General features: G+C 41.1%; 3 protein-coding genes across 3 annotated transcripts; 2 read left to right on the top strand and 1 right to left on the bottom strand.

Annotated features, from left to right (window-relative positions):
• The first annotated feature begins 36,980 nt into the window (after positions 1 to 36,980).
• Positions 36,981 to 97,348, top strand: LOC131255224 (cyclin-A2-1-like). The gene is made up of 12 exons (XM_058255920.1): positions 36,981 to 37,214; positions 37,427 to 37,784; positions 38,244 to 38,538; positions 38,959 to 39,092; positions 39,815 to 39,907; positions 42,485 to 42,618; positions 82,618 to 82,693; positions 95,313 to 95,389; positions 95,478 to 95,511; positions 96,038 to 96,187; positions 96,277 to 96,411; positions 96,913 to 97,348. Exons 2-12 carry the CDS (start codon positions 37,485 to 37,487, stop codon positions 96,964 to 96,966), a joined length of 1,482 nt encoding a protein of 493 aa, XP_058111903.1. The 5' UTR covers positions 36,981 to 37,214; positions 37,427 to 37,484; the 3' UTR covers positions 96,967 to 97,348.
• Positions 97,349 to 104,421: 7,073 nt separating this feature from the next.
• LOC131248560 (uncharacterized) lies at positions 104,422 to 105,225 on the top strand. Its single transcript, XM_058248903.1, has one exon. The coding sequence runs from the start codon at positions 104,422 to 104,424 to the stop codon at positions 105,223 to 105,225; it is 804 nt and encodes a 267-aa protein (XP_058104886.1).
• Positions 105,226 to 140,611: 35,386 nt separating this feature from the next.
• LOC131248550 (uncharacterized) lies at positions 140,612 to 142,003 on the bottom strand. The gene has a single exon (XM_058248878.1). It carries the CDS (start codon positions 142,001 to 142,003, stop codon positions 140,612 to 140,614), a length of 1,392 nt encoding a protein of 463 aa, XP_058104861.1.
• Positions 142,004 to 144,179: the final 2,176 nt, after the last annotated feature.

The following is a 144,179-nucleotide window of genomic DNA, read 5'->3' as shown; positions in this document are numbered from 1 at the left end:
ACAACTAATGAAACCATAAGTTCTTATCAAAGAATAATAACAAAGATTTCTTCTCTTCATGTATTGAAGTTTGCTAATCCATCGCATGTGAAGCCCTGCCCTTCCACATGCAAACACACATTCTAATATGGCACATTTATGCAAGATCCAAGCTTTCCATCCAGTGGGTTACTTCAGGCTCAAGCCTTGTGGGCCACAATATACAAAATAAATGGATGAATAGAAATTATTTCTCTGGGATATGTGAACTAGTTTGATTTTTAGGCCAGAAATCAAAATAGTGTGGTCCACCAGGTGGAAAGCTTAAATCTCACACACATGTGCCATACTAGAATATGTGATTTTATGTGGATGGCCAAAGCTCTATGTGCATGTGGTTCTACAAATCTCTGATATCTAAAACCAGAGTCAATTAAACATTTCAATCAAAGATGTCTTCATGTGCAAAGGCAAAATGATTTCTCCTAATACCATGTAACAAAAATAAGAGGAAATGGTCACTCCCTCTAAATCCATGACATAAAAATAGCTAAGACTAATAGCATTGTTGGAACACTCCGATCCTTTGAAAAGTTGGCCTTTGCTATCGACCCTACATCTTTAGGAAATAAAAATAAAAATTGTGAGATTTACGTAGCGTTTGAATGCACCATTGAATGGAATTACAATACTTAGTTGAATAAAGTGCTAGCACTAAAATGCGAGGGTGCAACGTAGTAGAATCAAAAGAACTAGAATATGGTAGAGCCATCTTTCCCCTGCACACGTAGCGACAAGGACTATAATTAGTGGAATGTTTCAATGTTGTGGATGGAAAAATGGTTCAAAAATACACATGCATGGGATGGCACTATCCATCTTATTCATGGCCTCAATGCCGTGATAGTAAAGAAAATAGATGGACGACTATCTAATAGGCTATCCATGATTGTTATATATTGTTATACACATGGCTCAAAATGATGTGTTTCTCTCTATCATGTTTTATCAAGGAGAGATGGCTCTACTATATTCTGGTTCTTTTGGCTCCACCATTTCATCTCTCTTTCCATGTCCAACTACATTTGGTGAGAATCCAATAACATTTCAAAATGCAATTTTGACAAGGGCAACATTGCGTTTTTACAAGGCCTTAATTTCAAAGAAATGTTCATAACACTACTGTGTGGGGCTTACCATTTTTTGGAGGAGACGAACTAGGTGGGCCAGGCACAGGTGCTGGTTGGCCGGAATTGCAGTTCGCTGACAAACTGCCTGTGAACAAAATATCATAAAATAAAAATCTCATAATGATGAAAGCCTAATTTATTATAAATACTATTGGGTATGGAACTTGTGATACATGTAAAGAGGAATTTGATTTCTTGGAGAAGGAACATAGAAGTCCATTTATCTGATTATCTAGCATAGTGTGATGCCTGATACATAGGGCTTGAAAATCATACATGTGGCATATATCAACTCAATCAAACCGTTAAAATTGTGAGACCCACGATAAGGGTGTTAGTTCTACAAATTAATATTGAATTAATGTCCCTATTTATAATTAATAAGGATTTATTTGTTGAACTTGGACCATTGACTATTTTTACTGGGTGTCCATCAATTGTCCATCTATTAGCCAATTAAAGAATCAATTCAGGATTCATAAGAAACAAAGATAACAATTTGTATATTTATTTCAGTTCATGGTATTTCACTTGTACTATTTTTTTAAAGGTGTTTGATTTTTCATTTCCTATATAAATACACTGTGAATAGCAATTTATTACTTTTTTTTTCCCCTGTTTGAAAGTTTTATGAGTATTTCCATCTTAAAAAGTTGTCTGAAAATTACTTATTTAAATTTGTGGGCCCCACTGTGATGTATGTGACATATCCACACCGTCCATCCATTTTACCGGAATATTTAAAGGCATGAACCCAATATTGAGGCAAATTCAAGGCTGAAGTAGCCCACACCATGGGAAATAGTGGTTGTAAAACATCCACAATTGAAAAAATCTCTTCCTAGGGCTCCCAAGATTGTTTATTTGTCATCTAATCTATTCATAAGGTCACACAAACATGAACAAAGGGATTTCACAAATATCATATTAATCTGAAACTTCTGAGGTCCCCCAAGAAGTTTTTAACTGTAGGTGTTCAATTCACACCATTTCTTGTGGCGTGCTCTACTTAAGTTTTGGATCCACCTCAATTTTGGGATCATGCCGTAATATCAGTTAACAGAACGGATGAATAGCATGGATAAGCCACATACATCATAGTGGGCCCTATAAGAACTTTGCACCCTTCCTCACATACACTGTTAAAAAATTAACCTGTCATCCTCTACATTAAAAATGGTTTGGGTTTGAGAATTACATTGGTAATTAATAATTACCCATTTATAGAGATTTATAAAGGTAAACAAATAGCCTGTGCCAATGTATCAACTGTCTCGCTCTGCGAGAATACCAACATCTCTCTCATTTTAAGCAACAAAGAGATGGTGGGACACATTGTACCTAATTAAATTATCTAAATTTTTTTTTTTCTTTTTTGGTAAAATATTTCTCTGTCTCTAAGAAAGTTAAAAGATTTTAGATGTAATCTAAGTTTTCACCTTAGATTTTAAACCCCCTTTTTGAGGGGATTTGAAACCCTAATTACTTAATGCTGCCAAACATACCAGATGATTTAAAATCTCCTCAAATTCCCTAAAACTCCCCAAAATTCATGGTTCCAAACTAATGATTTACTTCTAGATGGAGGAGATGTGGGTGCATTGATTCCTGGTGCACAATGTGCCCACTGAAACTTAATAACTAATAATTTACTTCTAGAGGTTTGCTTATTCCACACATGCGCCAAAATCAGGCCATTTCACACCTAAGGTGGACCACAAGATAAAAAAAATTGTTTGAACCATCAATAATGTACGTTGGGCATTTTGTTTCACCTTGGGAGTGAAACTACCTGATTTTTGTAGCAGAAGATCTGATTTTTGCATGCATGTGTATGAGGTGAGCTCCCACACTCGTGTGGAATTGGAATACCTTTTACTTCTGATTATAGTAAACTAAGATGTAAGATGAAAGTTACATGGTTTAAAACATGGAAGGGCAGTCATATTCAGCAAATTAGAGGATCCCTCGTTGCAATCGCATCTGTATCCGGAGCCGTCTTTTACACAAGACCCGTCGCCGCAATTTGTGTAACTACAAGCTGCAAATTGGAAATTATTCACTTTAATTGCACTTAATAATAAGAGAAATCTTCATAACCTGCAAGTTATTAGATTTTTACTGCAAATTTCTTCAAGAAAATTCAATTTTAATCTTCTAAAATCCCAAAAAAAAAAAAAAAACAAAAAAAGTACTTCCTGATTATGGATGAAAAAACCCATATGATGTTCTGTGTTTTTCTAAAGGTGGTTGATCCTGGCATCGTGGGGCCCACAGCGTGTGCCTATGACATTCAACCTGTCCATTGGGCGCAGCTCAACATGGCTATCAGATGTATCAGCCTAATCCAATTATCAAGTGGACCACGAATAAATAAAACTATGTAGATTACTCAAAAATATGAAAAATCATGTGGCCCCCACCTAATGCTTGAATTGACCTGATTTGTGATTCTTCTGATTATCATGATGGGTGCACCTTTGGGAATGCATTCGATGCTATGCTGGCCTTAGGTGACCCAAAATAAATATATTAAGGTATTTTGATAATTTCACCCCTTAAAATATACTTATTGAAATTTAAAATTTTAAGAAATGGACAAATAAATTTAAAATTCTTGAAAGTATTATGTAAATTCTTAGTCATTTGCAAAGCATTATAGTTGGACCCTCAACTTTTAATTATACATGGATTTTTAGTTGTGACAAGTGGGGCCAATGGTAATCCAGACCATTGGGCTGTCGAGTCTTTCTATGGATGGAAAATGCCCACAAAATCTCCTACATTAGAATGCAACCAATATTAATAACTTTTACGGTGATTTGAACCATGTCTATACATAGCCCACAACTCAAAGGTTAGTATTTTCTTATCAAGAAAATTTTGAGGCATGATCTTTCCATGATGGGATGCTAATAGACACCAATGGTCTAGATTACTGAACCTGGGTTTCACACGTGACAATTGAAAACGCACGTGTACCGTGAAAAGATGTGAATCATCGCCTTAGATAGTCGATGGGCCAAGTGGGCCCCTACCCATTTTGGGCCTGGCATGAGCCGGTGTATCAAACATGAGGGCATGTGAAACTTCAAATTCGAGTCCATTTATTAATTGGGACAAGCTTGCGCCAATGTCTAAAAGGCCTTTTACAGTTAGAGATGTACATGAACCGATTTGGCTCGACTCATCTCAGAAAAGCTTGATTTGACTTGGCTCGAAGCTGGATTCTCAAGCAGCGTCCAGCTGATGTTTTTTTAGCTTGAAAAAATTCCATGCCGAGTCCATGCTAGACCGAACTCAACTCGACTCAAACTTGACTCAGTTCAAATCGATTTGACTCAGATCAAGTTCACTTAGTATATATATTTATATATTTAAATAAATTATATATTATTTATATTATAATATATATTTTATTTATATATTAAAAATTATAAAACCTAAATTCAAACTCAGCTTGTATGCTTGAACTCAAAATCAGCTCAAATGTTCGAGTATCCATAGGTGGTGAAATCCCACTACGGTGTGAGTGTGTGGGTTAAAAAAAAAAAAACTCAGTTCATAAGATCAAGTTCAAGCTCTGCTCGCACTTGGCTTGAGCTGGCCTGAGTTGCTAACAAAGCCGAACTGTCCAATCAAGTTCAAAGACTGAGTTGAGCCAAGTTCAAGCTGGGGTAGCCTACTGGCCAAGCCAAGCCGAGCTAGGCCAAGCTCGACTCAGTTCAACTCGTGTACCGCTCTATTTACTATCAGGCTTGAGACTGGCCCATGTAGAGTTTCAAGACCATTCTTCACATATTACTCTTAGGGGTGTATACGAACCGAGCTAGCTCGGTTAGCTCGCTCAACTCGACTCAAAAAAGCTTGATTCGACTTGATTCAAAGCTTAGTTCAAGCCAGCTGATTTTTCGAACTCGAAAATGAGTTCGAGCCAAGTTTGAGATAGCCCCAGCTCAACTTGACTCGGATCAAACCAATTCGGTGGCTCAATTACTTTGATATTGATGTTGCTCACCAAGTGTTTGATAAAACAACTTAACGAAGTGTGGCTGGTGGCAAGGAAGGTATGTATATGAAACAAATACCTTTTTTATTCTTGATTTTTATGTTGCTTAGAATGTGTTTGATAAAATACCTATAAAATCACTGTTGTTGTTTTACATACAATAAGATTTTAAAGGGGTAGTCCATGTATTTATGAAAATGCTGCACAGGCGAACTTCGCCCAAACTAGCCCGAGCTACTGATCGAACTGAGCCAAGTTGGCCAGTCAAGCTCGAGGATCGAGCTAAAGTTCGAGCTGGGGTCAACTAGTGGCCGAGCTGAGTCGAGCTACAGCTCGACTCGGTGTACACCCCTAATTACCCTAGCATTGGGCTGAACTTGGGCCTAGATCCAAACATTTCATGGTCCAACTAGGTGCCTTTTTGGAATATCCCATCTAAAATGGGCCCATGATATCAGTAGTCAACTAAACATGGGCCCACTTGTATGGGCCAGGCACATTTCGGAATGGAACCTATATAATTCGTGTATATTTCATGATTCATGGTAATTCTTCACATTCACACACACACACACACACACAAAAGAACAACAAGAAGAAGATGGGGATTACGATCTGATATGTTTATAATCGGCGGGAACAATTGAAAAGGAGGCGGCAGAGGAGACGGAGAAGCACTTTCACAGCTGAAATCGATTGTGCCTGCAATTCCGCCATAACAAAATTCATACCTCTAAAAATTTAAAATTAAATTAAATTAAATTAAATTAAAGAAAAACATTGGCATTCATGCAGGCTTGCAAATTTACAAGTGGGCTGGGCTTGCCCTGGGATGTCTCCAATGCAACCCAATTCATGTACAATTGATGATGATCATAGACGCCCAGGATTTGGTCTATGGCTGAGATTTCGCACCCAGAAAATAAATCCAGGCCTATGGATGAATCTATCAGATGGCCAAATAGATATCAGCCCAGCCCATCATCGTTGGGCTCAGTTTTGCGGACTGGGCCATGCCCATACATCGAAGAGTTGCTGCATCTACAGGCTGTGTTGGTATGGATTGGAACCTCAGACCTTTTGCATGGACCAGCTCTCACAGAACCATCCCACTGAAAATATGGGCCTGCCCCATTAATTCATTGTAGGAGAGAATCACGCCCATGCAAAAATCTCTGCCCTTGAGAGAAAACTGGTCCACAGAAGATATAGGCGTGGTCCATTAATTCATCGTATGTGAAAATCTGGCCTAGGAATAAAAATCTGAGCCATTTTGAGAGGGAGAGAGAGAGAGAGAGAGAGAGAGAGCTTACAGTTGGGAAAGATGCAAGGAGGCCAGTTTATTAGCCCAGACTTGAACCCCTTCCAGCCAGGGTCACACTCACATTCGAAAGGTGGAAATGTAAGGTTTGAAATAGGTTTACATTTACCATGTCCACAGTCCACCAAGTCACATACAATATCTACAAAACACCACATCATCATCATCATCACGTGGGCCACATTTGTGAAATAAAAATGGGCTAATGTTAACATGTGTACCACACGTTTGTGAGAAAAATGAACGGTCAGCAATGGTTGATGCTCAAGATAGACATGTGGTCCACCTCATAAGTGGGCGTACGTGCTCGAATTTTGGGTCAGGGCATTTTCATAAGTGTGGTGAGTGGCCAGGATCCTGCACACTTGTACCACAAGCTGCCTCTTCAGTCTCTACTCACTTGAATAGCACGTTTGATTGATCCACGTTCCCAAGTAGCACGTGTGTGAGAGATCCAGCCGTTCAAAGGTGTTGCCCGTGATGGACATTTCTCAGCCCAAAGATCTGGTGGTTCATTCATAAGGTGGGCCATGTGTGTGGGAAGAAATGGATGAGTAGAAAACAATAGCCAATGGATGTAAATGGGTCGACCTTTTTCTTTAATGAGGACCATCCGATCAATCTCAATGTACCTGACAATGGGTCTTGCAACGCAACTGTGGATTGGGCCCGGAAGCCATCAAGGGCCAAGATGAAGAGAAGAAGAGAGACAAAAATAGGTGTTTGATTGGAAATCCCCATAAGATTTTGAGAGAAAGGAGGAGATGTGGGGAGCCTTAAAAGCATCTCTCTATTTGAAGGGATTGAAGTAAAAGACATCATAGCCTAGAAAACAACAAACTTGGGTGGTGAAAGTAATGGGTGAGGAAAAAGAAAATGAGGCCAGATCCACTATGATGTATGCATGAAATGTAATCTTTCCATCGTGTGATCCGTTCATTTTATGTTTGGCTTCAGAAGATCATTTCGTTTCAAAACTCAGATGGCCCATGCCATTCAAAATCATGCCTGAAAATTTTAAAATCGTGTGTGGCCCACCTGAGTTTTGGACTAATCTAATTTTTTGGGTGACCGTTTATCCTGACAGGGTACATCTTCTGAATGGATTGGATGGCGTATATAATACTGGCGGGGCCTTGCACAATTTGGAATGCTTTTAACATTGGGCGTCCCCATCCCAACGGATCCCTGTGGTGTCACCCACCAGAGTTTTGGATCGTTCTGATTTTAGGAATTCCTAGGAAACATGAGGAGATGTACATGATGGACGGATTGGATTTCATTCAAGCATCATGGTGGGCTCCACACCAGCCTACGGACTGTACGATAAAGTTAGTGTATTCTATTCATACAAGTGGGGCCCACTTTTCAGTGATCCAAACCATTGACATTATTATCCCTACAGTGGATGGTACATGCACTAAGAAAGAAAATACGGCAACGGTTCTCATTCAACCAATAAAATGACAGATATTATATGGCTAGGATCTTCCCATCTTGGGAATTTTTTATGCATGGGCCGTCAATATTGAATCCATCCTATCAACGTTCAGGATCTCTGATTCATGGGCCCCACTTGCTCAAACTGAGAATTCAAACAAGCCGGACAATCTGTCGGGCGGAGAACTGTATAATCCGTATATAGAAAAACGACTTCTGCCTGCTATTAAAATAAAAAATAATAAATCGCGCCTGCACATTTGTGGCAATGATCGATTTCAGTGCGATTACTACAAGAGCCGGCCGAAGGGTTGTGCATCACGATCCGGCAATCCAGTCCGTAGATGAGGCCCATGGTTCGATAATCGGAACCGCTGCTGTTACAGATCTCAATGTGGGGGGTGGGGCTGGAGTCCTGTGTGGCCCACCATTTGCTTGATATCTACTCCGTCCATGAGTTTTGGAATCACTTTGATTAATTCAAACCATCTGATTAATTACTACGAAGAAAATGGTAGTCCTTTTTTTTTTTTTTTTTGGAAAATGGGTCTGCTCAGCATTCTAGAGCTTCTATCATGTCGGCCCTACTTTTGATTGCATGTCTTCCTCAAGGACCGCTTTGATTGGGCCATTTAACCATCAGATCATGGATGATCCATAATGATTATAGGAAAATTAATCTAGACATTAATCTGGACTGTGCATCTTGTGGGATCCACTTCTGATTGCATGTCCTTTCTCAAGAAATGTCATGATCGAATCATGTTGATGAGCCAGTTAATTGCTTGAAAATGGTAGGTTCATATTGATTGTAGGAGAATGGATCTAATCATATATTTATAATATAGAGCGGATTGCAGATACTTTCATGGTCAAGATGGATAGGAGGAGGTCCAGTCAGAGGCGGAAGTGATCAGGACAATCAGAATCTTAAAACAATCGTATCTAGCAAACTAGAATGAGTTTTTCAACGTATCATATATAACTTTTGGGTAGGAGAAGCTACTTTAGCCAACTAACCCCATTATACCTGGTTACCTACACAAGATTTGCAAGATTCCATTATATTGATGCTCAGAAGTTTATTTTATTTTCATTTTTATTATAAATAATAAGTTTTAATTCAAATCAATTTTACTATAAATAATGAGTTTTAATTTGACCATAACTTTTACTCCCATGAGTGTGCCCAACATAAAAAGGGTTTAGAAAATTTAGAATAATAATTTGATTAGGCCAAATTAGACACTTAGTATTTTTGGCCGAAAACCATGAAGTGAAGTAGAAATGGTGATTGTCTATAAATAGTAAATTTGAGAGGGAGTTTGAGTATAAAACCTGGTCCTAGGTTTGAATTTATTATTTAAAGGATAGTAGTTTCGTTTTTATCAACAATAAATTATTTTTTGAATTTATTAGAAATTATTTTTATTTTATTACCTATGGATTTGAGGAAACAAGGAAACTCATCACATCCTAGCTACGTGGATTAGGAGTAGTTATCATGAGAAAGGAAGATGGTGATCAACCTCATCACATCCTTCCCCACCTCAATTTGGACCATCCATCATGCAGGCCCCACTTTTGATTGCATCTCTTCCTCAATAATTGCTTTCAGCATATTCCCAGCCATCCATCAATTGCTTAGAAAATTCACGGTCCAAATTGATCGTAGGAAAAAAAAGAATGGAATCATTGATCTCGACCTTCCATCATGTGAGCACTAGTATTGTTGCATCTGTTACTCAAGAATTGGTTTGATTGCATGGTTTTTCCTAAGAAAACTAACAAATCATATACTGATCGTAAGAAAATGAGTGTAATCATCATCTGGACCATACATCATGTGGGTCCCACTTTTGATTGCATGTGTTTCTCAAGAGTGATTTGAACGTATGATCACAGTCATCCAAACAATTGCAAAGATAATGGATAGACCATATTAATTGTAGGCAAATGGATAACTCATCAATTTGGACCATCCTTCCTGAGCGGCCCCATTAATTAACTGCATGTGATCCTCAAGAATTGCTTTGATCAGGTCAGTTCATCAGTTGCTGAAAAAATGAACAACCCACATTAATAATAGGAAAATGGATCTTATCATCACACCATAAACCACAAATCAGGTCAGCCAACTCCTCTAGTGGGCCTCAATGCATTTAACAAATAGCAACAGGGGCCCACCTGATTGTAAGTTCAGATCATACATGCACAATCGGCACTGGTTGAGGCAAATGGAGGAGTAGGCGTTGGAAATTGTGTTGCCATACATGTATTTATATTAGGAGTACTTACAAAAGGATTTGATATGTTTATAGGGTCATAAAATATAGCAGTTACTCATAGAGTTTATTACAAACTGATGAAAGTAATAATCCCCGGTGTCATTAACCATCTCTCTTCACTTTAATATGTCAAATCGAGAGTCATGATCCCAAAACTCATTGCCTGATAAAATATTAATCTACCAAGTGAATGGAAGATCCCTAATGTCTAAGAACCTACTGGACAAGAAATTGAGGAAGTTGAAAATATAATTCGGCGTGGAGATGGATCCATTGACATTATATTTAAATCCTATAATCTCAATGCTCATATATCTTAAAATAGACATCCAAACCATTCAACACCTTCTATTTCAAAATCCTTCATAAATCATTCATCATTTAATATTCCTCACCCAACTTATACCTAAGAGGTTACACTGAATTCCTGAGTCTTGTAATCCCGTAGAAAAAGACTTTAATCAAAACTATCATATAAATATAATCATCTCAGACTCTTAATCTACTAAGTTTGAAATTAATTTTTTTTTAAATCCTTATAGAAAATCTTAAGGCCCATCTCTTAAAAATTGGTTCTTTAATAACTTTAAAAAAGAAGAATGTACAAATTTAAAATCTGTATGGCTCCAAGAAATGCAAAATCAAGAAAGAATATCTTTTACTTGGTTTTCTCAATATCATCCAAAGACGGAATCCAAGAAAATTTTGATACTTCTCAAAATTGGAAAACCAGTAATGGAGAAACTATAACTCAATCCTTACTTTTTCTTCGATTCATCAAAGTGTTGGAAACAATTGCAAGTCCATTCAAACTAAAATCCCAATTTAAAGACAGACTTGCAACCTATAAATATTTGGCACACATAATTGAACAAAATAGTGATACAAATATTTTCTTACATTCGTTAGGCAAACAAATTGAAAATAATAAAACATTTACATCCCCATCCACATATAGTTAGATATTGTATTTAATTTTCGTATATGTATAAAGAGATTCGTTTCCACATATAAGATATACATTTTTATAAAAGCTCCATTGTGGTTATAGTAATATATAGAAAATCATATAAAATTTCTTCCATTCATTCTTGTGTTCTCAAAGTTATTACTACTTTACCATCTACCTCTTTTAAATATCACTCAAATTTTCTCGTAAATACACAACCAATATTCATACCTAAGCAAACTCTTGAGCCTTTACTTTCATAAAGTGAATATATCAAATTCTCTGTTGAATTTCTAAATGAACTCTCAAAGAAACTCAAGACTACCGATCTTAATAAAAACAAAAGTCCTCATATTGAAGAAGATCCTACTGTAGATGTAGAAGTAGACCATGACGAGCCTATTACAGAATCTGAATTAAAAATAGAAGATAATATACCCCTAAATAAATAGGTTATTTAAATGTTAGGTTGACATATGATTTTAGGTTAGTTAGGAGAGAGACTTTCACTCTTGATTTTTCCGGTGCCCACCATGATAATTATATGAAATCCACTCCAACCATTAGATTTCAAACCAAACTCTAGGCCTAAGGCCCAAAAATCAGACATATCCCTATTTTAGGAGGGCTACACCAAGGTAAATAGCGTGGAGGGTGAGCATTACTTTGTACACTATTTCCAATTAGTGGTCCATCTGAACCATGCATATAACTAATTTTTGGGCCTTGAGTCTAACATGGGGTGGCACACATGGTAGTCGGAGTAGATTTCATATAAACATCATGGTGGGGCCCACTTGAGCGACTGACCTCTTACTCACACCATAAAACCTAGATTACATTAAAAAATATGACAGCCAGTTGATAATAATTTTAATTAATAGGGTAGCTTATTAGAAACTATTTTTTAAAAGTATCAGAATGTAAACACCTAATTAATGATGTGGTAATTTGTAAAATTCTCTTTAATGTATGTGACTGTTCATGACAAATTACTTAAGAGCTATATAATCACACAACTTTAGTTCATTGAAGAGAGAAATTTCTCCATCTTATAAAAGTTTTTTTTTTCCTTTTCTTTTTTGTGTTTGAGTTCTTCTCTCTTAAATAAGGTTTAAGGTTTAGAGACGATGGTCAAGTACAAATCGATGGTTGTATTTAGACCTGATATAGATTATATCAAAGTCTTAGCTCTATTAAATTCTAAAAATGTAGGAACTTTGTTACATCATTGGAAGGTGCAAATTGTTTTCAAGAATTGCAATATAGCGTGCTTTGAGCCAAAATTCTTTAAGTAGGCCATCCTTTTATTACAGAATCTAGTCCCACCGGGCGTACCAAAAAATGTTGGTGGCTCGGTTTGTTTTTTATTGTGCGGGCATGCCATAATCGATACAGCGGCTTGATCCAAACTAATCAACTTTGCCCCAAGTATTAAAATAAGTAGATACATCCAATATGAACGTATATGACTAGATTCTGAGAATATCAGTCACATACTCAACGATAATACTTAAACATTACATATTTATCCTCCAAATTGCACTAGTTTCGATTGCATTTAAATGATTAATTGATCTAATTAGATATGTTTTCTACATGGAAGGTATATAATTCAGAAGACGGAGATGAATATGTGCTTAAAAAAAAGATTTAAAGCCAATAAGGAATTATCAATAAAAAATTGAAAATTTAGAAGAAATTATTGAAGAATTCAAGTGCTAAATATCTAAGAAAAAAAGTACAAAGGATGAGAAAATTAGTGAAAAATCACACAATCTAATAACAGAAATAATATACTATTCGGTCCTAGTAGAGGTAAGTTTGGTTCGACCGAAAGTGCACAAAATAATTCAGCAAAAAATGATGATTTTCATATGTAATTCAGCTCAACACTTAGGTCCGACCGAAGTCAGATTCGGTACGACCGAAGGACGATTTGGTGTGACCTAAAGAAGACAGAGACTTCATATGAATATTGAAGAAATTCTGCTGCAATCAAGAGACCTCTTTGGTGCGACCGAAGTGATGTCCAATGTGACTGAAGTGTAATAGAAGTGTAAATTTTTTAAGTTGGTCCAAAGTCAATGTGGATTTTTCCTATTTAAATAGGTGTTTTAGGTTGTTTTATATATGAATTAAAGCTTGAGATAAAGATCTAGGGGTAGCGGAGCTTCTAAAGAGCTGTCATTCTTCTTCAATCCTTCGGTTCTAGTGTGTCATTTTAGTTTTTTGTTTGATTTTGTTCTACGATATTGACCATGATAAGCCAATCTCTTAGTTATACTAAGGAATGAAGCTTGTAGTTAATTACTATATTTAGTTTATTTTATTTAATAATAATGGTTTAAATAATTATAGTAAATTGAGTTGATTTGGATTTTACTTTAAAGTCTTTAAGGTGTTAATTTGTAAATTTGTTGTGAACTTTGGTTACAATGAATGCTTTGATTTAACAATTGCTTAGCCTAAATTATAGAATGAATTAATCTATATATTGATTGATCTATTATAGCCTTTAGGTACTTTAGACGCTCTTGATTCTCTGTGATTGATATCCGAGTGCTTCATGAGAGAATCGTTTAATTGAAAGTATATTATTATTGTTGTTAATGATGGGCTTAACAAAATTATTCTCTGATTGGATATGATAAGACTTTGATTCTAATTGAGTTATGAGTTGAATTTGTGAATAAGATATTATGATTGTTATGAGTGAATTCTTGGATCCTTAGTATTTTATTATTTATTTTTTAACCCTTAACCTATTCATTGGATTAAGACCCAAACAACCCTTTATTTTTATATTAGTTTTAAGTTGTATTTCTCATTTCCTGAGGATTTAACGTAGGTCTCATTGAGTTATTACTATATCGCAACCTTACACTTAGGTTGTCAACCCTTAAGTTTGATTAAGTTTTTAGTACTGTTGTCATTGAGTGACATTAAAAATAATTAGGTTTAGGTTTTCTATTTTAGGTTAGGTTTTTCTATTTTTCTGAAATTTTTTAACTTAAGATTTTTTTTGTACATTTTCTAATTTTATAATTTTATTATAGAGTTTGTAATATTTCAAATTTTTTAATGTAACTAACTTTGTTTACTTGTATTAGTTTTGTAGGATCACCTAGTATAGTTCATCTCTTCTAGCAACATCTTGCCTTACTCCCTTTATTTGCTTCCTTAATTGTTGTAGACTTTTTATTTTCTATGGGATTTAAGGTTAGGTTCTAGAATTAGGATTTGTGTGGTTCATGCACAAGTGGATAAAGGATCATACATTGAGACTTCTAAGTGAATAAAGCTTGGTCAATGGGCTCACAATTCGTCAACGAGTTAGAAAACATGTGAATATTACTGAAACATCATTTGAAAATATGGCTGAAACTGAAAAAGATATTGATGAGAATCATGTGTGGAACACACCACCAGTCAAGACAGTGTGTGACGAGAATGAGGTACACCAAGTTCCACCGGTCCAAACTTTATGCGATTATTTACAACTAGCAAGAATAAGTATACTTTCCTACATGATATTCCCAACCAACATAAAAAAACATGAATTTTAAATCGAGGGTTATCCAATTACTCCTTAAACTCTATTGACTTGATTCAGATAGTCCATACTTCCATCTAAAAGAGTTTGAAGAGATTGTCGTAACCATGCACTTTAACAACATTCCTACTGACGTAATTAGACTTAACCTCTTTCCATTCTCTCTGAAGGAGAAAGTCAAGTCATAGCTTCACTCCTTAAGGTCGAGATCTACTGGCACATGAGCCGAGATGACCCGGGAGTTCCTTAAAAAGTTCTTCCCAGTTCAGAAAACTAACACTCTCAGGCGTGACATTATGAACTTCTTCCAAAAGGGAGATGGAACCTTTTTCTAGTGTTGAGATCAGTTCAAAAACTTACTCTTCGCTTGCCCACATCATGGCTACAAGATTTAGTAGGTGATTAGCTTTTTCTATGATTGATTTAGCTCAAACATGCATCAATTCATAAAGATGACGTGAAATGGCGAATTTATGAGCAAAGATCTAGAAGATGCTTATGATTACTTTGACATGCTAGTTGAAAATACCTAATCATGAGACACATCCAACCAAGCTAGTAATCCTGAGGCGGTGCTAAGAGAAAATGGAATACATGTGCTTAAGGAGAAGGACGATGTTAGTGCAAGGTTGGTGGATCTTGCAAGGAAGATTGAGGTCATGAAACTCATAAAGGAAACGATCCAACCCATTGAGGTCATTGAAACCGTATGTGATATTTGCGAGAGCGATGCTTATCTAAATAAGGATTGTCTTACAATCCCTGCTTTTCAGAATGTGTCGTATACTCAAGTGAATGCTATGAACGTGTATTAACGCCCCTTTAGTGCACTAAATTCTAACACGTATACTCCTGATTGGTGGATTCATCCGAACTTTGGTTGGAAGAATGGACCAACTGTAAATACACTCAATAATGTTTAAGGGTCATTTACTGATACATCACAAGTACACCTACTAAAGAGAACCCTTAAAGATATGTTGAATGTATTCATGCAAGGGCAAATGTAATGCAATCATAGCACTATGCAAGCTATCAATGAATTCAAAACTTTGGTTAGAATAATTGAGACACATCTAAGTGTTAGGGAGAAGGGACCTTTCTGGCCTAACCTCAGCCTAACCCCAAGGGACAATTCGAGAAAAATGATGCCAATTCTTTAACCCAATATGAGAAACACGTTAAATCCATCATCACTCTAAGAAATGGTAAAGATATTAACAGAGAAATTCCTAAGAAGGTTGAGAAACCTAAGGAATCCAAAGATTCGACGGATGATGGTGAATCTAGCAATGCCCCACATGACAAAGAGCTAGAGCATGAGCCTAAGCATGTGGCCTTATTTCCTCAACGTCTTGCCTCATCAAATGGCCAAGTGAAAAATCAAGACATTTTAGATGTCTTCCAACAAGTCAAGATCAACATCCCCTTACTGGATATAATTAGATAATTTCCATTTTATACCATATTCCTAGATGATCTACGTGCAATAAAACTAAGTTGAACGTATATAAGAAAACCTTCTTGACAGAACAGGTGTGTGCAATTATTAATCATAATTCTCCCAAAATACAAGGATCCTAGAAGTCCTATGATCTCATGTATAATAAAAAACATCCGGGTTAATAAAGCAATTCTAGATATTAGGGCAAGTATTAATCTAATACCATACTCTGTATACAAGCAATTGGTCCTTGATGAGTTGAAACCCACCAAGACAACATTTACAATTGGCTAACCGCTCGACTAGAATATCGAGAGGAGTGGTTGAAGATGTGTTAGTCCAAGTTAACAGGTTCTACTATCCGGTAGACTTTATTATCTTATATATACACCCGGTTATAAATGTGAGCACTTAAATCCATGTTATTCTGTGTTGACCATTCCTAGCTACCGTTAATGCTATAATCAATTGTCAGAATTGAACCATGAAAATATCCTTTGGAAATATGACATTAAAACTGAATGTATTTAATTTGCACAAACTGCAAGATGATAATAATGTTATCCATAAGGTGAATTTGATTGACACATTTGTGGATGATAAGTCTTTCCCAAGTAAATTTTCTAAACCTATAGAAGTATGCTTGTCACACTCTGTAGATTTATATAATCCTATTATTAGAGACATAGTGATTGCCTTGCGTGATTGTACCCCGATGCTTGACACTGACCGGGAAGAAAATCGTTCTGAAAAGCCCATTTTCACCGATTCTAAATGTTTACCATTAAGGGTGGAAGAGCTGAAACTTGAACGGAAGTTAGAAACTTTATATTTCATCAAGACTATGCTGGCCAAAGACAAGTTTACTGAATTACAATTATTTGTAATCCCTTATTCACCGTGGTGCATTGACATTGAAAATTTTTCTGCCATAGGTGAATCATATATTCTTTAGACACCTTACGACAGTAAAAAGAAAATTTTTAATAAGTTTCACAAACTTCTTCAAATGATCATGTTCTGGGACATCCAAACTTATCATACAGTAGGTTTATGGATGATCTTATTAAAAAACATACTGAGAAATTTGTCGAGATACTTGATAGAAGAAACTCATGCCTTAAGATGATCCTGTTTATTCATAATTGATTGTTTAGAATTAGGAGCTTTACTGCTTTCTTAGGTTTAGTTTTATTAAGTTTAGTTTAATTGGTGAAACACCAATTGATAATAAGTTCGCACTAGCACCTATATATTATCGTCTTTTAGGTACTTTTCATCTACTCTTTATTTTAGTTGTTCTTATGTTACTCTTATTGTATATATTTATACATTGAGGATAATATAAAATTTAGGGGTTTCCTTCAAAATTTCTTCGTTTGTGCTCATTTGTACTGATTTTTTAGAATTTTAAGCTAAAATTGTTAAATTTTAAAAAATTTTGTATAAATTTAAGAGATTTTGAAGATAATCCAGATATTATATTGATAAGATACTTAATGTTGATGATTTTTTCAGCCTAGATTTCAATTATTTGATAAATTTCAAAGTTGAGTTTGAAGTTATTAATATTTGATTGGAAGTTTTAAACATTGATTGAGTCACGCAATTCACATGTCACATCTAGCTTATACATTATTAAAGTTTTAATTTGATATTGGATCGTTAACTTAATGAATATTGAGAATAATAGGAACTAAACCTCAGAAATTTGTCAATCATGTTCAGTGAAAAAAAAAACCCAATTAAAAAATAGTTATTGTAAAAAGGGGCTACTATTAAAATTGTCCATGAAAGGACTGTTGTGAAAAAAAAAACATTAAAATAGTGTAAAAGCTGTCGATAGAAATTTTAAAAAATGGATGAGTGGAGTGTTGAACTGTAAAGCAAAATTTGGTTTAGGCTTTAGCTATCATAAGTACTCTTTTGATTATGAATGTTATCAGGAACATAGATAGCTAAACATTTAATGGTGTTAAGTCTAGATTTCAATAGTACCCATGTAACTCAATGTTTAGAATTTTTTTAATTATAAAATTAATACTTTGAACTTGATTAGGACATTTACCAATTGCTAGAGTCTAAGTGAAAGTTGTGCTCTCTATTAATATATATTTAGATTTATATAATCTAAATTAATTTAGAATTGCTTAAATTTATAACAATTTATTCATTTGGTTTCGAAATATCTTTTGTGTGTTTTGCTCGGGACTAGCAAAATATTGGTTGGGGTGTAATAACGCCTAAATATTACATATTTATCATCTAAATTTCTCTAATTTCAGTTGCATTTAAGTGCTTAATTATCTAATTAGATATGTTTTCTACATGCGAGGTAATTCGGAAGATAGATATGAATATATGTTTAAAAAGAATATTCAAAACTTAAAAAGAATAATCAATAAATAATTGGAGATTTCGAAAACATTATTGAATAATACAAGTGACAGAGATCCAAGAAAATCAAGTACAAAGGATGAGAAAAAGATTGAAAAATTATACAAATCCAATAATAGAAATAACAGACTGTTCAGTCCCACCTGAGGTTGGTTCTGTCCGACTAAAAGTACACAAAACATTCCAGCAAGAAATGATGATTTTCAAACGTAATTCGGCTAGACACTTCAGTTTGACCAAAGCCATATTTAGTGCAATCGAAGGAGGGTTCAGTGCGACCTAAATGAGACAAAGGCTTCATATGAATATTAAAAAAAATAGGCTGCAACAAACAGACATCTTCGGTGCGATCAAAGCATAACAAGGGTACAAAATTTTGAAGTCGATTCGAAGTTAGAGTAAAAATTTTCTATTTAAATGGATGTTTTAGGTTATTTTAAATACAAATTAAAGCTTGAGGAGAGACCTAGTGGTGGTGGAGTTTTTACGAAGTCATCCTTCTTCTTCAATCCTTCGGCTCTAGTCTGTCTTTTTAGTTTTTCGTTTGTTTTTATTCTAAGATATCAGTCATGCTAGGCTAATCTCTTAGCTAAGGCTAAGGAATGAAGCTTATAGTTAATTACAATATTTAGTTTATTTGATTCAATGACAATGATTTGAATGATGATAGTAAATTGAGTTTATTTGGATTTTACTTTAAAGTCTTTGAGTTATTGATTTATGGATTTATTGTGAACTTCGGTTACAATGAATGCTTTGATTTAATAATTGCTTAGCCTAAAATTAGAGAATGAATCAATTCGTATATTGATTGATCTATTGTAACCTTCGGGTATTTTAAACGCTCTTGATTCTCTATGATTGATGTCCGAGTGCTTCATGTGAGAATCGTTCAATTGAAAGCATATTATTATTGGTGTTGATAATGGGATTAGAAAAATTATTCTCCAATTAATTATTTTTTTAACCCTTAACCTATTCACCAGATTAAAATCTAAACGACCCTTTATCATTATATTAGTTTTAGGTTGTATTTCTTATTCCATAAGAATTCGACCTCGGTCTCACCGAGTTATTACTACATCATAGCCCTGCACTTAAGGTTGTCAACTCTTATGTTTGATCACTCAGTCGCTTGCAGAAGTTTATAACAATCAAGCGATAATTAGAGGGTGAGGTTCGTTCTTCGAAGATTGGTTACTTTGCGCCCTCCACAAGAAAGGACTTTCAGAATACCAATGTAAATCAAACAAAAGGAAAAACTCACAATCGTTCATTAAGAGCAACTACAAGAATATGTTTCTTGAAAGAACTGCTTGATATTGGATAAAGAATATATCCAGCGTATGAGCGCAGACTTGGATTACAACTAAATATTATGATTAAGAATTACCACTACTTGATTATCGTTATTCCTAAGATAGGCTAAGGTAAAGTAAATTGATCATAGCTTTGATTTGATTGGTTGTTGTGTTGGAGTGGTTGGGGTTTTGCTTTGTTGAATCCCTCTATTATTTTTAGATTTCTGTTATAGTTTATTACTCCATATCTTTCTTTTATTATGACAACGGTTACATCAGTTCAAAAGCTTTTTTAGATTATTCTCTTCTCTAAATCATTCTTTTAGTATGTTTCTCTTTACAACGGTTCCACTTCTGTCGGCCAAAGCTTTGTTGCCCTCGGTCACCTTTTATATCTTACTGCGCTTCACTCGATTGCTTTCAACATCTTTCTATTTTAACCGCTTGACCATGCTTCTTGTATATCGACCACAACACCCTGTCGACTATCCACCGACATGTAAAACTAGCTTTATGCCAACTATAATTCCATAAAAAAAACTCCAAATCTCTGAAGATCTTTTTATCTGATTCTTATTTCTCATGTAATACCACATGTCACCTCCTATTGGCTTTATCATAATAGTTAAAAATAGGATACAACAATTACAAAAGTTTTGGATTAATATGCAATACCACACTAGGTCAGTGTGACCTTATGTGCATGTTATATGATAAATGAACGTCATTGTGAGCCTTAGGAAAGTTTCAATGCTGGACATCATTATCCTCATCGTTTCCAATGATGTGGTCCACTTGAGCTTTGGATATACTTTAAATTTGGGTCATGCTCTAAAATGAGCTACCTGTCTTGACACCATGCTGCTGCGTGGTGTTGGGTTCACTACGAGATCTACAACGGCCTACCTAATTAAGAACCATCAAGTGGCTAGATATGAAAGGTCATTCACGTAATCTCGCTTTTTCAGTTTTCCTTCATTCTTTAAAGATTTTTTTAAAAAGGGATTTTTCATATGCCTACCTGACTTCAGAACTATGAACTGAAAATCTCTCATTTTTAAACTATCCTCATAAAACCATTTGCTTTTTCACTGTTGGTCTAAACACCACCTGTCGTGAGTCCAAGTGTAGTATATTTTAATATTGATGAAATTATTCTTTCTCACATAATCATTGTAACCTTTTTCATGCCATAATGAAAGCTAGACAAGGCCTACCTTTGTGATGTTTGTAACAAATCCATCCATTGGCCATATTATTTTAGACGGTGGGCCCAAAAATAGGTAAATTCAAAATTGAAGTGGGTTGCATAAAAGAAAACTGTGGGGAGAGAAATGCCTACTATTGAAACCTTCCAAATATATGCTATCTAAACCACTCATAAGGTCATTTAAATAATTCATAAGGTCATTCCCAGTGGGATGCACTGAAAACACAAAAATACAATGCTGATCCAAAACTGTCATGGCCCCTGCGAATGTGTCAACCATGGTTATTAAATATCCATTGTTTATTTCCATTTGGCCCACTTGAACTTTTTAATTGCCTCATTTTTGGGACCATCACTTAAAATGATATGGAGAAACTGGTGGACAAGGTTTATCACAAACTCAAGCAGCGAAAATTAGGGCGTCGTTAGAGTCGGTGCCAATGCATTCAGTTGTTTTAGAGTTAACACCGCAGGACATGAGATCTAGGTCTTCGTACTTAGGTGCAAGGTTTTGGGGCATTACAAGCTTGGGTTTAGGCTCAACTTATATTTGAGTTGGGTCTAGGATATGGCTTGGGTTTGGTTTGAATTTTTTAAGAGTTTAGGTGTTGGGAACAGTCCAAATCTTAAGTGTTGTTATCACCAAATTACTGGCCTTGAGTGGGGTTGTCCACAGATGTATCACTCTTATCCACACCATTCATCCAAAATTCTAGCTCATTTTAGGGCATGAGTCCAAATTTGAACCCTACCATTGAAGCTATCCTGTAGCCCACTATGATAGAATTTCATGAAGAATGTAGCGTAATATAATTTTTCTCTGAAGAAAATAAAATATCATGTCTTATAGGATTTCTCAATAACAATGTATGTCAGATTTTTAGAAAAAAATATAATAATAAAGGTTAGATCTTACTTGTAATGAAGATTTTGCGGTGTAGAATGTTCTGATGCCAATGATGGTCCTCCAACCTAAGAGGTCTCTCTTAGATCTATCCTAGTATTAGAGAGATCAAGTAAGCGTAAAATCATTCTTTTCATAGATGCCATGGAGTGCTCAAAATCGTTCGCAAAAGTGCACCATACAGGTGAAGATGATGTGGAGGAAGAAGGGAGAATGGAATTCTCCTTCTTTTACTCTCTCTCTCTCTACATATATATCTCCACACACACACACTCTCTCTCTCTTCACTATGTTCACACACATGGGGGGGTCTAGGACTTCTCTAGGATATGGTCTATATATGAAAGAGGAGGTTAAGATTTTAAGAGTCCCAATATGATACTCTATTACCCCATGCACAACTTCATAATCAACTGTGAGGGAAGTGTGTCGATCCGCCTCATTCATGCATATACTCATGATCTAATCCTCCCACTATCATGGTCATTCATAAGAATCCATATCCCATACTAATTAAATAGTGAACCAAATGATCTGAATCATCAAACAATCATCATGTGTGATCAAAATAGTTTTAACGGTCGAAATAAAATTTTAATAATTAGAAATCTTTCAAAATCCAATTAAAACTTTTCAAGTCCAGACCCAATGTAAAAACCACTTGATGAGTCCTTAATCTAATAGATTTAGCCATTAAATAGTCCCTAAGTAAAACCTAGTGAGTTCCTTGTTAGCTCGTGCAATAATAAACGATTTTTTATGGAAGTACCTAGCTCTGTCCACTTTTAATAGCCTCTCAATAGACTCATAGGGAGAGTCAAAGCTTACTAATCAGGGTTGTTATCCTTACATGTTCTTAGGTTAATTGATTAATCAATTTCATGCAATATCAACTCAAGATTGTCATGATCATTTGATGTAATAACCTATGTATTTGTGGGGTAAACTTTTTTTCTTTTAATGATGATGTACGTGAAGATACTTATACATATTCTTTAAACACATAATGAGTTTATAAATCATAATATATTCAATTATATACAAAATCAACAATTGAGATGACTTTAAATAGGTAAATTAAGCTATCCAACTATTCACTTTTTATTTGGACCATTACATCATTGTGAAATAGATAAAGGGGTCTAACTTAGGCTACCAATTATTAACAAATCTGAAACTTACATCTTAACCCTAATACATTAATGAACGCTTTATACTATTAGAGTAATTATGATAGTTATATATGAACTATCGATCATACTAAGTTTTCTAGTGTAAATGTTCTTACTTGATAATAATCTTCAGAAAACCTATATGTTGGAATCTGATTGCAATAAGAATTTAACCAATGTCTATTTAACCCAACTGAACCGTACATTATAAATTTTAGAGTCTAATGCACAAGATCAATCATCCAATGAAATTCTCATCATATTCACTAGATAACTTGCCTAAAAATCACACAATGACCATCATTATGATCCACAGGCGACCCCTGATGAATCTATAATTTACATCTCACATCATGATACATCTAAAAATATTTATGAAAAAAAATGATTCAATAGTTGTGTGTATACCTGATACCATACACCTCCACTCAATAGACCATAATATGTTTGTGAATTTGATAGACGAACTGTACATCTATACCTAAACACCTCGAAGGTCCTCACAAACCATTTGGTCTACATTGTTAAGATCACCTTACTGTCAATTTCAATTCAACCTCTTTTAACCATCTAATTTAAAATAATTACTTAAAAGCATCATTCAACGAATCCAAACCCTACAACAGGTGGTCCATTAGACCTTGGACCTTTGATCAACTTATAAACAATTCATGGCCAATGCATGCATATGAATCACAGCCGATTCACTACACATGTGCATATGTAAGACCGGAAACAAAAATGAAAATCTCAAAACCACTCTAGTTTATAAAATCATTATTCAAAACCTCCCATGAATATGAGAGAACTAAATTATGTGAATTTGAACCGTACTAAACTGCAAATCCTAGCCATCAAATTACCTCATAAAATGCACTTGCTAAGGAATCCATGATTCACCATTCTCTTTCGATTTCTTATCAAACAAACTAGCGTGTTGTGCATCAAAAACTGAATCCATAAGAATCCAAGTAGTTTGAGAGTGTGGGACCCACCATGGTACTTCATCGAAATATTACGGTCGAAAGAACTACAAAATAATGATCGGACCTCCATCTTTCACAACAATAAGCGCGCAACAACTGAGATTTTTAAAATTAGAACCGACCAAGGAAATAACCTCTATGCTTCAATTTGGGACCAATTAGAATTGTTTAGGAGCTTTAGTTTAAAGAAATACTTATCGGATCAAAATCCACCATTAAAGCACCGATCTTTTTCAACTGAACTACCACTGCAAGTTCTTTCAATTCAATATCCATTTGATCATCAAGAAGCTCATTTAATCAATATGCGATTACTAATCTTCAATCAAGATCATATCTTGACTGTAAAAATAGAAAAACAAATCAAGCAATTATGAAGTGCACATTGAAAACTCCTATTCGAAAGACCATAACACCTCGACATAACTCCTTTATGCAATGATGATTCCGAAATTGTGAGAGGGAGAGTTTGAGAGTGTTATATAAGCCTCTCTTTGACAGAGAGAGAGAGAGAGGCCATGTTCTTACTGAGAGAGAAACCGTGACAGAGAGAGGAATTATGAGAGGGAGAGTTGAGAGTGTTATTTAAGCTTCTCTCAATGAATTGACCTACTAAATCAGAACCAAATTAAGTTAGATTCGGGTTAGTAGTAGAGTTGAGTTGTCTCACATAACTTTTCACATTATAATATCAATTTGATGATATTTTTTTTATTAATTTTTGTTTATAAAACTATTTGGATTAATGAAAGCATCTCTTAAATTGTCTTATTAAAATTTATGTTTAACACTTAGAATTGTGAATATTGATTTTTTTTTTTTAGATCTTAAATTATTGTTGGATTTTCAGTTTTTATACTCTGACTTTAGAAATTATCCACTGAGTTTTGTATTTTGATGATTTTAATGTACTATTAATTACATTTCATATTAATAATTCATGCATCTGTTAAGATTTCGATTATATTTTGTTGCTTTAGAAAGATTAAGAAGCTAAGAGCTTGGTTTTTAAAAAGTTTTAGAAAATAATTTGTATGATTCATGCATTCCACAAAATGTGAACTCTAGTGAATACCTTTAAGTGAGCACCCAAGTATATGTAATAAGCCCAGTGAATACATTTCAGTGAGCACCTAAGTGCATGTAACAGTCCCCAATAAACTTCTTAGGCTAAGTGCTCAAGTGTGCGCAATAGACCGTATGCTCCATCGATTGTGGCCAAGTTGAGTGAGCACAATATAACAGTTATTGAGTTCAGTGGAGGCTCTATTAATCGTGTCCAGTTAGGTGAGCGCCCATTCGTGTTCAATATACCAACTGTGCAAGCTTGACATATATTTATTTTACTAAATAATGTTGGCCAGTTGAATTAAACTGGCTCTAAATGTTTCACTAAAAGCCATATTGAGACAGTTGACACATACTTGCATATTCTACATTACATGCATGTTTTTAAAGGTATGGTTTATAATGTTCTTTTGGATTTAAATGCTCGATTACTTATTTTATATGAAAATCTCTTTATTTATTTTTAAATTTTGATTACATGTGATAATTATCTCTTTGTAAGCTCACTCCTTATTGTGGACAGTAAAACTTTTGAGTAACGAGTTGGAGGAGAACTTCTAAGAGAAGGAATAATATTAAGGATTCAATTCATAGTTTATCTTTTATTTTTATTTGAAGAATTGATTTAATAAAGTTTTGGATAGTTAACCACTAGATTAGATTATTAAAAAGTTGATTAGTTGATTAATAAGTGTAAGAATTGATGATTATTTAATACATATTAGTTTTTTTTTAAAATATAAGTAATAGATGAATGTGATTGTGAATATGAATGTGAATGTGAACGTGAACGTGAAATTTAAACGTGAAAGTGATAAATAATATTAAGCATTCATTCATTATTTATCTCACACTTTTGAAGTCGACATTGGAGTCCCTGTACTCAGGTGTCAAATTTTGGGGCATGACAACTTGGTATCAAAGTGTAGGTATTAAGTCTTATTAAGGACGTTAAGTATGTATTACATTAGAGCCTATGTTATAGGTTTTATTAAGGACTAGATATGAGTTATATTAGGCTCATGTTAATTTCTTGAGCGTAGGGTAAGAAAATGTTGGAATTAAGAAGCTCTATAAAACATAGGTTGAACCTCATTACAATATAGGGTTAAAAACATAATACTTCTTTTAGATGATTCAATTTATCGGAGTACTAAAACAAACTCTTGATGATTGTAGATCATGACACATACTCTTAAGAATCAGGTTGCAATAACCCCATCTACTCCCGATACGAATAATGAAAAGAAACCATTAGACGCAATATATCATATCTTCGGAGAAATAACGATTTTCCTTCACTGTCAAGTACAAAACAATAGTAACAATGATTAGCATCTTGTTCAAACCTTATAGGGTGAAGGAAACATGTTAAAAAATTTCAAAAGACTCAGGTAGCCTATATTTAAATGGTTAATTGACCCTCTAAAAGTAAAAAAATTGAAAGAATCAAATAGATAAACTCTTTGATGGGATAAGATTTATTGATCAATATATAATCATATTGGCAGTATATACGTTAGAGGGAGAAGTGGATCACTGGTGGGAACAACTAAAAGAACAACTGTTATAAGAACGATTTGGATGTGAGACAAATTCTGTGAGAATTTTTATGATAAATATTTTTCCGAGAGTGTCCGAGACAGAAAAAACAAAGTTCATGAGTCTATAACTAATGGACTTCACTATGAGTCACTATAAAGACAAGTTCATTAAACTACCCTGTCTTGCACCTCACATCATACGGGATAAAATTTTAAAATTAGCTAAGAAATTCGAGTGTGGGTTGAAGACTTCTAGTCGTAGTAAAGTAGTTCCATTTGAACTTAAGATCTATATTGAAATGATAAATAAGTCATGGTTATTGAATAAGATGATAAGTTGTGTAGATCTAGAGAGCAAACGAAAATAGTAGGAATTCGGAACAAGGCCGCGCCAGATGTATCTCAAAACTAAGGTAAGAGATTGAGACCAACAATATCGATACCTCCTACTTCATAGGCAACATGTTTGCATTAAATCCCATTATTTCATGTGGCCACCTAAGTTTTGGATGTGGTTAACTTTTTGGCCACACATCTTTCTATGAGCGCTAAAAAAGGATGGATGGAATGGATATCACATGACTATTGGAGTGGGCCTTATCATTAAAAAGCCACTTTAGTTGAGTGCAAAAAACCATTTCCCTAGTAGATATCCAAGAAGCCTAACAATCTATCAATAAAAATCAACCCATGCGATACAATATTTACATGTTAAAAGATGGGTGATTACGCTAGAAGTAAGAGGTTTTTGAACCATAACCCAAAACATTGATAGTTATATTTGTCATAGGGAAAATTTTATTTTCAAAATCTATAGCATGATCTGTGACTCTCTCTTTACCAAGTGGTGGTGAATGTTATAGAACATTTATTGGGTGGCCATATTATAGTAGTTGACTAGACTTTTAAGAGGTTTTTATGTAACAACTGTGAAAATTTAATAATAATAATAATAAAAAAAGATTTTTTATTTTTTTAAAATCATATCTCTATTTTATATTTATTTTAACTCTATCTTATCTCCTATTTTATCTATATCATTGACCTGTCTACCTTATATATACCATTAACCCTCCCCACATCTCTCAAGATTCAAACACTCAAATGTACGTCTAAAAAGAGTTCTAATTCAAATTAGATATTAACAAAAAGGCTACCTGCGTCAACAGAGAAAAGGGAGGAAGATAATTTTGGATAGCTTAAATCAGGTATGTATATTGTCATTCTTTTAATATTTTATACATTTAATATAATTTAATTCGATGTATGCGATGAACAATATAGATCAGCCACACGTTTGTTTCATTGAATTATGGGTAGATACGATATAAAAGTGAGGGAAGTCTAAAATTTTGTAATTGTAACTGGTATGTATCTGATCGAATTATATTAGATTTGTATGGATCATATGATTCCTAAGGTCAAAATATACAAGGGCCGTAATTTTCACATCAATCTGACCACCAGATGAGACACATTAATCAGATCTAGAAGTGTTTTATAAAAGAATCTTATATTTTTGCACAAGTGTTAGTATCACTTGGTGTAGAAGGTTGAGATGGGCCATTTGTGCATGTGTGGTTAGATCCACACCATTTTTCCAATATGTAGAGGTAAAACATGACAAGACCTTAAGAATCTGAATGATCTAATCATTCGATGAGCCACCCCAATCAAGTAATTTGTAATTAATTTTATAATATTAAAAAGAAAATAAAATATAGAAATCTAAAATAAATTTTTTAATTATTTAATCATTTAGGATTTGGCCACCTAAGATGTTAATCAAAGGTGGGCCCCACCATGTAATAAAAATAAATGAATAATAATATCGTTGATATAATTGATAGGACCTTGGAATTCAAACCAATATAATTACCTTATGGAGTTTATACTACCAGACTCAAGTAAGTAACCCAACGTGCCTCATGATTCATTGGAATTAAAATAAATTATTTATGATGGTTTAATTGATTAATGTACTGATTTGAGTATCTTGTTTTAATATTATATGATATGGTAAGTTATATGTTAATTTGTGCCAACTTGTATGAAATTATAATTGTGCATTGAAATTATTTATCAAGATAAGTATATATGGCAGTTATGAAAATGGTACGTTCATACATCATCCATCATTCATCGTATTTTCATAATACATGGTCGATCCTAAGGGCTCTCCCTGGAAGAAATGTCGATTCTAGTAGAACGTTACCAGATGCGAGTTATGACCAAGCTTACTGAAAGGTGGAAGCCTACTCAACGGGTAGATACGGATTGATGACCTTTAACCTAAGTAGATGGACGATCATCCCATCTAATGCATTCATATACCATTTGCATCCATACCATTGTACATACGTTTTTGTATTATTTTAATTGCTACGATTATGAAGCATATTAGATTATTTCACTAAGCCTGACCAGCTTATCATTTTATAAATAGAAAAACTATACAGATGAGCCCTTAGTAGTTGATGTGGCGCAGGAACCGGAAGGATCCACTGCTCCTGAATACGACTCATGTGAAACATGATCGTACTTGTCTGAAGATAAAGTGGCGATATTAGACCATTTCTGATTATGTGATTTGTTTGCTAGAATAGTTTGATTAACGTATAATGCATATTAGTATTGATTTTGAAATTTTAGGAAATTGTTTAGATTTATTTCATTGAAACAATGTTAATATGGAATAAACATAACTATAATATGATGATATAATAAATGAATGATTTTTAAAGTTTATTTTATTTTAATGGTCGTCAAGATTTATATATGCCTGATTGATTAGTGTTAAGTGCTATGTATGTGTGATTGGAATTATAGTAGAACTTAGACTGAATGTAATTATCACTTCTAATTAAATTAATTAAGGAATTAAGTTAGTACATTTTATGTACAAGTTACAAACTGAAACTCGGGTCTGAGAGAGCACACTCTGTACCCAGATTTTGGGGCGTGACATTTTAAGTGTCCACTACTTTAGTACATGTAAAGCTCACATAAAAAGTTAACTAATTTATTTATTGAGTCCAATCTTTTATTTAGTGGGGTTCACCTAAATTCATGACATTGACAATGCCAGGTTGGTATAGGCCGTTGCCATGTGAGGGTGGATATATACATGATTTCTAGCAAAATTCCAATACCATTGGGTGGTAACTGTGTCCATCAATCTTAACTACCAACTGACAAATATGCTAAAAATTTCATTAGTAAGTTACCTAGCCATCAACTAATTCCTTTTAGTGGTTCATTGCTCTAAATGGTGCTGGACGTACATGGATCTAAAATGGTTCTTTTAGATTTCAGGAGTTATTTGATATTCTGGCTCCGTAAGATGATTGATACGCATACACTCAAAAGGTTTTAGAAATAAATAATTATAATCCAAAATTTAGTTATTTGGTGACTATTATGAATTCTGATTTATATGATTATTTAAATTAATTAAGTTTAAATTTAATATGATATTAAATCAACTTTTTAATTATTATACTAATTTAAACTCTAGTTTAAGTTATAATAATAATAATAACAATAATAATAATAATAATCTAAATATAAGGTAAAGAGAAACTTTTATAAATTATTAAATAATAATTTAAATTTCGAATAAAATAATATGTTTATACTGCAAATAAGTACATAAATTCAAAAAAATAAAAAATTTGAGACAAAATCAGTATTTCAACATTTTTCAGGAGTTTCTTTGCAAAATTTCAGCATTATTACAGAAACAACTTAATATTTCAACAAATTTCAGGTACTAATTTTTAACAACATCTAATTTATGCACCTTGTATAGAACATGCATTATAGCGTAAATTTTTTATTTATTAAATTATTTTATTGCTGATTTTAGAAACGTTCATGTCATTCATGCTTCTTTATTTGATTATTGAATTGTGAAAAAAAATGAAATAAAATGGAAGAAAATGGTAAAAACAAGTAGGGCGATCATGTCCCTTAGGTGAAAGACCCTAAAGCCAGTAAGTAGAGCAATCGTGTCTCTTGGGTGAGAGACCCCGAGGCAAGTAAATAGGGCAATCGTGTCCCTTGGGTGAAAGACCCTACAACCCGTTGGATCCTTCGGAGTCTCCTTTGTGTACGGCATATAGTACAATTGTATGCACGAACATATGTCAGAGATACAACTAGAGTAGTACTCTGACCAAGTAATGCATAAATGAGTCCCTTACCATAAGGTACCAGTGTGTGGACGTCATTACAATGTGGCCATTCACTTGGGTATAGTGTTGTAAGAGATAATGATTATTTAATTTTGTTATTTATGGAATTCATAAAAACGTAACATTCAGAACATCTTTATAATCCCAACATTGCATTCATTTTTATCTTTAAGATTCAATATCTTGATTCATGTTTTGAATTATATATATATATATATATATATATAATTTCATTATTTATTCATTTGTTATAATTTTAGAAATTTCATATTTGAGTTGGATATAATTCCATAAAACAAATGTATAATAGGAATTTATAAGTGGGTTTAGGCTGTAATAATTAAAGATTGTATTTGATGAATGTTGTATATTGTAACGCGTTTTTAATTAAGTGTGGTTGTGAATGTTTAATATTAAATCATGACTTAAGATTCGGAGTCGGATCTGACTAACTCGGGTATCAAATTTTGGTGCGTGACATGTGTAGATCTAAGAAACAAAGGAAAGTTGTAGGAATTCGGAACAAGGCTGCACCATATGTATCTCAAGGCTAAGACAACATACCGAGATGAATAATGCTGACATCTCTCAAACCACAGGTAACATGTTTGTATTAAATCTCACTATTTCATGTGGCCACCTGAGTTTTATATGCATTTAATTTTTTGGTCACACATCCTTTCATGAGCGCTAAAAAAGGATGGATAGAATAGATATCACATGACTACTGGAGTGAGCCCCATCATTAAAAAGAAGTGCGGAAAACCATTTTCCTAGTGGATATCAAAGAAGCCTAACAATCTATCAATAAAAATCAACCGATGTAATACAATATTTACGTGTTAAAAGGTAAGTGATTACACTAGAAGTAAGAGGTTTTTGAATCATAGCTCAAAACACTGATAGTTATATCTATCATAGGAAAAATTTTATTTTCAAAATCTATAGCATGATCCATGACTCTCTCTTTACCAAGTGGCGGAGCATTTATTGGGTGGCCACATTATAGTAATTGACGACTTTTAAGAGGTTTTTAAGTGTCCACTACTTTAGTACATGTAAAGCTCATATAAAAAGTTAACCAATTTATTTATTGAGTCTAATCTTTTATTCAGCGTGGCTCACCTAAATGCATGACACTGTTTGCATAAGCGTCGTGCTGCCATATGAGGGTGGATATACACATGATCTCCAGCAAAAATCCAATACCGTTAGGTGGTAAGTGTGTCCATCAATCCTAACCACTAACGGACAAATATGCCAAAAATTTAAGCAGCAAATTACCTACCCGGCAGCAGATGAATTCCTTTTAGCGGTCCATTGCTTTAAATGGTATTGTACGCACATGGATCCAAAACTTTTCTTTCAAATTTCGGGAGTTATTTGATACTTTAGCTCGTAAGATGCTTGATACGCGTGCACTCGGAAATGATTCACTTCACATGCATTAACCCAAGTTATATAGACTACACTGTGAGATCGACCGTGACTAAATTACACTCTGAAAACCAGATTGGTTGAACAATCCCAGGCTCTGATTCGCGGACACGTTTGTGGGATAAGACCATTGGATATGTTTCATTTCCAACCGTCTAATAAATATTCAAAAATCCAATAGATAGAACCCAAAGAAGGGTAGGTTTTTGGTTCACGATACATCTAAACTTGCCAATGAATTGGACGGTTTAATTTGAATTACTTATACGCAGTTGCTAAAAAATTTTAGGTGCCCGCGTATCATTTATCATACACAGCCAGAGTATCAAACTTTTTCTATTTTGGATTTTCTAGTTAAAAAGGGAGTAAATGCCGCTTGCATTTGACATAGGAGTGATAGGGTAGAAGACTTCTGACAGAAAGTCGTTAGTCACATGCTCAAAGTAGGCATTTCAAAAAATTCAAATTAAGGGCAGTTTCGTAATTTACGTTAGCACCGTGCCATGCGTATCAGGTATCAGTCATGGCGTGAAACCACGTCAATGCATTTCTTTTTCTTTTCTGCAGCGTATGACGGAACTTATTTTTAAATGTCTAAAATACCCTTTCACGACGGACGCGGATTTCGGCTTTGGCAGGAAGTTCCTGCGAACCTAGGTGGGGTCCACTGTGATGTTTGTGAGAAATCTACCCCGTCCATCAGTTTTTTGAGATCATTTTATGACATGAGTCAAATAATAAGCCGGATCCAATACTCAAGTGGGCCGAAAACGTGAGGATTTAGCTTCCACAGTTGAAATATTCGTGGGGCCACAGAACTTTTGAATCAGGCTAATATCTTTGTTTTCAGTTCATCCCAGTAGGAATGACGTTATGAACGGTATGGATGGCATGCAAACATTACTGTTCACCCTAGGGAGGTTTCAACGGTAGGAGTTTCCCTATCCACCTTTTCCTTTAGTGCGGCCTACTTGAGTCTTGTATACTCTCAATGTTTTTTGAAGGATACTAAACTGAGGTCAAAAAACGGATGGACGGAGTGGATTTATGAAAAACATCACGGTGGGCCCACCTAGGCTTCCAGCGCAGGGACTTTCTGCCGAAGGCTTTGGCAGGAATTCCGCGTCCTTTCACGACGGCTCTCTACAGAAATGGGCATCGCTGAAGTGCGCGGGTAGCGAGTTAATGTGGTACGCGTGTGAGGATCCAGGCCATTAATCGTGACTGGGCCAAAGGTGTGTTTTGAATATAGATGGTCAACATTCTTTGACCACTTGTCCTTTTCTTGTTTATGTGGGCCACTTGATGAGTGGATTGGCCTGATCTTTGGGCTCAGAGAATGAGAAGGGTGGCCAGAACCTGATGAATGGTTCAGATCTCTCACACGCCTGTTGCCAGTGGCCCTCCAATCCTGGACTCGGATTTGGCGAGGCAGGATAACAGCTCAGGGGGAAACAGGCCCCTCCAAATCTTGGACGCGGATTAGGCGAGGCAGGATAACAGCTTAGGGGTCGAGGAAACCCAAATCTCAGGTGGACCACACCGTAAGAAAACAGTGGTGATTGAATGCCCACCGTTAAAAACTTACTGGGGCCACATAAGTTTTGGATCAAGCTGCTATTCGTGTTTTCCCTTCGTGCAGGTCTGTGGAGGCCTTATCAACCGTCTGGATGGCAAATAAATATTACCGTGGCTCTTAATAAATCATCACTTTCTTCCTGTGGCACGGTCCACCTGACATTTGGATCTACCTCATTTTTGGGACCATGAACTAAAATCAGTTGAAAAAGTGGATGGACAGCGCATCCAGGCCCATGGCCAGGGCCTCACTCATCAACCTGTTATACCTACCTCGTCCAATTCTCACCTTCCAATCTGTTTTTCTGGGAATAAATTACCTATCCACTTCTCAAGTTAAATTTTTTAGCAATTTAAGAGGGAAATGCTGATAACATTTCTGGTAAGGAGAGATTAAATATGTTATGGGTGACAAACAGGTCAAGTGTTCCAAATTTTGACATCCAGACAACTTGTTAGGTGGTTACTAGCATTAAATAACTGCATCTCAAAATAAAGAAGGCCCACTTAATAGATGGCTACAATTATACATTGAATATAAACCGTTGGTTATCTACTCTTCTAATAAACAGCGGACCACCGTAAAATTTGATTAGAACGATTTTTCAAGTCAATGCATGTCTACTGTAGAACTCATCAGATGGTCCGGATACGCTACACATATGCTAAACTAGCGTGTGTGCCGCGAATGGCGTCTGGAGTATCTTCTCGCGCGAATACCTGGTGTTCCAAGAACTGAAAAGACTCTTATCCCGTCCGTCCGACTCGGAAGTCTTCGGACAAGAGGGCATTTTCGACAATTTCAATTTGAACAGTTTTCCGTCCCGCTCACGCTCCGGGTTTTTTTAAACAGGCGGTTTCACTCACTCTCTCTCTCGTGCTCGGCCTGCAAATCCCTATTCCGATTTCCGGCCATTAAAAGGCCTCGGAGGCCGGAAAAGGGGGAAAGGGTCAGTCTTTCAATCTCCATTTTCTACATTCTCTCTCTCTCTCTCTCTCTCTCTCTCTCTCTCTCTTCAAATTTTTTTTTTTTTTTTTTTTAATTCTGAATCGAGTTAGGGTTTCTGTATTTTGTTTACAGACCTTGGCAATCTTGCAGATTTAGGGCAGAGATACGTGATTTATTTATTTTTAATTTTTTATCTGCATTTTACCATTTGATTGCATTATTTCCTGAGTTTCTTTCGTTATTCCTTTCTTTTCTTATTTTTTGTTTATATTGTGGGATTTCTATCTGCATTGTGGTTTTTTACGAATGTGATTCAATCCGGATGGCCTATCTGATGGAATTCATGGATGTCTTTAGGTGGGGTTTTTTTTTTTTTTTTTTTCAACATTTTCATTGGTTGTTTGTATCGTGATGTTGGAATAGATCTTACTTTGAAGCACTTAGGGTTACGGTAAATGTCATTTCTTAAATTGTAATAAATACTACATATGATGCTTGGGCGGTATCGTGAAGATTTTCAATTGGATCAATGTTATGTATAAGCGGGGCCCTCTTTCATTGATCAGGACCGTTCATTTGGTGTCACCAGCTGCAGATGAGCAATGCTGCATCCTGCAGAATATTTTCCCTTTGCACAATCTTAGTGATTTTCATTTGGGTCAGTGTACTATAGAAGTGGCTCGCTTCATTGATATAGGCTGTTCATCTGGTGGCCCCTGCAGATGGTCAATGCTCCAGCCTGAAGATCAATCTCTTAGCACAACCCTAGTGATTTTCATTTGGGTTAGTGTTCTCTACAGTGGGCCCCCTTGATTGATCAGAGGCGTTCATCTGGTGGCCTCAGCTGCAGATGGTCATTGCTGCAGCATACAGAGAACTCCTGTTTTCACAATACTAATGATCCAGCAGTTGACATATGGACGGATGGTCACGAATAAAATAGATCAATGGATTGTTTGATAGAGTAGGGTTTTGATCCATTGTTTAAGGTAGGGGAATTAATGAATGGTCTGGATCAGTGAAAGATGTATAACTTCTCTTTAGTTTATTCTAAAGATTTTGTTTCATTTGATTGTATGAAAAAGTTGGAGAAGCCCATTTCTTATTTTGAGAGCAATGATGAACTAACTATACATTTTTTCCAATTGGATTGTACAATGTATGGTTGCCCAAGTATCAACTTGATAAGTCTTCTACACTAGAAAAAAATAAAAGAAGAAGAAGAGGAGGAAGAACTTGTAAAACACAAATTGATTTATTGTCTTAGGCATGAAAGTAGTGTTAATCAAAGACAAGAAATCACCAGAACATTAATGTCAAAGACTTGCTCAAATGCTGCTCTAGTTCTTCAATATATATGACATCATTCGCCGTGAAAGAAATACCATCAACATAGACAAGGAGGCATGTAGTCCTTTCGAGTTATGTGTTCATTAATGTGGAATGGACAACCTTGGATTTCAAGAATCTTACCAAACAGAACTCCACTAGATCTACAATCACCCAAAAGTGGTTTCTATGGACAATTTTCTCCAGATTATTAAAATTTCCAATATAAGGGCACTTCCTGGACATGGTATGACTAAAAATGGTACGATTTTGTTCCACCCCCACTATTATTGTATCCAATCAGCCCATAATCTTGTTTCCTTTGATCTTTTATTTTCTATGAATAAATTAATTTATTCAACTGTATATGGCCTCTATTTTGCTTTAGAGATATGGTTATATGAGAGTGGAGAATTTAGATTGTATAGGATGGAGTAACTGCAAAGAAGAGAGGATCAGATGCCTTCAAGACTGGCTCCATCAAGCCTATGGAAACATAAACTACATCATAACTAGATCACACTTGATAAATTCTGATCATCAAACACTTCTAAAATTGAATGATAAATCTTTTCTTGGAGTGATATTTTCAATAGAAGAATTGAATTTTGGGTAGTTATCTTTGTCAGGATGCATGGAAGTTTCACTCGCGCACTTGCTTCTTTCAGCTACTGCAGCATGCCTCAGAGATGATAGTACCAGACCTTCACAACAAGACTAGTGCCTGTTGCAGTTTTGTCGCTATTGATTTCATCTGAGTTCTTAGATATGTTACTGGCAATGCATCCGTATGTTGCAAGATTGGTCATATCCCATGACTCCTGTCCTTGAAAAAAGAAAAGAAAAAAAACATGCAGGAATGACAATCCAGTGATGCTATGTTGTCTTCAAATGTTTGATGATTTTGCAATGAATGTTCTCTCAATTTTGTTGAAATATTCAGACTAGCACTGGCTTTGAGGAATGTGTGAGTAGCTCTAATTTTTGAGATGTCATAGACTACCTAGGTGCATAAAATTCTTGTGCTGTTTCCTTTCTTTGTGCTTCTTCTACGTGTATGTACTCATTTCATTCAGACTGGTGTATTTTCTGAATTCTGTTTTTGTATCCATGTTTCCTGCCTTTTGCTTTTCCCGTCACAGTTCTTTGTTTGATATCCTGTTTCTCTTGCAAGTGCAGTTTTGATGAGCTTTCTTTTGTTTGAGAGCCTTGCATTCTCTGTCCAAGGCCTCAGACGATGAGAAAGGAAAATACGTTACTTGCTGGAAATGGAGAGCCTACTGGTCGAATAACACGGGCTCGAGCTGCAGCCTCTCATCTAGCTGGTGGGATGCTACCCTTGAAACCACCGCCTGCGAAGCATGGCCAAAAGCGGGTTCTATGTGGAAATTCGAAAAGGGCAGCCCTCAATGAGAACAACCACATTGCTCCTGTCACTGTAGCATGTCAGCAAAAAAGGAGGGCAGTACTTAAGGATGTCACTAATGTATTCTGCGAGAACTCATATAGGAAATGCATCAGTGCAGCAAAAATGCAGGTTAAATGGCCTTCCTGATTTCTTTACTAGCCGTTACTTTTTTGTTCCAAAGTTCTTGTAGGTGTTGTGAAAATCGGGGTTGTAGTGCAAATCAGAGGAGGGTTGAATCGGATTTTATTTGGGTTGTAAATCATAACATTTTCAAGGTAATGTTAATAGAGCCTATTGGAAACTTTCTCATGTCTCATGTGTTAAAAAACATTATGGTTAGTTGCTTGTAAGAAGTAACTTGAGAACTTCAATTGATGAAACATATAGCCATTGCATGAACAAACAATAAATAATTGACAACCTTTAACTGTTCATAGTAAACTAAATCAATAACACCATGATTATCTGAACTCTTAAAATGTTTCTTTGAAGATATTTTCTAGGTGACATAGGACTTTGCGTTTTAGAAGCATCTACTTTCTGTTGCTCAAGAATCTGCATTTGATTTCTGCTAATGCTGGTCTTCAGATCAAGGGCTTCAAGAAGCCTAAAGCAGGTACTGGCAAGAAGGATGCCAAGGTGGTTCCTGTTGTTGCTGTAGAACATACAAAAGTACAAGAGGATGCAGAGCAAAAGAAATCTGAAGAAATGCAGAAGATGGATGCTTTGAAGCCACATGACATGGCATTTTCAGTTCAATTGGAAGAAAATGTATTAACCCAAGAAAGTTTGGAGACCTGTATTGATGTAGAGAGCAGAATAGCATGTGGTGCAGTGATTCCTCTGCTTGAGAAACAGTGTTTCACAAGCCCTTCAAAGAAAGGTTTGCCTTCTCTACCAATTTTTTGTTGAAAAGAAACGAGATGGCAGTCCATTTAACCACAGAAATCACCGTGTAACATGGACCCAAATGGATAAGCTCCTGCTGAGAATTGCATCAATGTCTAAATGGGTTTGCCCATCCTCAATATACTGAACATATTGAAGAAAATAGTTACATAATTGAAATTGTGAAGGAAAAAGGAGTACCTAGGAACTATTGGAGGAAGTCATTTTTTTTGGCCTCTAGTTGACATTGTGAAGGAAAAAGGAATACCTAGGCACTATTGGAAAAATAAAGTTTTTTTTTGGCCTCCTCAAAAGAATGGGATCTTTCGGTTAATTCTGGTTTATTTCTTTCTTTTTTCCCCCTCTTCTTTTAAGATATGAGGACCTGAATGTGCAATGCTGTTTTGCTTTGCAGTTGAAGAGAGCCTTTGTGAGGAACTGGGAAATTCAAAGGATTTGGATTTTATAGACATTGATTCCGATCATACAAATCCTCAAATGTGCAGCCTCTATGCCTCTGATATCTATGCAAATCTACGTGCTGTAGAGGTTTGTATTTAGAACACTGTTCTTATGCTTCTTCGATTCCTTCCCCGCCGACCACCAAAGTGCCAATCTGGGTGTATCAATTGATAAATTACAAATATTTTCTTTCTGGAATTTGGAGAACTGCTAGTCTATTGCTCCTATTCATCAAAATTATTAATACTGTCCCTAGAAATTTATAACTAGTATCCCAGTGATCACTTGTTTTACTGGGAGAAATAAACCATATGCTTTTTCAACAAGGATAAGATTATTGTTCAAAAAGTTTGTTCCTGTTATGCACCAGCGGGTGTTTGTGAATGTGGAAAAGACCCAAGAAATAAAAATGGTTTCCATGGAAAACTCAATTTTCCTCTGTTTGAGAAAAAAGTAATGTTGGAAACAATTTCCATTTCCTAGCTTTTCCTCAAAAACTGTGGACATTCATTTCTCCTAGAAAAGATGTTAAATTGATTTCCAAGGCCAGAGAAGACACTTATTTTTTACTGCTGGGAATGACCTCACGTGGAATCCATTTAATACTGGAATCCAGAAAACAGTGGCAGGAAAATCAGAAGGTTTTCCATTACTTTATGTTTCTAAGTTACTTCTTCCTATTCACACTTTAGTTCCATCCATCAGACACCAACTAGGAAAATAGATTGCCTTAAGATATCTTTTCTTTTTCTTTGTCTATCCATGCCATGCTTGTTCATCACTTATGGTAAATGCTGGTCTTATCTCAGCTCATCCGAAGACCTTGTTCAAATTTCATGGAAAAATTACAGCGAGATATCACTCAGAGCATGCGTGGGATTCTGATTGATTGGCTTGTAGAGGTACGCAGATTTTTTTTTTTTTCACCCAAGTTGTGTTATTTTTTCAGACCCTATACTGCATTTGCTATTTGTCAAGATATCCTATACTGCAATGTAATTGCACCTGGGATTCTAATTTCTAATTATTGCAAACATGCTGGACCTTTGTTTAACATTAAATTAAAGAAATTAAAACAATACTATCTTACTAAGATCATTTTACTTGTACAATATTCACCATCATGCCACCTTTGAGATAAATTTTGCCCCCGTATAAAGAAATCCTTGAAGCAGCCTGGTTTTGCAATGATCTCCATTAGGATACAAAGGCCTTTTTGATTATGAACACCTTTGCAAGTATGCATACATGATCAGAGAAACATGATTTTTGTTGGAAAAGTGAAGTAGTACACCATAGAAAAAATGAAGAAATTGGTGATGAAAATATTAGATTTATGGGTTCAAGTCTTGACTTTGACTAGGCAATATCTCAAGATAGATTTTCTACCCTTTTTCTAGATATTATAGCAAGTGCAAAAGAAGGGAGATGACAATTGTCTTCAGCATACAATGAATTCATATGTCTGTAATTTGACGCCAAGATTTGCACCTCTAAGTGTTGAAAAGATCTCCAGGAGTAGACATTGATATGCCTTATTAAAACCTTCTTAAAAGGACAATTGCTAGAGAGCAGAGATGAGAACTCATGGCTATGAATGGCTTGATGTGGAAATTGCGTATTTTCTCTGGACTATGATGTTCAGGATATATAGAACTTGAAGGGACATTGTGTCCTTCTTAGAGAGGCATAAAAGTCTCTTTGGGATATCCACATAACTATTCACACACAACAATAATTTTTCATGAATAAACATGACCCTTTGCTTGTGGTAGTTATTTTTGTCTTTTGGACAGAGACAGTTAAACAACAAAAAATGTTTGCTACATGGCAACATTTGCAACTACTACCCAGATCCTAATCAATACAACTGCCGCCAGGTATACAACACATGGCACTGATGCTACGTGTACAATCATGTGTCAGGCACACTCTACCAACATTATTGCGAGAACCTTAGAGACTAGTGGGTCAAACCTTTGGCCAAACCATGTGCTGCACCCCAAATTTGGTAATTGGAAATGTTACTCTCCGACTCAAGATTTTGGCACCGACAGGGGTATATTATTTGTTTAATTAATTAATTAATTTTTTTGTGTAATGCTGTCAGGTCCTGAGTTCGGCAAGCGGGCTCACCAAATTCCCGAATTCTGAGCCTGGTTTGCAGCAAGGGATTTTTTATTTTTTTTTGGGGATATTTTAACTTAAAATATTAATCTACTTTAACATGAGCCATCCCGACAGCCCACATAATTCCATAACAAATCTAAAATCCAGAAAGTACAATCATCTATCTAAATATTAGTCCTAAAATTTTCAAAAGAAACGCGCAAAATACAAAAGCAATAGAGCAGGCTAAGTATCAGGTGCTCCTAGCGGGCTTAATAATACCTTCCTGAAAAATGAGAGGAAATGTGGAATGAGCTTCACAAGCTTAGTGGGTATACCATATAGGTCGCAAGGGTATAAAGCAGGTAAATAATTAAGCATGTTATCATTGGTGAGCATGTTATAACAAGTAGGGAATATAACTAACACATGGTGTGGTTGGGATAGTAATGCACGGTTTTGCGAGCTGTGGGGTCCGGCACAAAGAACTTCTATTCATGGATATGCAATCACCTATTCTTAACTTATGGTTTGGTTTAGTTATTGTCCATTAAATGGGCACGTCAACCAGCCTTTTTGGCACCATGGATATGTGATCACCTATTCTTAACTATCAATCTCATGATTTTGTTCTATCCAATCTGTATTTTCTCTACGAAATAGATACTAGATGGTTTGATGGATCAATCTCAAATCCCAAGAAGTATAGTTGCCCCAAATCTTTATTTCAAATTCCTGGTGTAAATACCTCTTTAATCTTTCAAAAAAATAAAAATAAAAATAAAATAAAAACCTCTCTAATCTCACTTGTATCACTTGTAACAACTATGTCATCCACTAAACAATCATTATAATAATTCTCTTCATTTTCCTACAAATCCAAAAAATCTTTTAAATTCTTGCTTTTTCACATGACACCTTTTCTGCAAGGATCTGGACTGACATTAGCAACATGACTAGAACATCAGCGAAGGAGACTATCAACATGAATGTTTCTTGATCCGATTCCAAGATAAGATTGTTGAAGCAAGAAGAGATGAAACGGGATAAAAGAGGAAGAAAAAGATTGGAGGAGAAGAGATGAGAAAGTGGAGAGAAAGAAAAGAAAAGAAAAGAAAGACCATTTGGAGTGCCTTCACCTTCAATACGCTCTACTTATGATTAGGGTAAAGCCAAAATAAAACAAATGGACAAGTTTATTCCTACTTGTGAAAGCAAAATACAAGAATGCCCCCAACAATAATAAAAGAAAAAAATTGTATCGCAACGGATCTCTATTTTTAGTTAACTTATATCAGAAAAATTTCGATATTTAATTATTTATGTTTGTTTTTTATGTTCACTATGCTAAAAGTGCTTTTTTCCCCCAGGTTGCTGAGGAATATAAGCTTGTTCCAGATACACTTTATCTTACAGTATATATAATTGACCGATTTCTCTCTCACAATTACATTGAGAGACAAAGGCTCCAACTGCTTGGCATCACCTGCATGCTAATTGCCTCGTAAGCCCTCCCTTTGCACTGGTTCTAAATGTGTTTTTAACTTAGGAGAATCATTGAAATTGCAACAGCTGAAAGTTTTCATAGGACCATAGTTTGCTGTAAACAAGCAATTTTGCTCTTGAATGCCCTGGTATGCTGTTGTGCATGAATGGATTTAACCAGATATTTTTCTTTCTTAAACATTGTCAACTTAATGATAAATCACTTCCAACAGTTACTGCTTCCATTTTTTAAATGTTTTACTTCGTAAAGAATAACTTCATTAAGGAAAAAGGATACAAAATGAAAAGAGATGGAAAAAAGTATAAATCAACAAGCAGGTCACAAACGTGTAACATCACGGGTTCAAACTAAATCACTTCAATATATTGAAAAAAGAAGAAGAAGACATCAGCTTAATCCCTTGGAAACTGGAAAGCTGTATCCTTTTAATAATGTTCAATTGTTATAGGTAAAGTATTTGTATAACTTGATACAAAACATACTATTGTTTGGGCTATATGCCGGAATCCTTTCTAGCCTTGTGGAGGTGTGGAAGCCTAGATAGAGGTGTGGTTTTTTTTTTTTTAATTTAAAAAAAAAAAAAAATCTTAGAGAGAGAGAGAGAGAGAGAGAGAGAGAGAGAGAGAGAGAGAGAGAGAGAGAGAGAACCAAGAATGGAATCTATAGAATTAGAGGTTCCTATCATCCTTGGCCATTGATTGATGACACATAGAGTTGGGAGGGGTGGACAATTTATTGGTACCTTGCTTTGATTGGGGTCCTTAACCTAATCTTCAGTGAAGTTCCATGGCATTCCACAATGCTATTGGTGTGGGGGCATGATCTAGGACGATCGAGATGCTGTTATTTTTTCTCGGGTCATCTTCGCTCTTGTGACTCCCATGACATGGAAGTCAAAATCCTTTAGATGGGTATAAAGGGGCTTTCTTGAGCACTTCTGGTCTGGTGGTGGTGCCAAGTGACCCGTACCAGTGCTTTGTGTTGGGGGAGTTTGAGGGGAGACTATCCTTGGAGAGTGGCTAACTAAAGTGAGGAGAAACGAGATCTTTTATGGTAGCCCTATTTCTTTCCCGTCTCTACTATATGTAATGAGAGTAGGTTTTGAACATTTTTGCCCCTACAATTGGTCGTGAAGAAGGGCGTTAGCAAATAGTTTTGGGGCATGTTTGGTCCTTCAATTGAGTTTATTCTTGTCTTTTCAATTGATCGAGGAGGGTAGCCCGCACGAAAACATACTAGGGAGTTCAAGCACCAGAGGCTCTAAGGGCCCCACCATGATGATTGCATAACATCCACACTATACATCGGTTGCGACAGATCATATTAGGATGTTCGCCTATGTTCATAACAAAATGTGTGTTTTGTTAATTAGGGTTAACTGTGTACATTGTGGTGTTTCTCATAGCCGTTGGGCGTCAGGAGTTTCATGTAGTCGGAGGGTGTTAAGATTTGTTCAGACTTCAGAGTAGTGTTTTAAATAGCGGTAGCGTGTTGCGTAACGGTCAACCCTCTGTAGCGTGTAGTGTAAATAGCAGATTGTGTAGCTTAACTACATGGTACTTTTATTTTTTAATTTAAAAATAGGAAAAATATGATAATTAGTAAGAAAAAAGAAAAAAATATAAAAGTGCCTAATAGATGATTCATTTTTCAAGTATAAGCATGTTTAAACAAGTTATTAATTATTATTTATTAAAAGGTAACCAACATGTATAAAGCTATTAAAAAAATTCAATAATTAAATAATTATCACATCAACAACTTTCTAAGCAAACCACTTTAATTAATAATGTCTAATTGAAACCACAAGTCACAACTCACAAGTATGGAAAGAAACAAAAATCCCAGAGGTTAAGAGGGTTTTCGAAAACCTTGTTTTGAAACCATTTTTTGTTTTAGTTTTCAAGGTTTTTTAGTGTGTGAGTTTCACACCAACTTTAATAAAGGATCGCCATCATTTTAAGTGAAAGTAAACATAGAAAGGTTTGGTTTTAACATTAAATTTTAAGGGTTTTTTTTTTTTTTGTTTTATTTATTTATTTTTATGATGTGAGTTTTACACAATTTTTAAAAAACAAACTTACAAAAATAAAAATTACATTGTAATGTATGCTACACGCTATGTAATTGTAGCATATGCTATGACCCCTGTAATGTACGCTACATGGGATGCATGCCATTTAGCTATGTTATGTAGTGCTATGACTACGCTACATTATGTAGTGTACGCTACCACTACACTATGAGTGCTATTTAAAACACTGGTTCAAAGAGGTAATGATGTCAAATAATCATGTAGCTAGCAAGGCATATGATAGCTGGTATGTGGAAACAAATGTAATTGTGATTTTGTATGTATGCATGTTTTGTAGTCGTATGGAGCATTGTATGTTTCCCTCAAGTTAATATATATGTGTGTGTTGTTTGTATGAGTCAAGAGACTAACATACACAACATAACAAGTTGCCCTTGAGCCTCTCTCTACCCTTTCTCTTCCACTTACACAATTTTCTTCTTTAATCTACTTTAACTTGGTATTAGAGTGGTCTATGGACTTGATTGCTACCTACAATAGTGGGCCCATTGTTGACGTCATCCTTTTATAAGGATGACGGCAGCAGGGGATAGTGAGGCGGTCATTTGAAGCAGAAAATTATGGGATATGAAAGATAGTGATTTTAGAAGAATATTAGTGATTTTTTTTCACAATTTTTAGATAAGTTTCTTGTGGTGTTTCAACGAAAGTAGAGAAAAGTCGGAAAAAAGTTCAGATTTCGGTTTCTTATCTATGCTATTTTTCTAAGGGCTTTTCTGGGCAGATTTTCTACATGGAGTAGGTGCGGTTGATCATGTGCAATCACTAGAAACAATAATCTTGAAGTTTCGCCGAGATTTGGGTGTGCTATGATGTTTTTTTTTTTTTTTGCAAGAAATGGGTGTCGACGGTCTTTTTTTGTGTGTTTTTGTTGGAATTTCTTTATGCCTTTATGTTATGATGTTGTGAGGCCGTGAAATGACATGTAGAAACATGTTGAAGATGATGATTGTGTACTTGGTATTCTCATTCCATGCTTAGAGGTACTACACACACGAACTGTTTGAAATAATGCTCGACCCAACTTGACATGGAGGATTTCAACAAGTCGTGGAGCTTTCCTTTTCCATTCATCATTTTTTTCTTTTGTTAGGCCTTTGTTGTTAGTTGTGGGTGTAATTCATCAAATAGTGTTGCATGTACATGTGTCTTCACATGCCATTGTGTGTGTATCCTCTCAAGTGTTGGGAGTGTAGTTCACTCATTTGTTGTGTAATGTTACAGGTGTTGGTGAGAGGATTTTGCATGTGAATGATGGGTTGGTGACTCAATGGTTCTCGAGTAGAGGTGGGCATTTTGAACCCGATTCGGTGGATCCGACCCGATCCGATCTGACTCGGTACCGTTCCGAATAGAACCGACGGCTTAGATCAGCCTGATCGAGTCTGTCAACCCAGATCCGATAGTATTTCGGGTCGGGTTCGGATAGAGGTTGATCCGGACAGATCCGACCCGGATACCCGAACCGAAAGGATCTGGCCCGAACCGACCAGACCCGACCCGAAGCCTAAAAATAGTAGACTGTAACCTTGACTTTGACTCAGATGATGATCAGGCCCATCTGCTTGCATACACGTGCCCGATTGGCATGTGCAAAGGTCGAGTAGCATTTACCGTTTTTCCCACTGAAACCCATCCTTTCGTCGGACGTAAACCACGTGGTCCCGCACGCCAGCTACACTAGCCTCAAGCTAGGTGGCTAGTTCGTGCGAGGGGACGGATTGGTTGCTCCCCTAGTCGGTGCTCTGTGGGCCCCACCATGATGTATGTGTTTCATCCATTCCATTCATACATTTTTACAGAACATTTTATGGATTCATAAAAAAAATGATAGGTATGTAAATCTTAGGTGGACCACATAACAAGAAAACAATAATAATTGGATATCTACCATTAAAATCCTTCTAAGGTCCACTGTACTGTTTATTTGACATCCAATCTGTTGATTAGGTCATAAAGACCCAGATGGATGGAAAAAATAAATATCAGCTAGATCCAAAACTTTTAAGCCCAAAACGTTTTTAATGGTCAACGTTTATTCAACAGTGTTTCCTTTAATGTGATCCACTTGAGATTTAGATATATCTCATTTTTTTTTTCATATCGTAAAATGATCTATAAAAATAGATGGAAGGCATGGATGAAACACATACATCATGGTGGGGCCCACAGAGCACCGACCAACAGCCAATGGCTGGTGGCACCGTGGCAGGGGGAGTAGCCAATCCGTTTCCGTGCAAGGACGAGACTGACGCTCCTCGAGCTCCGAGTTGTACGAACGGTTCAAAGGAGATTAAAGGTATATGGGCCCCACAGTGATGTATTTATTATATCTACACCGTTCATATATTTTTAGAGATCATCTTAGGGTATTATCTAAAAAATTATTAATATCCAAAGATCATGTGGACCACACCACAAGTAGCAGCAGCGAATGATTTTCACCATTAAATATTTCGTGTGGTCCACTTGATAGTTAGATCTGTCTTATTTTTCATCGTAAGCCTTATGACGAGCTTACTAAATAGATGGACGGTTTAGATATAACACATACCCCATGATAAGACCCACATAACTTGCTAAGTTCATTACAGCAAGTCCCCACTCACTGTATATATATAAAAAAGAAGTCAGAGTGCTTTCGTGCAGTGCACGTTAATATGCATGTTTGGTAAAAACATAAACACAATAACGGATAGTTTTTGTATAGCCATGTGGGGCCCACCTTGATGTATATGTTTTATCTAAGCTGTTTATCCATTTTGACATATCAATTAAGGCATTGAGAAAAAAAAATAACATATATTAAAGGTTGAAGTGGGCCACATTATATGAAAAATTAAATTAAATTCATACGGATCCGAATCGTACCCAACTCGATCAGACTCGGTTTCTCTGACCGAGTTGGACTCTGTTCGGGTCAGACGAATTATGTATCGGATCTGTTCGGGTCAGGTGACCCGGATTTGATTCCGGATCTGATCGAGTCCGGGTCAAACCATGGCCATTTCGGATCTGATCGGGTTGAACCCAATCCGCTCCGATCCGGACCGATGCCCACCTCTATTCTTGAGTTTGGTTATGGCCTCCTATTTGAGGAGCAATGTTTTCATGTGCGACCACATATGCGTAAATGTGCACATCCATATGCAGATCATATATGTGATCATGCCACATATGGGATTGCATATGGGGCATATGCGAAAATATGTGATCGCATATGCAATGTATACGATCGCATACAACATATGTAATCGCATATTGGCCATGGCACATTAAATTTTTTATTTTTATTTTTTGTAAAAAAACAACTTTTTGCCTATAAAAAGGCTTCCAACTTCCTCCATTTGTAATATTCTCACCTCAAAACTCTCTTATTTTCTTCTTCTCTTACATTTCTTAATTCCAAGTTGTCTTAACACCTCTCTCTCTTACATTTCCTACTTCCAAGTGGTCTTAATCTCTCTCTCTCTCTCTCTCTCTCTCTCTCTCTCTCTCCCCTACATTCCCTCTCTTGGAAGTTGGAAGATCATGATTCAAACACTTTCAAGTTTCAAAGAAGATCGCTTGTTGATTTTCTACAATAATAAATAAATATCTTGTTGATTTTGTTGTTACTTCTTGTTAACTATATTGTTGAATGTTGATGACTTGATGTTTAATTGATTTTATTTTTAAATATGTAAAATTAGTTATTTATTAACTTAGGAAAGTTTCCCTTAGTTATATTTTTTTGAAAAATTTCCTTCTTTTTTTTTTTTTTTTTTTTTTTAAATTTTTGATTTTTTTTTAAAATTTTTTTTCCAAAAAAATGTGGTTGCATATGTGATTGTGCGATCGCATATGTGCATAGGCATATGCAATTGCACATGATCGCATATGCGATTTCACAACATTGTTGAGGAGAAGATTTAACGAATGAAGAAAGTTCCAGATACATATTACGAACAACCAACAATTGAAGATCTTATTTCCTGCCATGTTGTGTTTGAGGGGGAGCAACGACCTGTGCTAATTGTTGTCTTCTTTTTCGTATGTGTTCCAAGCTGGGCATGATCGATGTCCAAGCTTTAGCTTGTGGGGGAGTATGGAAATACATATAATTGTGTTTGTATGTTTTGTACTCTTATGGAACATTATATGTATCTCTCAAGTGTGTGTGCGTGCGTGCGTGTGTGTGTGTGTGTGTGTGTGTGTGTGTGTGTGTGTGTGTTAGACAGGCCACATGGCCACATGCCTTGTATAGCCGCATGCCTTTTATAGCCACATGCCTTATATATCTAATTTCCATAAATAGATGATTCTGTCTTTATCATTTACCTTGTTGGTCTCTATATATTCAACCCCTTTTGGTTGTCTCAAATACAATAAAAACCAAAAAGGAGAATTGTTTCTCTTTGCTCTCAGTTTCTCTTTGTTTATATGGTATCAAAGCCATACTGATCCGGCACCTCCTTCGTCACCGGCACCACCTCCTGACAAATCTGGCCTTCCCTGCGTCAGCAAACTCCTGCGGAACCACCTCCTGACAGATCCGGCTCCTGCTGCGTTCCCCTGCCCTATCCGACCACCCCCAGCCCATCCCACACCTGTCTGATCGCACCCTGCCCTGTCCAACCACCCCCAGCCCTGTCCGACAAAACCCAGCCCACCCCCACACCTGCCCTGTTTGATCGCACCCTGCCCTGTCCGCTCACACCTTGCCTTGTCCGACGACCCCTAGCCCTGCCCGACCACCCCAGCCTTGTTTGACCACCCTGTGTACGTCCGATCTGTCACTGCGCACCTCCGATCACCACTGCGTACGCCCCTGCAGCCTCCACTGCATACTACTGCCTTCGATCACCACTGCGCACGTCCGATCATGCCTATTGCTGTTGCTGTTGCTTGTCATTGTGACCAGCCCTCCTGCTGCACGGTACCTCCTTCCTTGGAATGGTTTATATTACTTCCTATTTATGGACAAAGACTCCAGTACAGAGGCCCCACGATGTAGTTTCGATGGTACCAACTACAATCTATGGGCCATCCACTTTCAGAGTTTTCTCAAGGGTCGTGGTTTGTGGGGACTAATTGATGGGCCTGTTCCTATCCCCACTTCCACAGATGCCGACAAAGTGGCTGAATGGGAAATGAAAAATGGACAGATTATTTGTAAACAGTGAATCAAAAAGGTTTTTCTATGTATTTGAGACAACCCAATGGGGTTGAATATATAGATGAATATATAGATATTACACTCATCTATAACAGGAAAGGAAAGATATTACAATCATCTATACAAGGTAAGAAGATATACAAGGTAGTATGTGAGCTGTCTAACATCCCCCCTCAAACTAATGCTGGTCATCGACAAGTAATAGTTTGCCAACAAGAAAAGAGTGACGTGCAGATGTGAGGGACTTGGTGAGAATGTCAGCAATCTGATCATGGGATACCACATGTGGGAGAGAAATGAGCCCAGACTGAAATTTCTCGCGGATAAAATGACAGTCAACTTCAATATGCTTCGTCTGTTCATGAAAAACCGGGTTAGAGGCAATCTGAATTGCACCGAGATTATCGACATGGAGTGGAGTGTAATTCTGTAGAGGAAAGCCTAAGTCTGAAAGAAGTCCACGTAACCAGACGAGCTCACTACACGCAGCTGACATCGCCCGATACTCGGCTTCTGTACTTGATTTGGAAACAGTGGCCTGCTTCTTACACTTCCAAGAGATGAGAGAAGTGCCAAGAAAAACACAGTAGCCAGTGGTAGATCTTCGTGTGAGAGCGCATCCAGCCCAATCAGCATCCGAATAAGCACGAAGTTCCAGAGTTGCCGTGGAGGAGAAGAACAGAGATCGATCTAGAGTTCCACGAAGGTACCGTAGGATGCGCAACACTGCCGTCATATGAAGAGTCCGAGGGGCAGAAACAAACTGACTGACGACTTGGACAGCGTAGGCAATATCAGGGCGAGTCATAGTTAAGTAAACCAGACTCCCAACTAAACGGCGGTATAAGTCGGGCTGTGCAAGTAGATCACCATCGTCACGGCCATAGTGAACGTTAAGTTCTAAGGGAGTCTGAACTGTCTTCTGATCCGTCAATGATGCCAAGGCGAGAAGATCCTTGGTATATTTACGCTGGCTGACCAGGATCCCACGGTTGGAACGTGAAAATTCAAGTCCAAGAAAGTATGTGAGATGGCCGAGGTCTTTCATCTTGAAGGATGATTGCAGAACTTCCTTTAAAGCCGAAATACCAGTAGCATCGCTACCAGTCAGGAGGAGGTCGTCAACATAGACCAGAACAATGACAATTCCGTGAGCAGTGGTTCGCAAAAATAAGGATGGGTCATAACCACTTTGAGTAAAGCCAGCACTCGTAACAACATCGTGAAAGCGTTGGAACCATGCCCGAGGTGCCTGTTTGAGGCCATACAGGGCTTTCTTTAGGCGACATACCTTATCGTCAGGGATTAAAGATCCCGGAGGAGGTTTCAAATATACGGTTTCTTGGAGGTCTCCATGAAGAAATGCATTTTTACATCCATCCGAGCGAGTGGCCATGAGCGAACGAAGATATAGCCAAGAGTGCGAAGCTTTTCATCTTGGCCACGGAGCAAAAGTCTCATCATAATCAATTCCGTATTCTGTTTGTATCCTTGAGCGACAAGCCGAGCCTTATATCGATCCAATGATCCATCGGACTTGAGCTTGCAGAATAAATTCATCTGCTACAACAATCCATGTCAGGAGGTCGAGTGACAATGTCCCACGTATGATTATCATCCAATGCCGCAAGTTCATGCCATAGCCTTCTTCCAACAATCAAGAGTGGCTGCCTGAGAGTATGAAGTTGGAATAGAAACAGTATCCAGAGTAGCATTCATGGCAGACATAGAGCATATCAAGCGATCAGGCGCTCTATGTTCACGAGCGGAACGTCGTATTGAGGTAGGTTCGGGATCTGCAACAGGTACAGTAGATTCGGGTTGAGTAATAGGTGGTGGATCTGTACGTGGTCGACGTGAGTAAACCTGCAACGGACGAGGGAGAGTTCTTGAGGCAACCGGAATTTCTGGAAAGGCGGTTAAACCAGGAGGGTTTGGAGTGTGCGGAGGAGGAGGAGATGAATGAAAAGCAATGTGTTCAAGAAAGACAACATTTCGTGAAACCCGAACACGACGAGAAACCGGATCATAACACCGAAAACCCTTCTGAGTTTCCCCAAATCCTAAGTACATACATTTGATTGATTTTGGAGATAGTTTGTGACGTTCACGTGAAGCCAGGTGAACATAACAGATACAACCAAAAACACGAAATGTGGAATATGCAGGAGGTAAGCCGGTGAGAGCAAAGTAGGGAGATTTACTGTTCAGAACCTTGGTTGGCATCCGGTTAATCAAGTAGACAGAATGTAACATTGCTTCCGCCCAGAAAGAACGAGGAACACTCATAGCTGTCATCAGGGTGTTGGCAGTTTCAACAATATGACGATTTTTCCGTTCAGCCACCCCGTTCTGTTGTGGAGTATCAGAACAGGTGGTCTGATGAATAATCCCATGACCTTGAAGAAATGTACGAAAATCTGTTGAGAGATATTCCCCCCCTGAGTCAGAACGGAGAGTTTGAACTGGAACCCGAAATTGAGTCTTTACCATAGAGTGAAAGGACTTGAATTTTTCAAAAACCTGTGACTTCGAATGCAGAAAGTAAATCCAAGTGTAACGTGTGAAATCATCAATGAATATAACATAGTATCGTAACCCAGAGAGAGACATTATTGGTGAAGGTCCCCAGACATCCGTATGCACAAGTTCAAACATAGAAGATGATTTTGTAGTACTTAGGGAGAATGGAACACACTTACTTTTTGAAAGACAACATGAAGAACAAGAATAATCCAAATCATTGTTATTAAGAGAAATATTCCCTAACATGCCAGACGAAATTAACTGAAGTAACCGATTAGAATGTGGATGACCCAGGCGAAAGTGCCACAATTTCCACAATTTATTTGCCGAATAAATATCTGATGAAGATGGAGAAAAGAAACAACGAGCCGGAGTGACAGATGGATCAAAATCCAGCACGTACAGATGACCATGCCGCCTACCCCTCCCAAGCACCTTCCCCGTTGCCAGATCTTGCACAAAACAACAATTGGGAAGAAAAATGACTAAGCAGTTATTGGATGTGAGTTGACCAACTGAAATTAAATTGGAGGAGAGGTTAGGGACATGGAACACATCACGAAGGGTGAACTGGCGATGAGCAGAAGGAGAGAAAGTCAATGATCCAACAGACTGAATAGGTAGTCTAGTGCCATCCGCAGTAGAAATAGCCTGATTGCCGGTGTAGGGACGAATGTTACGAAGATGGGATACAGCACTGGTCATATGATTGGAAGCACCCGAATCGAAGAACCATGTAGAAGATGGGGATATACCTGACAAACCGGCCGCAGAAAGGGCCTGAACGATTTGCTGGAGCATCGCAGGAGTCAACGGAGATGAAAGACCTTCAGCGGAAGCAGTAGATGCAGAATCACTAACAGACGGCTCACAAGAAATAGTGGCAGCAGCAGCAGTAGCAGAAAGAGCACGACCACGGCCACGACCACAACTTCCACGTCCACGCCCGAACGAAGATGCATTGGCACGTGTACGGCAGTCCTGAATACCATGACCAGTCCGTCGACAATAAGCGCACCATTCCTTGCATTGAGCGACAACATGACCCACCTTGTTGCACCCGCGACAAGTCAAAGGAGAGGAACCAGAACCACGTGTTGGTGGAGTGGTGGACACAGCAAGCACCATATCAGATGAGCCCGGAGTTGAGGAAGGAAGAGAGAGAACTTTCAGACGTTGCTCCTCAGCCAATAAATCATTAATAACTGAATTCAGTGAAGGAGTAGGGCTACGGTTCAAGAGAGCAGCCCGACAATGCTCAAATTCCGGACGTAGCTTCATAAGGAATTGACGAACTTGCGTACTCTCGCGCATAGATTGGAATATTTTAAAGTCATGAGGAAATGGTGGATCCATCATAGCCATCTCTGTCCAAATTGTGACAATTTTGGAGTAAAATAATTGAATACTGTCGTTACCCTGAGTAAGATTAACGAGATCCTGTTCCAGGCGGTATAACCGGGCCGCATTACGCTGTTGATAAATCGTCTGGAGATGTTCCCACATTGCCTTAGCAGTGCGATGAGGTGTAAGACCAACAGCAATGGACCGATCGACGGAATCAAAAATCCAGGTAATAATCCTTCCATTGTTCATTTCCCAATCAGCTAATTTGTCGGCATCTGTGGAAGTGGGGAGAGGAACGGATCCATCAATTAGTCCCCACAAACCACGACCCTTGAGAAAGTTCTGAAAATGGATGGCCCACAGAGAGTAGTTGGTACCATCAAAACTACAACGTGGGGCCTGACGTGATGAGTTCTTGTCCATTGATCCAAGTAATGTAAAGCGCATAAGAAGTCGCAGCAGAGAAGAAGGTCGTAGTACCGCATGAGGAGATACCCAAGGAATTGCGTTCGGATCTCGCAAAGGAACTCGATCTGGATCTCGGATCGGATCTGGAAAAGCAATCGAACCTTGATCGGGATCCGGAAAAGCAACTCGATCTGGATCTGGAGTATGAAAACAAGCAAGCGCGTCGAATCGAGGCGGGCGTCGGATCTTGATCTGGAACAGAAAACCGAGCAGGACGTTGGATCTGGGAGCAGTGCGCTAGATCGGAGCAGGGCGCAGGATCTGAGCAGTGAGCAGGCCGAGCGAAACCATGCAGGCGCAGGGGTGGATCGGATCCGATCTGAGCAGGCCGGAGCAGCAGGGAGGCCGGACGCAGCAAGGGGCAGGGAGCAGGGAGGCCGGATCTTGCAGCAGGGGGTGACCGGATGCAGCAGGGACGCTGGACGCAGCAGGGGGTGGCCGGACGCAGCAGGGAGGCCGGATCTGGCAGCAGGGGGTGGCCGGACGCAGCAGGGATGCCGGATCTGGCAGCAGGGGGTGGCCGGACGCAGCAGGGACGCAGCAGGGAGTGGCCGGATTTGGATCAGTATGGCTCTGATACCATGTAAACAGTGAATCAAAAAGGTTTTTCTATGTATTTGAGACAACCCAATGGGGTTGAATATATAGATATTACACTCATCTATAACAGGAAAGGAAAGATATTACAATCATCTATACAAGGTAAGAAGATATACAAGGTAGTATGTGAGCTGTCTAACATTATTACCTGGATTCTCGATTCAGTTGATCGGTCAATTGCTGTTGGTCTCACGCCACATCGCACTGCTAAAGTAATGTTGGACATCTCCAGACAATTTATAAACAGAGTAATGCGGCTCGGTTATACCGCCTAGAACAAGATCTGGTTCACCTTACTCAGGGTGACAAAAGTATTCAAACCTTTTACTCTTCCATTGTTACAATTTGGACAAAGATGACTATGATGGATCCAAAATTTCCTAATGACTTTAAGGGGGCGTTTGGCGCATGGTATTGGATGGGATTAGGTTGGATGGAATTGCGTTTGGTCCCGTGCCAATTCCACTCAATGTTTGGGAATAATGGAAAAGCTTGGAATTAGATGAGATAGAATTGTATTGGGTCCCGTGCCAATTCCACTCAATGTTAGCAAGTCGTGTAGGTCCCACCATGATGCGTGGGCTATATCCACACCGTCCACCCTTTTTTCGAGATCATTTTAGAGCATGGGCTAAAAAATTAGGTAGATCTAAAGCTCAAGTGGACCCCATCATAGAAAGCAGCGGGGATTGAATACCTACCGTTGAAAACTTCTTTGGGGCCACATAAGTTTTGGATCTACCTCATTTTTAGGCCCATGCCATAAAATGAGGTACAAAAAAGATCAACGGTTTGGATATAACACATGTGTTATTCTCAATAGTTTCAAATGATGGTGGGTATATCCATTCAATGTACCACCGTATTACAAACATAGCATGGAATTAAGCTTATCCCATGGTAATAGGGGACAATCCCTGTCATGTGTAATAATTATGTTTTTTGAATCCCATCCCACCTAATCCTTCCCAATGCCATGCGCCAAACACCCCCTAAGGTCTTTCAATCAATGCGCGATAGTGCGCTCGTTTGATAGTTTCTTATGAAGCTTCGTCCGAAATTTGAGCATTGTAGGGCTGCTCTCTTGAACCGTAGCCTAACTCCTTCATTGAATTCGGTTATTAATGATTTATTGGCTGAGGAACAATGTCTGAAAGTTCTCTCTCTTGCGTCCCCAACTTAGGGACCATCTGATCTGGTACTCGCTACATCCACCTCTGCACCAAATCGTAGTTCCACTCATTTAACTTGTCGCGGTTGCAACAAAGTGGGACATGTCGTCGCTTAGTGCAAAGATTGGTGCGCTTATTGTCGATGGACTAGTCATGGTATTCAGGAATGCCGTACATGTGCCTATGCATCCTCTTTCGGCCGTGGCCGTGGTGGTTGAGGTTGTGCTCTTTCTGCTACGTCTTCGACTATTTCTTTAGAGCCTTTTGTTAGTGATACTGCATCTAATATTTCTGTTGAAGGACCTTCCTCATCTTTGACTCCTGCGATGCTACAACAGATCGTGACGACCCTTTCTGCTGCCAGAATGTCAGGTATATTCGCATCTTTGACTGCCGTACATGTGCCTATGCATCCTCTTTCGGCCGTGGCCGTGGTGGTCGAGGTCGTGCTCTTTCTGCTACGTCTGCGACTATTTCTTCAGAGCCTTTTGTTGGTGATACTGCATCTAATATTTCTGTTGAAGGACCTTCCTCATCTTTGACTCCTGCGATGCTACGGCAGATTGTGATGGCCCTTTCTACAGCCAGAATGTCAGGTATATCCGCATTTTCTACATGGTTCTTCGATTCGGGTGCTTCCAATCATATGACTGGTGACATATCCCATCTTTGCGACATTCGTCCCTACACTGGAAATAAGGCTATTTCTACTGCGGATGTCACTAGACTACCTATTCAGTCCATTGGATTATTGACTTTTTCTCCTTCTGCCAATCGCCAGTTCACCCTTCATGATGTGTTTCATGTCCCTAACATCTCCTCCAATTTAATTTCTGTTGGTCAACTTACATCCAATAACTGCTTAGTCATATTTCTTCCAGACTGTTGTTTTGTGCAGGATCTGGCAACGGGGAGGGTAATTGGGAAGGGTAGGAGGCATGATCGTCCGTACGTGCTGGACTTTGACCCATCTGTCACTCCGGCTCGTTGTTTTTTTTTTTCTCCATCTTCATCAGATATTTGTTCGGCAAATAAAATGTGGAAACTCTGGCACTTTCGCCTGGGTCATCCACATTCAGATTAGTTAATTCAGTTATTTTCTTCTGGCATGTTAGGGAATATTTCTCTTAATAAAAGTGATTTGGATTATTCTTGTTCTTCCTGTTGTCTTTCAAAAAGTAAGTGTATTCCCTTTCCTCTAAGTACTACAAAATCATTATCTATGTTTGAACTAGTGCATACGGATGTCTGGGGTCCTTCACCAATTATGTCACTCTTTGGGTTACGATACTATGTCATATTCATTGATGATTTCACACGTTACACCTGGATTTACTTTCTGCACTCTAAGTCATAGGTTTTTGAGAAATTCAAATTATTTCACTCCATGTGGACACTCAATTTTGGGTAAAAGTTCAAACTCTCTGCTCTGACTCAGGGGGAGAATATCTCTCAACAGATTTTTCACACATATCTTCAGAGTCATGGGATTATTCATCAGACCACCTGTTCTGATACTTCACGATAGAACGGGGTGGCTGAACGAAAAAATCGCCATATTATTGAAACTGCCAACACCCTGATGACAGCTATGACTGTTCCTCGTTCTTTCTAGGTCGAAGCAATGTTACATTCAGTCTACTTGATTAATCGAATGCCAACCAAAGTTTTGACCAGTAAATCTCCCTACTTTGTTCTCACGGGCTTACCTCCTACATATTCCACATTTCGTGTTTTTGGTTGTGTATGTTATGTTCACCTGGCATCATGTGAACGTAACAAACTATCTCCAAAATCAGTCAAATGTATGTACTTGGGCTTTGGAGAAACTCAGAAGGGTTTTCGATGTTATGATCCTGTCTCACATCGTGTTCGGGTTTTACGAAATGTTGTTTTTCTGGAGCATATTGCCTTTCATTCCTCTGTTCCTTCTCCACACGCACCAAACTCTCCTGGTCTTACCACCTTTCCTGACATTCCTTTTGCCTCGTGTGCTCTCCTTTGTCCGTTACAGGTTTATTCACGACGGCCATGTACAGATCCTCCACCTACTATTCTCCTTACCATACCTGTTGCCGATCCAAAACCCACCTTGATATGTCGTTCCTCCCGTGTACATCGACAACCTGATTGCTTGATATACTCTATGTTTGCCATGAATGCTACTTTGGATACCGTATCTATTCCTACTTCATACACTCAGGCAGCCACTCATGATTGTTGGAATATGGCTATGGCAAAGGAACTTGCAGCATTGGATGATAATCATATGTAGAAAATTGTCACTCGACCCATTGACCAACAATTAATTGGTAGTAAATGGATTTATTCTGTAAAGCTTATGTCTGACGGATCATTGGATCGATACAAGGCTCGGCTTGTAGCTCAGGGATGCAAACAGGAGCACAAAATTGATTATGAGGAGATATTCGCTCCTGTGGCCAAGATGAAAATTGTTCGTACTCTTCTGGCAATATCATCCGTTCGTTCTTGGCCACTCGCTCAGATGGATGTGAAAAATGCTTTTCTTCATGGAGACCTCTAAGAAACAGTATATTTGAAACCTCATTCTAGCTCTTTAATTCCTGCCAATAAGGCATGTCGCCTAAAGAAAGCTCTACACGGCCTCAAATAAGCACCTCGGGCATGGTTCCAACACTTTCACGATGTTGTCACGGGTGCTGACTTTACTCAAAGTGGTCATGACCCATTCTTATTTTTGCGCAACACTGATCGCGGTATTGTCGTCATTCTCGCATATGTTGACGACCTACTCCTGACTGGTAGCGATGCTATTGACATCTTGGCATTAAAGGAAGTTTTGAAATCATCCTTCAAGATGAAGGACCTCGACCATCTAACATACTTTCTAGGGCTTGAAATTTCACATTCTCAACGTGGGATCTTGATCACCTAGCGTAAATATACCAAGGATCTTCTTTCTTTGGCCTCATTAACGGATCAGAAGACAGTTCAGACTCCCTTAGAACTTAATGTTTAATATGGCCGTGACGATGGTGATCTTCTTGCGCAACCCACATTATACCGCTGTTTGGTTGGGAGTCTGGTTTACTTAACAATGACTTGCCCTGATATTGCATACGTTGTCCAAGTTGTCAGCCAGTTTGTTTTTGCTCCTCGGACTCTTCATATGATTGCGGTGTTGCGCATCCTACGGTACTTACGTGGAACTCTAGATCGATCACTGTTCTTCTCCTCCACGACAACTCTGGACCTTCGTGCTTATTCGGATGCTGACTGGGCCGATTGCGCTCTCACACGAAGATCTACCACTGACTACTGTGTTTTTCTCGGCACTTCTCTCATCTCTTGGAAGTGTAAGAAGCAGGCCACTGTTTCCAAATCAAGCATGGAGGCCGAGTATCAAGCGATGTCAGTTGCTCGTAGTGAACTTGTCTGGTTACGTGGACTTCTTTTTGACTTGGGCGTTCATCTACAGTATCCTACTCCACTACACATGTAGATAATCTAAGTGCCATTCAAATTGCCTCTAACCCTGTTTTTCATGAACGGACAAAGCATAGAAGTTGACTGTCACTTCATCCGAGAGAAGTTACAGTCTGGGCTCATTTCTCTTCCACATGTCGCATTCCATGATCAGATTGCAGACATTCTCACGAAGTCCCTCACTTCTGCACGTCACTCATTTCTAGTTGGCAAACTATTACTTGTCGATGACCAGCATTAGTTTGAGGGGGGATGTTCGACAGGCCACATGGTCACATGCCTTGTATAGCTGCATTCCTTGTATAGCCGCATGCCTTGTATATCTAATTTCCATAGATAGATGATTTTGTCTTTATCATTTACCTTGTAGATCTCTATATATTCAACCCCTTTGGGTTGTCTCAAATACAACAAAAACCAAAAAGGAGAATTGTTTCTCTTTGCTCCCAGTTTCTCTTTGTTTACAGTGTGAGGAGAGAGTTGAGAGACTAACATATACAATATAATAAGTTGCCATAGAGTCTCTCTCTCCCCTTTCTCTTCCACTTCTAGATTTCTTCTCCAATCTACCTCAACCATTCTAGGACTTGTTCAGAGAAGCGATGGCATCAGATAGCCGTGTAGTGAGCAAGGCATAGGATAGCTGGTGTCCTGGGGACCCTTGTGAAGCGTGGAACTTTTGAGCTACATGCTCTATTGGGGTATCTATGACTCTAATTGCAAGCATGATATACACCCAAAAGTATGCCATGCCAAGTGGCTTTCATTATTACCTAGAAACATGACCTTAATTATATCCTTGGAGAATACCCTTGATTAGAAGTGTTTGAGAAAAATTGTGTTTTCTAAAGTTAGTAAGATTTGTTAATTGGAGAATGGTGTTTGGCCTAGTTAGGAGTGGTGTTTTGACATTTTTGTTAGTTGTTAGGCATCAGGCTTCTTGTATAGTCGTGGTTGGTGTCATGGGTTGACTATGATAGGCAATGGCTTCAGATAGTTGATTAGGCAATGGGGCGTGACAAAGGGATAATTCGTAGGGGAAGGGTTCCAAAGTTTCTTAATTACATTGAAGAGTTGTTGCTATCCTTGAGCGATTATTGGGTGTTTCAAACTTTGTTTGTTTGTAAATGTGAATGCTTACACGTTACAAACCCAAAGAAAGTTAGGCTAAGTGGCTTTTATTAATGCTTGTGATCGTTTACATTCTAGGTCATGGTTTGGCATGGGCCTTGCAATAGAAGGTAAAACCAAAGTGGGAATTGGCCTTAAACATGTCTAGGTCCTTGATGCTTTGTCTTTATAGTGTCTGGAAGTAGGTGGGTTGTGATGGCCTTGGCGTATATGAGCAGTTGTCTCGACAATGTTGTGGGGAGCATTCCCAAAAATGAATAGTAGACAACTCCTTAACTCTCACCATGGGGTGATGAGTCCTTCTGTGCCTGACTCCAATTGTAATAAGAGGGCATGGCCGCATGAGAGGTCCATCTTAGGCTGTCTGCACCTATGCATAAGCGTTGCTGGTGGGCCTACGTTTGGGCGCATCAATCGATCCCATAACACGTGGCGCTCAACATTAAGGCTTGCATTGCGATGTCGCAACATGTGGCACAAAGCCTCTCCCTTCATTGGGGTCCTTAATGCATGGTGTTAGTGCACTAATTTTTGCACCCTATTTGTCAATTACATGAGTCCTTATGTCATGTAGTCGGTTGAACCCTTAGAAGTTGGAGATCAAAGATAAGTAAAACTGGAACATCAACGAGCAAAGAACATGTATATGAGGTGCCTTGGTGATCCTCCCTTGACCCAAAGCAGCCTAAACTTTTAGATGATCTTAAACCTAACAGGTAAACCTTTATTGATCATCCCTTAAGTTATAGGAGCCTAAATTGACCATCCTTAAATTGTCTTTAGAGGTCCCGTGTTGCTGGAAAAACTGCACAATTTCAGCAACCATCGGTCTGATCGAAAATAGCTAAAACAGGACAACAGGTTAAGGCAGAATTCCGAGTAATTCGGTTGCAACCAAGTGCCACTTTCGGTCTCATCGAAGGCCACTTTTGATGTAACCGAAGACCATCTTCGATGCGATCGAAAGTGCCCAAGTCTGTCTAACGGCTTTCCTGTCTAATTCAATGTGACGAACTTGAATCGGTGCGATCGAAGACCAGCTGTTTCTGCCCATTTTGCGACTATTGGAACTCGATTTCTTTGGGCATTTTAGATGTGAATCCCCAATCATGTTCCACATCTTAAGCCTCATATTACATGAGATTTGATTCATCTTCTTGAGTGGTAACTCTAATGAGGATTCCAACCTCAATGTTGAAGATGAACTCAATCTCCACCATTTTTTAGAGTTTAGACCTAACCTGTATAGGTATATCATTGTCTAAATCCTCTAGAAGACCCTTCTAGGTGAATCTCCCAAGCTTTACAACTTTCCATTAGTTGTAGGAGATTCTACCTAACCTCCCATCACCTTGGTCATTAGTATCGCATGCAAAGTGTTTGGTCTTGGAGCTGAAGCATTGGCAATGCATCGTCATCATGATCGAGGGAGCAATTGAGTAGCTGGTTCAAGCATGAGAGAGGCTTTGAAGAAGCGACTCAAGAACAATGCATCATTGGGGCTCAATTCGACAAGTGTCATCGAGTGAGTCCATGCTCTCTTTCCTTGTGTAGGATTAAGGGTAAGAGTTTGTGACATAAATTTGATAGGTTCTTATGTAGGACCTAGGCTCTTATGTAGGGACGAATTCACCGGACACAGGTGTGTATGTGTTAGTCTTTGTGGGAGCCTCCAGCGGGAGTAAATGTTGGTCCTTGGATTACGACTAAAGTTGTTGGTTAACCGATAGAAAATCAACTGAAGTCTCTTGTGGGGCCTTTGACGGGAGTGTGTGTTAATAGGTTCTTGTGTTGGACCGAGGTTCACGGCGAGCCTATAAAAAACCATGTAAAGTCTCTTGCACGAGCCAGTCCTTGTGTAGGATTGTAAATGTTAGAGGTGAACTTGATTTAAAATTGAACTTGATTTAAAACCTCTGATAGTGAAATTTGGTACACTCATGGGTTGAGTGTGTACGCTGGGAGTGGAGTAGGGAAACAGAACTACTATACATGCTTGTGTTTAGGATTGTCTTTGATCACTTGTTTAATTATGCTTATGTGATATATGTTTAATTATATTATGCATGATTAGATAAATGCTAGGATTAGATGGGTAGCACATCCCCCACACATGTACACTATCTTATAGTTGCTTCATTAACATATCTTTCGTAAGCTATGTGATTGGACCCTCTATTGGCTTGAAAGCCTTAGAGACGAGTTAATTGCCTTGCTCAATTTAATTTGCATATTAGTTTAAGTTAATAAATTGTGTTTAAAAGGCATAATTTTTATTTAGTCCTAATTCCCCCTCTAGGACAACCATCATTCCTTAGCTCCGCCAAGCTTTTGTGCACAACCCGTGGGCCCACCACGTGCAATTTCACATGGCACATAGCCATCCCAATGGGTTGGAAGGTTTAGGCAAGTGAGGCAACCTTATGAGGGCTTGTGCCTGAAGGTTCCAAGGTTCGAGTTTTACTAAGTTTTGTTCAGTCTCTTGTATCTCTCTTTCTTTATTTGTTCTTTCTCTCTCATTTCTCATTGTCTCTTTTTGGAATGGGTGCCCTGAGTTATTTATAGGGTTGTGGGCTAGGTATTCCGTAATAGTAATGGTGGTCGTAACTGCTACCATCATCACCTTTACGATATGGGTTATAATGGCGATAATGACCCTCGTAACAACCTTTTTTTAAAATTGAAAAAGCAACCTGAAAAACCTATATTGACCAAGGTATTCTGTATCGGTAACGGTGGCCATAACAGTCACCACCATTACCGATATGGGTATCGGCTGTAACGATTGATACGGGGGGCGTAACGACTGTTACGACCACCGTAACGGTTGAAAATTTTCTTTTGCCTGAAAAATTCTGAAAAATATTTAGAAAATCAAGAATAATGTAATATTCCAAATATGTATTCATTTTTTGTTTTGAACATGTTTATGGTAGTGTAACGGTCCATTCTTTGGTGAGAGTGTTGTATTGGGATGTCTAGTGAATTTGTGAACATAATTATATGTATCTAATGTTTACACATCACAATCAAGCATTAAAACTAGAAATAAGAAAATTTGCATAAATACTACTTTTTCAATTTTTTGAAAAAAAGGCCATTGGAGCTTTTATTTGCTCAAATCACTTCAATCTACGATTTTAACATTAAAAATTATAGTAAGAGTGGTCGAAATCTATCATGAAATGATCTAAGAGAGTTTTTGGAATGAGAAAAGTAAAAAAAATAGGAGAAAATGGATTTAAATATTTTTTAAAAAAAGTGGCCGTTTTTCGTTTGTTATGGGGGTAACGGTCGTTATGCCCCGTAACAGCCTTTACGGCCACCGTAACGGCCGATACTATCCCAAAAAATCAACTATCTTGTTTCACCCCCGTATCACGTAATGGTCATGGCCGTTACCCATACGTATCGGCCTTTACGGGCGTATCGTAACGGATACAAAACACCTTGATATTGACCCCTGTAATGGATTGTTACAGTTGAGTTAGATTAGAGAAGAAATCAGTAGGGAGAGCGAAAGGGAAGATGGTAGAGAGAGAAGAAAAAGTTGGCTACGACAATGGTTGTGTACATTGGTCACATGACTAACACACACATATGGTAGCTTGAAAGAAAGATACAATGATCCACAATAGTACAAAACACACGCACACACACAATTACATGTATTTCCATGCCCCCCTTAGGCTGGAGCATGGATATTGATCATGCCCACCTTGGAATACATACAAAGAAGATGATGATGATCAACATGGACCGTTGCTTGCCTTGAAACACAACATAGCATGGTATAAGATCTTCAATTGTTGGTTATCGATAAAATATAGCTTGAAATTTCTTCATTCGTTGAATCTTCTCTTCAAATAGGAGGCCATAACTAAACTCGACAACCATTGAGTCACCAATTCATCATCCACATGCAAAATTTTCTTACAAACGCGTGCAACATTGCAAAATAAATGAGTGAACTACATTCACAACACTTGGGAGAATACAGACACAATTCCATGTGAAGATATATGTGCAACACATTCAACACTGTGAGTGAATTACACTCACAACTAACAACAACGGCCTAAGAAAGGAAGAGATGGTGAACGGAAAAGTGAAGCTCCTCTACTTGTACAAATTCCTCATGTTAAGTTGAGTTAAGCATTATGTCGAATACTTTGTGTGTGCGGTAACTCTAAGTATGGAACAAGATCATCAACTACACAATTGTTGGGGTTATAAAAAAAAAAGAAGGAAAAGCCCAAGATTCGAGAAGAATGATCGATCTTAAAAGGAAAGATGAAATAAAACAAGAACAATGGAAGAAAACCCCATGCGCGTGGCAAGGAAACCCTTTGGTGCGACAAAAGAAGCCTGCGTGGTTGTGCAGCCATCTCGTGCGTCAACACTGAAGCCCGACGTGGCGAAAAGACAGATGCGCAGTCACCAAATCTGCCGTGTCGACCACAACTAAGATGCGCAAGACTCACCATGTAGCGCTACTTTGTTCCCTGACAACACTACCTCTCGGCTATAAATACCAATGTTGTCGAATTGCATATGCAATCATGTGCAATCGCATATGCGACCGCATATTTTTTTTTCCAATTTTTTTTTGATATATATATATATATATATATATATATATATATAAAATAGGGAAAAATTCAAAAAAAATGTAAAAAAAGAAGAAACTAAGGAGATCTTTTCTAAGTTAATAGATAACTGATTTTACATATTTAAAATACATTTGAGAGAGATAAAATCAATTAAACAATGAATTAAACATCAAGTCATCGACATTTAAAAATATAGTTAACAAGAAGTAACAACAAAATCAACATGCTATTTATTTATTATTGTAGAAAATCAACAAGCTATCTTCCTTGAAACTTGAAAGTGCTTGAATCTTGATCTTCCAATTTCCACGAGAGAGGGAATTTACGAGAGAGAGAGAGATTAAGATCACTTGGAAGTAGGAAATACAAGAGAGAGAGAGAGAGAGAGAGAGAGAGAGAGAGAGAGAGATTAAGACCACTTGTAATTAAGAAATGTAAGAGAAAAATAGAGTAAGAGAGTTTTAGAGTGAGAATATTGCAAATGGAGGAGATTTGGAAGCCTTTTTATTGGAAAAATGTTGTTTTTTTGCAAAAAAAATAAAAAATAATGTGCCATGGCCAATATGCGATCGAATATGCTGCACGCGATCGCATATTTTCGCATATGCCACATATGCGATCGCATATGTGCCATGATTGCATATGCGATTTGCATATGGATATGTGCATATGTGGTCGCACATGACAACACTGATAAATACCTCACTTCGCTACTCAAAAAGCACTCTTTGATTCGGCCTTTAATCAGTAGCTGATAGAGAGAAATCGAGGGCTTCGTTGGAGTCACTTCTCCGTCGATCGGGATCCCTTCTTGATGCAGGGACATGTGATGACCTAATCCTATATGCATGTATAATCAGGTTAAAGAATATTCAAATAAATACATTAATCAACTAACCGTTTTCAATAAAATGGATTAGGTAAATCTCAATACAAAGATGAGGTCATTCCATTAGGATCATGCCCCTTAGCATAAAATCACGTAAACAGTAAAAATGGAGGATCTAGGGATATGAGGATATCCCAGATCTAGCATATCAGTCCACAGTCAAGTTTAGATCTGATTCTACTGACTAACCATCCCTCTTTTCCATTCAAATCAAAAGGGGGATATCCAGAGAGGAACGAAAGGGGTGAAGAATGAAGGGTTTGAGATGAAGAAAGTACGGGTCTTTTGTAATCAGAAGAAAAGAAGGCGGTGGTTCTTACATTTTCCTGCACCTCTAAGATCTAGAAAGAAGGAAACCTGAAATCGGGTGGAATTCTCAACACCCAAGGGCCACTCCTGAAACCCTATTCTCTTGATAAAAGAAGAAGAACATATAAGAATTTCTGTTCATTTAATAATAATTAAAATAGGGTTTTTCATAATGTATATATAAGCCATGGAAAAGTAAAAGTGCAATAAGGCCCCTGAAAAGAAGAAAGATAACAAAAAAATGAAAAAAATAAAGAAAGTGCAATAAAGACCTTGAAATAAGAAAAAAGAACAAAAAAAGTCTAAAACTAAAACACCCATGTGGTAGGGTGTGAAATCCGACCCATGGATCTATGGTCAGGATGCGGTCATGCCGCTTCTGCACTCGTAGCGCATCAGAAAGTGGGTCTAATGGACTCAACGTCCATCCACATCAACTCTTTTTCTCTGGTACTCTATCGACGATGCCTCCTCTGATACACTAAAGAGTGCACCATTGATGTTCGCATAACTTCTCAGTTGCCGGAATTCATTTTTTGATGTCTGAATCCCTTTTCCCATCATCGGAATGGTCAACCGAACCACCGGTGGGTTGGATATGCCTTAGGTAAAACCAAACTGCTCCTGCACCCATGTCCGTACCTGCGTCCCTGTGCCCGCTCCTGCATGCCGTCGTACTTGCACCCGTGCCTACACACCTTCATGCTTGCGTGCTTGTGCCCTCGCAACTGCTCCTATGCTTGCGTGGTTGTGCCTATGCGCCGTCATGCTCGCGGTTGTGCCCTCACCCTGCGCTCCCTCCCGCATGGTTGTGCCTATGCGCCCACGCACCCGCGTGCTCGCGCGCTCACATGTGCGCTCTGCGCGGCGCCACATGAATCTATGAACCCCACCTCTTCGCAGGGATCTCCAAGGCTTGGGTTGAGTCCCGAACCTCCCCAAGACTGTCTTGGATAATTGCGGAGTTTAGAGCAACCCGAAGTGATCACAAACGACTCAGTTTATGTACGACACGTGTTTCCAGGTGTCATGGAAGTCAATATCTCAACTCTCGAGCCCAACTCGTTGAAAACACAATAACCATGCAACTGTAACTTTGATGCAGCAGTCATGCTAGCAACATGAATCCATTCGCACATTTCAAGTTGTTCGCATGAACATCATAACTAAAGTATCATATTAGCATGCCTAACTCAAATGCAAAATCGGATGATTGGCCAGTGCCATGCCTGCAGGGGATGTCCTCTATGGACAATCAAACAACATATAAAATTACAAAATGAGGAAAATAATCAACTCTACAAAGCAACTCGCCATCGCGAGAATCATGTCAATGCTAAGAATCACCACCAATTCGAGTCATACAATGCCTTACCAATCCAAAACAATTTTTGCGTACATAACTCAATAACGCCCAATATCGCAGTAAGTTTTCCACCCGTCACCCATCCCAGAGATGGGAGCGGGGCCAGTGTCGCGCTGCTCGATTAGAGGCTAGTCAGTCATCTTTCCCAGAACTGAAAGAAATGGGATATAGACACTCGACTCGCTGAAACAGTATCGGTCAGATCATTAGCTTGATATTATTCAAACATTTCCCATAATGGCCTAGGTGGCCCCTATCTTATAAGGACAGTCTCCTTGCAGACATGGTCTTTTGCCTTTTAATCAAGGGTTATCTACACGATGTAATTAAGGGTTTGTGCCAGATCACGACCTAGAATGTTCTAACCCGGAATCTCTGGAATAAAACGTCTCCCTTGCACCATGTCTTTATATGTTTGATTGTGTCATTTGTGAATACTCGTGAATAGAGGTGTACACGAGTCGAGCCGAGCCGAGTATTGCCCAGCTCGTGCTCGGCTCGGCTCGGCTCGGCCTTCAAGCTCGGAACAACAGCTCGTGCTCGGCTCGTCCGAGTTCGAGCTGAGTTCAAGCAGAGTTTTCAAGTTCTAGTCTTCAAAGAAACCCTAGAAAGGAACGTGATTCAAAATCTAATTCGACAAAATTAAAGAGATATGGAGAGATGATGAAAAAGGAAGGGGAGATCTCCATTGCCTGTGTTTCGGCGCTACAGATGAGATTAACGGCATCAGCTTGCACTTGGAATCGGGTCGGGGAGTAGTCATTGTTCCTCATCCATTCCGAATTGTCGATGCAGATCATGGTTGCCTGATCAAAACACAAACAATCAACGATTACATGAAAAACCCTAGTTAGAAAGAGAGGGAGAGAAAGATGCAAACCTCGAGAACCATGATGAAGGGTTCTTGGAGTAGTGAAGAATCGAGATTGGGAAAGAGGATGCTTCTGGAAGGAGTTGGGGAATACAAGGAATTTGGGATTTTGCTTGGGAGAGAAGGTCTCACAATCGCAGCTATTTAAAAGGTTGTATTTACGACCATGCCATTGGATTGGTACTCCTGTGTTAGTTTCGCACCGTCTAAAGAATGGGAGCGAATTAGGTGAGGCCCAGGCGGGGTAGATTTGAAAAGGGGTAGGGTTTTTTGTGTTTGGAAGGGTATTATACCCTGTACCAAGTCGAGTCTGAGTCAAGCCGAGTTCGAGTAGTATTCGAGTCGAGCCAAGTTGAGCTGGGTCAAGCTCGTGCTCTGCTCAAACTCATTTCGAGCACAAAAAATCAGCTCGTGCTCGGCTCGAACTCACTTCGAGCTGAGTCGAGTGAGTTACCGAGCTAACTCTGCTCGTGTACAGCTCAACCCGTGAATTTTTCCTTTCCCTAGATAAATCAAACACATGCAGAAAATCATGCGTTTCCGTGTTTTACCAACAATCATCATCAACATGTTTATATATTGCATTTCACAACCCCATAACATTAAAACATGAAGAAAGAAAGAAATTCCAACAAAAAGCCCAAAAATAAGGCAGATGACACCCATTTCTCACAAAAAAGTCATAACACACCCAAATCTTAACGAAACTTCATGATTCTTGTTTCTGGTGATTGCACATGATCAACCACACCTACTCTATGTGGAAAATCTACCAAAAAACAAAACAACAATAAAACTGAAATATGACTTTTTCCATTTATTTTCTATTTTTGCTGAAAGACCATAAAAAACTTATCCAAAACTTGAAGAAAAATTATCACATTATTCTAAAATCATCTTCTAGATGTCATATTTTTCTGCTTAAAAAAGACTACCTGGCCATACACTGTTGACGACATCTGTATGTACAGATGACGTCAGTAGTGGGCCCCACAGTTGTAGGCTGCAATTAGATCCATAAATCTTTGATAAGTTGAGTTAGATTGGAGAAGAAATAAGTAGGGAAAGTGGAAGGGAAGATGTAGAGAGAGAGAGAGAGAGAGAGAGAGAGAGAGAGAGAGAGAGAGAGAGAGAGAGAGAGAGAGAGAGAGAAGAAGAAGAAGAAGAAGAAGAAGTTAGCTAGGCAATGGTTGTGTATGTTAGTCACATGACTAACACACACATATATTAACTTGAAAGAAAGATACAATGCTCCATAGGAGTACACACACGATTACATGTATTTCCACAGTTACGACTTTTAAGGGGGGTATAACAAGTTGTTATGAGGGTTGCAACGGTCGTTACGGGTCATTTTTCCATAACGGCTATTACGGTTGCCACTGTTACCTTTATGTAAAGGTCTTTATGGCCCCGTAATGGCCTTTACAGCACGCCATAGTTGTGGGCTCAATTTTCCCAATGCCTGTGGGCACAGTCCTTTGTGCTTCACGGTGTGCCATAAAGGCCATTACAGGGCCGTAAAGGTAACGGTGGCAACCGTTACACGTTATGGGGTTGTAAAGGTTGTAATGGCCATTACTAAAAACAAATGACTCATAACAACCCTTGTATTGGGCTGTTACATCCTCCATAAAGGCTGTAACGGTTCATTACCGGGTCGATACAAATTCTTTTTTTTTTTTTTCTTTTTTCTTTTTTTTTTTTTTAACGAAAAAAAAGAACATAATGGCCGTTACAAGGACCTTAAGAACCGTTACAACCTATATTGTAAAGGTAATAGTGGTGGCCTTTATGGTCACCGTTACTGTTACGAAGTACTTTGCTGTGCTTGCCTTGGTAGTTTGCAGCGTAGAGGGTTTTGCATGGGGCATTGAGCTTTCCTTTGGTTTTTCTTCTTCCTCGTCATAATGTGATAACGTCATTGTTTGGCACAGAGTTGCTGGAGCTGAGTTGGTGCAGCACAATGGTGTTGTCGGATGCGTGGGGTCCTGTTTTGGCTAAGTGCCAAAGTCACATGTCAAGGAAAAGGTAAAACTAGAGCGCACTATCCCATTGCAGGATAATGTTCTTAGTCCTAATTTGTGGTCCTTCATCTTCAGGGTATTCAGATCCATAGTTAAGGTAGGGGAGACTCATGATGGCCTAGGCATACACAAGTGTGATTGGTCCAACTATGTCGTGGGCCTTATATGCCAGAGACGAGTTGAGGTCATTCCTCTAGCATTTGCCATTTGGTGATAGGACTCCTATTGTGTGGGGCATAGATGTTTCAATAGGTCTGCACCTTGGCATAGGAAGTTAAGCTGGTCTTAAGGTGGTTGTGCTTGTAGTTCTTTAGACGGAGTATGTGCTCTGCACCTTATTGCAATGTTGCGATAGGTCTGGGCCTTAGCGCAGAGCTATCTTAGAAAGTCTGGGGCATAGCGCCACAATGTTGCCTAGGAGGTTAAGTGCATGACCAAAGGCTCTCCTGGAGGGGTGGAATGTTTAGGCAAGTGAGGCTCACTTTGGCATGTGCTTGTGCCTAAAGTCCCTTGTAGTTTGAGCTGTTCGAATGTACTTCGATCAGTTTTTGAAGTGTCTAGAGGTCTCTTTGAATGTTTGATCTGTTGAAATGAGAGCCTGGGGGTATTTATAGGCTATGGGCCAGATTTTCTCACTTAAGTTGAAGTTATCTTTCGACGTAGTCCAAATGGTGATGACTTTGAATGGTGTAATGAGACCATCGGATGAAACAAGGTAGATTTAAAGCTTGAGGGGACCACGAAACTGGAAAAGTGGGCATGGGTTGTCCACCGTCAAACCCTTCTCGCTTTCTCTTTCACATGTAGCTTGCAATGTGTGTAACCACACCCTTTCTAGGAGGTTTGCTCAAATACATCCTGATGTATTACAATATGACGAAGTGTCGGGGCTTTAGCCTTTGATCCGTGTCATTTTCATGTGATCCATAGTTTATATTGTTAGACAGACTCACATACCTTGTATAGCTAGTATACCTTGTATAGTTCGTTTCCATAGGTAGAGGATTCTACTTTTATTATTTTCCTTATATAAATGATTGTAATCTTTATATATTCAACCCCTTTGGGTTGTCTCAAATACAGAAAAGCTTTCAGCTCCTCTCGGTTTACATGGATCAGAGCTTCATTGATCCAAAATCGGCATCACCTGTTAGCTCCGACCATCCCTGCGTCCGGTCATCATCCCTGCTCATCCGACCGCTCCTGCGTCGTCCAGCCACCTTTGCTGCGTCGTCCGACCACCCTACAGCGACGCACCTGCTCGTCCGACCACCCTACAACGTCGCCCCTGCTCGTCCGACCACTCTGCTCGTCCAGTGCTCCTACGTCGTTCGACCACCCCTATTGCACGCCCCTTTGTGTCTCCGGCCACCCCTCTATTCCAGATCTAGATTTTCCAGATCCAGAGCCCCTATTGCTGTTGCTCCAGATCTAGATTTTCCAGATCTAGATCCAGTGCCTCTGTTCCTGTTGCTCCAGATCTAGATTTTCCAGATCCAGATCCACCGCCCTAGCTCCTGTTGCTCCAGATCTCGATTTTCCACATCCAGAGCCCCTGTTGCTGTTGTTATTCTGCCAGATCCAGAAACTGCAATCCCTTGGGTATTTTCTGCTGTACGGTACATTTAAAGCCTTCTTCTGATGCAACTCTTTGTGTGCTTTACATTACTTCAGATCGATGGACAAGAACTCATCACGTACAGAGGCCCCACGTTGTAGTTTTGATGGTACCAACTATTCTCTATGGGCTATCCATTTTCAGAACTTCCTCAAGGTTCGTGGTTTGTGGGGACTAATTGATGGTTCTGTTACTATCCCCACTTCCACAAATGCCGACAAATTAGCTGATTGGGAAATGAACAATGGACAGGTTATTACCTGAATTCTCGATTCGGTCGATCAGTCCATTGCTGTTGGCCTCACACCTCATCGCACTGCTAAGGCAATGTGGGAGCATCTCTAGACAATTTATCAACAGAGTAATGCGGCCCGGTTATATCGCCTGGAACAGGATCTTGTTAACCTTACTCAGGGTGACGATAGTATTCAATCATTTTACTCCAAAATTGTCACCATTTGGACAGAGATGGCTATGATGGATCCGACATTTCCTCATGACTTTAAGATATTCCAAACTATGCACGAGAGTGTGCAAGTTCGACAATTTCTTATCAAGCTGTGTCTGGAATTTGAGCATTGTCGGGCTACTCTCTTGAATCGTAGCCCTACTCCTTCATCGAATTCTGTTATTAATGATTTATTGGTTGAGGAACAACAATTGAAAGTTCTCTCTCTTCCTTCCTCAATTTCGGGATCATCTGATATGGTGCTTGATATGTCCACCACTATACCAACACATGGTTCCACTCCTTTGACTTGTCGCGGTTGCAAAAAGGTGGGTCATGTTGTCGCTCAATGCAAAGAATGGTGCGCTTATTGTCGACGGACTGGTTATGGTATTTAGGACTGCCGAACATGTGCCTATGCATCTTCTTTCGGCCGTAGACATGGTGGTTATGGTCATGGCCGTGGTCGTGCTCTTTCTGCTACTGCTGCCACTATTTCTTCCGAGACGTCTATTAGTGATTCTGCATCTACTGTTTCTGCTGAAGGTCTTTCATCACCTTTGTCTCCTGCGATGCTCCAGCAAATCGTCGTAGTCATATGTAGAGTCCGAGGAGCAGAAACAAACTGATTGACGACTTGGACAGCGTAGGCAATATCAGGGCGAGTCATAGTTAACTAAACCAGACTCCCAACCAAACGACAATATAAGTCAGGCTGTGCAAGTAGATCACCATCGTCACGGCCATATTGAACGTTAAGTTCTAAGGGAGTCTGAACTGTCTTCTGATCCGTTAATGATGCCAAGGCGAGAAGATCCTTGGTATATTTACGCTGGTTGACCAAGATTTCACGTTTAGAATGTGAAATTTCAAGTCCAAGAAAGTATGTGAGATGGCCGAGGTCTTTCATCTTGAAGGATAATTGCAGAACTTCCTTTAAAGCCGAGATACCAGTAGCATCACTACCAGTCATAAGTAGGTCATCAACATATATGAGAACAATGACAATTCCGTGAGTAGTGGTGTGCAAAAATAAGGATGGGTCATGACCACTTTGAGTAAAGCCAGCACCTGTAACAACATTGTGAAAGTGTTGGAACCATACCCGAAGTGCCTGTTTGAGGCCATACAGGGCTTTCTTTAGGCGACATACCTTATTGTCAGGAATTAAAGAGCCAGGAGGAGGTTTCAAATAAACGGTTTCATGAAGGTCTCCATGAAGAAAAGTATTTTTCACATCCATCTGAGCAAGTGGCAAAGAGCGAACTGAAGATATTGCCAGAAGAGTACGAACAGTTTCAATCTTGGCCACGGGAGCAAATGTCTCATCATAATCAATTCCGTATTCTTGTTTGTATCCCTGAGTGACAAGTCGAGCCTTGTATTGATCCAATGATCCATCAGACTTGAGCTTAACAGAATAAATCCATTTGCTACCAATTAGCTGTTGGTTAGCGGGTCAAGTGACAATGTCTCATGTATGACCATCATCTAATACTGCAAGTTCTTCTGCTATAGCCTTCTTCCAACAATCATGAGTGGCTACCTGAGAGTATGAAGTAGGAATAGAAACAGTATCTAGAGTAGCATTCATGATAGACATATAACATATCAAGCGATCAGGTGCTCGATGTACACGATCGGAACGACGTATCGAGGTAGGTTCAGGATTTGCAATAGGTACAGTAGGTGCGGGTTGAGTAATAGGTGGTGGAGCTGTACGTGGTTGATGCGAGTAAACCTGCAATGGACGAAGGAGAGTACTCGAGGCAAAAGGAATATCAGGAAAGATGGTCAGACCAGGAGAATTTGGGGTGTGCTGAGGAGGAAGAGATGAATGAAAGGCAACATGTTCAAGAAAAACAACATGGCGTGAAACCTGAACACGATGAGAAATTGGATCATAACATCGAAAACCCTTATGAGTTTCTCCAAATCCCAAGTACATATATTTGATCGATTTTGGAGATAGTTTGTTACGCTCACGTGAAGCCAGGTAAATATAACAGACACAACCAAAAACACGAAATGTGGAATATTGAGGAGGTAAGTCGTTAAGAACAAAGTATGGAGATTTACTGTTCAGAACGTTGGTTGGCATCTGGTTAATCAAGTAGACTGAATGTAACATTGCTTCCGCCCAGAAAGAACGAGGAACACTCATAGATGTCATCAGGGTGTTGGCAGTTTCAACAATATGACGATTTTTTCGTTCAGCCACCTCGTTCTGTTGTAGAGTATCAGAACAGGTGGTTTGATGAATAATCCCATGACCCTAAAGAAATGTACGAAAATCTGTTGAGAGATATTCCTCCCTGAGTCAGAGCGGAGATTTTGAACGGGAACCTGAAATTGAGTCTCCACCATAGAGTGAAATATCTTGAATTTTTCAAAAACCTATGACTTCGAGTGCAGAAAGTAAATCCAGGTGTAACGTGTGAAATCATCAATGAATATAATATAGTATCGTAACCCAGAGAGAGACATAATTGGTGAAGGACCCCAGACATCCGTATGCACTAGTTCAAACATTGAAGAGGATTTTGTAGTACTTAGAGGAAAAGGAATACACTTACTTTTTGAAAGACAACAAGATGAACAAGAATAATTCAAATCTTTTTTATTAAGAGAAATGTTCCCTTACTGTAAGTGTATTCCTTTTCCTCTAAGTACTCCTACTGTAGAAACTGCAATCCCTTGGGTATCTCCTGCTGTACGGTACATTTAAAGCCTTCTTCTAATGCAACTCTTTGTGTGCTTTACATTACTTCAGATCGATGGACAAGAACTCATCACGTACAGAGGCCCCACGTTGTAGTTTTGATGGTACCAACTATTCTCTATGGGCCATCCATTTTCAGAACTTCCTCAAGGGTCATGGTTTGTGGGGACTAATTGATGGATCTGTTACTATCCCCACTTCCACAGATGTCGACAAATTAGCTGATTGGGAAATGAACAATGGACAGGTTATTACCTGAATTCTCGATTCGGTCGATCAGTCCATTGTTGTTGGCCTCACACCTCATCGCACTGCTAAGGCAATGTGGGAGCATCTCCAGACAATTTATCAACAGAGTAATGCGGCCCGGTTATACCTCCTGGAACAGGATCTCGTTAACCTTACTCAGGGTGACGACAGTATTCAATCATTAACTGGATGCCAACCAACGTTCTGAACAGTAAATCTCCATACTTTGTTCTTAACGGCTTACCTCCTCAATATTCCACATTTCGTGTTTTTGGTTATGTCTGTTATGTTCACCTGGCTTCACATGAGCATAACAAACTATCTCCAAAATCGATCAAATATATGTACTTAGGATTTGGAGAAACTCAGAAGGGTTTTCGATGTAATGATCCAATTTCTCATCGTGTTCGGGTTTCACGCCATGTTGTTTTTCTTGAACATGTTGCCTTTCATTCATCTCTTCCTCCTCAGCACGCCCCAAATTCTCCTGGTTTAACCATCTTTCCTGATATTCCTTTTGCCTCGAGTACTCTCCTTCGTCCGTTGCAGGTTTACTCGCGTCGACTACGTGCAGCTCCACTACCCATTACTCAACCCGCACCTACTGTACTTGTTGCAGATCCTAAACCTACCTCGATACGTCGTTCTGATTGTGTACTTCGAGCGCCTGATCGCTTGATACGTTCTATGTCTGCCATGAATGCTACTCTAGATACTGTTTCTATTCATACTCTCAAGTAGCCACTCATGATTGTTGGAAGAAGGCTATGGCAGAAGAATTTGCACATTGGGTGATAATCATACATGGGACATTGTCACTCGACCTGCTGACCAACAGCCAATTGGTAGTAAATGGATTTATTCTGTCAAGCTCAAGTTTGATGGATCATTGGATCGATACAAGGCTCGATTTGTCGCTCAGGGATACAAATAAGAATAAGGAATTCATTATGATGAGACATTTGCTCCCGTGGCCAAGATGAAAATTGTTCGTACTTTTCTGGCAATATCTTCCGTTCACTCTTGGCCACTTGCTCAGATGGATGTAAAAAATGCTTTTTTTCATGGAGACCTTCATGAAACTGTTTATTTGAAACCTCCTCCTGGCTTTTTAATTCCTGACAATAAGTTATGTTGCCTAAAGAAAGCCCTGTATGGCCTCAAATAGGCACCTCGGGCATGGTTTCAACGCTTTCACAATGTTGTTACAGGTACTGGCTTTACTCAAAGTGATCATGACCCATCCTTATTTTTACGCACCACTGCTCGCGGAATTGTCATTGTTCTCGTCTATGTTGATGACCTACTTTTGATTGGTAGCGATGCTACTGGTATCTCGGCTTTAAAGGAAGTTCTGCAATCATCCTTCAAGATGAAAGACCTCGGCCATCTCACATACTTTCTTGGGCTTGAAATTTCACGTTCTAAACGTCGGATCCTGGTCAGCCAACGTAAATATACGAAGGATCTTCTCGCCTTGGCATCATTGACAGATCAGAAGATAGTTCAGACTCCCTTAGAACTTAACGTTCAATATGGCCGTGACGATGGTGATCTACTTGCACAGCCCGACTTATACCTGTAACGCCCTGAAAATCGGGGGTCGAGTAGAAGTCCAACTCTCGAGTTCCAACGCATCACTTATGCAACATATTTAATGATGATTAAATATTGTCTGTCTTAGTGCATAAAACATGAATAAGATTAAGCCAAATCAGCAATACATAATCCAGGGAAAGTTGTAATACGCAAGCGGAAGACTTACTCAAATATGTATAGCGTTATAACTCAGTATAGGTCCCTAAGGTATGTATGCATTGCCAGGTCAATAATTACATGTATTGTTTCAAATTACAAAATGTCAAAATGTAATAGTCCACTACAAGTATAACCTTGAAGCCCCGTTGATTAGAACGGTCTACGAGAACCCGCCTGAATACTGCATATATGAGAATACTTCCTCATCATCCTCAAAGTTCGGCTCCGCCTCGCAGGCTACACCATCATCTGAACCTACAATAAGGTCTGGTTGGTGTTTAAAAAACTGTCCCGTAACGTGGGAGTGAGTGATCAACTCAGTGGAACAATAAAGCAAAGGTTAACATGTTATCAATTCAGTCAAGCAGTAATGATAAAGCAATACAATTGAACATCCCTAAGTACTCTGATTAATGCAAGATGGTCTGAATAAATGATGCATGCCCTCGCCTGCACTCCCTCAGCGATCTTCATCTAACGGTCGCGCATGTGAGTCACTTCCTCGTGCTCTTTACATATCGCCAAATGGCACATGCAATGTGGTGCATGAATATGATTACCAAGTTCTTATTAGTCCTTTTCATACAGCAGGATTTAGAAACTAATGTACCTCCCTTATATCAATTCCCAAACAATGATCCATTCTAGGGTCGTTAGTCCTAGCAATTCTCATACGATGTTGCGGTTCTAGGTCGCTGCAAAGGGCTCGTCACCTTATCAGTGCTGGCCTATTGTACTCTTATTGCTACGTAAGGGCTCATCGCCTCTACGCGGTCTTAGAGTACGCTCGAGGTCACTACAAAGGGCTCGTCACCTTATCAGTGTAGGCCGACAGCTCGAATATAGTGTCCCGTACCACCGTATTCAGCTCACGAGTTTGGGTTGCTCACTGGTCACTACGGGGAGTCTTGTCACCCTAGCATAGGCCGATAGCTCGACCATGGTGTCCTATACCACCATGCCCGGGTCATGAGTCTTAGCGGTTGAGGTACCAAGGTTAAAGGGGTTTTCACTGGTGAGTTTGGTACTTTAGATTCAAGCAGTAGCGTCCATACATGGTGAACATACATCGGGTTAATCGGGTTACTTGACGAGCTCGACTGGTACGAGCGCACATTGAATTGATCGACATGAAGTGCACGAGCACTCCGTGTGGCCTAATCACTGTCGACAACTGAAGTACGACTCAGACTCATCGAACACGTCCTGTGGGGCAAAAACAACCTCAACCACCAAATCAGGACCTGTTACCGATTGCCTGGACTATTCCGTAGTCCCAAACACATTCAATTATAACAGATAATCATATAAGCTAATCAGAGCAGTAACGGATCAACAATTCCAATCACACTAGCATATGAGCATTTAATGGATTTCAACTTAAACATGAATTCACACATATGTAGTCCCTAAGTAAAACAGACAAAGAATGTAAGTTACATGGAGGAAATCATACACATCGTTAAGATAGTTGAGAATCTCTTCTCAATGCCCATATAACGTATAATTTATTACACACTTGTTCACTCAAACATTTCTACAAACACTTAGACTACATATTCCAACATACATGACGTATGTTGGTGATAACACGTATTAGGGCAAATCCTTTCATTAAGGAATTGTCACATATACCTCAATCATATGTCTACAACAATTAATCATGGCAAAGCATATCCAAAATCCATACACATACAAACATTTCAACAAACACAAGATTACACAATATTCAACATAGTTCATATATATGTGTAAAGTGCGGGAACAACGTGTCTAAGCATGTGATAGCAATTCAAGTCAAGCATAAATCATTAACTGACATTGAAAGCCTTGAAAACCATAACCTAAACATTTATAGTCCGCACCTTTCGCTAGTAGACTTGTAGCGAACTCAGTTTTAAAAGTTAAGTCTTGTCTACGGCACCACAATAACCTATATCAGGGAATAGGTCAGCTATTTCATCTATTACAATAGTTGAAAACCCTAAAACAAGTTAGGGTTAGGTTTTCTTACCCAAGTACGGAGTCGGAATTGCCTGTATAGCGATACAGGAATGGCGGTTGAGTGCGTGGAGTAGCGGGATCGAATCCCAGGAAGAATATCCAACTCTCACTCTCACTTTCCCTCTTTTCCCTTCTCTTTTCTCTTCTCTCTCTCCTAGGGTTTCTCAAATTCGTATGAGATGAGAGAGGGAGGGTTTAAGGTCCTTATATAGGCCCAGGTTTGATGGAAATGGCCCCAGGGCTAAGGTATACTTAGGTTATATCCAAATACGGACTGTTCCGGTCCAACGGAGCACTTCTGGTGGCCCCTTTTCCACATGCGGTCGGACTTAAGCTTCCTGACCATGGATCTAGGTCAGGTTGAGTTTTCGTTCCAATCGGGTTTGCAGATCAGCCGTGGCGGACCAGTTTCAGTTCCACGGTCACGGTCACTCGATCAGGGCCATAAGTATATCGACATGTGTGGGACATTTCTCCTGATCCGAGGGTGTATTTGGGTTAGATTCTGACGGTCTGAATCCTTGTATTTGACCCGCAAGCGACACGACTCAGATTACTTAAATTTGGATTTTATTTCTAAATATTTTCACATTTCTCACACACTTCGCTCCGGGCTCAAGTTGTGCATTTCTAGACACAATTAAGACTTGATTTCCGAGGGGGTTGTCAAGTCCAGTAATGCGGTCATATCCGTATAGTTTCGGGGTAATCGAACTTTCGACGTGCAGTCTAGGTCCGATACGAAGTTTCAAGATGCTCCCGAGAGCAACTAGGTTTTGAGATGGATTCTAGATTTCAAGGTAATGTAGCGTCAATGATTCTGCACGTTTTGGATCTTGCAGATCATATTTAAAGTGATTAGTGCTAATTTCACAAGTATTCTAGTTTAGCACTTGCTAATATTAACCTAATTTCTAAAGGTTTTGGTCCTGGGTGATTTCTGCCTGAGGTGGTACTCGGGTCCTTGTACGGATTTTTCCGAGACGTTACAATACCGCCATTTGGTTAGGAGTCTAGTTTAGTTAACTATGACTCGCCCTGATATTGCCTACGCTGTCCAAGTTGTCAGTTAGTTTGTTTCTGCTCCTCGGACTCTTCATATGACTACGGTGTTGCGCATCCTACGGTACCTATGTGGGACTCTAGATCAATCACTGTTCTTCTCCTCCACGACGACTTTGGACCTTCGTGCTTATTCGGATGCTGATTGGGCCGGTTGTGCTCTCACACGAAGATCTACCACCAGCTACTGTGTTTTTTTTGGCACTTTTCTCATCTCTTGGAAGTGTAAGAAACATGCCACTATTTCCAAATCGAGCACAGAAACCGAGTATCAGGCGATGTCCGCTGCATGTAGTGAGCTTGTCTGGTTAAGTGGACTTCTTTCTGACTTGGGCATTCCTCTGCAGAATCCTACTCCATGTCGACAATCTAAGTGCTATTCAGATTGCCTCTAACCCGGTTTTTCATGAACGGACGAAGCATATTGAAGTTGACTGTCACTTTATCTGCGAGAAATTTCAATCTGGGCTCATTTCTCTTCCACATGTTGCATCTCATGATCAGATTGCCAACATTCTCACCAAGTCCCTCACTTCTGCACGTCACTCATTTCTAGTTGGCAAACTATTACTTGTCGATGACTAGCATTAGTTTGAGGGGGGATATTAGACAGACTTGAATACCTTGTATAGTTCGTTTCCATAGGTAGAGGATTCTGCTTTTATTATTTTCCTTATATAGATGACTGTAATCTCTATATATTTAACCCCTTTGGGTTGTCTTAAATATAGAAAAGCTTTCAGCTCCTCCTGGTTTACATATATGAACATTCTCACTTTGTACGGTGAAAAGACAACAACACAAAAGGCTCTTCAATCGTATTATTTTAGCCCTTAGATAATTTCTCTTTTACTTTGAACATGAACGGTCACAATAACCATTGTATATCAATAGGCTGGCATATTTAATATGAGATGTGCTTTGGGCGTCCCTTATCCAAGGTGTGCGCCATTAAATAAATGGTTTAGGTCAATGAAAAAGGTCAACATCCAACTGCTAGAGTCCTGGTGTATTTTATTGTACTATGTCAAGATTTATTTAAGGAAACCTCTTCCGAAAGTCTCTTTGTCTCTCTCTCCCTTGCTCCCTCCATGTGCGTGTATGTGCGTACCCCTAGTGTCCTAATAGGGGGTGGCTTTGAGCTTGATGCTTTAGGGGGCGTTTGGCTCACGGTATTAGATGGGATTAGGTGGGATAGAATTGCATTTGGTCCTGTGCAAATTCCATCCAATATTTGGAGAGGATAAGAAAGGTTGGGATTAGGTGGGATGGAATTGCATTTGGTCCCATGTGGGATTTATGTGGATTTTGAAATCCACTAGACATGTGGTCCCCACATTCATGCATGCGTTTATCCTGTCGTCTATTCATGTACGCCGTTTACACATGACATTATGGTTATATATGTGTACAAGTGAACGACATCCGTTGTGAATTTGGTCAGTTGATTACAATTCCATGGTCCACCAAATAGGATTTTGCTTAATGCAGTGTTTTCCCGTAGCAAGAATTTTATCCCAAACATGAAATTGGTTGGCTAAAATACCATGCTATTTCCAGACATATAGTCATTGTGCAATAACGATGTTAATCCCATCTAATACAATTCAATACCATTTTGTTCCACAGACCAAACACGCCCTTAACTCACTAGGGTGTTTTGGACGGGCCTTTGGTCTTCAAGAATGGATCCACTTTCTTGTAATTTTGTTTCACTTTCTCTAATCAAAGTTACCATGTTAACATAAAAAAGTATGCTAAATATGATCTCATTTTCTTTAGAGAGCATACTCATTTTTGTTATCCTTTCATTTTACTTTGTCTATTGCGTTATCCTTGGAGTAGGATATGAAACTAACGTTGTTACTCAAAAAAATAAAAATAAAATGAGAGAGAGATAAGAGTTGGACTTGTAGAGTTGCAGGAGTACGCTATTGCATCTTCAACACCAGATAATAAGCAACTATATTTATTTGCAATGTTGAATTTTATTTTGGTCATGTGTGAAAGAGTTTGGACATTTTTGTGGTTAATCCTTTGATATTTTAATTGCTGAAATCACTGACAGTGATTGTTTCTCCATAATGGTTTAAAGGAAGTATGAAGAAATTTGTGCACCTCGGGTGGAAGAATTTTGTTTCATCACAGACAATACCTATACAAGGGGAGAGGTATGCCCACTACTAACCTTTTTGGAGTAGTCTTGCTTTGAAAAAATTAAAGCTATACCATCTTCATCATTATCTCTGCCTTATCCTATTTTGTCATCCCACTTTATCAAGTGCCAGACCTTCAGGTAGACCATAGGTCATCAAGTCTTTTCTTATTATCTCCATCCACGTCCTTTTCGGACTTCCCCTTTCCCTTTTAGAGCATTTAACTGGTCACGCCTTGAATCCGACACCCAAATTCTCTTGATCCAGATCTCTCACTAGGCGGCACCACTCATATATTATATGTTCACATCCATATTTCAAACACATACATGCACATAATACCCATCAACGATATACATATATAGACACACACACACACACACACACACACAAAATATTCTCTTTTAACTAAACAACTAAACATTGATTAAAGGAAACCGTAATATCTTCATCTTACAATATTAAATCATTACCACCATAATCAAAGTAATTTGTAAAACTCTCATTCTATGTCTATTATAATAAATCCAGAAGCTTAAAAGAAACTAAAAATAACAATAAAGATAACTAATAATCTTTCTCCTCATGCACCCTGATGAGATATTGTTCCTGACATTCAACATTCAAAATATTGGGTGAGCTAGACAAGCCATTGAGTAAATCCCACACAAGTTTTGAAAGAAAACACATCCAATATGAATAAAACATATTTATCAAAACATTGTTAATTCTTATGCAAAGCTTGAAAATAAAAATAGAATAAACAAAGTTTTCAATGCAAATTCATATGGAATAAATCATGAATGAATAGATGTAAACAATGCATGAAGTAATCTTCTATAATCAGTATGGTTTATTGTTTTTAGCACCCGGGGCAATTTACACCAGTTGCCCAAAACCCACTAGGCTTGCATAGGTGGCTTGTTGCAATCTTGATATGCTCATCCACCCAACCTTGATCAATGGGTGATCAATTCATATATTGGCTGATCAGACTACTCCTCAACCCGGCTTGCATAAGTGGTAAATCAACCATGCTCAACCTCGATTAATGGAGGTTCAAAAGTTACTAACTGGGCTTCTGAGACTTTCAACTCAAGGGGTCTTGATCGCCCCACTTAGTCATGTTTTAAGAACTTCCAACTACGGGACTTAATTCCCGACATTCCAACAGATTAATGATTTCCACAATGTACAAGATACATGATTTCTTTTTTTAAAAAATTAATATTTTTATAAACATCCCATGATTGTTTCTACTAGATCAAAACCATGCAACGTACATATATCTATACAACTATGATTTTAAAATATTCCAATCATTATAAACAATCTTTCCATCATCAAAGATTTTAAAAGAATATGAATGTGTAATGCAAAGAGTCAAATTGGAAATTTTGGAATATTGCATATAAAACCCTAGAATTTCAGAAAAATCGCAGATCGATGTTGGAATTGTAGAAATTGAATAGAAAACCCTGGAAATCTAGAATTCTCACACACAACAGTGCTGGAATTTTGGGAAATTATACTAGAAACTCAAAATCTTTAGAACATTTATAGTAATGCTGGAATTCCAGAAAATTGTGTAATAATCCCTAAAATTTCATCAATTAATCTTGATTTTCAAGATGAGAAAGAAAAGAACAAGAGATTAAGATGGACAAAAAGAAAACCCTAGAATAATGTATTTGTATGATAAAAGAAACGAATAATTAAGAAAGAAAAAGAATAAAATTGGAAAAATCATATGAGAGATCACTCATTCCAGCGAAACTCTAGGGGCTTGTTTGACATCTCTACTCTAATCCAACAAGAGCTTTTCAAATAATAGTTACTCTAATAAGCTCTTTTGTTCTAGGTCTTGTTTTAAATAAGCTTCCTTTTATTCTAGGTCTTGTTTTAAATAAGCTCGTTTGGTAAAATTACTTTTAAAAAAATATTTAAAAAAAAAAGCTCTTTATTTGAAATAAATGCGTTCGGTAAACATAAGAGCTTTTTTTAGGAGTAGTTGATGCCATTTTTAAAAATTACAACGACAACATTATAAGAGAAATCTAGATGATTGTTTTGGTGGATTTCACCATAGATGGATTGTCCCAAATGGCAAAAGAATGGATGGCTACAATCTTCATGTTCTATGACATTTGGGCCTCTATTAAGTTGGACATTGGATGTGGATTGTCCATCATATGGAGCCCACCTTTGACGTGGACCGTCCATCGTGTGGGCCAAACCTTCAAAGTGGGTCGTCCATCATGCGAGGCCCGTCTTGGATGTGGACCGTCCATTTTGTGGGGCCCACCTTGATGTAGGTCATCCATCATGTGGGGCCCACCATCAATGCTATTTGTCCTTTATGTCCACCACTCTTCACGTGGAGTCCACATTTGACGTGTCCAATGTGTGGGCCCCACCATTGAAGTGGGTTGTCCACCATGTGAGGCCCACTTTTAATGTCCACCATCCGTCGTGTGGGGCACACCTTCTATGTGGATAATCCATCATGTTGGTCCACTTTGGATATGGGTCATCCATCATGCAAGACCTTGGATGTGGACCGTGTATTAGGTGGGGGCCCACTTGATGTGGACTATCCATCACAAGGGGCCACACTTTGATGTGGGTTATCCATCATGTGAGGTCCCCTCTATCCATTATGTGGATTGACCTTGATGTGAACCATTCATTATATGGTGCCCCACCTTCAATATGGGTCGTTCATCATGTGGGCCTACCTTTGATGTCAACCGTCTATCATGTGGGCCCACCTTCAATGTACACCATCCATCATGTGGGTCCCACCTTTGTTGTGGACTGTCCATCCGGTAGGGCTCACTTGATGTGGATGGTCCATCATGCTGGGCCACACTTTGATGTGGGCCATCCATTATGTGGGGCCCACCTTTGATGTGAACTGCGCATTATGTGGGCCCTGCCATTAACATGGGTCATTCATCATGTGGGCCCACCTTTGATGTCCACCATGCATCATGTGGGTTCCACCTTTGTTATGGACTGTCCATCATGTAGGCCCCACCTTTGATATGAACTATTCATTATGTGGGCCCACTTTGATGTGGACCATCCATCATGTGGACCTACCTTTGATGTCAACTGTCCATCATGTCAGCCCATCTTTAATGTCCACCATCTATTATGTGGGTCCCACCTTTGATGTGAATCGTCCATCAGGTGGGGCCGCCTAATGTGGATCATTCATCATGTGGGGCCACACTTTGATGTGGGCCATCAATCATGTGAGGTCGACCTTTGATGTGACATTATGTGGGCCCACCTTGATGTGGACCATTCATCACGTGGGGCCCCACCTTCATTATGGTTTGTTGATCATGTGGTCCACCTTAGGGCTTGTTAGGATAATGGACTACCACAGTAATGTGGTGTAAAACTTACAACTCTATACCTTTGATTGCATATTGCCTGCTATCAAATTATGGTAATCCTTTGGAATCGCGCATGACACGAATTGGCGGTGGTGTGTTAATGTGTCATATTTTCGTGAGCTCCATCATGATGTATGTGCTATATCTACACTGTCCATCCCCTCTTGCATGATCATTTTAATGGAATGGGACAAAAAATGAGGCAGGTCCAAAGAAGACATGGACCACACCATAGCTAGCATGGGGATTGAACGCTTGCCATTGAAAACTTCTTCGGGTCCATAGAGGTGTTGGATTAAGCTTATTTTTGGGGACATGCTATAAAATGATTTTGCAAAACAGATAGAGGGTGTGGATATAACACATTAATGGAATTACATCCAAGCGTATCTAACAGGCAAAATTACTTTACATGTGGAAAGTGGAGATGCGAGACCGGTATTGCATACTCTCACTACTTTGTTTTACTTGGGATTATGGTAGTAATGATAATCATTACTTTTTACAGCACATTACTGTTGTAATCGCTCATCCAAACATGCTCTTAGAGAGATTTTAAAGAGGAGAAGAGGGCAAAATGGGAATTACTTTAAAAGTTTAAGGACATACTTGTCCCAAAATTAGCCAAAAATGTCTACCCGCTTAAGCCAAATAAGCTCTTAAACAAAAAGTGACCTCACTCTTTCGCTAGTTTCTAAAAGGTTAATAAAATTAGAGCTTTACCAAACAGTTTTTCAAATAAGAGCTTACTTCTTTTAGGATAAGCTCTCATTAGTAGAGATGACAAACAGCCCCTAGATCCCATCCACCCCCGCCCCCCCCCCCCCCCATTTGTGAGGTCTATGCGTGAATGTGGGGTGCGTGCATGTGTGTATGACTGTATGTGGGCGATGCATGGGTATATGTGGATGGATGGTTAGATTTGTATCGACTGTACCACAATTGAACGGTCAGATTCGTGCATATTTTAAACACAATTGATTGGGCAGATTTGAACAGTTTATAGTCATAAATCCATTGACAAATTTGCACGATCAGTACACAAATCAATGGACAGATTTGCATACATAAATTAACAGACAGATTTGCATGGTTTGTACAAATAAATTAACGGACAGATTTGCATGGTTTGCACACATAAATCAATAGACAGATTTGCATGGTTTGTACATGTAAGTAAATGGGCAGATTTGCATGCCATAATTGGACAGATTTAATGCACAAATCAAGGGTCATAATTGGACATAGTTAATGCACAAATCAATGGTCATAATTGGATAGATTTATTGCACTAATCAACAGTCATAAATGGATAGATTTAATACACAAATCAACAGGCATAATTGGATAGATTTAATACACAAATCAACGGTCTGCTTTGCATAATTTGAATACACAAATAGACTGTGAATTGGGTAGAAGTGCAATTAGTTCACTGGACCATCTAAAGGCCGTGGGATTTGGACCTTGTGAGTAGATCTAGATCATGTAATGGCCTGGATGGATGGATTATGCATGTGTGTGGGTATGTGTGTATATGCATGATCGAGTGTACAAGTATGTGTATGAATGTACATGGGTAATTAGGTCGCCACTAAACTTTGAGTTATTACGTAACTTGTACCAACTCACTCCTTTTAACCAGCACGGTTCTTGGTCTTCATTGCACATGACCAAACCATGTAAGTCTAATTTCCCTCATCTTATTACCTATTGGTACTACTCGTAGGTTCCCTCGAATGTGTCCATTTCAAATTCTATCCTTGTCTTGCCACTCATTGATCCCAACATTCTTAGCTACACTCATCCTATGAAATGTTATTCTTTAATTGCCTAACATTCTAATGCAGGACATGAAATTTAAATATGATATGCAAGAATTCAGGCTTAGATTAGACTAGTGCAGAATGATCACATAATAATTCCACATCCCACACAAAAGTTCAAACATTCAAGTAAAGGGGAATCTGCACGGGTCCAGGCCTACACACGCTAGGACTGGATCAGTAAAATTATGGACCAAACAATGCCCAAAGGAAAATAGAAATCAACCACACATGCATAGCAATCAGTCCCTAATCCAAGGAATTCCCCAATTGCGATTCAAGGAACCCTAGGGTGAGAAAAGGGGCAAATCAATTAGAGATAATGCAATCTAGGGTTAGGGTTTATGAAATTAGGTATAAAAAGAGGAAAATAGGAAGAAAACCTGAACTTGGGACAGCTCCCACGTGCGGACAGCGGCCTAGGGCTTGGCGCATGTGCGCTCGAGGCTGGCCGCACGTGTGGTGGGGGCTGGAATTTCCAAACTGATTCCTTGACCTTGGTTGCCCTTGGGGGGGGGGGGGGGGACCTGAAACCCACCAAATTTCGTCACAATCCGATGTACGGTTGGGGCGCGGTGCTTCGTTAAAGTTTCAGCCCCGGGTTCTGGAACTGGCTTTAGAGAGATGAACAACTGCAAAACAAGCGGATTTGAAGCGAAGATGATCGTAAAATGGATGAAATAAGATAGAGGGGCGGATTGGGATAAACGTGGCTTCGCACCACGGTAGTTAGCCATTTGAAAAGGGAGGGCTTCACACTCACTTGAATTTTTCCGCAACTCAGAAACTCAGAGAGCAGAAAAATACGCTGAAATTTTTATTCAACTTCAATGAATCAACAGAACTACAAGGTGTGCCTATTTATAAGAAAACCCTATACCCTAAAACTCGCGTTTTGTGCGCAACCTATTACTTGGCGATGAAGTAAAATAAAATAAAAACTAATCTAAGAAATCTAAAGCGTTCATGATGTTCTAAATAACATAAATAAGCAAAACCTAAAATATAAACTTAATCCGACTAGTGGGTCATGATCATGAGATCCCATGATGGGCTTTACATGACTATTGGGCTCACTCTTTTGAGTCAAAACTCCGTCTTTTAACTAAGAGGCCCTCCTTGGGCGTCGTCATCGAGCCAGATCGATGATGGGACCCTCCTCCTTGCATAGGGGGGCGGCGTGCGTGCGCGTGTGCGCGTGATGTCCCCATTACATTCTATCCCATAAAGTATGGCTGGTCTTATACCTGGCCATAACATCCCTTTTGGTTGAGTGGTTCACAACAATCACATAAAACACCATAGGCACATCTACATTTCTTTCACCTAGCTTGAATTCTATAGGCAACATGCTTCTCATGTTAGACAGACTGAAATATACCTTGTATAGCTAGCATACCTTATATAGTTGGTTTTTCATATGTAGATGATTCTGATTTTATTTCTTTCCTTGTATAGATGTTGTAATCTCTATATATTCAACCCCTTTGGGTTGTCTCATATACACAAAAGCTTTCAGCTCCTCTCGGTTTACATGGTATCAGAGCTTCACTGATCCAAATCCGACACCACCTGTCAGATCCGACCACCCCTGTGTCATCCGGCCACCCCTGTTGCGTCGTCCGATCATCCCTCTGCTCGTCCAGCGCCATCTGCTGCTCGTCCCGCGCCCCTGTTGCAGATCCGACTACCCCCTGCTCTTCCGACCGCCCCTGTTGCAGATTCGGCCACTCTTTGCTTGTCCGACTGCCCCCTGTTGCAGATCCGACCACCCCCTGCGCGTCCGACCATCCCCTGTTGAAGATCCGACCACCCCCTGCCCGTCCGACCACCACTTCTCATCCATTCGCCCCTCTGCTCGTCTAGCGTCGCCCCTCTGCTCGTCCAGCGTCGTCTGGTCACCTCTATTGCTCGTTCTCTTCGAGTTCCAGCAACCTCATCCAGATCTGTTGCTCCCATCCAGATCTGTTGACAATCTGTAGCTGTTGCTGCTGCGTCGCCGGATCTACATTTTCCAGATCCAGAGGTCCTGTTGCTGTTCCTATTCCGCCAAGATCCAGATACTGCTACCCGTTGGGTATCTCCTGCTGTACGGTACACCTAAAACATTCTTCTGCTGCAACTCTTTGCGTGCTTTATATTAATTCCGATCAATGGACAAGAACTCATCACATACAGAGGCCCCAAGGTGTAGTTTTGATGGTACCAACTATTCACTATGGGCCATCCATTTTCAGAACTTCTTGAAGGGTCATGGTTTGTAGGGACTAATTGATGGATCTATTACTATTCCCACTTCTATGGATGCTGATAAATTGGCTGATTGGGAAATGAATAATGGACGGATTATTACCTGGATTCTCGATTCGGTCGATCGGTCCATTGCTGTTGGCCTCACACCTCATCGCACGGCTAAGGCAATGTGGGAGCATCTTCAGACAATTTATCAACAAAGTAATGCGGCCCGGTCATATCGTCTGGAACAGGATCTCGTTAACCTTACTCAGGGTGACGACAGTATTCAATCATTTTATTCTAAAATTGTCACAATTTGGACTGAGATGGCCTTGATGGATCCAATATTTCCTAATGACTTTAGGATTTTCCAAACTATGCGCAAGAGTGCGCAAGTTCGCCAATTTCTTATGAAACTGCGTCCGGAATTCGAGCATTGTCGAGCTGCTCTCTTGAACCGTAGCCCTACTCCTTCATTGAATTCGGTTATTAATGATCTATTGGCTGAGGAACAACGACTGAAAGTTCTATCACTTCCTTCCTCGACTTCGGGATCATCTGATATGGTGCTTGCTGTGTCCACCACTACACCAACACGTGGCTCCTCTCTTTTAACATGTCGCGGCTGCAACAAGGTGGGTCATGTTGTCGCTCAATGCAAAGAATGGTGCGCTTATTGTCGACGAACTGGTCATGGTATTCAAGACTGCCGTATACGTGCATATGCATCTTCTTCCGTCCATGGACGTGGTGGTCGTGGTTGTGGCCGTGGCCGTGGTCGTGCTCTTTCTGATACTGCCGTCACTATTACTTCCGAGTTGACTGTTACTGATTCTACATCTACTGTTTCTGCTGAAGGTCTTTCATCTCCGTTGACTCCTGCGATGCTCCAGCAAATCGTTCAGGCCCTTTCTGTAGCCGGTATGTCAGGTATATCCCATCTTCTACATGGTTCTTCAATTTGGGTGCTTCCAATCATATGACCGGTGCTGTATCCCATCTTTGTGGCATTCGTCCCTACACCGACAATCAGGCTATTTCTACTGCGGATGGCACTAGACTACCTATTCAGTCTGTTGGATCATTGACTTTCTCTCCTTCTGCTCATCGCCAGTTCACCCTTCGTGATGTGTTTCATGTCCTTAACCTCTCCTCCAATTTAATTTCAGTTGGTCAACTCACATCAAATAATTGCTTAGTCATATTTCTTCCCAACTGTTGTTTTGTGCAGGATCTGGTGACGGGGAAGGTACTTGGGAGGGGTAGGCGGCATGGTCGTCTGTACGTGCTGGATTTTGATCCATCTGTCACTCCGGCTCGTTGTTTCTTTTCTCCTTCTTCATCAGATATTTCTTCGGCAAATAAATTGTGAAACTATGGCACTTTCGCCTGGGTCATCCACATTCCGATCGGTTACTTCAGTTAATTTCATCTGGCATGTTAGGGAATATTTCTCTTAATAAAAATGATTTGGATTATTCTTGTTCTTCCTGTTGTCTTTCAAAAAGTAAGTGTATTCTCTTTTCTCTAAGTACTACAAAATCATCTTCTATGTTTGAACTTGTGCATACGGATGTCTGGGGTCCTTCACCAATTATGTCTCTCTCTGGGTTACGATACTATGTTATATTCATTAATGATTTCACACGTTACACTTGGATTTACTTTCTGCAATCGAAGTCACAGGTTTTTGAAAAATTCAAGTTATTTCACTCTATGGTGGAGACTCAATTTCGGGTTTCAGTTCAAACTCTCCGCTCTGACTCAGGGGGGGAATATGTCTCAACTGATTTTCGTACATTTCTTCAAGGGCATGGAATTATTCATTAAACCACCTGTTCTGATACTCCACAACAGAATGGGGTGGCTGAAAGAAAAAATCTTCATATTGTTGAAACTGCCAACACCCTGATGACAGCTATGAGTGTTCCTCGTTCTTTCTGGGCTGAAGCAATGTTACATTCTGTCTACTTGATTAACTGGATGCCAACCAAAGTTCTGAACAGTAAATCTCCTTATTCTGTTCTCACTGGCTTACCTCCTGCATATTCCATATTTCGTGTTTTTGGTTGTATCTGTTATGTTCACCTGGCTTCACGTGAACGTAACAAACTATCTCCAAAATCAGTCAAATGTATGTACTTGGGATTTGGAGAAACTCAGAAGGGTTTTCGATGTTATGATCCGGTTTCTCGTCGTGTTCAGGTTTCACGACATGTTGTTTGAGCACATTGCTTTTCATTCATCTCTTCCTCCTCCGCACACTCCAAACTCTCTTGGTCTAACTGCCTTTCCAGAAATTCCGTTTGCCTCAAGTACTCTCCCTCGTCCGTTGCAAATTTACTCACGTCGACCACGTACAGATCCACCACCTATTACTCAACCCGAACATACTGTACCCGTTGCTGATCCCGAACTTACCTCGATCCGTCGTTCCGCTCGTGAACATCGAGCGCCTGATCGGTTGATATGCTCTATGTCTGCCATGAATGCTACTCTGGATACCGTTTCTATTCCTACTTCATACTCTCAGACCACTCATGATTGTTGGAAGAAGGCTATGGCGAAGAACTTGCGGCATTGGAAGATAATCATACGTGGGACATTGTCACTCGACCTCCTGAAAAATAATTGGTAGCAAATGGATTTATTCGGTCAAACTCAAGTCTGATGGATCATTGGATCGATACAAGGCTCGACTTGTCGCTCAGGGATATAAACAGGAATACGGAATTGATTATGATGAGACTTTCGCTCCCGTGGCCAAGATGAAAACTGTTCGTACTCTTCTGGCTATATCTTCTGTTCGCTCATGGCCACTCGCTCAGATGGATGTGAAAAATGCCTTTGTTCATGGAGATCTTCAAGAAACCGTGTATTTGAAACCTCCTCCTGGCTCCTTAATCCTTGACAATAAGGTATGTCGCCTAAAGAAAGCCCTGTACGGCCTCAAACAGGCACCTCGGGCATGGTTCCAACGCTTTCACGATGTTGTTATGGGTGCTGGCTTTACTCAAAGTGGTCATGACCCATCCTTATTTTTGCGCATCACTGCTCACGGAATTGTCATTGTTCTGGTCTATGTTGACGACCTCCTACTGACTGGTAGCGATACTGCTGGCATCTCGGCTTTAAAGGAAGTTCTGCAATCCTCCTTCAAGATGAAAGACCTCGGCCATCTTACATACTTTCTTGAGCTTGAAATTTCACGTTCTAAACGTGGGATCCTGGTCAGCCAGCGTAAATATGCCAAGGATCTTCTCGCTTTGGCATCATTGACAGATCAGAAAACAGTTCAGACTCCCTTAGAACTTAACATTCATTATGGCCGCGACGATGGTGATCTACTTGCACAGCCCGACTTATACCGTCGTTTGGTTGGGAGTCTGGTTTACTTAACTATGACTCGCCCTGATATTGCCTATGTTGTCCAAGTCGTCAGTCAGTTTGTTTCTGCTCCTCGGACTCTTCATATGACTGCGGTGTTACGCATCATACGGTACCTACGTGGAACTCTAGATCGATCACTGTTCTTCTCCTCCACGGCGACTCTGGACCTTCGTGCTTATTCGGATGCTGATTGGGCTGGTTGCGCTCTCACACGAAGATCTACCACTGGCTACTGTGTTTTTCTCGGCACTTCTCTCATCTCTTGGAAGTGTAAGAAGCAGGCCATTGTTTCCAAATCAAGCACAGAAGCCGAGTATCGAGCGATGTCTGCTGCGTGTAGTGAGCTTGTTTGGTTACGTGGACTTCTTTCCGACTTGGGCATTCCTGTGCAGAATCCTACTCCACTCCATGTTGATAATCTCAGTGCCATTCAGATTGCCTCTAACCCGGTTTTTCATGAACGGACGAAGCATATTGAAGTTAACTGTCACTTTATCCGTGAGAAATTTCAGTCTGGGCTCATTTCTCTACCTCATGTTGCATCCCATGATCAGATTGCAGACATTTTCACTAAGTCCCTAACTTCTGCACGTCACTCATTTCTCGTTGGCAAACTATTACTTGTCGATGACCCGCATTAGTTTGAGGGGGGATGTTAGACAGACTGAAATATACCTTGTATAGCTAGCATACCTTATATAGTTGGTTTTCCATAGGTAGATGATTCTGATTTTATTTTTTTCCTTGTATAGATGTTGTAATCTCTATATATTCAACCCCTTTGGGTTGTCTCATATACACAAAAGCTTTCAGCTCCTCTCGGTTTACATCTCAATCTCTCCACTCTCATGAATTATTGACCCAAGATATTGAATCGTGGTCATTTTGGGAAACTTCTTGGTCAGCACTCCATGTACTCTGTTTTAATCCGTCTAATAATCCTTTGGATTCTAAAGCATCTCTGCATAAATCTAGCTTTGCATTTATGTCTCCCTCGTCTTGTTAATCAAAACTATGTCATCTATAAACAGCATACACCATGGGATCTCTTCCTGCAAATTCCTCAACTTGTCAATAACCAACACAAGAAAACAAAGCTACATGAATTGCAGAAATGGACACCCTTAACAATTAAAATAGAATGAAGGCCATACTCCCACTCGACTTCATGCATACCGCCATTACAATGCAAAGAAGCATCAATGCTTCAATATAGTTATAGTATTCTTGGGAATTGGAGACCATATAAGGCTGATTTCACCACCTTTGAACTTCTTAAAATGTCAATTGCCAAGATCTGCCATGTGTTCTTTGCAGTGACCACCATAGTCCTGCATTTTGCATGAATTATTGGCACTAACCTGCCTTGTGCAAATGATAAATGGGTTGACTCTTCAAAATGGGATGCATTTGGGAGCCAGCAAATTTCCATTGGGTTGGATGGCCATTTGTGCTGGTTTGAGGAGGATCTTCATTCTGCCCAATCAATTTTCCCCATTTTCCAGACACACCTTTCAAAAGCAATGTGGGTGCAGTGAATGTTGCGCTGATTGCTCATTTGTGTTTTTGTTTTCCAAATGCAACATTAAGTTCAGAAATGTTGGTTGTCAGGTGCTGACAAAAATCAGATTTGAGCGCTAGGCGATAGAATCATGACTCTGTAAAAAACTCGACCAGGACACGCTGGCAAACCGTATTCAAGCCTGTTTTGGAATGAGTATTTGAGCTCACATATATGGATGTCAAGCACCTCCTGACTGTGTCAGTAAATTGCAGGTAGTAAAGATGGAGAGCAAAGTCCTTAACTATTTGGGCTTTCAGCTGTCAACTCCCACAATAAAAACATTTCTCAGGTGAATTTAGCTTTTCAATGACAGTAGAGTTCTTACTGCCTTCTCATGGAGGTTTCTAATGTACTCCTCTCTCAATCTCTGATTGTAGGAGATTCATTCGAGTGGCACAAGCGGCTTACAAGGTATGATAGTTTGCCTCTCTAGTTCCGGACCAAAGTTTAGAGAAATGGAAGAGTTTGTAGTCTAAAGTTTTGCTTCATTACACCCTTACCTACCCACGAGGCTGCATGTGCTAACTTGGCACATGTGTGGAGCATCCAATCTATGCATCAAGTGGTCCCCACCATGCAGATGATCATCATCATCTAGGCCTTTCTCCACAACTCCTTGGAGTTGGCTGCAGATGATCTGGCCCAAAAAAAGGCTGCTCAGCTCATATGTTGGCCGCACATGTATGAAGACATTGGGACGGTTAAAAGGATCGCCAAGGTTCAACATTCAGCATGCAGGTTTGGTCCACCTGATGAGTGGACTGGCCTGTTTTCTTTTGGGCCAGATCATCCACATGGTGGTGACCACCTGATGGATGGCTCCAATATCTTACAAAGGTGCCACATTGCCATGTTTTTTTACCTATCCAAAAAAGAAAAGAACGGAAAGAAACGAAAAGAAAAACTGGTCTCAATGGTTCAGGTACTCCGCTTGCAGGTTCCGATGCTTGCCTTGGAGTTATTGGCTAATTATGTAGCAGAACTAACACTGGTGGAGTGTGAATTTCTCAAGTTCATTCCTTCCCTCATTGCTGCATCTGCTGTATTCCTTGCCAGATGGACACTGGATCAGTCTAACCATCCATGGGTTTGCGTTCATCTGTGCCTCTATTTCTTTTATCTGGATGTTGCTTAATCATATACACATCTCAAACATGAATCCTACATTTCTTGTAGAATTTGACTCTGGAGCATTATACATCTTACAAGGCATCAGATCTGAAAGATACAGTTCTTGCAATGCAAGAATTACAAATGAACACCAAAGGATGTCCTCTCAATGCCATACGCGAAAAGTATAGGCAACAAAAGGTAACTTATTGCATATAGGACTTTGCTCTAGTTAATTTCAGCTGCCTCAATCTCATTATATGATTTAAAGTTATTTTGTTTAAATTTAATAGCACATTTAGGAATAATAGTTATAAAATAGGGCTTTCTTGAATGGTCCGGTTCACATCTTTGTTTAAGAAATCACCAAGTGGATTTGGATTCTGAAACCTTAGCTTGGCTTTCTCCTTTTAGAATCTGGAAAAACTCAATTGAGTACTCTAGCTCATCCCAACACTTGAAAAACTAGATCCACTACTTGAAATTTTGGAATATCATCATCCTACTGAAGATATTTTTCACTTGAGAAACAAAATCTCTCGAGTACCCCATTCCTCAAGTCTGATTCATGTTTTGAGTTTAATAGTCATTTGAACAGTCTTATTCATTAATTCTAATGCTGTAACAACTTCAAAAACTGCTATAAATTCAGGTAGCATTTTCTATTTGATTTATTAAGTGGGGGTATCCTTGTGTTAACAGTTCAAATCTGTGGCGGCATTGTCTTCTCCAAAACTTCTTCAAACGCTCTTCTGACAACTGACAGTGGATTCCAACTCTAACAGTCAGTGGACTAGTGAGCTGTCTCATTATCTGAATTTTGGTAACTCTCCATTTCATGTGACCTGACATCTATTGGTCTCTCTCCATCCAGTTTTTCTGGTCAAGTTTCTGTTAATGCTGCTGTTTGTAGCTTTTTATCAGGATCTCGTTCTTCCAAACCTTGTAAGATGATAAGTTGAAACTATAAAGCGGAATGGCTAACTATTTCAAGCTTTTCAAGCCCATGTAATGTCAACTGCCATTCGGCTGATATTAAAGTCGGCTGTAAGAAGGGAATGTAACTATGTGGAGGTAATTTTTGCACCCTGAGTCTCATTGAGTTTCTAAATCTACATTATACTCTTTTATTGGGTAATCTTCTATAAGTAGACTCTCGTTCTCCCTTAAAACTTGATCATTACCGACTATTATCATTATTCAACGATGGCTATGATGATACCACGATATGTTTTGGAGAAAACCAAGAGAAATCATCACACATAACAGAACTCCATATTGATGAGGTTTTCATTATTACAAACTCTAAAGAAAGCAACAATATATATTCACGAAGGAAGAGAACGATGTACAAGATTACCCCTATATAGATCTAGTCATCCAACATGGGTCAAGGGGTAAAATAGGAAAAATATAATACATACAATAATACGAACATAATATAAACAGAGGGGGTAGACCCTTTCACCATGGCCATCCAGCCGTACGGCCCAGCCATTTGTGGTACGTGTGGCATGTGCAACCATATATGTCTAACAACAATAACAACAACATTATTGCTACTGCTACCAATGTTTTAAATAGCTAATAGTGTGTAGCATAGGGTTCACCCCTCTGAAGAGTGAGGCATAAAGCTACACGCTACTTTTGGATTTTTAATCAAGGTTGCACTTGGGTGCACCAATTTCATGATATTTTGCATCACATTAGATTGATTAACAATGAATTTTAGTAAAATTTCATGATATTTGGTGCAACCAAACCCAACCTTATATTTTTTTACTAAAAGCATTGAAAGATTGATTAATTTTTATTGAAAATAGAAAAATGGAACAAGTCATTGAAAATGCTAATTTATTTGAATGTTGTGTTAAAATATAACATATACTACGCAGTGTGCAGCGTAGGATATGTAGCATGTAGCATATACAACGTGAGCTACATGTGATCCGGGCTATTTTCATGAGCTATGCAGCGTAAGCTACACGCTACATAGCATAGCTATTTAAAATACTGGCTGCTGCTGCTGCTACTAGTAGGGATAACTGTAAACACCTTTTTTTTTTTTAACACATGCACTCACACCCTACACACACCCATGCACTCACACTGCAGCGGGTTTTCACCACAATGGGTACTCGAACCCATGTCCTCGTGTTGTTGTAGGTGCCTCCCCTCTGTTACAGATTTTAGAGGAATCTATACCAAATGAGAGAAAAACACCCTTGTTTGAGGACTTCATTTTGTGTGCGTGTGCGACACATCATTATGTATAAATGACAAAAGTGGTCTTCATTTTGTGCGCGTGTTTGACACATTTATGTATAAATGGCATCTAACTTGTTAGGTAGGTTCATTCTCCCATAAATATTGGACACCCAAAAGGTCAGGCTAATCCTATTATCAGGTATGTCCTCGTGTTATTGTAGGTGCCTCCCCTCTGTTACAGATTTTAGAGGAATCTATACCAAATGAGAGAAATACCTTTGTTTGAGGACTTCATTTTGTGTGCGTGTGCCACACATCATTATGTATAAATGGTAAAAGTGGTCTTCATTTTGTGTGCCAACACATTTATGTATAAATGAAATCTAACTTGTTAGGTAGGTTTGTTCTACCATAAATATTGGACACCCAAAATGTCAGGCTAATCTGATTATCAGGTGGTCCATACCATAGATAACAATTGGCAACCACCCAAGAACCTCAAAGTTCACATGGCTGTTGTCAGCTGATGGTTGGATCAGCTTGATTTTTGCGGTGTCCCAATTTCATGAAGCAACCATGTAGAAATGGGTAGGATGACATGCACACATACAACTAGTTGCGTATGAGACAATGGTAAAATGGTCAATTGCTCAAAGATAATGGTCTTATTTACTTAGATCGGAGGTAATAAAGAGGGGAGGTGTTTGTAGTTGTCATGAAACGAAGTGGATGTGTTTACAATCTGCTCCACGACCGCAACCTGTTCTACTTCAATAGCCACACTCCTTTTTTGATTCACCGCGTCTCGGGTGGTGAATGAGCCGGGTGTGTTGGTTTTGGGCCTTTGGTCCAAGATCTTCAAATGTTTTTACCGGGCCTATTTAGTACTTTTCTCAGCCCAGGCCTAGACAATTTACACCACTGTTGTATTGAAAATAAACGGCTGAGAAACGTTATCTACATGTTAGTAAATGTTATCTAGATAAACAAATTGATTATAAAAATAAAATAAATCATGAATGGGTCCTTCAAATAATCATGCGTTTCGAACCATTCATGCTATAGTTGTTTTCCCTGCTGTTGCTCTAAACCTTTCTCGACCATCCATAAAGGCCAGTGACGTGTGGGGTTGTTAATTGTTATGATGAAACTCTTACCCAATTTTGTAGGATTGTTCATCTGATAGGTGGCCCACTGTTTGGATGGTCTGGATGGTTTGCCATCTGCGCCGATCGATGGTTTATATGGTTGGTACCAATGTTTAAGTGGTGCCTGACGTGCGCCGAGCTCCTAATCCTCGGATGAGCCACATCAGCATTTGTGCAACAAATCTCCTCCAACCTTTCCACATCTGTTCTTCTCCAATTGGGAATAAAAATAATGATAGAATCTTCCCATTGGACGCTTGGGATTTGTCCAGTTGATGTGGCTCCTCCGAGGCCCACGAGACAGACCTACTAGTAGGTCTAGTATAGTTCTCAGTTCTTCAATTTCTGTAAGTCGGTCCACCAGAAGGGCCGCAATCTTGGATGAGGCCGGCGCCGCACCTAATCCGGTCTCGACCTGCCAAAGGCTTTCGCTGGAACTTATTGCAATAGAAGTTAGGTGGGGCCCATGTTGATGTTTGTGGGAAATCTACTCCATGCATTCGTTTTTTCAGATCATGTGAGGACAAGATCCCGAAATAAGGCAGATCCAAAACTCAAGTGGGCCACCGCCCACCGGCAGAAAACAGTGAGAGTTAAACTTCCACCGTTGAAACATTCGTGAGGGTACGGATGTTTTGGATTAGAATAATATTTTTGTATTTTCAGCTCATCCAGGAATGACCTCATAAGTGGGATGGATGGCATATAAAAATTACAGTGGACTCCAAGGAGGTTTCAACGGTAGGCATTTCTCTAACACTTTTTTTCCTATGGTGTGGCCCACTTAATTTTGTATCTACTTGAGTCTGGGTTCATGTCTTGACATGATCTGGCAAAATGTCAAAATGGATGTAGCAGGTGGATTTCTCACAAATACGACTGTTGGCCTCGCCAGCTTCCCGAGCTCATCCCGAGCAGGACCCATCATATCAACGGTTTGGATCACTGGACCATTAGCTCCCTTTTATACAAATGCCAAAGCCCGAGATTCCGTATGATATTGATACTTACACGTGCAAATTTGATTTCCTTTTACTTTCCTTGCCTTGTCAAACCTGGAGTCAGCCAAGCTTGAACGCCTTTCCATTCCTCTTGTCCAAAGGACAGCTTTCATCCGTCAATCAACGTACCAGTCGTTATTCATTTCAAATCTAAAGTCCATGTGGCTAATTGGTTTTCTGCACCGCTCATTTAGTGGGCCCCGCCTTCGAACGACCTATGCTAGAAAAAAACACACAGAACACTTAGTTCTAGCTGTCGATTTCTGGCATTGAAATGGACACTGAAGATCAAAAATTTCAAATGGTCCAGATTGAAAAAAAAAAAAAAACATAAGTCTACTATAATAACTGCTATTATTTTCAATCACCTAGGGCCAGTCATAGCAAGATTCTTCGCTTGGACGGCTCATATTCATCCTACTATACAAGCAAATGCACGATGACGTGGCAACGGACCATGACTGGTTAGTTGCGCAATGGCCTGTATCCTGCTCTAAAGCAACAAGAGAAAATGCAATTAGCGTAGAAATCCGAAATGACACGGACGTTTGGTGTATACGCGCTTGTCTTCCCCCACCAATACGTAAGTGGAGATCCAGCGCAGTGACATCCTACATTCAGTGTATACGCGTCCGGATTAGATAAGACAAAAGAGTCACGTCTCCTTGGAAATTCTAGGGCCATCTAGCCCAGTCCGGGTAAAAGGAGCCGGTTCTAGGTCTCCAACCACGAAGGGCAGTTTCGTCATGTATTTACACGTGGCGCGTTTATAAGATCTTTGCCACCTTGGAGAGGTCGGCGACGTACCGACGGTGAGCATGAGTCATCCATTTTTAATGCTGGACGCGGCTTACGTGACAGTTCTATCCTTGAAGCGAGAAGAACTTTGATACTCCGGCAGAGGGTGATGGATGGTACGCAGGCACTTAAAAATTGCATACGTGGCATATTCTAACTAAACGGTTCAAATTATTGTTTCTAGTCATGATTTAGCATGAATTAAAAGAAATTTACGATTCTTTTATCGAACGGTTGGATATGAAAAATCCAATGGTCATATTTCAACGATCAAGTGTCCACGACTCAAGAGGTTAGAATTGTTCAGTGGATCTGATTTTGGGACTGTGAGTCAGCCACACCGTGTTATGTTATTTAGTCGGCTTACTTTGAGTTATTAGATTCCATGTGTACGATTTTGAGTGCATGCGTATCAAGTGTCATACACAGCCCGAGTATAATATAACTAACCATTTTTAAGAGAAATTAAGAAATTAATTAAGGATGCAAAAAAGTTTGGTACTCTACGAATTATTAAAACTCATGCACATGCACCTGGAAATTTACACGTGGAATGAATGTAGATCAATCTAAACCGTAAAAACCGTGGGATTAACTGTGGATTAATAAGGAACTAAAATACACGTACTTTCTGACTAATCGTTAGATATTTGATTAACGGTTACAATGGAAAATAGTCAACCGTTAGAGTTCAACAGAAGAATGTCCGTTAATCACATATTATTCCGCTTCAATAAATGAAAATTTCCATTTATAACTCATCTACAGTTATTTCCTATGATTTGGGCCGTTTAATTCGAGTTACAATGTCTGCCTGGTCCACAATCGCATTCTTTCGGAGTATCCAACTCGTGGTTTTTTAAGTGGTGGTGACACATTCTCCACACATGTGATGTATATGATACGGAAATCAGGACCGTCCAAACTACATGATACGTGGTGGATGTATAATAACAGGAAAATCCCAGAAATCGGATGATTTTAAAAACCAAACTGGTAGCTATTGTAAATTTCGAGAATTCAACGGAAAAAATCCAACGGTTAATATTGTTCACTACGTGTTATCCTAGAGATACGGACGAGGATTGCTTCCTCCCCCGGTTTCCAGACGGGCGAGGGTAGGACGCAATCCGCGTCCCCTCAGACGTGTTCTTTCGACACGAGGCGGATTTCCTGCGAAAGCCTTCAGCAGGTAGTTGTGCGCTGGAAATTTATGTGGGCCCACCGTGATGTTTTTCAGGAATCCACGCCGTTTATCCGTTTTGTGGGAAGCGGATTGACTGGTGTACCCACACTACCTATATAGCTGGTGTAGATACGTTTCGTTCAAAGACGAGCGCTGACACTCCTCGTGCTCTGAGTTGTACGAACGGTTCAAAGGAGATCAAAGTGACACGGCCCCACAATAATATATTTATTATATCCACACCGTTCATCCATTTTTTTTCAAGATCATTTCAAAGCATTAGCAAAAAAAATGAATCAGACCCAAAGCTCAAATGTACTTCACCAAAAATAGCAGTTGGGATAATGATTTTCACTATTAAAAAATTCGTAGGTCCTACCATAACATTTATTTTCCGTCCAATCTTCTTATAAGGTCACAAATACCTGTGTTATGGGAAGATCCAAGTACCTTCTAGACTCCGAGGTCCGACACTGTTCAAAACTGATTGGAGACACGTGAATGAATCTAAGATTACGAGAACGATAGGAAGGAAAGACTCCCGGCTCGGCCTTAGTTACGCTTTTACTCCGAGGCTTCGGTTAGGTGAGCTAGGACCGGCGCTGTCAGCTCGGAGTGGTCTAATGCCGAGGGCTCAGAGCAGTCTAATACCGAGGTAGTCGGTTTGAGGCTCTGATCAAAATCCTACTACTACGTGATTAGCGGCAGTTGTGCAACCGCCTATGTCTACACATTCACCAACCACCAAGTAACCGCCCATGCCAACTCACCCGTAGTACGCTGCTACTGGCAAAGGGCGCGCCGAGTATCGTGAACACACCCATCCTAGGTGAAGGGTATAAATAGTATATCATAATGAGAAGATAGGTACACAATATCTCGCACTCTCCCTCTACAAACGAAATTAGACCCAGATTCCTTTGACCTGATTTAGGCATCGGAGGGTCCCCTGCTTAGACCAGGGTCTCCTTTGCTCATTGTGATTGTGCAGGTCCAAGACGTCGAAGCGGCTCAGAGTTCAGTAGTCTGAATGGAGAGTCACCTAGATTTCGCCAGCAACATTTTTGGCGCCGTCTATGGGAACCTGATACAAAAAGTCAGTTCTCTATTCTTGAGTACAATGGCGAGAGGAAAGAAGAAATCTGCAGCTGTGGAGCCTGAGCCGAACGAACAGACTCGGTCCTCTTCGTTACTTCATGCTGAGTCTGCTCCAGGGCCGTCTCAACGCTCCCGTAATCAGGCAAGCAAGTATCAAACTATGCAAAGCGAGATACAAGCCTTGCGCGAGGAAATGAACCAGATAAAACAACGACAGGAGCAGCAGTTGCAGCCGTCTCCTGTCCAGGAAATAGTCGGACCGGTGGTCGAAGTCCAGTCTGCATCGTGGAATATGAGACCTGAGGGGTCTTAGCATCAATCCGCTCGGGCGCCAGCCTCAATCTAGAACCCTCCCCCGACCCAAGACCGAGTTCCAACTCAGAATGCAATGACCCGAGTTCTAACGAACGTTTCGGTCACCTCAGCGCTGCCACCGACGGATCTCCGTCATGCGATAGAAAGGAGGAGGGGAAGGAGAACCCCTGAAGAGGAAGCCACGCAAGAGATAGTAGCGGAAAACAAAGATTCATGGGAGACACAGTTTGTGGAGCTTAACAACAAGATTCTGATGCTAGAAAAGAATCAGCAGCCGTCATCAGTCCCGATCGCCGTCTAAGCGATGATGGAAGAGATCGAACCTCCCTTCACCTCTGCGATCATGAGCGAGGTGATACCACAGAGGTTCCGGATACCTCCCGTCATCCAGTACTCTGGGTCTGGCGACCCGTCCGAGCATGTGGAGGCTTATCGCTCGTGGATGTAAATCCAAACAATGACGGATGCAATGATGTGCAAGGGATTTTCGATCACACTCATAGGATCCACTCGGATTTGGTACCATCAGCTCAAACCCAACTCCATTGGTTCTTTTGTAGAGCTCAGCCGATTATTCCTTACCCAATTCATAAGCGGTAAGAAGAGTCGGAAACCGAATACTCACCTGTTCACCATCAAGCAAGGGCCTAAGGAGTCATTGAAGGATTACATTGCCCGTTTCAATAAAGAGGCATTACAGGTGGAAGACTACGACGACAAGATGACGCTCTCTGTCGTGTTCAGTGGTTTGAAAGAAGGGAAGTTCACATTCTCCATTGGAAAGAATCCGCTGAATACGTTAGCCGAGCTCGTCACCAGAGCTCAAAAATATACTAATGCTGAGGAATTCTCCAATGCTCGCAAAAATGTTCAAGTAGCAGACCCAACTGGCAAGGGGAAGAGGTCGATGAACGAAGAACCCCAGCCGTCCAGTAAAAGACCCGACGACCGCGCTTCTCGTGATCGTCGTCCGAGCAGGAAACCAGAGGGTAAATTCCGTTCCTACACTCCCCTCAACACATCTACCAAGAAAATTTTGCTGGACATCAGATGGCAAAAACTCCTGAATTGGCCTGTTTATATGAAGGTCGACCCGGATCACCGAGACAAGCGCAAGTATTGTCGCTTCCATCGAGACCACGACCACAATATAGCTGATAGCGTGGATCTTAAAGATGAGATCGAGACTCTTATCCGTAAGGGTTATCTAGGCCGGTATACCAAAGAAGAGAGGGTCTTTCGGAGAGAAGAACGAGAATAGCCGAATAACACTGCAGAAGAGCAGACTGAAATCCATACCATCTTTGGTAGTTCATCCGGTGGAGGAGATTCAAACAGGGCTTGAAAAGCCCATTCTCGGTAGTCTGATCCGGAACACTACATCCACATGACCAAGCGGCCGAGCAAGGAACTTTGGGTTAGCCCGTGCAATCTAACCTTCATGGAAGACAATGCGCGTGGAATCCAGCATCCACACGACGATGCCTTATTGGTTACTATATCATAGCCAACCACAAGGTGTACTGCATCCTGGTCGACACCGGAAGCTCAGTAGATGTGATCTACTCCGAGGCTTTCAAAAGAATGAGGATTCAAAGGTCACGCCTCAGACCTGTGAAGACCCCCCCTGCATCGCTTTGCCGGAGAAAGAGTGATCTCCGAGGGAGCCATATCCCTCCTTGTGACAGCAGGAAAAAGACGACATCAAGTCACCCTCATGGTAGACTTCCTTGTCGTCAATGTGTCATCGGTGCATAATTTCATTCTGGGCCGACCTTCTCTCAATGCAATGAGAGCAGTCATCTCCACCTACCATCTGATGATGAAATTTCCCGCCAAGGGTGGAATAGGTTACCTCCGAGGCGATCAACGTGAGGCTCGGAGATGTTATGCGATAGCAGTGAAGAAAGGGTTAGTAAGGCAAGCCCTTACCATCAACGTCTTAGATCCTAGGGGACCCACAGAGGACTCATCTGTTGGAGACTTGGAGAAAGTACCGCTCGACGAGGCAGACCCAAGCAAAACATTTCAGCTCGGAATATCGTTGAATTATGAGCAGCGGTCCGAAATGCTGACTTTTCATCAACAGCATAGAGATATCTTCGCATGGTCGCATGAGGACATACTCGGGATCTCTCCGGATGTCATGGTCCACAGACTAAATGTGGACCCGAATCACAAGCCCATGAAACAGAAGAGAAGACCGCTCAATGCCGAACGGTATGAAGCCATAACTGATGAAGTCTCCGTACTGCTCGGCGCTGGCTTCATAGAGGAGGTACACTATCCCGATTGGATAACAAATGTGGTCTTTGTCAAGAAAGCCAATGGAAAATGACGGGTCTGCTTGGATTACTCAGATCTGAACAAAGCTTGTCCAAAGGATAGCTTCTCATTGCCTTGTATCGATTGCTAGCAGACAGCATAGTAAGGCACGAATTACTCTCCTTCTTGGACGCTTATCCCGAATATAACCAGATTGTGGTGCATCCCCCAGATAGGCAGAAAACTACTTTCGTCACTGACAAGGGTGTCACGCCCTAAACCTGAAAATTTGATTCACAGGAACCTCGATCACCGAATTCAGTGTCGACAGCCTCCGTAGTACCCCATTCTCGGCTCCCGGTGTCCATATGCCAGGTTTCAATCTTGGGATCCTATAAGGAGGATTTTCCAACGTACATTTTTCTCGTAAGAAGCATAATCACAAGTTTACCCAAATCACAAAAGCAACATCATCATCACATATCCACTAATATAAACTTTGAATACAATGCTGAAAAGGAATTACATATGTTAAAATAAAATCAAAGCTCCGGAAGACAGCTACACACTCCAAGTTCAACGCCACTGCGACCAACGTCACCTGCACGCATTTATCGTGCATAAGCTTATAGAAAGCTTAGAGGGTAGTGAAAGTGTGTGCGCAAGATAAGTACCAAGCACACAAATACAACGTCATAATCATACAATGTCGGAAATACTGGTAAGATCATAAATCATACAATATCAGAGTAAGCGGAAATACTGATAAGTCCATGAGTCAAACAATATCAGAGTACGCAATACAGATCAGCTATGCAAATGAGGAGTCATAAAGAGCCAAATATCAGATGCCAATGATGCAATGTAACATACAATTCCTGATGAGTTCACGAATACCGTCAGCCGTATCTAGACCATATAAATGTGGAATATAGTAACCCAAAATGCCATATGCCACGGATGTAATACAATATGCGGTACGAATGGAATGACCATGCTGGAGTGTGAAGTCGGGATGATAGTACATAGTACGCAGGCTATGGGGTCCATCATAAGAGACTTCTATCCAAACCAGTCCCATACCTAATTTGGATAGTCAGACTCAGTGTGGTAAACTCCTGATCTTAAATTAGTTGCGCGCCCTAACCAAAATCCTGGCCATTGCGAAGGTACACATAATAAATAGTTGCGCACCACTAGCCCGAGTGGATAGTGAATAAATGAATGAGTGAGTATGCAACTCCTACTTAATAAGTTCACATATCAGTACTGTTCATCTCTGAGATCATCACCGGGGTCCAATACAATCTACACCAGCTTGTCGCCCCATCGAGCACACAACTAGGTAAGTGGAAGAGACCTCACTATCCGCCTGACAGGTAGCCAGCCAATACTCAGCACGTCGATAACGGAACCATTCACGAACTGGTCAAACTCAGCCTAGTTATGCCTACTCCCTTAGGCGGGTAAGGCCACACTCCCTCCTGACCAACCACGACATAGTGAGAGACGCGACCTATTGATATACGGCCTTAATGCGATCATATATATCCACTCGGTCTCGACGTTGGGGAGTCCTCTAGTACTAAGAGGGTTTAAGAATTTTCACCAAGGGCCATTTATGGCAGCCTGATGCTAATAACAGATTTTTGGTGTTCCATCTGGCCATCCACAATATGCCTGTGGAGGCTACGACCCTGATGTCACTAGGGCGTACAGTAATCACAACACACAATACAAGATGCATGAGTCATACAATTCAGTCATGCATCAATCCTGTGCATACCGTGTGCTCATGTGAGATAACCTCTGCCTATCAGGGAGTCTCATAACAACCTGCCCAATGACATATGTAATAGTCAACCATATATCATAACAAACATGCAGATGATATGTATGGGCATGTATCATAATGCTATGTTATCACAAACTCATAATCGGTATCAATAACTGGCATCGACAACCGACTTTGAAAATGTGGACATTTAACCAACATTGCCCCCAAGGAATGACCCATATAGAGCCTAACATATAGTGGACCCATGACCTCACCAAATATATAACACAATGGGCCTCACTAAAGAGCTTAATACACATTACAATAGGCCTCTCACATGGGCCTAATATATACAATGGGCTCCATCGCCTGGCCCTTAAATGAACTATAATGGGCCTCATCACATAGGCCTCATATACATCACATTGGGCCTTAAACACGGGCTGAATACACATCACAATGGACCTTAAATGCGGACAATCGGAATCGGCCTCAACAATTGGAATCAGCCTCGACAATCGGAATCGGCCGTGATAATCAGGATTGGCCTCGATAATCAGGATCGACCTCGATAATCGGAATTGTCCTCAACAATCGGCCTCGATAATCGGAATTGTCCTCAACAATCGGAATCGATCCTGATAATCAGGATCGGCCTCAACAATCGGGATTGACCTCAACAATCAGCCTCGATATTCAGAATCGGAATAGGCCTGGATAATCAGAATCGGAATAGGCCTCAACATTCGGAATCGAAATCGGCCTCTGCAATTAGAATCAGAATCGGCCTCGACAGTCGAAATCGACCTCGATAATTGGCCTCGACAATCGAAATCGGAATCAACCTCGAGAATCGGAATCGAAATCGGAATTGGCCTCAACAATCGGCCTTGACAATCGAAATTAGCCTCGATAATCGGGATCATCCTCAACAATCGAAATTGGCCTCGACAATCAGAATCGGTCGTGATAATCAGGATTAGCCTCAATAATAAGGATCGGCCTCGATAATCAGGATCGACCTCAACGATCGGCCTTGACAATCGAAATCGGCCTCAACAATCGGAATCGGCCTCGACAATCGGAATTGTCAGTGATAATCAGGATCGGCCTCAACAATCGGGATCAGCCTAGATAATTAGGATTGGCCTCAACAATCGGCCTCGACAATCAGAATCAGCCTCGATAATCAGAATCGGAATCGCCTCAATAATTGGAATCGAAATCGGCCTCGACAATTGGAATCAGAATCGGCCTCTAGAATCAGAATCGGCCTCAACAATCGGCCTTGACAATCAGAATCGACCCCGACAATCGAAATCGGTGAGAATGGGCATAACAAAGCCTAAGGAAAGGTCACAATGTGGACATCCAACCATCATTGCCCATCATTGTGGACATTCAACTAACATCGCTCCCAAGCAGTGGCCCACATAGAACCAAACATAAATTGGGTTCATAGCCTCACACAAAGGCCTAATATACATCGCAATGGGCCTTGTATACATCAAGTCCGGGCTCATCATATGGGCCAAAAATATATCACAATGGGCCTTACCAAATGGGCCACAAATACATAACAAGTGGGCCTTGCACATGACCCTTAAATACATCATAATGGGCCACCTCACATGGGCCGAAAATACGTTACAATGGGCTACGACATATGGGCTGGAAATACATCTCAATGGGTTACGACCCATGGGCCTCAGTACATCACAATGGGCCTCACTCGTGGGCCTTATATACATAACAGGTGGGCTCTGCACATGGGCCTCAGATACATTGCACAGGCCACAACCCATGGGCCTAATGCACATCATAATAGGCCTCATTAAATGGGCTACAAATATATCACAATGGCCACGCCATATGAGCGTGAAGTACATTTCAATGGGCCACGACCCATGAGCCCTAGTACATCATAATGGGCCGCAACCCATGGGCTTCAAATACAATAAGTGGGCCGCATTAATGGGCCACACTAATGGGCCTCATACACATCAAGTGGGTTGCAATAATGGGCGTACTAATGGGCCTTATACACATCAAGTGGGTTGCATCAATGGGCTGCACTAATGGGCCTTATAGATAGGTTACAAATATATCAAGGTAGGCCTCATAGATGGGCCACAAGTATATCAAAGTAGGCCTCTCGAATGGGCCACAAAATACATCAAAGTAGGCCTCATGTGGGAGCTTGGATTACATCTAAAATCATTTCAATAGTTGCAGGTGCAACATGTGTATCACTATACACTATTATTCCATGGGGCACATGGTTGACTAATGATGATCAGCACTGTCCAAATATTATCCAGGTAAATCAGCACTAATCAAACATTGTTTATGTAAATCAGCACCATCTGAACATTGTCTAGCTCATCAGCATCGTCCAAATATTGTCCAGCACCGTCCAACACGATCTAGACGGTGGGATGAAATAAATACATCACGATGTGGCCCACATACCAAAACAGATGGATGGCTTGGGGATCACATACATCAAATGGGACCCACAAAACTTGCTAACGTCTTCCAGCATAACAGCCACGCTACAGGGGCCCACCATCCACACGCGTGGCCCACCATTTAAAGGAATGGACGGTCTGGATCACGTCTGTGATCAGACCATCAACTGACATGAATACATCAGCTCCTCAATGGTGTAGTACATCAGCTCCTCAATGGTGTAGGTACCTCCAGCCAATCCGCTTCAATCAAGGTGGGTCCCACATGGAGCCCACCAGATATATGTAATGTATATATATCATATATCATATGTATTATATTATATATATATATATATATATATATATATATATATATTTAACAGGCCAGCATTTTGGATTACATAACCATCAAGGTGGGTCCATGGACATGTGGCCCACCTTTAAATGGTCTGGACAACCTGGATCACCCACTGTCTCACCTGCTGGACGGTGGGGATACAACACAGATATTAAGGTGGGTCCACGCTAGTGGATATATATGTTCACTCCCCAAGTATAGGGTTGTGATGTAGTAAGAAACTCGGTGAGACCGAGGTCGAATCCCAAGGGACTGAAACTTGTACGTTATCTGAAACTAGGTAGAAATAGAACTAACTTAAGATGAAATCTAAATCCAATATAAAGTGATGAATAATGGTGAGAGATTAATCTAAAACTTAAGAGAAATCAGAGATAGGAAACTAGGGATTCAGAGGATCCACTTGTAGAGATCAGAGAGATCTTATGCCTGCATCATGAAAATTAAACTGAACTTACTTGATCTAGTTTTCACGAGATGAAAGGTATATGAATTAGAATGGATTCCATCACCAAACCCTACCCAGGAGACAAAGTAAATAACAGAATTAAACTAATTAAAAACCAATCAACATGATATGAGGGTTAGGAAGGGAACCGACATCCAACCATGCCCAAGAGACGATGGCGAACAACAGGGCTTCCTGACGTCAAAATCAAAATAAGGAAAAGGAACACGCTCAAAGCCATTGCAGACCCATTGTAATTTCAGTCACAACAGACCATTAAAGACTAAAAACATTACCTTAATAATCAAACTAAAATCAAATTCGGTTCATAACTTTAAATTAAATGCATACAATAGAGTCTCCCATCTCGCTACAGGCTTCCCCTCTTAGCCCTAACTAAGAGGTTTAGCCCAGCATAATTTTGATTAACTAAATCTCAAAAGAAAAGAAAAGGAAAAAAAATAAAAACAAAAAAAAACAAACTCCGTCCTGTGCTTCACGTCCAAGCTCCCAGCTCTCCCTAACTCCCTCTTTTCTTTTCCTTTTTATAAGTGTTGCAATCCGTCGCTGGAGTCGGTGGAGAGTCTGTGCGTAAAGCAGTCGGTGGAATGCACAGCAACCGACTTTGAAGCGCACCACAAATATTCCTTGTGTAATTCTATTTATGCAGCCCAAAAACCATGCCAAAACAGCACCATTTTCCTTGATATCCTTCTAAAAACACAACGTTCGAGGGGGAGTTTTTGGATGAGATACACATTGGACGGTTTGGATTATTAATCCGACTGTGATCGGGATCACGGAACCGGCCCACAGCGGCCGTCTTTCACCGACGCAGGCTCTGTACGCGAGCTGACACTGAACTCTCGGTGGGGCCTACTTAAGATGACTTTTGGGAAATCCACTCCGTCCAATAGATTCCTCTCAGAATTTCGGTTGAGAATGGTCCATTTGAACTTGCATTCATGTGGCCCATGGGATATTTTACGCCACCGTCCAACCTGCATTTGAACAGCCGAGAACCCATACTCGCTCCCTTTTGAAATTTCGTCACTTAGTTCTTGGTGAAGATAAACCACGTGAGTCACATGGACGGTCTGGATCAGTGATCAGACTGATGGGCAGGGCCCACTGTAAAAACTTAGTGGATGGCACGTCCGCCACTGGAAGTTTCGCATGGCTCTATTTGAAAAGTTTACAAAAAATAGGTGGAGCCCACTTCTAATGGTATTTTCAAAGATCTACTCCGCTCATCATTTTCTTAATAAAGTATAAGCCTATGGGTCAAAGTATGAAGTAGATCCAAACTCTAGGTGGGCCACACAATCAACCTGTGATGAGTCGATACAGAACGTTGAAGCAAACCTCTAGCTTACGTGCATGCATGCATATGAATTTCGTTATATTTACAGAATTGCCACTCTGCCTTCTAGAAACGTCCGTCGTTCGTTCCTCCCTACTGCACCATCCAAAAGAAGTGAAATTTGGCAAATATCCACCATTTTTCGTGCTCTTTCCATCAGTTCAGTTTGGGTCCAGATCTCCCAAGGCTGTCTAAGATGCTTTCTTAATAGTTATTGTCCTCTGATCTCTCTGTTGGGCCACTTCCACGAGGATCTAATGGCTGAAATTTGACATGTACGGTTAATTTATGGTCCTTAGGCCATGTATGAAGTTTCGAGCTGAGTGGATTGTGGAAACCCTGTGATCTTGCATTCTGACTAACTTTCCGGCCACTTAAGCTTCAGTTTCTCAATTTTCTCGGATCTCTGGCGTGTATATTCATCGATCTCGGTCCCTTGGAGTCCATTCCTTGTTCTGATGACTTCGGAGCGTTAAATCCATGCTTTTAATACTCTTTTTCAATCATAGCTCCTTATTACATCCTGCAACAAAAACACGATTAAATTATAATATTAGGCATTATCGTGTACGTAAAATCAGGCAGTAATCGGGGTCTGATATGCAATATTCGACCCTCAACAATATAACACACATATATATGGTGGGGTCCACGTGTACGTGGCCCACCGTTTGAAACAAGCTGATATTTGTTTTTTTCTTCATCTGGGCCTTCTAGAAAGGGCAGCAAGGCGGGCCCCATTCACTGGACGTCTAGAAAATCTGGACAGTCCAGATCGTTCATCACACCAGGTGGGCCACATACACATCATCGCATCATAAAAGAAAGAAAATAAAGAGAGGAGGGAGAGAGAAAGAGATCGGTGAGATGGAGGGACCCTACTACTATGGGCCCCTTTAAATTATAACACATACATCAAAATGGGTCCCACATACAAGTGGGCCCTCAAATAAAAATTGACGGTAGATCACCCACCTATCGGCCTTCTTCTTTAGCTCCCTGGACTCCTAGGCTTCTTGGCTTCAATATTGATGGAGGATGATGAACTTTTGATGGTGGGGATGAGAGATCTTGGGATAGGAAGGTGGGCCACACTCTTAGCTCTCTCATGAGAAGCTTGGACGATTGCTCCCATGGGAGTTGCTTGAAAATGAGAGAGAAATGAGAGAGAGAGGGGTAATGTAAGGAGAGAGGGATGGGTGTGTAAGGAAGGTTGACTTTAGGGATGGGAGAGAGAGGAGTGCCATGCTTTGTTGGTAAGAGAGGCATGGGTGTTGTACCGATTGTATTTGACTTGATTGATGTGATTGATTTAATAGATTCTCTTGAAAATTGCAATGCGTGGCATTTTCCTTAAAATAAATGCGGCCCACATCTCCTGGCATGGGTATTGCGGCATGTTGGGACCACGACGACGGCGTGGTCGCAAGGATACAAGCTTCGAGTCGAGCCGACTCTGATATATGGGACACGACTCAGGATCACGCGCAAACACCAATAGCAGATCGTGGGTCACCAGAATTTGACCGAGAGGACCATAGAGGCCTACGGAACGATACAGGCTAGGATAGGGTCTTACAAAGGGACTCTACTGTTACCGGGTCATGCCGTTCAGCCTGAAGAATGCTGGGTCCACATATCAAAGGCTGGTGAATCAAATGCTCGCCAAGCAGATCAGGCATACTATGGAGGTGTACATCGACGACATGCTTGTTAAGAGCATCAAGGCATCCGATCACTTAACAGATCTTGGAGAAACCTTCGCCATCTTCTGAGAGTATCGGATGACGCTAAATCTCACGAAGTGTGCCTTCAGAGTTGGCTCCAGTAAATTCCTTGGGTTTCAAGTCAGCTAGAGGGGCATCGAAGCGAACCCCGACAAGATCAAGACACTCCTCGATATGAGCTCGCCTCGAACTATTAAGGAGATATAATGCCTCACTGGATGAGTAGCAGCGCTCGGACAATTCATATCTAGAGCCATGGACAAATGCCTCCCCTTTTTTCAGCAGTTGAATGGTCATAAGAAGGCAGAATGGACATCGGAATGTGAGCAGGCTTTTCAGCAGCTGAAACGACATTTAGGTTCGCCTCCCCTAATGTCTAAGCCCGAAGAAGGCAAGCCCCTGTTCTTGTATCTGGCAGTCTCGGCCTCAGCTATCAGCTCGGCCCTGATTAGAGAAGTAAGGGGCAAGCAGCGTCCAATATACTATGTGAGCAAAGCTATGGTACCTGCTGAGACAAGATATCCGCCTCTGGAGAAGTTAGCACTCTGTCTCGTTGTCTTAGCTCGGAGGTTATGTCCATACTTCCAGGCTCATTCCATCGTCGTCTTGACTGACTCTCCCCTTAAACAAGTCCTCTAGAGACCCGAGGTGACAGGCCGGCTAACCAAGTGGGCTATCGAACTTAAGAAGTTCGATATCCAGTTTTAACAAAGGACAACGATTAAGGGTCAAGCTATGGCCGACTTCATTGCAGAATTCACCGCCTCTGACGAGGGGAAGGGATTAGTGCCAAAGTCGAGACGGCTCCTTCACATGTTCCTCCAAGTAGCCAAGAGACGGTATCAGAACTAGGATAGATTCTCTATGTAGATGGGTCGTCCAATGCCAAGCGTGTCAGAGCAGGAATTGTCCCAGTCGCGCTTGATTCTACACCCATCCAGTATGCGATCAAACTCGATTTCAAGGCCTCTAACAATGAGGCAGAGTATGAGGTTCTACTAGCTGGACTCAGGCTAGCGGCCAATCTGGGGGTCCAGTCTCTACAGGAACGATGTGATTCTCAGTTGGTAGTGAATCAAATCTCCACCGAATACGAGGCTAAGGAGACAAGGATGGTAGCTTACCTTGCCGAAGCGAGGAAATTAATAGAAAGATTCTGTAGCTAGATGGAGAATTCCTGGGCCGACGACCTAAAGAAGCTAGCCTCAGCCACAGAAGGGAAGATCCCAGGAGTCATTCCCGTGGAGTTCATAGAACATCCAAGTATTGATCAGACGGAGAAGAAAACGGTCAATCTAGTAGACGATGCTTCGAGTTGGATGGACTTGATTTACAACTACCTCACAGCTGGTGAGGTCCCCTCAGATAAGTTGGAGGCCAGGCGTTTGAGAGTCAGAGCGGCACGATATGTAATCCTGGACGGAACCTTATACAAGAAAGGGCATTCACAGCCTTATCTCAGGTGTCTCCGACCCGATGAAGCGGATTACGTGATTCGGGAGATTCATGAAGGTATATGCGGGAATCACTCTAATGGTCGGGCCGTGGCTCTGAAAATACTCCACCAAGGATATTTTTGGCCGACCATCAGGGAGGACTCGAAGAACTATGTTCAAAGGTGCGACAAGTGTCAACGATACGCAGCCGTGCCGAGGCGACCTGTAGAAGAAATGATTCCATGAGCGGACCATGGCCTTTAGTTCAGTGGAGGATTGACATCATCGGACCTCTAACCATAAGGAAAGGGCAGGTTAAGTTCGTCATTATCGTAGTTGACTACTTCACCAAGTGGGCCGAGGTAAAGCCCGTCGCAAAGATCACAGAGCAGAAGGTGGTCAATTTTGTTTGGAATAACATCATCTGCCGGTTCGGGATTCCATGCATTATTGTGTCTGATAATGGCAGACAGTTTGATAATGACAAGTTCCGAGGTATATGTCAAGGGTTGGCATTTCGAACGCGTATTCTTCGCCTCGGCATCCGCCATCCAATGGGCAGGTGGAAGCAGTTAACAAAGTCATTAAGCACCATCTCAAAACAAAATTAGAGAAAGTAAAAGGCAACTGGGCCAAGGAGCTCCCTTTCATCCTCTAGGCTTATAGAACTACGACTCAGTCATCCACTGGGGAAACTCCATTTTCGCTTTCCTATGGTTCGGAGGCAATGATGCCAGTTGAAATTGGCCTTCCTACAGCTCAGGTCAGAAATTATCAAGAGAATCAAAACGTCAAGCAGATCGCAGCTAACCTGGACCTACTTGAGGAAGTCAGAGACATCTCCAGACTCCGGATTACCGCTCGACATTAACAGGTGACACAATTCTACAATTCCAAGGTCAAGACTAGGCGGTTCCGTACAAGAGACTTAGTCATTCGTCGAGTCTTCCAGAATACTGTAGAGCCGGGGGCTGGGGCACTCGGACTTAATTGGGAGGGGTCATACCGAGTTGTCTGATCAACCAAGCCTAGCTCTTACCATTTAGAAGATCTTAAAGGTCGTCAGCTCCCCCACCCTTGGAACGCTGAGCATCTTAAAGTCTAATATCCCTGATGTAATGGCTGCTGAAGGCCTCCAATAAGTGTACATCTCCGAGCGACTAGCCTTTAAGGCTCTCAATAAAATTTACATCTCTTCGTATCTACATGAGCAAATTATCTGTTAATAGAAAGTTGCCTCTCGTAAGCAGGGGCCGACTTAACGAACTGATCCCTTAAAGAAGGGGTTAGTACGTTATCCCACGAAAGTTCTCCAGGGCATCCCTTCATATTCGGGGTAAAAGACCATAGATGACCTGACTCCTCGACAGAGGAGTCGGCTCATCATCTGACTGATGGATTTATCAAAAGCTGCTCGCCAATCGTGGGAGGAGCCGACCCCATAGGGGCCTGGTCTTAACAATTGCAACACCATAGGGTTCTACGAAGCGGCATTGAAATGAGCTGACCAGTCAGGGAGTCGGCTCGGCAACACCTTGAAATGAGCCGACTTGTCAATAAATTTGCTCGGCAATCAACAATCTAACGTTTAACAATCATCATCCAAAAATCAACTACAGTTTAACATATAAAAATCATCATCCACATGCCCTCTTCAGATGGTCAAATATATCATCCACCAGATCATCCATCAAAAGATAAGTTTAGAGAAGTTATAAAAAGAGAAATGTTGGAAACTATTCAGTCGGAGGAGGAGGAGGAGCTTGGAAGGCAGGAGCTTGGACTGGGGGAGCGTCTCCAGAGGGTTTCTCCCCTATGTCTTTGGGCAGTAGAGGCTCAATATTGAGGTCTGGATAGAGATCCTGGACCGCATCAATGTAAGCATTGAAGCCGCAGTTGTAAAACTTAGTAGCTCCGGTGGCCCTCTCCTCTGAAGACTTGAAAACATCTACTACGGTAGCCACCGCCGAGGCCAGGGAGGCCTCATCTTCAGCTCGTTGAGCCTCCTTCGCATGAATGACTGCTCGGCTCTGTTCTTCCGCCGCCTCAGCTCTGATCCACTCCAACACATCCCCCAGTCGAGTATTCTCCTGAGCAAGCAAATCAGCATGGGCCCTGACTCGAGACAGTTCGGCTGTGGCGACAGCACATCGAGCTTCAAGATCGCTCACGACCCCCTTCAGCTGGAGCTCACGAGCCTTTTCGTCATCAAGTTGTCGATGCAGTTCCGTCTACTCCATTCGGAGGAATGTGGCCTTATCTCGCAAGGGTCCGATCTCACCCCTGAGGGTCCCCACCTCAGCATCTTTTTTCGCAAGCTCTCTCAATCTCTCCCGGGTCAGAAGGAGCCTTAGGACGGACTGAATAAAAATAAGAGAATGAACATACAGACGCAATAAAAGAAACTGAAGGCAAGAAAAGTTGATATAAATACCCGGTAGAAGACGAAAGCCATGTCATTGATGAAAAACTCGTCCGACTTATTGAGAAGGGCCGTTATCTCCTCCTCTGGGGCGTGTTTAGTAGCCCAGTGGACCAAGCCTGACATGTGATAATCTGGTGGAAATCTCTCTCCGCTCATTCCAACCTGAGCCGACCCCCTCATTTTCCTGGCCCCTGTCCTGCTGCCTACTGAGGCCTGGGCCTCAGCGCTGAAATCATCCCCGACCTCGGGAGGGGAGAGCACCGCATCTGCCATCCGGACGACCTCCTCCCTTTCAGATGAAGAGGGGATGATAATGCAGGGCTTGGGGGCTGCAGAAGGTGCTCTGGGGACATAAGGGGAGATACCGGGAGGAAGAGTTAGAACTGGAGCATTGTCGGCTGCGACCTCAGCCTCGACAGGTGCTGAAGCTGGAGCTGCAGTGACAGAGACTGGGGCCAAGGGGCCTTCACCGTGAGGAGCCACCTATCTCCTCCGAACAGTTATTTTTATTCGAGTTTCGACTCTCAGCATCTCCTTGACGGTTGGAGCGGCCTTCCTCTTCCGAGATCCAGAAGCCTCGGCCATGCCTGCATACAGAGTAATGAGTCAATATCCGAGCTAAAAGATCCAACTCCTCTAAGATAAAAAGGCGAAGGAAAACTTACTGAAGGAAGTGGGGAGTGGCTTGGACTTGCAGAGTCCGGACCGAAAAAGGTTCTCGGCTATGATCAGATCTGACCAGGAGCGGAGGTCTTCCAAGCGCGCCTTGGCCTTAGCAACCCGATTCTTTTAGTCCGATGTGAGAAGAGGCGAGCCCCTCAGAAAATCTACAAAAATGAAAGGAAAGCTTCAGTCAGAGTACAACAGATGAAAAATGGGTGCTAGAAGAGAAATGTTTGGAGTCCGACCTGGAGTGTTAAATTGGGTGGGGACTCGAGTCCTTAAGTTCCCGAGCTTCACTGCCGGTGACTCTCACTCGCCCGAAGCCCAAAATCGTTTGTTCTTCCAGTCCTTGTTAGAGGATGGAAGATTCATGACTAGCCCTGAGCCCTTGCTACCACGAGTCACGAAGTAATACAACGGCTCTTGGCTATCATGCTTGATTAAGTACAAGCTTATCAGCTCTTCTGGTATTAGCTCTGGGTTCCAGACTTGACGCCAGATGATGTAAGAAGAAATCAAACCCTCCAAGCATTGGGGGTAAATTGGCCTGGAGATAGTCCCAGGTAGGCCGTCAGGGCTTGGACGAAGGGATGCATAGGAAGTCGGAGTCCGCATTGCAGAGAGGAAAGGAAGATCGCAACTTCTCCTTCGGCAGGAGTGCCGGCTGCATCGAGGGGCTCTGACACTCTTATTTGCACGGAGTTCAGGATCTCGAACTCCGATCGGATCCACCGCATCTGAGACTTAACCAGCACAGAGCCTCCCGAGATGGTCTCCGAAGCCCGTCCACTTACAGCATCTCGGCGCTGCCTGCCATCGAGCCTCGGGGGGCTCAGGCAGTTTTCTTCTTACCTATGCAGCATATCCGAGCCCCCGCTTCTTTGCTCCTTCGGGGCGGGGGGAAGAGAGGTACTTCTTCAAAGGTACCTTTGGATGCCCCTCTTCTGTCATCTTAGCTTCTCGGCCCGGAGTCGTCATCCAGGTCATAATCTTCTCGGACCATATTTGAATCGGCTGACATCCCGTAGAGGTAAAGTAAATAGAAATGATGCTAGAGAAAGGCACTAGAGGAAGGGGGGACTCACCGGACGGTCACGGGAAATGACCTCTGCCAAAAACTCAGAATCGATCAGAATCGCCTTACCAGAAACTTCTAATCGGTCGGAATCGCCTTCGCCAGAAATCGCCTCTTCAGGGAACCAGCAATCACATAAAATCAAAGTGCAAAAATGAGAAGCATTTTCAAAGTTGGAGCACTGGGGTTTATATAACCTGTGAAGGATCTTCGCATTAATGGCGAGATATGATGACTGCAGCCGAACTGTCGCGAGTCGACTTCGGAGTGCACGTGACTAAATGTCATTGGCTCAAACACTACCAGGTTGTGTGCCTCTTACATCGGGCGACGAGTTGTAAGCAACGGAAGCGTCGCTCGAACATCTCCTGTAGCTTACATGGTAGTTAGCCATAAGTCCTACGACGATTCGAGATCTTAACCGTAATCGTCACCACGCGTCCGCTGGAGTTAACCCGTGGGCGAAAAACCCCGAGGACGTATCTCTTCGAATATGGAAATCATGATTGCAGCTACAAGCATGGTGAGTACAATAGTGGAGGCTATTGATCTTCCGCATGAGTTGACTCTCTGAGTCCGTGTCTAAACTCGGAGAGTAGGGGGCTTCTGTTATGGGAATATCCGAGCACCTTCTCAACTTCGAGGTCCGACACCATTCGGAGCGGACTGGAGACACGTGAATGAGTCTAAGATTACGAGAACGGCAGGAGGAAAAGACTCCCGGCTTGGCCTTAGTTACGCTTTTACTCTGAGGCTTCGGATAGGTGAGCTAGGACCGGGGCTGCCAGCTCGGAGTGGTCTAATGCCGAGGGCTCGGAGTAGTCGAATACCGAGGCAGTCAGTTTGAAGCTTTGATCAGAATCCTACTACTGCGTGATTAGCGATAGTTTTGCAACCGTCCACGTCTACACGTTCACCAACCACCAAGTAACTGCCCATGCCAACTCACCCGCAGTATGCAGCTAGTGGCAAAGGGCGCGTCGAGTATCGTAGACACACTCATCCCAGGTGAAGGGTATAAATAGTACATCATAATGAGAAGATAGGTACACAATATCTCGCACTCTCCCTCTATAAACGAACTTAGACCCAGGTTCGCTTGACCTGACTTAGGCATCGGAGGGTCCCCTACTTAGACCAGGGTCTCTTTTGCTCGCTGTGATTGTGCAGGTCCAAGATGTCGGAGAGGCTCGGAGTTCAGTAATCCGAGCGGAGAGTCACCCAGATTTTGTCAGCAACAACTTGCATGAAGAGGAAAAACAAATTTCATATTGATCCGAAACTTCTGTGATCCCAAAAGGTTTTCAATGGTAGACGTTCAATCCCCCGTTGCTTTATGCAATGTGGTTCACTTGATCTTTAGATCAGCCTTATTTTTTGGCTCAAGACCTAAGACTAGCTCGCAAAATGGATGAACAGTTTTGATATAACACGTACCTCATGATGTGACCCACAGAACTTAACTGATGTCAATATACCACCACCCAATCCACTTTCCTTAAATAACTCCAAGAGATTAGACGAAAAGTGAGCAGTGACAAGTAGGGCTGTACACGAACCGGGCTAGCCCGTTTAACTCGCTCGACTCGGCCCGACCCAAACTCAGACGGGCCATTTTCTTCGGCCCGAAACTGAGTTCAGGCCGGGTTCGGATAGGTTCCAGTTTGGCCTAACTCGGCCTATATATATATATATATATATCCTAAATTCTTACCCAGTTACTCTAACCATTTATAGCAATCCAGGCCGTCCAAATCGTGGGTCCCTTTATAGATGGACCAAAGTCCCAAAAATCTATAACAAAAGCCCTTCCCAAAAATCAAGGCCATTTAAGTTACCTGCCAAAGCCCTTCCCATGGAGTAGATGGAGCAGAGTCAAAAAATTAAGGCCGTCCAAATCGTGGGTCCGAAACTGGCCCGAAGTTCGGGCTGGAGCTGGGCATTAGACCGAGTCGGACCGGATTCGGTCCAACCCGATTCGGCCCGAAATCTGCATATGTAGATCCGAATCCAATCCGATCCAGAACCGGGTCTGAAACATCTATGTCGAACTGATCCGAAGCACGTTTGGCCTGACCCGAACCGAGTCCAACTCGGTCAGGAAAACCGGGTCGGATCGGATTGGTTACAATCCTCACCAAATTTTTTTAACGGTGAAAATCATTATCCTCGCTGCTATTTTCGGTGTGGTTCATTTGAGCTTTAGATATGATTCATTTTTTTTCCAAATGCTCTTAGATGATCACGAAAAATGGATAAATGGTATGGATATAATAAATACATCATTGTGGGGGCCCAGTTGATCTCGTTTGAGCTGTTCATATAAATCATATCTCGAGGGGCTTACAGCTGTTCACGTGCTGTGAACGGCGTGCACAGTGACGTGCTGTGCACGAAAGTGCCATGCGCACTGGTGGTGTATTACGCATTGACGTTAACAAGTTAGGTGGGTTTGATTATGGTGTATGTGTTATATCAAAATTGTCCGTCCATTTGGCGAGCTTGTTTTAAAGCTTGAGACTAAAAATAAGATAGATCTAACTGTCAAGTGGGCCACACTGAAAAAAACAGTGGGGATTGAACGTCTATCATTAAAACCTTTTTTGGGCTCATAGTCTCACAAAAGTTTTAGATCGATTTCAAATTTGTTTTTACTCTTAATTCAGGTCTTTGTGACCTTATGAACAAATTAGATGGAAAATAAACATTATGGTGGGCCCTACTAATTGTTTAAAGGTGAAAATCATTCTATGTTGCCATTTGTGGTGTGGTCCAGATGATCTTGGATATGATCCATTTTTTTGGATAATGCACTAAAATGATATCTAAATACATATGAACGGTGTAGATATAATAAATACATCACTATTGGGCCATATAACTTTGATCTCTTTGGACCGTTCGTACAACTCGCAGCTCGAGGAGCGTCAGTGCACTGCTCGTCCTGGCACGAAATCGGACTGCATAATGAGTTACTAAGTACGCTCTTATCGCACTGAGTAAACTCAGTGGGCCCCACCGTGTATGTATGTAGTATATCCACGCCGTCCATTCGTTTTTCCATATAATTTAAGGCGTTGAGCCCAAAATTGAAGAATATCCAGAGATCAAGCATATCATACTACAGGAAAAGTGGGAATAATGATTTCCACCGTTGAAACCTTATTAGGCCCCACAGTGATGTTTATTTGTCATCCAAACTGTTCAAAGACTCTTCCAGACATGGATGAAGAGAAAAAATAAAAATAAGCTTGATCCAAAACTTCTGTGGCCCTAAGAATTTTTCAACGGTATATCTTCAATTCATACTGTTTCCTGTGGTGTGGCCCATTTGAGAGTTGTATATACTTTATTTTTGGGCTAGAACTCTAAAATTATCCCATAAAATGGATGAACCGAGTGGATAAAATACGTAAGTCATGATAAACCTCACAAAGTTTTCTCAGTACGCTAATTGTACTGAGTTACTAAGTACGCAATTCGTATCTTGGCATGACACGTACCTACAACTAGACTCCTCCAGCCCGATACATAGCTGTGTGGTACACCAGGAAATGCTCTTCTTATTGTACACCCTTAACTCTATTAGGGCCCACCTTGAATGAATGTGGTTTATCCACGCCGTCCATTCATTTTTGCAGATCATTTTAGTGGTTGAACCTAAAATTGATAAATACCCAAAGCTCATGCGGATCTACCACAGGAAAAAATAGAAGTATCGATAAGAAGTACTCCAGATCGGGTAGGATCAGATCGGTCTGGATCCATTCGAATCGGGTTTTCGGGTTGGGTCGGGTCGGATCAGTGCCAATCCAAACTCAACTCGAAAATATTTCGGATCTGGATAGGGCTACCCGATCTGCACCGAACCAGACCATTGGTTCGGTTCTGATCGGGTCAGATCCACCGGATCGGGTCTATTTTGCCCAGCTCTAGTTTGGGCTGGACAAGTTGGTCCGGTGACCAGGTCGAGCCGAGTTCTGGCTGGTTTGGCTGGTGACCGGGCCGGGCCAGGTTGAGCCCAGTTCGACTCTATTCGGCCCGATGTACACCTTAGTAACAAGACTCAAGTGGGCTGTACAATAGGAAAAGGTACTTCAGGAAATTTCCACAGGTAAAACCTCCATGGGTTTGACAATAATGTTTACATCCCATCCATTCCATTAATAACATCATTTCTACCCGGATGAACTGAAACACAAATATTAGTATGATTCAAAACTTCGGTGGCCCCATGAATACGTCAAATGTGGATGTTTAATTATCTTGTTTTCATTACACTTGAGCATTGGATACGGTTATTTTTTACTTTATGTCTTAAAATGAACTCAAAAAATAGATAAAAGAATATGTTTTCTCATAAACAACATGGTAAAGAATGGATGGACGGAGAGGATTTCTGACAAAATAGGCCCCACCTGCATACAAGGAAATCCGTGTCCCCTTGGGGAAGGGGATTGGCTGGTGTACCTCACCAGCTGAATATCTGCTGTATTGATGCCATCAGGTTCCGTCGGTATAAGCTCGTCTTAAGGCTTGAGATGAAAAATAAGCCAGATATAACTATCAAGTGGATCACACTGAAAAAAGCAGTGGGGTATTGAGCGTCTACTATTGAAACCTGTTTTTGGGGTTACGGAAGTTTGGATCAATGTGAAACTTATTGTACCTCTTCATTAAGTTTTTTTTTGACCTTATGAATAGATTGAATGGAAAATAAATGTTACAATGGGCCCTATGAATTTTTTAACAATGAAAATCATTATCTCCGCTGCTATTTGTGGTGTGGTCCAGATGATCTTTGGATATGATTCATTTTATGTATAATGCTCTAAAATGATCTCTAAAAATAGATAAACCGTGTAGATATAATAAATACATCACTGTGGGGCCCATGTAACTTTGATCTCCTTTGAACCGTTTGTATAACTCGGACCGTCAGTGCTCGTGCACGACACGTACCTACAGCAGCTATATAGCTGATGTGTGGTACACCAGCCAATCCGCTTCCCGCCTTTCGACAGTCCGTGGACGATGACGACGCGTAAGGAAGATGATCAATGGTGGTAAACTATCACTTTAATCTTACGTTTGTAAATCCACGCGTTTGTCGAGAAGATGACGAAGACGCCAGTCACGCCATGCACCCTTGACCCTTGTTTGACCGGGAGCGGATTACCACAGTTGGTGTTACCCTTACCGTGGGGCCCACATTGATTATCTGTTGTATATCCACGCCGTCCATACGTTTTTCCATCTCATTTTAGGATGTGATCCAAAAAATTCAGAAGATCCAAATTTCAAACGGACCACACCACAGGAACAGTAGTGATTGAATGCCTAACATTGAAAACTTCTTAGGGCCCATCGTAAGCAGATCTATAACTTTATTTTCCATCCAAACCGTTGATAAGGTCAACCAGAACTGATTAAAGGAACATAAAAATATCAGCTTGATCCAAAACTTTTCTAGCGTATGAAAATCTTTTAACGGTCATTCACTACCTTTGTTTTTCTGTGGTGTGGTCCACCGGAGATTTGGATCTCCGTAAGTTTCGGGATAACACGGACGAGGATTTCCTGCCAAAGTCTCTGCACAAGGATGATGGGTGGGGCCCACTGCAATGTATGTGAGAAATCCATTCCGTCCATCTGTTTTACGAGCTTATTTTAGGACGTGCGGTCAGAATGGATGAAAAACTCAAGTGCGTCGCGCGGGAGGGGAAATTTGGGAAAGAAGTTCCCACCGTTGAAACCTTCCTGGGCTCAACGTTAATGTTTATTTAATATTCAAACCGTTTATAAGGTCATACCCAATGGGATGAAGTGAAAACACCGGAAAAAATAACCTGATAAGGAGCTTTTATGGCCATAGGAATGCTTCAACTGTGCTCGCTGAATTCCCCCTATTTCATCTTGTGCGGCTCACTTTAGTGTTGCATACATCTCATTTTTTATGTCACGTCCTAAGATGATCTCGAAAAACGAATGGACGGGGTGGATTTCTCACAAACATCTAGATGGGCCGACCAGCATCCTTGCACAGTAACTTCCTGTGAAAGGCTTTCGTAGGAAATCCGCGTCCAGATAACACCGTCGAATAAGAAAAAAAAAACGGATGGACGGCGTGGATTTACAACACATTCATCGAGGTAGGCCCCACACTGTAAGCGTAACACCCATTAAAGAAGGTGTTAACTGGGAAAGGGAACACGATCCGCTCCCTGTTTGACCAAGCTCTCAGTCATCTCCAACAACATGGAGGAGAAGCTTCACGAATCAGCCACTGTTATTCTAGGAAATTACATCTTTGGCCATTTCTACTTGTACACAGGAGATTGGACACGGCGGCTGGACAACCACTCTGGAGATGGGAGTTTTGTGGTTTCCAACATCTCCACACTACACGTGGCACATCCATGTTAATCTGGACTTCTGATATAGTGGGCCACCTTGTGTTCACTTGGGTTTTGAGCTATAGCGCCTGGCCCACCAGATTAGTGGATTCGATTGCTCTATCAGCCAATTCAAGCCAAGTTCGGTCAAACTTTGCTCAGTCCGGTCCTTTCGTTTGATTGGAAAAGTAAGCTGTTCACGCCCAGTTCAAGTTGAGTTTGAAATAGATCTTTTGAGTTGAGTTCTAGAACGAGGCTGGTTTGAATTTAAGTTTTAGAATTTTTAATATATATATATATATATATATATATATATATATATATATATATATATATATATATATATATATATATATATATATAGTAAGTGAACTCATTCTGAATCGAATTGATTTGAACTGAGTCAAGTTCGAGTCAAGTTCTGAGCCGAGCCAAGTTAAGTTGAATTTAATCTAATTTTCAAGCTAAAAAAATTAAATTAACTCGGGTCAAACCCAATTTCAAGCTTAATTGAGTCAAGCTTTTTTAGGTCGGGTTGAGTGAACTAGTTGAGTTAACCTGGTTCATTTACAACTCTAAGCACGTGCAAGATCTGAAAAGATATTTGAGACACTTTTGGTGAGAATAATAGCTAAGTTGATAGGGTGTTACACGCCATCTGACGGCGGAATATGGTCAAGCCAAAAGAGTAGTTATAGGACCAATGTTAAGAAAGGAACGAAAATTTTATAAGCCCAGAGTAGTACTAAAGCAGTTGCTCTAATTGTTGGATGTGAGAAGCATCCTGATAATTACTGTCGATGATAAAATCTGGAACACCCTCCACTCGGCATGGTGAACCTCCAAGGAACCCTGATCCTACACAAACAGTGAGCAAAGGAGACCCTGACTAGGTCAGGGGACCCTCCGATGCCTAAGTTTGGTCAAGGGAATCTGGGTCTATGTTCAAGAATTGAGGGAGAATGTCAGATGTTGTGTACCTGTAACAATAAGGTCTCATTGTATTTATACCTGATTATTGGACGGACTGGGTCCGTTAATCTTGGCACGATTCGCTCAATCAGTGGAATTTTTGGATCGTGGAGATACTGTCCGTAATCCAGGGATCATGTAGCGTATCGTGCGTATCTGCGGGCGAAACAATTAGTCATGTCTGCTTATGGTAGTTTCTTGTTTTAGCGCATGGAGTGTCGACATTCCTCCCTGGCCTCGGCTCGGGACTTCTGGCCGAAGAGGCCTTGGCTAGCGTGGACACGGGCCTTCACTGTAGGTTTGGTAAACGTGGATTGTGTCACGAGTCTGAGCCGAGCACCGGTCTGGACAGAATGTGGGCTTGGCTTTATTCGTCTGTTGAGCAATCTAGAGGTCTTCCCTCCGAGCTCCGAGGTGGGTCGGTGGACTTATCCTGTCGAGTTGAATTTTCTCGCAACTAAGGCAAATGGTTGAATTATTCATTTCTGGTCGGGCACTAGAGGAACAGTCTAGAGCATTTGGTTCGAGCTCCTCACCGACTATTCCGGTCTCAGATCACTCTGATCCGACTGCCAGCCTCGGAGTGGGAGCGCCACTGTAACCTAGCCACGAATCTTCCTTCCCCTTCGTAGCATCGTGTCATATCAAATTGACTCTTGTGAGTCTGATCAGATCATAGGGATGTCGATGCTCGGAATTGTAAGTGGCTCGGATCTTCCCATAACAGAAGCCCCCTACTCTTCGAGTTTGGCTATGGATTCGGAGAGTAAATACATACGGAAGATCAATCGCTCCCTCTGCCCCATCTTCCATGCGTGCAGTTGTCATTATGACTTCCGCATTGAAGAGAGGCATCCTTGAGGTTTCCCGCCCATGGGTTAATCTCCAGCAGACGCATGGCAATGGTTAGGATTTCGAATAATCGCCCGGCCTATTGGTGGTTAACACGTAGGCCTGGGGAGGCGTCTTAACAACGCTTCCCCTGCTCGGTCGCCGCTTCTACTTGATGGAGCCCGTCACCAAATGACAGAACTGTACGGCCTGGCAGAGCTTACCCCTGTGGTATGTAGCCAGTGTGCTCGAGAGTCTGCTCGCGATGATTCGACTACAGCCATTATGCCCCGCCATTAATGCGGAGATTCTTTCTGAGCTATATAATCTCCAGTGTTTCGGAAATGCCTCCCGTTTTCATTCCACATTCTGAATTCTTGTGATTGTAGATTCCCTGAGGAGACGATTTTCGGTGAAGGCAATTCTGGCCGATTCAAAGTTTTTCTGGCAGAAGTGATTCCCGGTGATCGTCTGGTGAGTTCATCCTTCTACCAGCATTTTTCTCTCCCTTCTCTATAAGATGTCCTCTGATATAGACATGGTCTAAGAATACTACAACGACTTCGAGCCGGCAAGCTTGGATGACGAGAGGGGGGCATCTGAAGGCCCCTTAGAAGTAGTGCCCCTGTTCCCTCTGCCTCGAAGAAATAAGGACACATGGGCTTGGACTCACCAAGGGGGTAAGAAGAAGGCCACCCGAGCCCCCCGAGACATGACGGCGGGTGGTGCTGAGATGCCGGCGAGTGAGCGGGCATCGGAGGTCATCCCAGGAGGTTCCTTATTGACGGAGTCTCAGATGGGATGGATCCATTCAGAATTTGAGTTCCCAAACTCTATTCAAATAAGGGCGCCCGAGCCCCTTGATACCGTCGGCGCACCTGCTGAAGGGGAAGTCGTCATTTTCCTTTGCGCCTTGTAATGCGGGCTTCGACTTCCTCTACACCCCTTCGTCCGAGCCTTGATAGCCTATCTGGGGCTAGCTCCCGGCCAATTCACCCCCAACGCTTAGAGGGTTTTGATCTCTTCCTTTATCATCTGACGTCAAGTTAGAAATCCGAAACTGATACCAGAGGAGTTAATAAGTTTGTACCTGGTCAAGCACGGCAGTCAAGAGCCATGGTACTACTTCGCGACCTGAGGTAGTAAGGGGTCGGGTTTGGTTTTGAATTTTCCATCCTCCAACAAGGACTGGAAGAATAAATGGTTCTAGACTTCTGGCGAATGGGAGGCGCCGACGGCGGAGCTCGGAAGCTTGATGACTCGGGTTCTCACCCGATTTACTTCACCAGGTCGGACCGCACGCATTTTCTTTTTTCAAGTATTTCTTCCTTCCATTGTAGTTGAACTAAATTTCATCTTATTTCTGTAGACTTCCCGAGGGGTTCGCCTCTCCTAACCTCTGACCAGAAGAACCAGGTCGCTAAGGCTCGGGCGCGATCAGGAGACCTGCCCTCTTGGTCAGATCTGATAACAGCCACCAATCTTCACTAGTCTGGTCTTTGCAAGTCCGAGCCGCTCCCCACTTCCTTCAGTAAGTTTATTTTTAACCCCTTACCTTTGGAAGGGTTAAATTTCTTAATTTGGTCACTGATTCGTCGTTGCACACATAGGTATGGCCGAGGTAGTTAGGTCTCGTAGAAGGAAGGTCACCCTGACTGTTGATGAGATGTTGAGGGCTGAGCCCCGAACGAAGACGACCATTCGGAGGAGGTAGGCGGCTCCTCGCGGTGAGGGTCCCTCGGCCCCAATTTATGTCGTTGCAGTTCCAGCTGTAGCTTCAGTTTCTGTTGTTGCAGCTCTGGCTGTAACTTCAATTTTTATTGCTGCAGCTCCAGCTATAGCACCTATTGCAGCTGAGGCCGCTGCTGCCAATGTTCTGGCTCCAACTCTTCCTCCTGCCGCCGTCCCTCATACCACAGAGGTACCCCCAGTAGTCCCCGAGGTCTGCATTATTGTCCCCTTCTCATCGGAACGTGAGGAGGCCGTTCGGATGGCTGACGCCATCTCTCCCCCCTGATGCCAAGAATGACCTCAGGGCTGAGGCTCAAGCTTCAGCAGGCAGCAGGATCGGGGCCGGGGAAGCCATGGGGTCGGCCCAGGTGGGGACAAGCGAAGAGAGGTTCTAGCCGGGCTATCACATGTCCTGTTTGGTACAATGGGCTGGCAAACACGCCCCGGAGGAGGAGATCGCTGGCCTTATGACTTGGCTTCCATCTTCTACCGGGTAACTGTTTTAATCTTTCCTTGCCTTCAATTTTTGCTGCATTCGAATATTCAATTCTTTTATTTTCACGCAGTCCGTTCCGAGGCTTCTCCTGACTCGAGAGAGATTGAAGGAAGCCGTCAAGAAGGATGTTGAGGCAGAGGCCCTCAGGAGGGAGGTCGGGATCCTGCGAGATGAGGCCACCTTCCTCCGGATGGAGCAAGCGGAACTTCACCGACAAATGGATGACGGGAGGGCCCGAGAGCTCCAGCTTCAGGGGGTCGTGAGCGATCTTGAGGCTCGATGCGGTGCTGCTGCAGCGAGCTGACCCAAGCCAAGGCTCATGCGGAATCACTTGCCAAGGAGAACGCTCGGCTAAGGGAAGTACTGGAGCGAACCAGGGCTGAAGCCATAGAAGAACTGCACAGGGCGATTTCCCGTGCGAGGGATGTCCAGCGGGCTGAAGATGAAGCGTCTCTGACCTCTGTCGTGGCCACCGGAGTAGAGGCTTTCAAGTCTTCGAAAGAGAGGGTCATCGAAGCCACTAAGTTTTATAACTGAGGCTTCGACACTTGTATTGAGGTGGTCCAGGACTTGTACCCGGACCTCAACCTTGAGCCTCTACTGCTTGAAGACGCAGAAGAGAAGCCCGCTGAAGATGTCCACCCGGATCAGGCCCCTAGCTCCCAAGCTCCTCCTCCTCCTCCGACTGCATAGTTTTCAGCATTTCTCTTTTATTGACTTTTCTGAACTTAGTTTTTCTTTTGTTGGTAAATGGTTTGCTGGATAATATTTTTTAACCCTCTGGAGAGGGCACATAGATGATGATGATTTAAATGTTAATCCTTACTTAATTCTTAGATGTTGATTGCTGAGCTAATTTATTGACAGGTCGATCTTCTTTGGGGCACTACCGAGCCGACCCCTCGACGGGTCAGCTCGTTTCAATGCCATTTTGTAGAACTTTGAATCTTCGTAGTATTGCCATTATTATGTCCGGACCCCTAGGGTATTGGCTCCTACCACGATTGGCGAACAAGTTTTAACTTACCCGTGAGTCGGGTGACGAGCCGACTCCTTTATCGGGGAGTCAGGTCTTCTATTGGCTTTTTCCTCAAGCATGATGAGGTGTCCTGTAAAATTTTCATGGGATAACGTACTAACCCCTTCTTTAAGGGATCGGTTCGTTAAGTCTGCCCCTGCATATGAGAGACAACTTTTTCTTAGTGGATAATCTGTTCGCGTAAATATGAAGAGATGCGATGTAACACCCCGTACTTTTAGTACTCGGGTGTCCCCACGTAGATCCAAATTAGCTCACATATATGCATTGACCCACATAATTTGCCTTACACAACGACCCTCAATCTATTCATCGTAACCCTTAGATTTTATACTATAACAACTCACAACATCATAATAAGATTTGAGATCAATTTGTCCGTTTGACTATCACAAGTTAAACTATATTTAAATAAATGAAAATCTTATGTTTATAATCTTGACCGTGATGACATCTCATCATACACCTATTTAGTACAGTCGAACCGTATGAAACCAATGTAGGGATCAAAATCACAAGATCCACCATTCATCAGTTTACAACGCTCCGTAGAAAGATCCTTTCTATTCAACTCCCAAATCTCACCTAAAACATTCATTAGGACCCCTAGGGTTATCAATAATAAAATACTAGGCAATCCAATCGTTGGATTGGTTTATAATGGTCCTAACTCCTAATGACCTATAGTGTGGCCCACATCATGAATTATATATATAGTGTGCAGACAATAATAATAATAAATATAAAAATGATATAAATACATGTATACACATAACAAAATAAATGAAATAAAATAAAATTATAAGTATTATATGGGCAGTAAGAAATCTTGAAGAGGTAGACAACTCATAGGGCCACTTTAACTGTTGACGATTGATATGGGGTAAATCTGACCACCGGAACAATTATAATCATCCGTTAAGGGTCAAGATCTGGTTGGCATGGCCCACCTGGGTCTCACCATCGACTCGAAATGGGACAGGGTCCCTATGAAGGGTTCCTAATGCGAATGGACGGTATGGATTATGATACTGACATCTCAGCGGGTCCCTACACGGTGCATGTGCACTAAAGACGCTAGTACACGAGCCACACTGGACCAAGCCTTTTGCAAACAAGAAATATCTCCCGCCTTTCTCTCTCTATTTTAAACCGACTGTGTTTGAGCTCTTAGGTGGCCCACCACGGCCACTTTCCAAGCCATTTAAGCCGTCCAATCTCTTTATGGGACCCACACGATCAAAACGGTATAGCCGTTCGACCATTCGTAAGCGGAGGAGGGAGATTGAACGCCACCGTCCATCTAAGCCTAAAAACAGCCCGACCCGAGAGCCTGTGGAAAGAGAGAGAGAGAGAAACCGACTTCCCCTTTGGGAAGGGCTAAGCTCGGCCGTCCACGGTAAGGACGATCACAGCCGTCCATCTCTCTCTCGCTGACTATAAAATGAGGTCAGTGTAGCCCTTGAATGCGCACCAAGTGAGAAGGAGAGAGTGCGGAGAGGAAACCCAGAGAACCGTCTTCTCTTTCGTCTTTTTTATTCTTCTTCTTCTTCCTTATAGCTTCATGTCATATGTCTCTGAACCGGAACCATGCCAAGCAAATGGTTGGGTTCGGTCCAGCCACCGTAACGTCGGGACGAGCCAAACAATGGCCGTTTCAGACCACATCACAGGCCTCATGACGAGTCTGTTTTGAGCTCTCTGTAGAGTTTCGAAACTAGCTCGGAGGACAAGCCAATCAGTGGCAATAGGCGGACTGTTGAGACTGTCGTTGGGTCCCTGTTCGGACTAGAACTGAGCCAATCCATGGCCCTGTTCCGGGCTGAAAAACTGACTCAACTAAAGCTCTGTTCAGAGCTAAGGGCCTGTTTCAACTGAAGCCTTGCTAGGATGCAAAATCTAGGGCAGTGGTAACAATATTCCAGGCCAAACTATGCCAAACAATGGCTAGTTTTCAGGCCAAACTCGGATAAAAGGCAGGGACCCTGTTCGGGACCGAATCACATTAAAAGGCTGGTGGGCCCTGTATGAAAACCCTGGGCCACCTTGCTGCATATCCACACCGACCACCATCTTCCTCTTGAAATTTTGACCATGAAAGGCGAGCTTTGATCATCTGATGATGTGGCCCACCTAGGTAATCAAGCCTCAAAAGTAGCCGAACGGTCTTCTTTCGACCGCCGTAGAGACCTCGTGAATGTGAGTGGCCTAGAAAGATCAACGTGGTTTTGAATGGTTTTCCTCCCTCTACCTGATGAACGGTTCAGATCCACCATTTACTCCATGATGGTGGCTTACAACGAAGAAACGAAACCTCTGTTGGGAACAGAGTCGACACACATTACGTGAGGGTTGGTGGGCTGACTGACGGTCTGGGCCCTGCAAAATGCAGGTGAGCCTCGCCCAACGTCAGTGGGCTGACCCTGAATGTGAGCCCTGCATCGGCCGTGGGCCCCACCAAATGCCGGTGGATTGCTCTAGTGCTTGGCCACCATGGGCCATTTATGTATGAACCGTCCATCAGGGACGATGGTCCAAATGTGGGCCCTGGGCCGGACGTCCAGTACTGGGCAATTTCTTTTGTTTGTTTCTTTCTTTATTTTATATATTTATATGTATATATATACATACGTATATGAATATATATCTGATAGTATACATAGATATGTGGTGGGCCCCACATGGGACCCACCTATGAAGTGAAATAACGGTGCATGTATGCACCAGGACGTTGAAGCAGAGGACGCCGAACGCTCCTCTGCCAATCAGTTCACCTAAACTGATTTGCAAAAAGATGAGATCTCATCAGTTATGATGAGTCTGGGAAATCCGAATGGTCCACATGAAGCAGCACCTCATAAAACCCTTGGTTTCAAATTTTACTTTAAACCGAAACTTCGGTGGGCCGCAAGGAATGAAAACAGTTTCTTCCTTTAAATTGAAATTATTCTTGCTATGGCCCACCAGAATCTTGGGTCATGGTGAAAACTCACGCCCTGAGGTTTCTTGGGATTCTACATCTTATGGACTGTTCGGATTTGACACCCATATTTACACAGTACCCACACGTGAAGTGAATGGGCTGTGCATGCATGCGCCAGGGAGTGAAGATACGTAAGTTCACGTAAGCCACTGCAAAATTTCGAGATCTCCCCATGGTTGATTAATCTGGAAAATCTGAATGGTCCACTTGGAGCAAAACCTCATAAAACCCCCTGGTTCCCATTTTTACGTTGAACCGAAACTTAGGTGGGCCATGGTTAATGCAAATAGTTTCTTCCCTTGAAAGTGCATTTATCTTTGCTATGGCCCACCAGAATCTTAGATCAGGATGAAAATTTACCTCCCAGGGTTTCTTGGGATTCCACATCTTATGGACCGTTCGGATTCAGAACCCATGTCACAAGTGTGAAGGAACGCACGTATATTCATATTTGCATGGTGAGTCCTACATGTGTGTGGGACCCACTTTTGTGCACGCTGGATACAGACCGTCCCGGGTCTGAATGTGGTGTGCCTGGACACACATCCACACTGTCCACACAAAACTCGAGTGATACATGTATAGTACACATATATATGTACGTACGTACTGTAGGTTGCAATATCATATACATAACTGATATAGGGATACATTGTGCGATGCATATGTACTGTATACAGTGTGTACATGTATACCACGTGAGATGTTATGTATTTGGTGTATACATTATATGCCATGGATACATACCTCAGATATATAAGGTATGCATATATATATATATATATATGTGTGTGTGTGTGTGTGTGTGTGTGTGTGTGTGTGTGTGTATGTATGTATATATATGCTATGTGCTACGTATGTAATGTATACATGTATATTACGTGATGAACCCGTCCTAAGGATCTAAGGAGAAGGATGAGGCTGATCTAGTGATCAAGTGGGCCCTGACTGGACCCAGTTTAATTAAAAACAAGGGTTTATGCTTAATGAGTTTGATTGCTTTGAGTACAGCCTAAGACAACCTCGGTCCAGGGTCTTCCTACCCTCCACCTATTCTTATCTGATCAAATTGGTGACTCATTATTTATTATAAATAAATTACAGGGAGTCACGTGAGTGGTGTAAAGTGCACCATCCCCCCAAGGAAACTTGCCCCCAGGAGCATTCTACGAATTGACTAGTGATGATTCTTCCCTTTGAGCTTTCCATCTTCTCATTAGCTTAAGTTATAGTTGTTATTTAAATTCATGATTAATATCTCTCTTTATAATCACATGTGTTAGCTAGTGAAAATTGAATTATTGTATTATATGCTTTATGATTATCCTGTATAACTGTTTATGCTTGTGGATTGCTTATGGAACTTAAACTGGTACATTAGTGGAAAATTCCCACATATGAATGTACACCCATACTTGGGATGTAACTTGACAAGTTGTGATCGTAATGGACCTTCGACTTGGTGGTTATTGAGCAGTGGTCTAGATGGACCATTGATGTGGGCCTACCATCCAAGGTTGTTGTGTCCAATGGCTTTCAAGGATGGTCTTTTATCGCACAGTTCTGATACTCGCCCTATGTGGCCTACTTTGATATCGCCCTATGTGGCTTTGTTCTAGTATTTTCCTATATGGGTTCGATGTTTTATTCTGTGCAACCATGCGATGGTAAGCCCCATATATTGTAATGTGATTGGTCACTAGTCGATGGGGTTCCATTAAACATCCTAAGGTGGTAGTCTCATGGGCCGGGGATGGTGGCAATGGGACACTATGCCCGAGCCGTCGGCCTACGCTGGGCCATGTGCTCCCCGTAGTGACCTTTGAGCTTACCTAAATTGGCTGGTTGTAAATGGATTAATAATGACTTGGCTAATCATGCATACATGACATATTTCGATGACTTGGATCACTTTGCCCTGCGATTACGCTGAATGTTGCGCTTATGACCAGTCATTCGATGACGATATTGACTTGGATCACTTTGCCCTGTGATTACGCTGAATGTTGCGCTTATGACCAGTCATTCGTTGATGATATTGACTCGGATTATCTTGCCCTGCGATTACGCTGAATGTTGCGCTGATGACCAGTCTTATCCCTGGGTGACGACCCCAATGTCCGTCCGGATGTTTTTCCCGAGACATTGCCTGTCTGGATGTTTTACCCGGGGCACAGACCGTCTGGATGTTTTACCCGGGTCGATCATTACATTCATGCATCCATGCATCTAACAAGACTGCATTTACTCTGTTTTGGTTGTCTATATGTTTTTATACTATTTCTTACCTAATGCGGCGGTGTGTAATCTTGAGGGGAATTCACACTGAGTTGGCCACTCATCCATCAAATATAAAACCATACAGGTAGTACAGGTGGCTTAAGTGATATGCATGTTCAGACTTGATAAGGAGCAGGGTACGATCACCAGGAATGCATGACTGTATGCTTAGAGGAGCTGTGTGATCTTGCGGCTCATATTTATATGCTTTCTATTATTTCTCATGTATTAGATCATGTAATTCTTGTATTTGTTAATGTTGGAGACATTGGTTTGTATAAGTCATTTTGGGCAGCAATTGTATATTCTAAATGAAATTTGAAATTTCCCTTTATGCTACTTGTCCACTCTACGCTCATCTGCTTACTCTGATGAAAGAAAAATATTATACCTGACCATCCTTTAAGGTTAATACTCGGGTTTTCGGGACACGGGTCATGTACTCGGGTCTTGAAAAGTCGGGGCGTTACATGCGAACTTCATTGAGAGCTTTAAAGTCTAGTCGCTTGGAGGCGTACATTTATTGAGGAACTTAAAGACCATTCCATCAAGGATAGTAAACTTTTAGGTGCTCGGCATTCCAAGGGTGGGGGAGCTGGTGGCCTTCGAGATCTTTTAAGTAGTAGGAGCCCGGTTTGGATGATCAGACCATGCGGTAAGGCCCTTCCCAGTTGGGTCAGAGTGCCCCAGCCCTCGGCTCGACGGTGTTCTGAAAGACTCGGCGAAGGACTGAGTCCCCTGGACGGAACTGTCTGGTTTTTACCTTAGTGTTGTAAAATCACGCCACCTGTTGATGTCAAGCAGCGGCTCGGAGTCTGGCGACTTCTCTGGCCTCTTCAAGTAAGTCTAGGTTAGCTGCCATCTGCTCGGCGTTCCGGTTCTCTTGATAATTTTTGACCCGAGCCGTAGGGAGGCCAATTTCAATTGGCACCATTGCCTCCGAGCCGTAGGATAATGAAAATGGGGTCTCCCCAGTAGATGATTGAGTCGTGTTCCTGTAGGCCCAGATGATGAATGGGAGCTCCTCGGCCCAATTGCCTTTTGCTTTTTCCAATTTCATCTTGAGATGATGTTTGATAACCTTGTTGATAGCTTTTACCTGTCCGTTGGATTACAGGTGTCGAGGCGAGGAATCTGCGTTGGTGATGTCGAGCTCCCGACACAGGCATCGGAACTTGTCGTTGTCAAACTGCTTGCCGTTATCAGACACAATGGTGCGTGGAATCCCGAACCAACAGATGATGTTTTTCCAAACAAAGTCAATCACCTTCTGTTCTGTGATTTTTACAATGGGCTCAGCCTCAGCCCACTTGGTGAAGTAGTCGACTGCGACAATGGCGAATTTGACTTGTCTTTTCCCCGTGGGCAGAGGTTCGATGATGTCAATTCCCCACTGAGCGAATGATCACGGACCACTCATGGGAGTTATCTCCTCTGCAGGTTGTCTCGGCACAGTCGCATGTCGTTGGCATTTGTCACACCTTTGAATATAATTCTTCGAGTCCTCCCTGATGGTCGACCAAAAATATCCTTGTCGGAGTATCTTTAGGGCCAGGGCTCGGCTGTTAAGGTGGTTTTCGTAGATTCCTTCATGAATCTCCCGAATCACATAGTCTTCTTCATCGGATCGGAGACATCTAAGGTAGGGCTATGAGTGCCCTTTCTTATATAGTGTACCGTCCAAGACTACGTACCATACTGCTCTAACTCTCAGGCGCCTAGTTTCCAGCCTATCCATAGGGACCTCGCTAGATGTGAGGTAGCTATAAATCGGGTCCATCCAGCTCGGAGCATCATCCACTAGATTAACCATTTTCCTCTCCGTCTGATTGATGCTCGGATGTTTTATGAATTCCACAGGAATGATTCGCGGGATCTTCCCTTCCGTAGCTGAAGCTAGCTTTGCTAGGGCATCGGCCCATGAATTTTCTGCTCTGGGGATCTGATGGATCGTGCAGCTCTAAAATCTTTCAATCAATTTTCTTGCCTCGTTTAGATAAGCAATCATTCTTGTTTCCTTGGCTTCATACTCGGTGGAGATGTGGTTCACTACTAACTGAGAATCACATCGGACTTGAATAGACTGGACCCCCAAACTTGCTACCAGTTTAAGTCCAGGAGCAGAGCCTCGTACTCCGCCTCATTGTTAAAGGCCTTAAAGCCGAGTTTGATTGCGTACTGGATGGGTGTGGAATCAAGTGCAATCAAGACAAGTTTCGCTCCGGCATGCTTAGCGTTGGACGACCCATCTACATAGAGGACCCATCCTGGTTCAGATACCGTCTCGGGATTACGTGGGGGATCGAGCGAAGGAGTCTCCTCGACCTCTTTACTGATCTGTTCCTCCTCAAGGGCGGTGAATTTTGCAATGAAATCGGCTACGGCTTGGCCCTTAATTGTTGTCCTTGGTTGGAACTGAATGTCGAACTCCCCGAGTTCGATGGCCCACTTAGTCAACCGACCTGACACTTCGGGCCTTTGGAGGACTTGCGTAAGGGGAGAATCAGTCAACACCACGATGGAATGAGCTTAGAAGTATGGATGTAACCTCCGAGCTGAGATGACGAGATTAAGCGTTAGCTTCTCCAAAGCCGAATATCTTGTCTCGGCGGGCACCATGGCCTTACTTACGTTATACATAGGATGTTACTTACCCCATACCTCTCTAATCAGGGCCGAGCTGACGGCAGAGGTCGATACTGCAAGGTATAGAAACAGGCGTTCACCTTCTTCGGGCTTAGACAGTAGGGGCGGTGAACCTAAATACTGTTTGAGCTGCTGAAAGGCCTGTTCGCATTCCGACGTCCATTCTGTTTTCTTATGACCCTTCAACCGTTGAAAGAAGGGAAGGCATTTATCTATAGCTCTGGATATAAACCGTTCGAGCGCTGCTACTCATCCGGTGAGGCATTGTATCTTTTTGATAGTCCGAGGCAAATTCATGTTGAGGAGTGCTTTGATCTTGTCAAGGCTCGCTTCGATATCCCTCTGGCTAACCTAAAACTGGAGGAATTTACCTGAGCTAACTTCGAAGGCACACTTCGCGGGGTTGAGCTTCATCTGGTATTCTAGGAGGATACTGAAAGTTTCTCTGAGATCTGTCAGGTGATCGGATGCCTTAACGCTCTTTACTAACATATCATCGACATACACTTCCATAGTATGTTTGATCTGCTTGGCGAACATTTGATTCACCAGCCTTTGATATGTAGCCCCAGCATTTTTCAAGCCTAACGGCATGACCCGGTAACAGTAGAGTCCCTTGTTTGTGATAAAGGTAGTCTTCTGCCTGTCTGGGGGATGCATCACGATCTGATTGTACCCGAAGTAAGCATCTAGGAAGGAAAGTAATTCATGCCCTGCTGTGCTGTCCACCAGCTGATCAATCCAAGGCAACAGGAAGCTATCCTTCGGACACGCCTTATTCAAATATGAGTAATTTACACAGACCCGCCATTTTTCGTTGGCTTTCTTGATAAGGACCATATTTGTGATCCAATTGGGATAATGCACCTCCTCTATGAAGCCGGCGTCAAGCGGAATGGAGACCTTGTCGGCTATAGCTTCATACCATTCAGCATTGAACGACCTCCTTTTCTATTTTACTGGTTTGTGGTTTGGATCCACATTTAGTCGGTGGATCATGACATCCGGAGAGATCCCGGGTATATCTTCATGCGACTATGCGAAGACATATCTGTGCTACTGCAGGAAGGCTAGTATTTCGAACTGCTGCTCAGGGTTTAATGATGTTCTGAGCTGAACAGTTTTGCTCGGGCGTGCTTCATCGAGCAGTACTTTCTCCAGGTCTTCCACGGATGAGTCCTCCGCGGGTCCTCTGGGATCTAGAACGTTGATGGTAAGGGCTTGCTTCACTGACCCTTTCTTCACTGATATCGCGTAGCATCTACGGGCCTCACGCTGGTCACCTCAGAGGTAACCTACCCCACCCTCGATGGGAAATTTTATCATTAGATGATAGGTGGAGACGACTGCCCTCACTGCATTGAGAGAAGGTTTGCCCAAAATGACGTTATGTACTGATGGCACATTGACAACGAGGAAATCTACCATGATGATGACTTGATGTTGTCCTTCTCCTGTGGTCACAGGGAGGGAGATGACTCCCTCGGAGATCACCCTTTCTCCGACAAAACCATGTAAGGAGGTCTTCACAGGTCTGAGGCGTGACCTTAGGATCCCCATTCTTTCGAATGCCTCAGAGTAGATCACATTTGCTGAGCTTTCGGTGTCGACCAGGATACAGTACACCTTATGGTTGGCTATGGTCATAGTGACCACAAGGGCATCGTCGTGCGGATGTTGGATTCCGCACGCATCGTCTTCCGAGAAGGTCATATTATACAGATTGACCCGAAGCTCTTTGCTTGGCCGCTCGGTCAAGTGGACATGATGTTCCGGATCAGACTTCCGAGAATGGGCTTTTCGAGCCCTGTTTGGATCTCCTCCTCCTGACGAGCCGCCGAAGATGGTGCGGATTTCGGTTGGCTCTTCTGTGGTGTTATTCGGTTTCTCTCGCTCTTCTTTCCGAGCTGTTTTTCCTTCCTTGGTATATTGGCGCAGATGGCCTTTATGGACGAGGGCCTCGATCTCATCTTTAAGGTCCACACAATCAGCTGTGTTGTGGTCGTAATCCTGATGGAAGCGGCAGTACTTGCATTTGTCTCGATGATCTGGGTCGGCCCTCATACAGACAGGCCAATTCAGAAGCTTGTGCCCTCTGATGTCCAATAGAATTTGCTCAGTTGACGTGTTGAGGGAGGTGTAGGAACGGAATTTACCCTCCGATTTTCTGCTCGGACGACGATCGCGAGGGTCACGGTCGTCTAATCCTTTACTGGATGGCTGAGGTTCTTCGTTCCTTGGCCTCTTCCCTTTACCAGTTGGCTCTGTCACTTGAACATTTTTGTGGGCGTTGGAGAATTCCTTAGCGTTAGTATACTTCTGAGCTCTGGCGACGAGGTCAGCTAACGTCTTCGGTGGATTCTTTCTAATGGAGAAAGTAAACTTTCTCTCTTTTAGGCCGTTGAACATGGCAGCGAGGTCCATCTTGTCGTCGTAGTCTTCTACCTGCAATGTTTCCTCATTGAAGCGAGTAATGTAGTCCTTTAACGACTCCTTAGGCTCTTGCTTGATGGTGAACAAGTGAGTATTGGGCTTCCGACTCCTCTTACCGCTTATGAATTGGGTAAGGAATAGTCGGCTTAGTTCTGCGAAGGAACCAACGGAGTTGGGTTTAAGTTGACGATACCAACTTCGAGCAGATCCTGTGAGTGGGATTGAGAATCCCCTGCACATCATCGCGTTCGTCGTTGTCTAGATTTGCATCCACGAACGATAAGCCTCCACATGCTCAGATGAGTCACCAAACTCAGATTATTAGATGACAGGAGGTATTCGGAACCTCTGGGGCATCACCTCGTCCATGATCGCAAAGGTGAAGGAAGGGTCAGTCTCTTCCATCATCGCTTGAACAGAGCGGGAACCGACGATGGCGGTTACTTCTTTTCTAGCGTCAGAATTTTATTATTGAGCCCGCGAACCGTGTTTCCCAAGGGTCTTTATTCTCAACTACTATTTCCTGAGTGTTTTTTATTTCGGGAGTCCTCCTTCCCCGTCTCTGTTCCAGCTCGTGGCGGAGATCCGTCGATACCAGGGCCAAGGTGATCGAGGCATTCATCGGAGCTCGACTGGCTATGTTCCGAGCTGAAACTTGAATTTGGGTCGGGGGAGGATTCTGAACCAATGCCGGCGCCTGAGGGGGTTGACGCGGGGGCCCCTCGGGTCTCGTGCTCCTCGGCACGGAATGAGCTTCCATAACCGGACCAATCAGCTCAGGAACAAGGTTCTCCTAAGCAGGAGGTGGTTGCGGCTCCTGTCGCTGTTTCATCTAGTTGATTTCGTCACGCAGGGCTTGTATCTCGCTCTGCATCACCCGATACTTGCTTGCTCGATTACGAGAACGCTGGGAAGGCCCTGGTGTTGATTCGACGTGAAGTAGCGAAGAGGAATGGGTCTGCTCATTTTGCTCTGGTTCCGCAGCTACTACTTTCTTCTTCTCTCTTGTCATAATGCTTAAGAATAAGAACCTAACCTTTCGTATCAGATTCCCACAGACGGCGCCAAAAATGTTAATGACAAAATCTGGATCACCCTCCACTCGGCACGGTGAACCTCCAAGGAACCCTGATCCTACACAAATAGTGAGCAAAGGAGACCCTGGCTAGGCCGGGGGACCCTCCGATGCCTAAGGCAGGTCAAGGGAATCTAGGTCTATATTGAAGAATTGAGGGAGAATGTCAGATGTTGCGTACCCATAGCAATAGGGTCTCATTGTATTTATACCTAACTATCGGACGAACTGGGTCTGTTAATCTCGGCACGATTCGCTCAATCAGTAGAATTTTCGGATTCTGGAGATACTATCCGTAATCAAGGGATTGTGTAGCGTATCGTGCATATTTGCGGGCGAAACAATCGGTCATGTCCACTTAAGGTAGTTTCTTATTTTAGCGTATAGAGCGTCCACATTCCTCCCTGAGCTGGGCTCGGGACTTCTGGTTGAAGAGGCCCTATAGGTTTGGTAAACGTGAATTGTGTCACGAGTCTGAGCTGAGCACCGATCTAAGCCGAGCACCGGTCTAGACGGAATGTGGGCTTGGCTTTATTCGTCTGTTAAGCAATCTAGAAGTCTTCCTTTCGAGCTCCGAGGTGGGTAGGTGGACTTATCCTGTCGAGTTGAATTTTCCCGCAACTAAGGCAAGTGGTCGAATCATTCGTTTCTGGTTGGGCACTAGAGGAATGGTCTGGAGCATTTGATCCGAGCTCCTCACCGACTATTCCGGTCTCAGATAACTCCGAGCTGACTGCCAGCCTCGGAGTGGGAGCGCCACTGTATCCTAGCCACGAATCTTCCTTCCCCTTCGTAACATCGTGTCATATCAGATTGACTCTTGTGAGTCCAATCAGATCACAGGGATATCACTCCTCGGAATTGTAAGTGGCTCAGATCTTCCCATAACAATTACTCTTGTGAATCTATAGATATCAAATGAGTTCAATGAAGTAAAGTTTCTTATACCAACTCAATTAAACAAATCAAATCTATCAATTATTATTTATATTTTTTAACATAATTTGTCATTTATATTTCTTAGCATAATTAGTAACTTTATTTTATATCAACAGTAGTAATAATTCAATATTTATAATTCTTAGCAATAATCTAAGTCTATGCTAATGCACTGAATGATTTCCATTGTAATACAAACAAATCTCCATTTTCCATAGTATAATTATTGGAAACATATGCTGAAAGATCAACCAACATCGGCCCACTTGTATGAATGTTCGAGGCAACCAGAACCATTGATCCAGTGGACACCACGTGGAGAGACCTAAGCCCAAACTAACGGTGATCTCAAAGTCCTCCTGTCCATCTGATCGTTGTGAATCTTGGTAGTCAGCGTTTAAGAAT

The sequence above is a fragment of the Magnolia sinica genome, chromosome 1, assembly GCF_029962835.1.
Source record: "Magnolia sinica isolate HGM2019 chromosome 1, MsV1, whole genome shotgun sequence".
NCBI lineage: Eukaryota > Viridiplantae > Streptophyta > Magnoliopsida > Magnoliales > Magnoliaceae > Magnolia > Magnolia sinica.
The sequence above is the reverse complement of the archived record's forward strand: the minus strand, read 5'-3'. Positions and strand labels throughout refer to the sequence as shown.

Excerpts from the sequence above, each read along its gene's own strand:
- LOC131248550 (XM_058248878.1), bottom strand. The coding sequence starts at position 142,003 with ATGATGTGCAGGGGATTCTCAATCCCACTCACAGGATCTGCTCGAAGT.
- LOC131248560 (XM_058248903.1), top strand. The coding sequence starts at position 104,422 with ATGACGGATGCAATGATGTGCAAGGGATTTTCGATCACACTCATAGGA.
- LOC131255224 (XM_058255920.1), top strand. The coding sequence starts at position 37,485 with ATGAGAAAGGAAAATACGTTACTTGCTGGAAATGGAGAGCCTACTGGT. Across the intron at positions 39,908-42,484 it reads TGATTGATTGGCTTGTAGAG|GTTGCTGAGGAATATAAGCT; the intron begins GTACGCAGATTT and ends TTTTTCCCCCAG. Across the intron at positions 95,512-96,037 it reads TGGCACAAGCGGCTTACAAG|GTTCCGATGCTTGCCTTGGA; the intron begins GTATGATAGTTT and ends CTCCGCTTGCAG.